Source organism: Homalodisca vitripennis, chromosome 1 (assembly GCF_021130785.1).
Source record: "Homalodisca vitripennis isolate AUS2020 chromosome 1, UT_GWSS_2.1, whole genome shotgun sequence".
NCBI classification, from domain to species: Eukaryota; Metazoa; Arthropoda; class Insecta; order Hemiptera; family Cicadellidae; genus Homalodisca; species Homalodisca vitripennis.
The window spans coordinates 165,808,189-165,930,084 of NC_060207.1; the positions used below are offsets into that span (position 1 = coordinate 165,808,189).

Here is a 121,896-nt window from a genome sequence, read left to right on the forward strand (position 1 = left end):
GAACGACTATCAATTATCTCAGCAATGTTTAGAATGTGATAGAAAAAGAATAAGTGAATATAGTGTACTGTTTTCAACGGGAAATTGCGTGCGAAGCCGCGGGCAACTTTTGCAAAAAATTATTGAAATGCGCAGCAAAGCGCGCCGGGCCCGCTAGTTAAATATATATATATAAATGAATGTTTGTGTGTATGTCCTTTATAGACTCAGAAACTATTGGACCGATTTTGATGAAATTTTGTGTGTGTTTTCAGTGGAATTCGAGAGTGGTTTAGATTTACAATTTGGACAAATTTAAATAGTTTATTTAATTAATTTTTTAATTATAAATAATTGTTGTTGATGTTGGAGTGTTTTATATTGGATCTGACAGACTGCGCTACGACACGTAATACAAAACAGCTGTTAATACTTTCAGCTGAAGTTCATTAAAGAGGCAGAAACATTTGTTTACATTTAAAATTTAGAAGATTTTTATTGTAAAGTGCTTGATCAGTAGTGTAATGCGGGTTGCATAGAAGACGTCATTGCCTAATTTTAAATTCAGATTGCACCAATGATCAATAAACTATCTAATGCAATGAAAATACTATTAAACGCTATTATAAAAACAACCTTATTGTACAAATCCGTGAATGTTTGCACATAAGGTAATCGAATTTGGTTACATCGAAGCCGAAAGAAGACACTTTATGACCGAAATTGGGTGTCTTTGATACATTTTCTTGAAGGCACACTCCTAAATAATACTGGGAATATCTTAGACAGAAAATTAATTTTAACAGACCGAATTCGATTCTTTATAACCTAATTAGTTTACCGAGATTCATCCATATACATTAATTGTTCTGAATAACTTATCAACACCTAGCAAAAACCACGAAAGATAGAGGCAGGAATATGGTACATACCTTCATAATGCGCCCAAGAGGCTCACAAAGGAACGACTATCAATTATCTCACCAATTTTTAGAATGTGATAGAAAAAGAATAAGTGAATATAGTGTACTGTTTTCAACGGGAAATTGCGTTTGAAGCCGCGGGCAACTGCTAGTTAATATATAAATTTTACTCCAGATTGCGCCAGTGACGAATTAAAATCATCTAATGCATTAAATACTGTTATAAAACTAACCTTAATGAACAAAGTTATGAATGTTTTCACATAAGTTACTTTAAACTGGTGGGCTTCCTTGACATAATGATATTACATTTGAACAATGGCTAATGGAAAAACAGAGAAATGAATACTAACATGCCTCAATGTACAAGTACATAGTAAGTAGTTAGGACTCTCCCCTAGGTCGTAATAAGCTTTTCAGTCCTACTTATGTGTATATTTTCTTCATTAGGACAAGGTAAACTCAACTATGTCAACTCGATTTTGACCAAAGTAGATTTCTGAGAACTAGATAATTGAACGTTTATAAAATTTGATCGAGGCAATATAGCAAGTTAAACTGTCACATAGTAGGTAAGTGAATTTAAATGGTCTTAAGTAGGCACTATTTAACCTAAGTAAGTAGGCATCTCGGTCCTACGTAAGTATATAAATATTTTTTTTTCTTCGTCAGAACAACAAGACAAATTCTATTATGGTACTGGAAATATCTTAGCCATGAAATATATGACAAGTACTGGAAATATACGTTTTGTGACCAAAGTAAGTTTCCGAGACCTGTGTGATCCGAGATTTGTGTTTTCTTGATCGGGATGACAAGGCAGATTCAGCTGTGACGTTATGTATATAATAAGTTAGAACCAGAAATGCCCCTACATGTGCCAAACATGATATAATAATTAAGTTAAAATGTGATACTATTTACCACGAACTTAAATAATATCTACCTGATGTATGCCTACTTACGTTTTAAAATTGTTATAGGACTTCCATCATATTACATCATAATTGCTTTTACTAAGTAATATAAGGACTTTGGTTTTATGATTACGTGCGAAGCCGCGGGTAACAGCTAGTAATAAAATAAATATTGAAAAATTCTTTATTCATTTACCAGTGATAGTAAATTAGCTCACAGAGTTAAAAAAAAACTATGTAGCAACATAACTTACTTGAAAAAATATATCGATAACGTAATAAATGTATTTTGAAGAGATTTTATCCAAGGAATTTACTAAAAAATAAGCTTAGTTCAAAGAAAAAATAATAAATTCTAAATGTTAAAACAGCGATGACAATTTAATAATTTAATACCGTACTGGACTTCACAAAATTAATAATACCGTTCGAAAACCATTTAGTACTTTACAAAATTCTACATGAACTACCGATATTTAAAAAATAAAAACACCTAAAGTAATTTGAAAAGACTTTAAATTCTGAAAGATTTATTGCTCAAACCTAAATTACCAATAACTAACGTTGATGAAAAACCGACAAAAAAAAAAAAAAACAAAAACAAAAAGAGCATATTCACGTAGGCCTAGCAAAACCAGATGGGTGGTTTGTAAAATGTCTGTCTTGTAAATCTAAACATATGATTTACCAAATGCAATGCAATAAAATGTGCAGATTATGTTGGCTCGACAAATACCTTGAGGAATAGAATGACAGGTCACATATACGATTATAAGCATCAAGACTTAAGCACAATAACTGTCGACACTCATGGTCTAAATCACAATAACACTTTTGAAAATACATATTCTGTAAAGCCCATTCGGCAAATGCATCAAAATCAAAATCCAATCTTTCTTAGGACACTATAACAAACATACCAATTATTGGTATTAAAGGAAAAAATTCCACCCAAACTCAATGTCAGGTAACTTGGCAAAAGAAAGTACAAATTCTAAAACAACAAGATTTGGAAGAAATATTTAGTTCATCACATATGTATTTACTGGTTATTTACTTTGTTTCTATTGTTTTATTTTCTAATTTATATTATTCTTTTTATGCACTTGATGAACCTGAAAATGGGTTTTACCGATATAATACCAATGGTTTGAAAATATGTTCTTTGTACAGTTATTTATTACAAGTTTTATATAAATATAAAGGTTATTTATGTATATAAAGAGATGGCCTGTCTGGTTAACTGATTCATCAACTTCCAGCGAAAACCATGAAAGATAGACATGTGAAATTTGCTACATACGTTTATGTTGTGCCCAGAGGCTCATTAAGGAAGATTTGTTCTCTCTGGCCTTAGGACTCCGAGTCACCGGCCTCTAAAATTACGAAAATTCTCATAAGAAATGCATTGCATAAAACCCTCTATTATTAAAAGAGCTCGTTAAAAGTAAATGAACTTTTCTATTTAAATATGATAATTAGACAACACAATCATATGTTCAATTAATTTCAGTTACGGTTTCAGTTTGTATCTTCCAGAACCATTTAACATTACACAACATTACAACATGAATGTTATTGGCTATAACCTAATGTATCCTCTTACGTATATTTAAAATGAATATTTAAATTAAGGCCCAGAAACGGCCCTCAAGGATACGCATATCGGCTACGTTTTCAAAAGACAAATGTGAACCCAAATGGACGAGATTTATATATTGTTCTATGCTGTAAATATACCTATTAAATTTATAGTTTGAAAGCGTAGAGTAAACTTTAAAGTAACAACGCATCTTACTTCAACCTTTTGTATAATCACTTTTGAGTATTAAGGTTGTCCACATTATAAAATTTGAATTTTTATTAAAAGAAAATACACTTTTAACTGTAAATATTAGCAAATATGAAATACTGTAAACAGTCCAGGATCAGTAGTTTTATGCACATATAACAGGCAAAATTACTATTTTATTTTTGTTACAGTTAAAAAGACTGTTATAAAACGCATGTTAGTTGTTTTTGACAGCAGTAGGCTTCATAGATCTACTTATAAATACGTTTTTATAATCGGGGCAACAAAGCAAACTCAACTATATATTTAAAGTGTATATAATTTTCTAAAGTATATTTTAAGCTAGCTAAAGTAAAACGTTTTGTAACATTATTATCACTTAAAAGTGTTTTATTACTAATATATTATTTTACTTACGATGCTGAAGACGTCATAATCCGCGACGGAGCGATCTAAACCGGTTAGCTATACTATAGAAAATATACTACGAAACCTGCATATGTTTAATGAGTTTTTATATTCCAGAACCATTAAACTAACAGCCCTACAGTAACTGCATTAATTTATTGGCTCTAACCCAATGTATCCTCTTACGTAAATTTCAAAATAATATTTTTAATTAAGGGATCAGAAACGGCCCACAAGGATATGCATATCGGCTACATTTTCAAAAGACAAATGTGAAGTCAAATGGAGAAGATTTTACTATTTTTTTCAATGCTGTAAAATTACTATTTAAAATTAAAAAATATATTTGGTTTTCATTTCAAAGAAAACTCTAGAACTGCTCTTGACTTGAATTAACCCAGTTGAGATCTTAATTTTTGAAATTTTAAATGTGGTTCATTCAGTTCAATCTTACAACATTTTAAATGTAGCTTTTGTTTGGTTTAAATCTTAATTTGAGTATTTAGACTGTTGTTTTAAGGTCATAAGTTAGTTATTCTGAAAATTAGTATAACTTATGTGCTGATAAATCAAATAAAATAAAAACAAGATCTTTTGCCTCGTGGGAATAAGATTCAGATATACTTTCGTTGCAATTGGTACATTGAAACTTACGTCAATAAACCATCTGGTTCCTTAAAAGTCACAAAAATGTACATTAAATTAACTCTGTAAAACTTCATAGGAGGGTTCATTTCTGGCTGGCTTATAGCCTACTCTCCAGTCAAACTCGCGTTGGGTGCAGAAGAAACCGTTGACACTTATACGAGTATAAGGCTGTTGCTACGAGTATATGGGCATCTATACGGGTGACCAGGAGTACCACATCATTTATCGCATATGTCAAGGTATCGGGGTAAGCGGGTGGATAGATGGGTCTAGACTGTTGAGGGTGACTGTTGGTGTGGATTGAGCGCCTTTAGTGTTGAAGGCTGTTGCTACCCTAAAAATAAGAAAGTACCTTAACCTACCCGCTTTGACTGGGAAAAGCTGGAACAGAGTTAGCCTACTCTTCTACCAATGTCTATACTGACATGACTCTGACATAGAGTCCCCCCTCCTCATGCGATCTCGATAGGAGACACTGATCCTAAAATCCTACAAATCCGGAAGCAAATGTCCTTTTCGGGCTAAGTACAATGGGGAGTTTCCTATATATAAACTTCCTGTCATACATAAACTATAAAATAATCTCCCTACTTCTGAGAGCTTCTAGTCTATTTTTCGTATGAATATATCTTTCTATATATCGGAACGCCATATACCTATATTAATGTAGAGCTCCGTTCGATCTTCGTGTAAATACATAATTTAATAACGCTTCTTATACGAGCCATTTCATAACTATCGTTTTCATGAAATGATACAATTAGAGGCTCTACATGAAAAATAGCTTTAAAAGTAATTAAAAAAACATAATAAATGTATAGCATACTATTAGCACAGCACTTCATCCATATAGTGATAGGAATAGAATTATCTAATGTTTACTGCAAAATTGCGTCAATGACGCATTGAATGCATTAGGTATAATATTAAAACATTCGTATACAACCTAAAACTGCGACTGCGTGTTCCTTAACTCCCTTAAATTGGTTTATTTTACATGATGACGTGGCCGAAGGAAATTCTGCACACCATGCCATACTCGAAGGAGACACAATCCGAGGTGACAATGATTCTCGTCACACAAAAATTGTAATTTTTGTACACCCGAAGACACAGTGTTTAACGACACTTCATTTATAACTTGATATTATTCCTAGGATAGAGACCAAGGAAGTAGGATAATACAAAGAACGATCATACAAAGACACGCACAGTAACACTTAAAGTTTACAGAGGGCTTAAGCATTCTTTCTGAGAATAAAGGCCGAGAGACTACAAAGGGATACAGGGAACCGGTCACCGTGATGACTCCGCAATACAAGCTGCTTCTCGCAATAGCTACTACGCACGATTGTGTTGAAATATTGAATAGGTAACAACATAAAAGACTGTATTTGGTTGCATGAATGTACGATTAGTTAAAATACTGAAATATTATGTAAATTCGGTATATATTTTTAAGTTTCAAGATTATTATCGGTTCTTAATTATATACTGTGATTTCTAAGATGTTGTAATATATTAAAGGTGTTCCTAAAAAATTCTATGGACTTCAGGAATCCACCCCACCTGTCTTACAGTATTCATAGCAACTATTGAAATCGTAGAGTTATGGAACAAGTGTTATGGAATTCCTCTTAGAAATTCTAATTTCCTCACTGATGCTTATGGAAAAGGCTTCGCTCTTCGATTTCAGTGCTTCGGAGGAGGGCACTGCCAACATAGCCATCCAATCATTAGTGTATCCAGAGGTAGGAAAATTTTCCAAAGACCATCATTAAACTACCAAACTACCTGCCGGTCGTGTGTTTTTTTTGAATAAGAGAAGTATATGACGCCACTGTTACAGAGCAGAGAACTGATAGCAAAGCCGCGGATAACAGCTAGCCTAGTATAATTAAGTCAGGCTCGAACATTACTGGCTTATAAAATGGACGAACTTTTGGCTAGAGGGCGCATTGTACAAGGGTTACATTTGGAATATCAAACTTCCCTGCTCTCTAGTAAATCCAGAACTGAACAGAAAACATGTGTCGTGACTCCAAACAGGTCCATTACTTTACTTTATACTTTACACAAATTGAATCACTACGTTTCAAAAACTTACACGTGTCTTGTTTTCAGGTGGCAAGACCTAAGACGTAAATATTAATAAAAGTTAACTAATAAACAAAACTTGGTGATGGACTCACCAAGTCTTACATAACACGATAAAAGTTGAATATTAAAACTCAAAACATACATCTCAAACTTTACTCCTCTCAGGAAAAGCTTACACACAAGGTATATACCATTAAACAACACAAGCACACTGTTGCAGCACATAACGTTCTTGTGTCTACCTCTCGTGGCTAGAGCTACGGTTTAGGTACGTACTAGTTTGATTGTTGGTTGGATAACTTCTGTTGAATATAATGACTGGCGAGTTCATAGCCATTTTTGTTCCTTGGCAATGTCTAGGTTTTGATACCTCAAAAAGATGGATGATACTAGTTATCGAAACGTAGTGTTAAATGTCAGTAACATTCAACGATGGCACATTTCCGAGGTCGGATTAAAATAGTTAATTATTCATCTTGAAAATTGGCTTTATACAATTAATACAAAAAGTTTTAGATGGATAAGTATAGAACATTATTCATATGGCAATACAAAAATATTACAAAACCATGCTTGAGGTTGTTACAATTCGATTGGAACATCCAGTGTTGGTATTTATTTTTTTAGCCAAAGGATTACAAAAGAGTAATTAATTATTTACTGTACTTGTTGATTTTGAAATTATTTAAAATTATTAATTGATAAATATACATAAACAACATTCATACATTGTCTTTTACCATTAAATAATTACTATTTGTTTACACGTATAGAAAACAAACATATATCGGACATGAAGGTTCCTAGAGCATTTGAAATATTTTCATGTAATACTAGTGAATACAAATTTTAAATTGATATTGGAAAATGATTTTGTAATTCACTAGTGGTATTAAATACATTTGACGCTTCACAAATTAGACATTCAAACAAAATATCATCTGATTATGATACTGTAATATTAATACACATTTCACGTAATTATTTATAAATTTCAAACTATATTCCCTAGAATACTTCTAATAAACATAAGATGATTCATAAAGGTACCTAACACAACTGATCAAAAATAATTTTTCATTTTATTATTCTCCTGACCTGTTTTGGAAGACCAAGGTTTAACAATAATAAACTACAAGAGTGATAAAGAATAAAATCAACTTGACAATTTTAATTCATTAATTCTAATCCAAGAACAGGAACATTATTCATAAAAAATTATGATTTAGGGACATTTATGCGGCGGATTTGAAAGAAGGCTACGATTCGGAGTGAAACTTTAACAATACATTTCGTTTAATCTACAAGAGAGTGTCCATCTAGAGACAGACATCGTAGAAGGATCCACGATCAAATCCGAAGGACTTCATCAGATTCTTCCATGACCCAAAAACTTCCCTGGCATTAAAATCCAAAACGTCTATTTTATTCAGCATTAGTTTCTTTGTGTTTTTTTTTTCGAAATCCGGAACTTATAAAATTGTAGAAGTGTATATTGAAATGAATACCTATAAACAATCTACATCAAAGTAACATCTTATATATTATTTTAAAATATATTTGTAAAGTATAAAGTATGAAAAAATATTTAAAAAAAACGATTCAAAGGTTTCCCAGAATGTTGAACTTGTGTAACTGAGGCAGTGTTATTAAGAGTTTAGTGGTTACGATTTTAGTAAAAAAAAAGACTACTGAAATAAAGAAAAAACATAGCACTTTTAAAAAACTCAATGCTCGGTGTAAGAGGTGTATTTAGAGATCAAAAGTATCAAATTGAAAGAACGTAAGAAGAAAATTAGACTTTAGAACATAAATTCTAATGCTCATTTGAGTAAAAATTGGGACTGATAGAATCCTACTAGCATCTATTAACTGCGTACACCGTTTTGAAAATTACCACATATGATAGATTTTATACACATGCGGTTTGAAGATAATAATATGAGCGGGTTTGTGACCTAAATTACGAGAATATAAAGTAATGCAAAGACACATTTTTGAAAATAGTTTGGTCTTCTTAAATCTTATACATATATTTATATCAAGGAAAGATTTGTCTCAAGATCTACTCTTTATTGAAAGATTTCTTCTGAATGATTTGATCAATACTAAAAACTTATATTGAAAATATTGAGAACTATATGGGTTTTATTATCTAGAAACAAGTTTCAAAGCATTGATTTTAGAAGAATCTTGCCTTATAACTTGAACCGTAAAGAATATTGGTACTCATTATTTCTTTCAAATTCGTTATACAGTACAATCTTATCAGTGATGCTTAGTGCCAATATTTGCCTATCAGACTTTCTGGAGGCCATGAATCGTGGGTGTGGTTGAGATAAATTTGACTTATTATTTACAAACAACAATTAACAAAACATTACTTACTACGGTTTGTCTTAATGATGAAAGACTATATAAAATATTTTGATTTATTATTAAGTGGCATACATTTCATAGTTTGTATCTTGTTTAATCCAAATTCTTCACATAATCAAACCATACTGTGGATTTATATTGTTTTAAATTATAATGATGAAGGGAACAGTCAACTCCAGTGTCGTAAGTTCCCTTGGAATAGATTGAGGGGTGTTTTGGATTTATACGTTCAGGGGATGGGGAGGGACAAACTACGAAACTGCCCGGTGGCACCTAATCGCTAGATACAGTCATGGTCAGCGCGGTACAGAGTACAGGTGGGATGAGCTGATCGGACGCTCGGTTTCCAGTAAATCACATGACCGACCAGTGGAGGTCAAATCGATTGTAACAAGTTCTGAGAATCGCGACCGGGACGCGGAGTGGCCGCGCGACCGGCGACCATCGGTCGTGCTGGTGACTGCAATATCTGTTAAATGTTTCCCCCACGACCGTTCATATTTTCCAAATCTTTAAGAGCGGAACGTTCGAATAAACTCTGTTCCGAGCAATTATCGATCAATTTTTTCGTTTCCATTAGTTACGGCACACGCCGCTCATTAGCGGGTCTGGGCTTTGTCACGATCGCGGATAGGCAGCGCTGGCGGGTGGCAGACCAGCAGATTGCAGATTTGTTCCGCTATCTATCTGTTTAGGGCATCGTCACAACGATGACGCCGCGTCAGGTCAACCGCTAACAAATAGTGTGCGATCGGTCGGTCATTATAACTCTAGTGTACATTCTTTGGAGTATGTTTATGAAATTATAAGATGTTTATAAAATTACTTAACAATAGAACCAATTCGCTGTTAATGTTAATTTTGAAGACACGTAGCTATTTAAAATTATATGCAACGTGCTGAAAGCCTATAATATTATGTTTGTTACAACTCTATATACCTTACAATGCTTGAAACTACGTTATTAACTGATTTTTAACTTCTATATCTGACAGTTGCAAGGTTAATCCCTCTCGGGAGAGAAGGGCGAGCTTTAGCGATTCATTATTTTCTTACAATCATGCACTGAGAATCAGATTCGGATTAACTGTTTTAAATTAGAGAACACAGAGTTGATGATGGGTTCGCATTGACGAGGGCCGGTTCTGGGTCGGAGTGTACCGGGCGTGGTGGGGGGAGAGGAGGGGGAGAAAGCTGTTGTGAAGGTGAAGTCGACTGGCCTACAGGCAACAGGCAACAGCTAGTCAGTGCGAGTGTAGATCTGGTGGAATGTAAGCGGAGCGGCCAGCAGAGGTGACTGAACCGCTGCCGTGCCCGCTGCTGTCAGGTGTTGTGTGTGTTCTCTGTGCTCCTGTTCCTGCTCCACCGTCCAGGATAACACCACCATGAGATGAACACTATGGCGCCTCGGCCTGTAAGTACACTACAGTAGCCTGTCAATCACCGTCGCTATGGCGACACGGCAGCTAGCCTCGGTCGGTACCAGTTTCCAAGGTGAACGCCTGATTAAAATGACAAATATCTGGCATATTTCTGCTCGCCGGTGCCTGCCTTTTGTGGTTTCCCAGTAAGAGACCAAGATGGTGGCGGTAGTGTGTCCAGAACTACGGAACAAAGGTTAGGTCGCTTACTAAAGGTTACCTCTGCAGTTTCCAATTGCTCTGTAGCCTCGCGATCTGTTACCAGGTGTTCTTTGTATAGTTGACACCGTAGACACCTGCGCCGTGTTAATCAACCGCATACAGCTTCATAACCAAATATTTTGTTAAACACCTAAATTTGTCATCTCACTATTTTGCCACCGTGGACGTTTAATACAAATGTAATGAATTTTGTTTACAAATACATCCTTTGTTGAAAACAAAGTCACAGTTGCACTTGCCATTTGCAAAGCTTCAGTATGGGGAAAGAGAGCACTATCAATTTGTTAAAACTAAATCAAACTCTTGAAAATTCTACAGGTAACATTTCGTTTCTCCTATTACTCGAAATTCGGAGACTTTAATGCAAGGTTGATTGGAAACTGAAAGGGTGTAGATTCTCAAATCTCGTGACTTACAAATGTCCTATTAACATACCTGTGCAAATTATATTTTTTTTTACATAATTAACTGTTTTGATTTATATCCAAACTAATATAATATTACTATTTATATTATTTTGCTCCTAATATAAATTTTACGAGATCAGTCATATTATTTTATGTAGATACTTCAGAAAGGTTTGTATTATTTGTTTACGAAATAAACCTAAATAATTGTTTTAGGTTATATGTAACAAATCAGTAACAAGTGGTTCTTTTATTAATGTGCAACCCAAACGATTTCAAATTAATAACACTATTATACAACCATTTGGATAAGCATAAATTCATCAAACATAGAAACAATTTTATAGGTTATTAAACAAGTTTTCAAATTTAACTGGTTGGTATGTGTTTCTGTAGAACAACTTGTATTTCATCATTCAATACTGTAAAAGTTAAAAGTCAAAAGTGGTCACTAAAGCATTAATAAATTCACTATTGTATTAATTGACTATGACTTCGGTGCCTGATTTTGAACTTGATATAAGTGGCAAATCACTTGTTTAGTGTTAAATAAAACCAATCGTCAATTTCTATCAAATAGATAAAACCACACAGGTCTTTCAAGGTTTTGATAAGATTTGATGTTATCTCAAACATGTACAGGTCAGAAATCTAGGCAGTAAATATAAAACCTGACCTGTGATCGCCAAATTTATTGCCGATTTTATAGTTTTTGAGGCTGTATAAGTTGGAATTTTATTATACTACTATAAATATTTTATGTGTCATGGTACATCATGGATCAAAAGAGGAATCATAAATATTTATTAAATGGCCAATTACAGATGATCCTATTATTATTTTTTATTGCTTCTTTTCCTTGGGCAAAAAATATAAAAGTTGTCTGTAATATCAGATAAGTTATTATAAAAATACATTACATAAGACACTCTCAGTTTTTACCGCAACTAAATGCAAAACTAAATTTGCATTCGGTACTGAGAGAAAATATAAACCTCACCACAGCATTTTGTATTATGTTTTACACTTTAAACTATGTCTGAGTTGATATAGATTCAATAGCATAAATAAATAAAGGCCTATTCTCTGAAATTCAGTTTGCCAAAAATGTGAGTTGAGGCCATTACCAAATTATTGTGTTAAATCTACCAAATAACAAATGGAAAATCCTATGAATATTATTTTTTTTTTTACTGGAATTTTCTATGTCACAAAATTGATCAATGAGTCCATTAGCAATAAGAAACTAAAAAATAAATAAAATAAGCGAATAATAACAGTTTGTTTTAATTGAAACCATAAAGGGTTAACTTTATTTTGAAGAAAGAAAATCAAACTCATTTATATTAAAACCTTTTGTATAAGATTCAAACGTTTACACATTAGCTACTACACCTATAAATTAAAGGAAATTTTTCAATATATATATACTTATGTTCTTTATTGTGGTTACAACGAATAAAAAACTGACTGGACGAGTTAAAGTTTATAGCCCAATTAATTTGTATCCAAAAAGGAAACTGAACTTGTGCAAACCATAAATTAACAAAATATATGGGGAAAGGTGGGCCTGTTGGATAATCTATTAATTCGCATTTGCAAAAGGCCTTAATTTTTGTTTCTAAAAAAATAGGAAATTGTTTTTTATTAGTTGAGATACTGCTGTGGCATTTTAAACACATCCGTCTCCCATAAGAAGGTGATAATGATGATAAGCTTAAGATGTAATTGCTTTTTCTGTATTATTTAAGATTAGATTGATCTTGGCTCAATAAATTTTCCCACTAAAGCAAAGACAAATTTCAATTAACCTGTGAGCGAAGCACTCGAAACTTCGAAAATATCAGTAATAATGCAGAGATATAAGCAAGAGTTTAAAAACTGTAATTTATTTTGGAATACGTCACCACAATTCCATATCTTATCATTCAATCTACTATTCCTTTCAGATCAAAAATATTTTAATAACTAAAATTAACACGCGACTGAGAAGAATTCCTTTAACGTATTATTTCAAATTACTGATCCTGACCAGTTCTTTACATCTTTTAATTGTAAACATTGAAGAACAGTGGAAATGAAATTAGGTTAAAGTTAATGAGACGTTATCAATCCTAAGTGTTATTTCATTGAGTTACACCAATATTTTAGGCGAATTCCCCTTTGAAAGTGAAAAACTATATTAATTATTATATAAATTCAATAGAAGGAATGTTCCTTTGAAAGTTCTAAGAGCAGATGGCATATTAGGTTCAGTTATCTCTTCATAAAGTGCAGGAATATAGAATTATGGAGATTTGCACTCTATCATAATTTAAGGCAGTATTTCAGGTAACAATCTTCATGGTGCCTTTCTTGCACAAGAATATTCAAATAATTAAAGGCGTTCTTTCACGTGAGAGACACTTTGGCGTTTCAAACATTCATGCAACGGTTTCAGCGCAGGTCAACGTTAATCTGTTAGAACTTTCCAGTAGATCTTTTGCGTCGCTGGGTATCGGCATCGCTTCGAAACGTGGAGATAGAAATATGTTACTATAAATAACTTTCTTACTTTTATGTGGGCATACGTATTACGTAGTCCATGTATTTCACTACAGCAAAACTGAATGTTGCCTAAATTCCTTAATTTGCATGCTGCATTTCCATGAGTTAGTTTTGGCTTTTAGAACTGCAATGGAAAATACTAATACGAGTTTTTGTACTATGTAGCTGCAATTCTTTGAAACTTTCAATGATTAATAGCCGAGAGCATAAGAGAAAGTTTTAAATCATTTGGAATTAGGAAGCCTACTATTAAATGGGTAACAGACTGGTCAAGAATTACTACAAAATGTATTTGATTCGACTTTGTTGACGTTAAATCCTTGGGCATTACATCAGATGAACAGTAAAGGAGTATGAGGATGATTTACGTTTCATTGTTTCTTAGAAATGCCTTATTAGTCAATATTTTAGCGCGATGCCCTAGGACGGCTCAATACAGAGAAGAGAAGGATGAAACTCGTGATCGGTGAGCCAATAAAATCCGACGTGATGGTCTAGGTGTTCCAGTACAGAGAAGAAAAGGATGAAACGCGTGATGAGGTGAGCCAATAAAATCCGACGTGATGGTCTAGGTCTTCCAGTACAGAGAAGAGAAGGATGAAACGCGTGATGAGGTGGGCCAATAAAATCCGACGCGATGGTCTAGGTCTTCCAGTACAGAGAAGGATGAAACGCGTGATCAGGTGGGCCAATAAAACCCGACGCGACGGACCAGGTCTCCCAACACAGAGGAGAGACCACCGAGTGGCTTTAGTCGACAAGATTTCGTCCCGCGATAAGCTCTGGCCCGGGGAGCAATATATTAAAAATGTAAAATACAGAAGAGCCCGTGTGACATTATGTTAGAAATGTCAAGGGTCTAGGTGATCGTTAGTCATCTGCTGTCTCTGGCGGACCTGCCCGTGGTAATCCTACAGGCGCTCCCGCTTATCTCCCGCAGTTCCGAGTCGTGTCCTTAGGATCCTACAGGAGCGATCCTCAGGATCAACCTAATACCTCGGACTCGGGCGTGGTCGTCTTAAACAAACTATCTATAAATCTACGGGTTAATTAAAATACCATTAATTCGTGCATTGGACACTACTACTAAGACTAAATAAGAGATTCAGATTGTGTAGACCATTAACAAATGAATGTTGTAGTCACGGACATTTTACGTCTTGTGTGCGCTGTGGTATTTATGTGTTCATGTAGTTGTATGCTAGTTACATAATAATTTTTGATGAAATAAAATACACGTATTTCTTTACCTTTTCGATATTCTGGAACACATTTGAATCCTTTTAATCAATACGCGTAGTTAATTATATTTCCTTGAAGCTGCTTTAAAATAATATATCAAAAATCTTACTTTTATTTAGATTTTTACATTGTTTTCATGTTATATGAATATTTAATTCCTTGTACTTTTATCAAGTTGTATTTTATTTCACTGTGTTCTTTTTCATACTGTAAACTTCTATAGGTAAGTTGCCTGCAATTATTTAGTAGAAATATTCTTTCATATCAGTCCACTTTTAAGTTGTAAATTGTATACTTTTGTATGTGATGTTTAACTGTAAAATCAATATTTAGTGCTTGATATATAATAAGCGGATTGGAGACTTCAACGTATGGATTGAAAGAAGCGCTAAATTGTATTATATTTCATAGACCCTGAATGAAATAAACGTACTCGGCAATGAGGAATTGATGACTAAATAAGAAATAAATTTAAATACAAGTAGGCAATGTTAATACACCCCTAATGCTAGTTATGGTATTCTGATTAAAATTTTGAGGAATACTTGTAAAAACTGAATTTTTAATGAATCAACATCGGTTCTTAAATGAGCAACATATACAGTGACGGCTAGTTTCGTGCACTTTACTTAATTGTGTTCCACTTACACAGGTACATTTCATTGAACACAGATAGATTAGGGTCTATACATTACAGCTTTACTTATCCTTACATCTTTCGTGTTCGATAAATGTTACGTCTATAGTTTCTTATATGCAAAATTCGATTCACAATATATACTGTATATAACCGGATATTATGTAAATTTTACTTAATGTTAACTTGTTTGCTTATATATTAAAAGGTACGGCACACAAAATGTCGCGTAACAGGCTTCGCTGAAGTTGCATGCAATATTGCAAGCATATAGCACATTTCATGTTTCATATGTTCTGCGTACAGACAGACAGGCTAATCACACAGAAATAATGACATGGATTCTTTCTCGAGATATATTGCCACATGATACAGTTCTATTTGTTAAGTAGATGTTTATAGCAGTTTTTAAATAATCAAAGTCAACATATCAAGTTATAATGTAATGTATGTGTTGGGTTAGTTACATGTAAATGGCAAAAAAAAAATGTTTTAAATCTTTAAATCATAAGTACTACTTTACTTTTGAAGTGACAATTTTCGACATAAAACGTGCATTATCACCAATGTAACCAAATTCGATTAATATTACCTTTGTGTGATGACGCCGAATTCCAAGCAATTGCTAAATACGTTGTCATTACAGGATAAACGCGGGGACACATGTATACAAACAGATACCGTCGTTCCCGATTGATCTGCGGTTTTCAGTCTAGCTACAGCACAGCCAAAAATATTTTATTTTTTCTAAATATTGGTGTTTCCAAATACTTTTCTTTTACCTTGGGAAAGAACTGCGGAGTGCTCGCTCGCTGTAGACAAATAATGATAAGTAACATGCAAACAACGCAGACAGCAATTCTCTTCTCCTTCTGTTCTAAATGGCAAAGTACGAGTAATTTTAGTAATTGGTGCACGCAGCCCCAGCTGCCCGTCACCTGCTTCTCAAAGCAACTCCGGATCGACAATCTGCAAGTAGGTATTGTTATACTATTTCTATACAGATGCATCCGCTGTGAAGTCTTGCCGTTGTGTGTAATAGTTTCTTATTTTTTTAAAACTCAACATATGCCTATTCACCCAAATTTAATGATCTATTTTTATCTCAAATACAGTTACTAAATACTTAGGAACCATGATCATAATTTCATATTTTTTAAAAATTTACTAGTCCTTTTTGTAATTTTTAAATAAAATATATGAAAGGATTTTAAAAAGTTAATAGCAGCTCTGAACGTCTATTAAATTTCTATTAAAACAATTACCAGCTAAAACACACACACGTTTTATCCATCGCCAAACGCAAGTAAGTTATGATCTTTGATCAAATATATGCATGTATAATTTATAAATATTGATAATTTATTCCCAGTAATAAAAAATGTTTTTAATCCTACGTATTAAATGTTTATTTTTATTATATTTGTGAAGCCTTTCGCATTAAAGAACATTCAAAACTACAAATATTATATAACTAAGTATCACCTATCATAGTCAAATATTATTTATGAAATTCAAACAAGAAATTAAGAGAAGAGAACGAAATAAAGAATCTTAATTTATTTGTAATGAGGCAGTTCTAATTTTTAAGTATTATTATTCCCAAAGATACGTCTAAAGCAAATTATATTTCAATACGTACTTTGTTTACAATACCAGATATAGAAAAGGTAGATCTTACGGAAACCTACACTTTAATCATATGAATAATTTTGAAATTTCATATTATGAATGCAAGTCCAATTTAATAAAAAATGCCTCAAGGTTTATAAAACTAATATATAACGCGTGGGTTATATATCCGACTAGCCTTACAGTTCCTTTTATTTTTTTATTTAATAACGACCAAAATGAAATTCTCCACGTGAGCTCCTTTTATTTATATTGATTCTTATGTTTAATGATTTGTCACTGTCGCTTCCGACGAAAAACGTAGTTTTAAAATTTTGGATTTATTTTTGTATAAATTCTCGTTGCGGCTCGGTTAGAGCACATTTCATACGAAACCTTTTGTATTATAAATCTTATTTTACTGGATTGGTTGATCGATTTTTAATTTTTTTTTAACTCGTCATATTGAAGAAGTCTTTTAACATTCCTAAGTATTCAATAGAAAGTGTGCAAAAATATGCCTGAAATTCTTTCATGAGGGTGATTAAAATCGGCATATTTATACTCGTATTAAGTCTATGTAAAAATACAAATTCATTTTTGAGTATCTTTCAAGATAAAACAAATTGGAAATATAAACACGTAATTCTGATTGGGGACGGTTTCGCATATTGTTCGTAAGATTTGTTGATCTTGTTGACGTACGGACATGAACGATGTTCAAAGAAACCCTGAAATCCGGTACGCCAATAATTGTCGTTGGCAAAACATTATATAATCCGCGTGGTTTTAAGAAATTATGAGAGTTTCATATATTTACCAGTAAGAAAAAACATACATGATAATTTAGTTAAATCATAAACCTGGGCTATTTTTAAGGTACCGTAATGTTTTAGTTCAATTTAATCACAAGTTTAGTTTTTAACTTCTCACTATAAAAAAAGTTAAAAATTTGTTTGTACGGTTTTTAATTTCCTCTCTCCATTTTATATTGTTTTACTACTATGTATTGTGGCGGGTTTGATAATGTTTATTTATTAGATTGTTTGTTTTTTTACATTTTTAAATCACTCATTTTCATATCATTACATCGTCCCAACTAAGGTTAAAGTACACTAAATTTCAGGTTTCTTATTTTCATATGTTTCAAGCTATAGTTAAAAGATGCTTAGAAGAAAGTACCGTATTGTACAGTAATGTATTATTACTGTGTAATGCAATTATACAGTATAATGTATTATTAAACAGGTTATTAAATCAAATTACGTTTCAGATTTATGTGTCATATAATATTTAAATGTATGTTACATATTTAAAACTCTTGAAGCTGTAGAAGATGTTGCTGTATTCGTTTGACGGTTCACCCAAGAAACGTGCTTACTGAGTAGGGAGATATGTCAATATTCAATGTTTTCACGGATATCTATATTAAATGTAGAAGACGGGTAAAACACGTAACACGGACTATAGTAGGGGCTGCCCGTGTATACATGTTCACAGCTGTATCCGTTCTCGAAATCGTGAGGGGTTGAAATGGTTCGCTAACGCTCAGCCAAATGATATGTGATATGTAAAAAAATCAACGGATTTAGCTGGAGTTTACTGTGTCTGTGAAATGCATATTTTTATGGGAAAATCAATATATAGTATTCAAAAAAACCAATGAACAATTTAGTACAATTTTTAAAAGCCTCAACTCGATACATTTGAATTGTTTAAATGTGTAATATCGTCGTTCTAGCTGGCCATTTATGTTATAATAGTGACTTTTTTATGCCTCGCAGAAGAAAATGCTTAAGTTTGTGATTTTGAAAAGCTTTCTTTAAATGTGCACCTAAGAGCCAGCGGTAAAACACAAGCGGCGTTAGCTTGATACCGTTTTTAGCTAAACGCTAGATTTCCCAAATCAAAAGTTAAGGAGAACCTACTGCAACGAATTAGATTTTTCTATCGTGTTTCGTTGTCATACCGTCGTCCAACTCGGCACTTTTTTTTAAAACCGCAAACTAAGTGCTTACCTCGCGTCCGAACCTCGGGATGCCCACCTTGATAGTAAGCGGAAACTAATAGTTGGTTGGATTTACAATGCTGTAAATTACGAAACTTTATGCGATTAAGGTGACTCTGGCGGCTTGACATATTAATTGTCCAAGCGACAAATCCCAGGCGGCTAACTTACAGGTATTTTCATCCGTCACCTGTAATATACAGTTGTGAGCGGCCATTACATACTCACCTGCTTTACTGGCTCATTTTACAGGCAATGGCGGGAAGTAATTAATTAGGTAATGTTGTAAATAATGTTGTTTCTGTGTATAATATTACACGTTTTTTTTCTTTTCTTTTCATAAAAAAGCTTATTTGAGTCGGAAGTGAATACAGGTATAAATTTCTAACGTACAATGTAATTGATAGTTTTTTTACAACAGTTTAAATTAAAAAAAGAAATAAAACGAAATTATAAATATTTCAATTATCTATCTGAGAGCAAACACAATTATTCAAAAGTGCATTCAACATCGTTCCGATTCCAGTTGTGGCGAATTGCGTAATAACGATTATCATTTAAAATTTCCGATTCCACGTTAAAACGTTAACACAATGAATAGACTGCGATCTTGAAATTTTCGGTCCCGCTGCGGAGAGCCATCTTAAATGGCCAGATTCGACGCGATGTGAACCGGAAAATATGAATTAATAAAACTGATCCTTGCGCATCAGGAGCACAGTCGATGATTGACAGGCAACCGGACCGGATTGTGAGTTCGCGTGTGAGAGCGCGCTTGGACGTAATCCTTCAGGGTCCACGGTTCTCCGGACAGAGTACAAATGATAGACGACAACCTCCGCTTAAGTACTCAGTAATGGTGAAATCTCTCATTTTAGAAGGGAGGAGTAGATTTAATCCTAATTGGAAATTTACTTCCATCTGCTTGTCTGATAAGTAAGCGAGCAAACAGTTGAGGCCTTTAATGATTTACTAATTACAAATATGGACATTTTAGAGTTACACAACGATATGTTGCGGCAAAATTTCTGATACTTATTCTGTTTCTGGTTTTCCATATTTAAGATATCATATACAGAGCAAGTAAATTTATTAAAGTCATTTATAGTGCTATGATAATTTTAAGAAATCGAACTTTGTACACAATTTAGCATGTTGTATTAATTATGTTGGTAACTAAACAGATTATAGGTAGACAGTTATTACACAGAGATATTTAAATAACTTTGTTATGCTAGGTTGAGAAAGTAGATTCGTAATATTTATATCGTTTTATTTTGTAACAGTAGGACTCTATAGGTCATGAATAATTTCTGTTTATTATATAGAAATTTAAGTGCTGGATTATTTACAAAATGACATGACTAATAGTACCTTAAGAATGCCTTATTTATACACGAGCCTATTGTATTCTTTCTGTGAAAACCCCTAAAACATATGATTGAAACATGAATGACAGATATAAAAAAAACCACAACCCAAATATTGTGTGGCCCCGCGTCGTTCTAGTACATCTCTGCGTGTTCAGAGCTATTTTCTAACTTTTGTTATATTTTATGCAGAGTTCTCGTGATGTTGGATGTGTTTTTTTAATAAAATGACGAAAAATGTCCATCATCCTATAATCTTACAACACACTACTACTATTTACATAATCGGTGCCATAAATCTTCCATATGAAACAACTAGTCAGGACTTTCAAATATGAACCACAAACGTGTGTCAAGATGTTCATCACTATTCTCAACAGTACAAAGCAAGTACATGGAAACTTGACATTTATACGGTCAAAATAATTTTAAAATAAAGGTAAGCGAAAAATAGTACTTACAACACATTTTAAAACTATTGTCAGATGTTTTAATTCAGTGTAACTAGTAATAAGGCAAGTAATCTGAATTTGTATTTTGTATATTTATTTATTGAGTTGTCTGATAATTAAATCTTGATAATTTATTATTATATTTATCGATTTTAAAAGCTTACAAGACTAAAACAAAAACACAAAATTAAATAGTAGGAATTCCCATAAATCATACACTTTTGATTGACTTAACCTTTAAAACGTAAAAACAGCAAAATTTGTTGTATTTCTGAACTTGGAAAAAGTAATTTAACACATTCACTACATTACTCTAATTGACGTAACGTTTTATACTGTACGATCTCGTGCACCAAAGTAAATCTATTAGTAGTTCACAATTTATTGCTCTCAAGTCAAGAAAACTCTTCCAATGACTGGAGTTTTATACTTCATTTTACGTTATTATCCTTTAAAACGTCTGCTTTTCATACAGTTTCGTTATTACAATTGCCAAATCGGTGTTATTGATCCTTATCTATACTTTCCACTTAATTAATTGTTTTCTTCTCATGCTTTGGTGGCATTAGGAAAACTATATTTTGATGTAAAATAAGACCAAAACAACCATTTATTTAAATCTCATCATTTATTATGGATAATGTGTAAGGTTTAGATGGCAAATGTCCGAATGTCTTACAAAATAATGTGCAATAAAATAATTCAAAGCAATATTAACAACTTAAACCCTAAATTTAACACATTGCTGAATAAACAAAGTAAAATCTGTTTTGCTTGGAGTTGATACAAGTATATAAATGACGAGTTACAGCTTGTTATACTTGATATATAAACTGGACAAGCACAATCACCCCTTGTGTTGCAGGTGGGAAGGGTAAAAGCGACATCTAGCGGCAAGTATCGCCTTTCAGATTACAAATATGGGAGGATGTTTCTAGCTTCCCGTGTTGGTGAGGTGCACGACCTGTCATGTCGCATTTATGTCTCCCCTTTCACAAGTGGATTCATTTCACTCTCTTTCACCCCTCCCCCTTCGCCGTTCCTACTTTGAACAAATCTGACTTTTCTTGTCGCTTAGTCATAATACATTCGCCGTAAAATATTGTTTCCTAACATTTTAAACATGGTAGTATGAGCGTAGTTAAGTAGGAAAACGTAGCATGTGTTTCAAAAACATAAGTTCATACAAATCCAGGTACACCATATTAATACGAAAATTGTGAGATAACTGCTGAAATACAGTACATTGAATATAAGCTTTTTGAAAACCGAGAAGCATTACTTCCAAGGCACCATAACTGGCTTAAACGAATATTTTCCAAGTTTTCATCTGGAAGTTTATCACTTGGAAACGTACTTAAAAATGTCATTTTCCCAAGTGAGAACAATACAAATTATATTGAAAATTACTTTCGAAATACGCTGAATATGTTTATAACACTGAAATAAATCTAATAGAAACATGAGAAATTCACTTTCCCTTAGAACTGAAAGGAAGGGTAATTAATCATTTTAAGTATATATTGAATAAATCCGTTTACATTTGAATTACTTGACCTTCACTGATGATCCTATAGAAAAAAGATATTTTGTCAGTTAAAAACAACCCTTAAGAGACTGAAAAGACTTTGACATTTTCCCTATAAGAATAATGTTAAACACCTTTACACAATTTCTCTTCGTGATTGTGAAATGAAGATTTTGTTGAATATCTCTTTTGTAAATGTAAGATTTTTATGAATTCAAATGTATAAGACTTATTTGATACAGAGCTACAACAGCTATTGAAAATAGTCCAAAGTAGCTTAGATTTAGCAGAAAATTTAATTAAGGATAATATCCTTGGGTCCTTATAAATCAAGCCGTTTTGATGATATGCCATGCAATACACTTACTGTAGTTCAATAATTGAGGGAGTAGAATCATTGAAATAACAATAAAAGATGTCATTAAAGAGATTACTCATTACCGATTGTATACAACACGACCGTAACATGTTTTTTGCTCGTGCAATGTAAAAAATAAAACATAATTAGTTAGTATTATAAAACAGTAACTAACTCGAAATGGTTTACGTACTAAATCTTAAGCTGTCGTTCATAAAATTATATACAGTTAGAAATTGTAATCGCTGCAATTTCAACAAATTAAATATTTACTATAGGTTAACGCCATTGTCATAAACAGACTCTTCCAAACAGAAACGATGGGATGTGGGATGGAAGTGTACACCTGAAGTGACCCTGGGATCATCACCGCGTGGTGACCCTTGGTCAGTGAAGGGTCAGTGTGTCAGAGTCGGACACGGAGATTACCTGACACATTGACACCAAGATATCGACGTGCCAACCATTCGTCTTGGACCACATCAGTATAATCAAAACGTTGTATCTAACCAACGGGAGGCTACAAGTTCTATTCATAACGTCAAGCCAATTTCACACCTCAAACTAGTTTGAAGAATAGTGCACGGCGAAAGGTATACTTTAATACAAGCGAATCTGAAATATTGATTTTTACTATTTGAAATATGCCAAATCTGTATCAAATTACGTTATATTTTAATTTTTTTAGTTCGTTTGTCACCAATGATAATGATGGTCTCTTATTGTAAGTGCACCTTGATATATTAACTTTTAACTTTTTTTAATTTGCATGTAATTAATTTGAACTGTTTCCATCGAATTGAAACAATGAGATGTATAATTTTTGTAAAGCCTAATTCTATATGCTATTTGTTATGGCACTTTTGTATTAATTGATATGATTGCGTTGTTTCAACTAATTCATTTATAGAAATATGTCATTGCAACTACCGTACGCTAACTGAGATTTAACCATTCCTTTTTCATATTTTAAATTCCTCCTCCTTCCATCTTACAACGTTAAGAAATATCGAACAATTTGTAAGCACATCATTTTCTTTGAATTTGGCGCAAGTTTCTGAAACACGTCACTTTTGGTGTAGTGTAATAGTTGAAATAAAAATTTTGCCCAAATGTTTAAACTATTTATTGGTTTATATTGGTTAATTAATTCGAGTACAACAATTCGAGTTTATCTACAATTTCCCTAATTCATACTTCTCTAAACTGTGTACAAACCCTAACTTGAAACCTTACGTGATATCAATGAGATAACTAGCATGGTTGTCATAATACCTGTAAGTACAAAATAATCCCTAAAAATAATATAAATCTTCAATTATCTTCCGAGATGTCTACGGAAATAACTTTCTTCTGATTGTGCTGGAAAGTATATTTTAATTGTGTGTTCCCCTCATCCTCTAATCGTCGTAGATTTGCACAACAATACAAAATCACGTTGCCATGTTTCCCTTGTTATTAGCTGTTGAACTGTTGTGGTTTGAGCATCAGGTTTTCAATACTACTTAGCGAAATCCAAATTATTACTTGGTTTTCCTTCTGCAACTATAAACCCAAGACTGTCTGCCACTTATGTAATATTTTTCATGTGTTTTAATTTACCTTTTGCGTTGTCTTCCAAAACAATAAAACAAATAAACTAATCTTAATCGGCATCAGTTATAACATGACTGTACTTGTGCCAAGGGTTGGTGCTTCAGGCTTAGGCACATATTGCGCACAACTTCACTGCTGGAGCAGTGAAGTCCAGATTTCTCTGGCTATAACCTTTCTTAATCCTGGAACCCGTAAGGTTCATAGAACCTGGCTGAAGGTTCATAGAAATTCAGTGCTCAATCATTTCACTTAATTCGGATGCGTATATTCAAGGCCATATTTTGGCAGAATTAATGTGCTTTGAGATTAGTAGCCCTCAGAAACCAATAGCCTAGACGTCTCGTGGTTCCTGTGACCGGATGATATATGTACGCGCCTAAAAATCAACCATTTAGTGGAACTATTACCCTCGTTTCTTTCTAGAAGCTAGTAGGTCATTTAGGCCAGGGAGCTTTTAAAGGATATACTGTTCAAGTGGTTAAGTACATTTAGAGACAACAGACTTTCAGGAGCCAGGAGGTTTAGCATACGCAAGTTTCAAAGGCCTGGAGTTTTTAATACTAACATGGGATTCTACCTTAATCTTGTAACCAGTGAGCCCAAAGGTCTTTTTTAGTTTGTTAATGAAGAACCCAACTTACAATCCCTTTGCTCTCCATTGCCAACCTTCGGCGATGAATACAAACTTGTATAGCTTATTTATATACTGGTAACTCAAATTATTGTATAATTGCTGGTTATTTTATGGACGGTATTTACCAGTACATGACAATTTGATTGTTATTCGTTTAGAAGTATAATTTTTATAGCCTTAAAATAAAACTGCTAGAGAAGAGTCTGCTAACAAAAAAATAAAAGAAATGCAGGAAAATTATGTTTTTTTTTTTTTGCACATTCCTAGGACAGTTTCCATGTAATGACAGCAGGAGTGCACTTGTTGCCGAGTATGCAACAACAGAAACTTCACGTTTTGAGATTTGCTATCTCAGTTCTTTAGTGTCATACGCAAATTAAACTTTTCTTCTGCAATTTGATCAATTCTAGTCATTTAATTTATTGTGGTGATACGGTGCTAAACTTCAAAAACATGTTTTAGCAAATGTTAAGTATACAGGGTTTGTTTAGTACTGTAATGTTGATATAAAATACAAAGTTACTGTCTAATATTGGTACATGAAATTCATAGAATGTTTGTACCGTGGTTGGCATATTTTCGATGTTATTCTCGTGTATTTTTATTTCTGTTTGTCACAAAAAACCAAACTAAATGTGTTTAGTTTCATTTCGCATAAAAATTGAGTTTCATGCTATTCTCCGATGGGTACACTCATATCGCCATTTATGCCATTTTTTGCTGAAAAACTTTTTCAGTACTTTTTACTTTTTTACGCATTGTTAAATTTAATTTTAATTTTACACTCCAAAACCTAGCACGTGCAAGCATTTTTGATATATGAATAAAGCGTATATGTATACAGTATTAAAAAATAATTAACATTTGTTGAAAGTTGATTTCAGAAAGAAGTCATTAGTTTATGTAAGTTCTTGTGTCAATTAGTTTTGAATTAACTGTAAAGCAATAACAGAAATTAACTGTACAAATCCGTGACGGTATAAAAAGAAAAATTAACTTAGGTGTATTAGTAAATTTCAGTTTTGACAGAACATTTCCTAGGATCCGACATTAATGTCCCCGGTCCCAGCGAGTCACGGGGTTTAACTGCGGGGCTATCAAACTTTACTATCATAAAGCTCGTTTCTCGCGGATTACGACACAATGCACACATTGCGCCTCCATGTCCGTCCGTCCGTTGTCAGCGTTGACTGATTTACGATAATCGATTCCTGTCGTGGCCAACCGCCACTCGCACTCGCCTGTTCGATTGTAGGCACTCGGCAGTCGCCAGGGGTGGCGAAACTGTGCATAACAGACGATGGTCAGGCTTCCACAACACGTACGCACAGATTGTCCAACAGCTCGGACCGGAGAGACATGTCTTGGCCAACTACCACTCGCCTGATCGATTGTAGGCACTCGGCAGTCGCCATGGTGGCGCAACTGTGCATAACAGACGATGGTCAGGCTTCCACAACACGTACGCACAGATTGTCCAACAGCTCGGACCGGAGAGACATGTCTTGGCCAACTACCACTCGCCTGATCGATTGTAGGCACTCGGCAGTCGCCATGGTGGCGCAACTGTGCATAACAGACGATGGTCAGGCTTCCACAACACGTACGCACAGAGTGTCCAACAGCTCGGACTGGAGAGACATGTCGTGTTCAACACGTACGCACAGAGTGTCCAACAGCTCGGACTGGAGAGACATGCCGTGGCCAACACGTACGCACAGAGTGTCCAACAGCTCGGACCGGAGAGACATGTCTTGGCCAACTACCACTCGCCTGTTCGATTGTAGGCACTCGGCAGTCGCCATGGTGGCGCAACTGTGCATAACAGACGATTGTCAGGCTTCCACAACACGTACGCACAGAGTGTCCAACAGCTCAGACCGGAGAGACATGTCGTGGCCAACTACCACTCGCCTGTTCGATTGTAGGCACTCGGCAGTCGCCATGGTGGCGCAACTGTGCATAACAGACGATGGTCAGGCTTCCACAACACGTACGCACAGAGTGTCCAACAGCTCGGACTGGAGAGACATGTCGTGGCCAACTACCACTCGCCTGATCGATTGTAGGCACTCGGCAGTCGCCATGGTGGCGCAACTGTGCATAACAGACGATGGTCAGGCTTCCACAACACGTACGCACAGAGTGTCCAACAGCTCAGACCGGAGAGACATGTCGTGGCCAACTACCACTCGCCTGATCGATTGTAGGCACTCGGCAGTCGCCATGGGGGCGCAACTGTGCATAACAGACGATGGTCAGGCTTCCACAACACGTACGCACAGAGTGTCCAACAGCTCGGACTGGAGAGACATGTCGTGGCCAACTACCACTCGCCTGATCGATTGTAGGCACTCGGCAGTCGCCAGGGGTGGCGCAACTGTGCATAACAGACGATGGTCAGGCTTCCACAACACGTACGCACAGAGTGTCCAACAGCTCGGACCGGAGAGACATGTCTTGGCCAACTACCACTCGCCTGATCGATTGTAGGCACTCGGCAGTCGCCATGGTGGCGCAACTGTGCATAACAGACGATGGTCAGGCTTCCACAACACGTAGACACAGAGTGTCCAACAGCTCGGACTGGAGAGACGTGTCGTGTTCAACACGTACGCACAGTGTCCAACAGCTCGGACTGGAGAGACATGTCGTGGCCAACACGTACGCTCAGAGTGTCCAACAGCTCAACCGGAGAGACATGTCGTGGCCAACTACCACTCGCCTGTTCGATTGTAGGCACTCGGCAGTCGCCATGGTGGCGCAACTGTGTATAACAGACGATTGTCAGGCGGGTGTCCATCAGCTCAAGAGTAATGCGTTAGTAGGCTACGCGTGTGAGCAATCCATCTCTGCGTGCATTTCAAGTGGACACGTCTCAGAAAATGCTGAATGGTGTCGCGATCAGCTTTTGTGAATTTTGAATGAGCTTACTTGTAGCCGAGCAACGAAAATGTACTATTCAAACTGGGCTGATATATCCACAGATGGCAAGAACATGAAGTCTGGAAATGCTTTATTGTAGAACAGAAAGAAGGACCAGATCTTCGACGCTACCAATGCTGGGACGGCAGCACGTCGATGGATTATTTCCGAGGAAAGACAACATTAAAAACTGTCTTTTTTATTTTATCACATTGTAAAATTGTAATGTTCCTGTAATGTAAGAAAACATATTTCAAAATTATGCAAGTTAGTGTAAACCATCATTTGTGGTGAAAAAATCTTTGTTACAGATGGAATGAATTCCATGATGCGAAATGTGCTACCAGCCAACTCCATCTTGCTTGTATAGAAACGATTACGACTATTCATATTCATGTAAAATTGAAGTCTATTCCTCAATTCGTTCCTCACTAACTCTCAGCTTATCACAATATTGTTGAAATTTTTAATTTTAACTAGTATACGAAGTACTTTAACGATAACCTCTATAGTTGTTGAAAAGCTTAGTTAAACTTTTAATCTACTACACTGGTTTTAGTGCACAATCTGAGACTACAAGATTCATAATAGTAAATAAATACTGCTCGGTGTAGTCAAGGTTTAGGAAAATTCAATTTTAAAACACTCTGAAAATCTTAATTTGTCAACCAAAACATACATCTGTTTTATAATATGTGTACCTTATAAAAGAAAAAACTTTAAAATGGCCTAAAAACCATGATTTTTCTAGATTGGTTTGTAATTTACCTATATTTTTTAAATAATGAAGATGTTAAATTGGAACACATAACATTTACTATGAGGTAAACTAAAATTTCCATAACTAAGTATTTTATAACACTAAAAATTTTGAGGATTTATATTTAGGTATTTAAATTAATTTGGAATTATGATTTTATTCTAGCAAATGTTGAAAGCCCTGATATAGAAAGTATTTTTAATATGTAATGCACAAAAACGATTTTCACTCTTTCTCGTTCTTTCAGTTTATAAGAAGAAAATACACTGTCAACTTTTTCACACTCCCTAAATATTTTAGTTATATACTGTGACTTATTGCTAAGTAGGTAACCAGTCTCAACTGGCAGTATTGGCTTTCGGCGCAGGCTGTGGCGTTGCCACATTTGCTCGGTATTACTTCAACATAACTCTCGCTTTAACATTATATAAGTGCAGTATTGTACTAGCTCTTTCGTATTACTGGTGACTAGTGCATTAGAGCAACTTGGCAACAACGCGAGGTATTCACAATTATAGTAGAGAACGCAGGATTATCGTCAACAATATGATGTCATTTAAAGTACAGTTCACTTTTCTGTTACAATTAGATAACAATTATGGACATTTCCGCTTTTACAAAATCAAAATGTTTAGTATGGTGGATTTATAGTTTGTTAACATTACTGATTCTAAGTTAGTTTACACTCGTTACAACACATTTTTGTTTACAGTCCATTGACGATAGATTACAGGATTACGGCCATTTATCATCGTAATGTGTTACAACATCAGAAATGCATTTTCAAGAACTGAATGTGTCATCTTCAGTTATCAAATGCTCGCCCATAGAGTATGCCTTACAAAAAAGTTAACAATCCAAACCAAATACAATCCAAACCTAGAGGCCTTACTGAGGTCAGTTCTAGAACATGTAAATAGAGGTCGCTGGTGTTGCGCTAAGTCTTGTAAATTGTAGTTCCTATGCCTGGTCACAGTAACGTACTGTGAACAGTGTTCCCATGAGGCTTCTGTGTTTTAGCTTTTATGTGATTGAAACATCTGGCGACGAACTTAAAGCTCTAAAGTCACTGCTGTGGTGCGTGCATCATGTTAACAGGTGGCGAATCTGTAATTTTTTAGATTATTCGTTTGTTGTCCCTGAACCCATGCTAGGTTCAAGCATTGTGCTTTTGCATATTTTTTAAACTTTGAAGTCGGCATATTCCTCGAAATGTGTTTAGTTTACTTTTTGCGAGCTTAACCATGGTTTAAGATTTGACAACTGAAGAAGAGGGCACATCCCAGTCCTCGAAACGTAGTGTGTTTGTTTTTGAAACACATACCGTTGGCAAGTGGCCTTAATCCATTCAATAGCGTTCACAAATATGTTTTACTGTACAAATGCTATTGACCAGAATCTGTATAATAATTAATAGCTTTAATCAATCTTCGCTGTATAAATATATAAAGAATTTACGTGAAATTTTTAGAACAGGTGTAAATAATCTAGCTTGACAAACTTCGTACGGAATATGAGCCGTCCCAGCGCTGAACAGAAGTGCACGTGCTCCGCCTTAGTCGTTTCGGATCAACATAATTCGTTTTGCTTCGTCGAAAAAACACCACCCAGCCGTGAACTTTTTGTTTGAGACAAAGGTTCGTCCAGTTCTCGTCTTTGTTAGCAAGAAAAAACACCAACATTCTAAATGTATATTATAAAACTTATTGTTTTGATTTAAATGATCTTATTATCAACGAGTTGACAAGTTAACCACTAACTTGTCAACTTTGAATCATCACATTCACTTTACTATTTAATTCTATTTTACACCACCCTCTCCACTGCCTCTCTGCCAATATCTCTTTACTAGATCATCTCTCTATGTCATGCTCATCCATACTTTATAACTGTTTTGAAGAATAATATATTTAGTTGTATTCGTCACTAAATATATAAATAATATATTTATTTGTATTATATTTATATTTATTTATTTTTTAATAAGAACCCGAGGTAGCTTGAATTTTTATTTCTTATTTACATAGCATTTATGTACTAGTAAAACTTGCTATAAGCATTCTATAAGAGAAATAATTGATTTATATTTAAAATTCTATGTATTCAACACAGCATTAAATATTTTAATTTTATATTTTGATATAGAAAAGAACTATTCCCTCAGCATTTTTAAATCAAGTGCTTTCGACATAGTAAATACCTTATTTTCTTAACTGGTGGAAAGAATTGTAAAGCTGTAGCCTACTTAACTAATCTTATTGTGTCTTATTTTTAATTTTAATTAATTGTAACTTACATTGCATAATAACACATTTCTTTGTTATCACCACAGTTTTGTGTGGCCGAATATGACGACTTTCAGTGTCTCTACCTCAGTGGCTGGTGCTGATACAGCTATTTGGCGTATGTGCGTTTATATTTAATGTGTGCGACCAAAACATATGCTTAAAACACAATTTTGTGACAACTTTGTAATTCTGTGTTTTTAAAACCTTTTCGTCCTTCCATCAAAACTACTGTGGCAGACGACCGATGGATTATGGTTTCGCGAAAAAATAGATTGTGCTCACAAACAGTGCAACTTGGCAACCTCATCCTGGTAAAGCCTAGGTACCTATACAATACTGCTAAAGCCCATGAGATAATCAGTAGAATGTGGCATATTGAGGTCGAACATGATCAATGTTCTAGAGGTTTATCAGCTGTTGACCGAACGGCGTATTGGAATCAGGTGGCGACCAGTTGTCGTGTAGGTTATGTTAGATAGAGTAACCGGTTGTCAGTGGTTGACTAAAGAGTAAAAGGGAACCATACATAATTATTACCTGCCAGTCTAGATAGGAAAGCAATGCATAATGGCATTTGGATGTCATCCTGGTTAGGTGTCAGAGACTGCGAGCAGGTGTTGTGTAGGTTATGTTTGATAAAGTAACCGGGTGTCAGTGGATGACAAAAGAGGAAAAAGGAACCATACATAATTATTGACTACGAGTCCAGATAATATGGCAATGTTTATTTGGATTTGGATGGCTTCCTGGTCCAGTGCCAGAGACTGCGAGCAGGTGTTGTGTAGGTTATGTTTGATAAAGTAACCGGGTGTCAGTGGATGAGAAAAGAGGAAAAGGGAACCATACATAATTATTGACTACGAGTCCAGATAATATGGCAATGTTTATTTGGATTTGGATGGCTTCCTGGTCCAGTGCCAGAGACTGCGAGCAGGTGTTGTGTAGGTTATGTTTGATAAAGTAACCGGGTGTCAGTGGATGACAAAAGAGGAAAAAGGAACCATACATAATTATTGACTACGAGTCCAGATAATATGGCAATGTTTATTCGGATTTGGATGGCTTCCTGGTCCGGTGCCAGAGACTGCGAGCAGGTGTTGTGTAGGTTATGTTTGATAAAGTAACCGGGTGTCAGTGGATGACAAAAGAGGAAAAAGGAACCATACATAATTATTGACTACGAGTCCAGATAATATGGCAATGTTTATTTGGATTTGGATGGCTTCCTGGTCCAGTGCCAGAGACTGCGAGCAGGTGTTGTGTAGGTTATGTTTGATAAAGTAACCGGGTGTCAGTGGATGACAAAAGAGGAAAAAGGAACCATACATAATTATTGACTACGAGTCCAGATAATATGGCAATGTTTATTCGGATTTGGATGGCTTCCTGGTCCGGTGCCAGAGACTGCGAGCAGGTGTTGTGTAGGTTATGTTTGATAAAGTAACCGGGTGTCAGTGGATGACAAAAGAGGAAAAAGGAACCATACATAATTATTGACTACGAGTCCAGATAATATGGCAATGTTTATTCGGATTTGGATGGCTTCCTGGTCCGGTGCCAGAGACTGCGAGCAGGTGTTGTGTAGGTTATGTTTGATAAAGTAACCGGGAGTCAGTGGATGACAAAAGAGGAAAAAGGAACCATACATAATTATTGACTACGAGTCCAGATAATATGGCAATGTTTATTCGGATTTGGATGGCTTCCTGGTCCGGTGCCAGAGACTGCGAGCAGGTGTTGTGTAGGTTATGTTTGATAAAGTAACCGGGAGTCAGTGGATGACAAAAGAGGAAAAAGGAACCATACATAATTATTGACTACGAGTCCAGATAATATGGCAATGTTTATTCGGATTTGGATGGCTTCCTGGTCCAGTGCCAGAGACTGCGAGCAGGTGTTGTGTAGGTTATGTTTGATAAAGTAACCGGGTTTCAGTGGATGACAAAAGAGGAAAAAGGAACCATACATAATTATTGACTACCAGTCCAGATAGTACGGCAATGTTTATTTGGATTTGGATGGCTTCCTGGTCTAGTGCCAGAGACTGCGAGCAGGTGAGCCATGGAAGAAAGTGTTTAGTGATATTACAGTTGTAGTGGGCCGGAGGACCTGACCTCCTTCTGGTCGCTTAGAGGTCACATAGCTTCCTTCACTCCGCTCTGTTAGCCACTCGCATCTATCTAACATTACAATTCCCACAACTTCCCACCATTACCAAACACAAGTTCAGTGATGATTCAGCATTTTAGGCAATCAAACACAATATATCTCGCAGTTGCTTGTTTGGTCTAGCTTTTTATTTTTGTAACTGAACTTTAAATTTTCTCACATTCGACATGGAAATTCGAGCCGCCTTTCCACCAACTCCTTTATATCCTACACCGTTCCGCCACAAATAAATTCTTTATTGTCACTGCCTACACGTTCGGAACACACTCCAAGTCAGTGTTCTGTTATTACACGTAAGTAATGGTGCAGATGACAAGTGCTTGCTTACGAATATCAGTGCAAAAAAGTGATTAGATGTTTGATGTTTTAGGCTGAAACAAATTTGTTCATTGCATAAGTGTAACCAGTTTAGTTTTATTATTGCGTTAACTTGAAACGAAGGCATCAAATATGTAAAAGTACTTCTACTGTTTACAATCCTGAACCCGTGAAACATACATTAGCATTAAAATGTAGTTTTAGATAAAAAAAAGTATCTGACATTTTTAAAGAATGTTTAAAAGGAGCTTTATTACTATTTTAAAATTTAATACGGATCCATCACACCTGACTCCGTTCGTAAACCTTATTGTTAGTAATTGTCATTTTCTACAGAAATATCGCAACCGTTTGTCCGCCAACATCGAGAGCCGCCTCGACGTTACAGAGTAAACCGGGGAAGGGATATCAATTAAGCCGCTTTTACGATACTGGGTTTAAACAGCCCGGAGACTCCATTAGCTGATGCCTTTAGAGGAATTGGCTAATGTGGCGTATTTTAAAATGAAGTGTTAGTAAAGGTTGTCCTGTAAATGTTATCTTACTAACTGTAAAGCCCGTCCCTGTGTACCGTTAACCTACCCTACAAAGGTCCTACATTTATTTTATGTGTCCATCTCCTAAATTTTCATAATCTGGCGGTTTCCCGGAGTCGACAGCCCCGGACCGGTTGTCGGGCGGTGGCGATGTCCGCCTCTTGTCCTACAAGTGTTTCGTCATTTCGGCCTAGGCTGCTCTGTCCCGATGGTTTATAACTTCCTCACGACAGCGGTTGACTGCCCCTTAGCTCTATAAATTACTCCTGCTGGATATGCCCCCTTAGAAATGTCATTCAGCGAGAAAGATCTTGTTCTGTGTTATTTAGATAGGGCGTAGCCTTCATTTTAGCATCACGTACTAGCATCAACAGCGACCTCTATACTAAAAATTGGGAGAATACACCACAAGATACAGTGTGAAATATCACGTTCGATACTTGCTTCATACTTTAAATGTATTACGACAAACTATAATTACTCTAATGAATGAATACAATACAAACTGTTAAATATTGCCATTCTTTTGGATTAATTATTACATAACGACATGATTTTTTTTTAATGCAAGTACAGTAAATGTATAGATGTATATAAATTATAGGGCAGCGTTGGAGGCCTTGCGTTTTGTACTCTCCACCATCTTAACGAATCCATCCCCACAATTTCTTAGTCCTTTGTTGTCAAAGGTGCTTTCATCATTAGTAAATCTCTTCTGGCACGATAATGTTGCGCAGTTGTGCAATGTTTACTTTTAATCGTCTTGCGGCTTTATTAGTAAGATTCTGCTGAACACGGGATGTTGATAGGTAGCTTCTAGTTTAACAGTATACCCGTTGTTTTTTTTTTTTTTTTTTGGAACACTGCTCTGAGGCATTTATTACACTATATGCTAGCATAAGCATACTTGAGTATACTACTTATGTTTGTACTGTAACATCTAAAAAGGATGCCGTAAGCTGGACTTATCAGTACACACTGTCTAATTGGTTTTTAGACATCAGCTAAAAAATTTCTTCGTGAACTCGGATTTTATTGGAAACGTATATGAACATGGTCACTGACATACACCATACTTCAACAGGAACTCTACTTAATTGGGTGTCTATTTTCAGAAAACACCGAACTTGAGATATTCCTCACTAGTATCAAATGCATATACCACACCATACGAGGCGGTAACCATTGTACATGTACCACGATGCTTTATATTACCACAAAGCTGCTCATTTCAATGAGTATATTTATTCAACAGAAATCTGTCATTGGATTGTAGGAATGAATGCCTTCAGGGTACCTATGTCATTCATTGCCTTTGCCTTCTCTCTGTATATCCCGAAGGTTATTTTGCATTGCAAATCAAAGTGTTATTTGGTTCAGACCAGGAATGTTCACCATTATGATTATTGGGGTAGAGATAATTATAGAATGCAGCAGGATAGATACCCTTGTGGGGCAGGTTGAGTGTCTAGCTAATCAAAGGGCTTTCTGGATGTATAAAGCAATTAAATGATTTAAAATTGTACTTTATTGGCAAATACATGGATAATCGCTGAAATTATCTATTTTTTATGATTAGTGATTAATTTAATAATTTGACTCCAGTTCGACAGTGAATCTTTTAAAGTGAATAATATCTTCCGTTTAGTATTTTGGGATCAAACTTTATTTTTATCTCAGTTATCTGTACATTTTGAACATATTAACTTTGTATGCCTATACACGAAAATTCGTTCAACATTAATTTTGTCACCACAGTTTAACTGATCCTGAGAGAAACTTGTCAATCACTGATAGCCGTGAACATTATATCTATATTATTAGCAGAATTTCTTGATTTTTGTACGGTGATTTTAAGCACCTAAAACTATTATTTGATTTATATATTTGCTATCAATCTAAAGCTCTTACTCTCTAGATGTGCCTTTCGTGGATTTCAAATAGAGCCAAATTTATAGTTAATCTTAAGTTAGGTATTTAATCTTATTGGAGAAGACGCGGTAGCTCACGATGGCTGATGCTATGATTCATACCTTCTTCTTTCTTCGTTTAAGAGCGCAAGAGTGGTACCACATCAAAAGGAGCGCCCTTTTATTTAGTTATGGTAGAGGGTTTATATTGCAGTACTAATATCGAATTGTAGCTGTCAGAATACATTTTTGTGATTATTCGGTATTTACAAGTTCGTGACAATCATGTCGTTAAGTTTTAGTTTATTAATGTTTAATTTAATTTTTTAACTGTGCTTATGATACTAATAAACTCAGTTTTCTTAGTTCTTTTAACTTATTAACACGTTTAATGTTACATTACAAATTATGTAGTATGTTTGTAGTTTATATAAATCTAAAACAATTGAACAATTGAAGCGAAATGTTTACAACCGAATTACTAGCTTTTGGTCGTATCAATACGGTGTTAATATATTCCAATAAGTTATTAGGTTTATTTAGATTACGCAATATTTACTTGGGACATTGTATACTTAGTATCTCCATATTGCCAATAAAAGAAACTGTTATTTCGAAGTGTAGACATTAAAATACCTGCATGTAGAAAAGATTGAAACAGGTATCAGTTTTTGTCAGAAAGAATGGAAAAGAAACTGGGTTATTTTTTACAATTATCCCCTTTTACCAGGACTGTTCAATCCTAGAATATGTCGTAGTATGCAGAACAGAGAGCCAGCCATCTCACTGTCACAATTTTCACTGCCACAGCCACATTAATAACTACATATAGCCTAAAAGTAGCATAAAAAATAAATATATTAGTTGTAAATTTAATCTAAGTATGTTTTATCTCCAACATTCAAATTATCTTACATTGTTGATTAGTTTACATGATTATACATTCTAAATATATAGCTGAGATTGAAATAATATGGCAAGATGAAGTTATCCGGGTGACGTGTCTGGCGAGGCTGTGTCGGTACGAGGGGGGGGGGTGCGAGTCTGACAGAGCGACTAGACCCATTGATATCTCTCATTAGATAAATACCGGAAACAATGAGACAATAATTCTGATCAACCGGTTTTAAACAATACACATTTTAAACCTTTTTATTTAAAGAGTTAAATATGAGCCAAATATGTGTGTAGGTAACTAATACTTTTAAAGGTGTGTTGCTGTTAAAACGAACTAAATTGAATTAATTATACATTTTTACAGCATAATATTTTAGTGGTAAGGAAAGAAAATGTTTGTTTTATATATATATATATAACGGATTGGCTTTATAATAGAACAAACATGTTATAATGAGGTTCATTAAAACATTTCAAATAAATAATTGTACAAGTCATACTTTTCATCTTTTTTATAACAATTTTAACGAAGTTCATATATATGGTGTCTGGGTACTCAAATCCGTTTACTCATCTCACAAAGTTCTCATGTAAGACTCTCGCCACTGGTGTAAGGCGTGGTTAGAGCCCCCCCCCCCCAATAACAGCAATCACCAAGGACGGGTGATAACCCAGGACACCTGGTAGGGATTTCCACTACCGTCGTAATATAAATCTTTACAAAGCAATACCGATCGGCAAATGATTTGTCAGGAGTCACGCTACGATCCCAACATGAGCTATACGCCACTGTGTAAGGCGTGCCCAGAGTCCTACTCTCTCAGAGCAATCACCAAGGACGGGTGATAACCCAGGACACCTGGTAGGGATTTCCACTACCGTCGTAAAATCAATCTTTCCAAAGCAATACCGATCGGCAAATGATTTGTCAGGAGTCACGCAACGATCCCAACATGAGCTATACGCCACTGTGTAAGGCGTGGTCAGAGTCCTACTCTCTCAGAGCAATCACCACGGACGGGTGATAACCCCGGACACCTGGTAAGGATTTCCACTACCGTCGTAAAATCAATCTTTACAAAGCAATACCGATCAGCTAATGATTTGACATGAATCACACTATGTCCCTAACATGAGCTATACGCCACTGTGTAAGGCGTGGTCATAGCCCCTTTCTCTCAGAGCAATCATCAAGGACGGGTGACAATCCCGGATGCCTGGTGGGGATTTTTACTTCCCTCGTAAAGATTCTTTTAAAGTAATTCCAGATCAACTACTGATTTGAGAGGAGCCACACTATCTCCACAACACGAGCTATATAAGCCATGTTTTATGGATCAGTGCCGTTGACCTAAAACCTACTGCAAAATTTTAACTTGCTCAGCATGTTTTAAGTGGGTTATCATACATTACTGAATAATTTCCAGTGTTATTTTGCACAATTTAATTTTCTTGGGACTTATTTTACCTACACATTTGTGAGGAATCAACTTTTAAAAACTAATTTGCTCAAGTAATACAATTCCTAGTAATATAATTGGCTCGACGTTAACGAACCCATCATTTGAGGAGTTAAAAGAAGTTTAATTTATTTCCGCCTGTCTGTCCGCACGGTATAAGACTTTAGATCTTGCATGAAGCCTCATTCCTATATAGGCAAAACGGGAGGGTTGCATTGAGTCCAGTTTTCATTAAGTCCAGCTCTGAATTTCCAGCAAAAAACTACATTAAATAAAGTGCTTGTTTCATAAAGTCCAGTTTTCACAAAGTCCAGGTCTTTAATATTAATTTAAAATATAACACAGTTTCATAAAGTCCAGGTATCACTGAGTCCAGTTCTGAAATATTATTAAAATACAGCAGTCTCAGTAAGTCCAGTGGCATAGAGTCCAGGAGTACAGTCTCAACCAGCAGTTGGACATCCATTGCCGCGTGCAGCTGCAAGTAGTTTGCGTCGTTCACCTGCAGGCGCGTTTCATAACTCAGATTAATTATACCTTAATATATTTGATTTTAAGGTTTGTTTCGCTTTATATACACTTTTAAAATATGCTTGATGGTTAGTTATAACTGAAATTAATTTGTAGCGTTTACCATTGAGAAATACTTTTGTACACAATATACGAGTATTGTGTATTGTACCGCATCTCTCTAGTCAACAAACTTCAGATATACTGTACCGATTATCTGAAAGTGTAAAACTAAAAAATTAAATATTATTACATGTTGTGACTCTGTAGTTTGTACTCGAATAAACAACACACACGTAACATACCTTTGTGATTACGAATACAATGTCTGAATGTTCACGGTGTCCGTTTCATGTTAATGATCTTCACATCTTAACGACCACAGTGATGCAATGTTAGGTTACTAATTGTATTATCCGTAAGTATATTTGGACTTTTATTTATACATTTTAATTTTGGAAATAATCTAGTCACATCAATTGCTAATCAGTGGTTTTATTATATATCGATATCCATTTGTTGACTTACTTTTACCAGTGATTTATTGCATGTGATGACATAAATACTCAATTTCTTGTATATTTATATAATTGAAGCATATGCACCACTTTAAATATAAACTTTCAAGCTTTTGAAATTCAACAGCAGTAGGAATTATATATCTTTAGATTTCGAAATTCTGTAAACGGAAAATGTAAAAAAAAAAAATACTTAGTCCTAATAACGTGGCTAGTAGGACTGCTGGTTGGAATAATATTTTAGAAGTTTAAAGAAATGTGTGACCACAGTTTTGGTAAAATTGTTAGAGACAGAAAATATGGATATTCCAAGGCCAAAATAAAAACTTAAAAATAAAAATATGGACGGTTTTAGTAGACTATACATGAAAGATACAAGTTACTAAATGCTATCTCCCTACAAAATAAATTAATAAATAATTACTCTCTGGAGCTTCATTCGTATACATACTGTAAAGTTATTACAGTTTATTGTTAAGCCTTTTTTTATTTTGGTATTATTACGAAATTGCCTATATTTTAAAATACTGCCTGCAGTTTCTAGTGGAGTGACTAAAACTTTTCTAACAGTTTATTACGTGTAGTTTAGTAGTGTTATGAGTAAACTTTTTCAAGTTTGGACATTAAACAAGAGTTGTATTAAAATATTTTAAGCTATTCCTATTTCCATTGCTGTATTTTGATGAATGAATTTCACTATATAATCCTATAAATTATACTGCCATCACCCATTTTACCCAACCCTGCCTTCAAAGGAGTGGAATTTTTTTTAATTGTTAGACCCGCCATTGTTTACATATAGCATATAGGCATACTATGTGGCGTCTATATCAAACTTACCCTTTTGTATACCTCATAATTTCATAACTAAACGGTCGGCACTCAGTATTTGATATCATACATACAGCATACATATCATTCCTATGAAATAGAAGTGTTATAATTTTCATATAAGTCGTTAACTGATAGCCAAAGAAAAGTGTTCAGAAAAATGTCCTTCCATACTTTTGAGAATATAAGTAAGCAAACGAATGGACGGACATCGACGTTCATCCGTTTATCACGAGGGTGTATAATAGTAAATAGTCATATAGTTTCCTCTGTTTTACTGAAAACCATTAAAGCTTTTCTTCAAAATCACTCCTTGATTAAATTACTAAATATTTTTCAATCCTTAAAATGATTACAAACACAAACTTTTTCTTTAAACCGATTCGTGTAAAAATTTACAATACATTCCATCTAATTGAAATTTAAATATGACGCCCCCATTATTATCTGATCTTGACAAAATTTGACATTAAAGATTATATTATATTGAAAGGAACTTTAGATTTTTATGGTATTAAAATCAATTTAGTCCCAGTTTTACTTTTAACGTTTTACAAAATGATTCCACACGTTTAGACAAAATGTGTAGATTTTATAGGCTTTTAAATAGTTGAAAATTGATTTTGACATACAGTTAGACTTAACAACCCTAATAAACCCGATTTAATCTTGCCATTATAAAATATTATTTTAATCTTTGAGAAATTTTACGCAACAAGTAGGCCTTTTTGGTGATTAGAAACAGTGAAGTACAGTGTGTATTTTAGTTTTAACAGTAAATGTAGCTATGCATTTGAATTTATTTTTTTATTCATATTCTAAATTAATGTTAATTCAAAATTCGATCCTGACTACAGCTTAGGAAAGCTTCATGTTGTCCTCTTTTTATTCCATTCATAAATGTTTAGATTTCGCCTTAATATCATAAAAATAAATCTAATCTTAACATTTTTATTGTTATTTATTTTAAAATTGTATTAACACACAGAATATGTGTGCAACATATAACTGATATGCAAAGCTTTCATTCCAAGGTTAATAAATTGTGATTTAATATTACTCCTTCAGTAGGTACTGGCATCATATTTAGGTAGATACTGGCATCATATTTAGATGTTTTTGCAAGCAAAACTTCTTCTCTTTTAACACCCATCTGATCAGGTGCAGAATCTACCCTTCTACAGGAATCCAATAATTTTATCTTACCACTCAGATAACACTTATGCAAGAATATCTCTGAAGACAATGCATAGTGATAAAAATCAATAGTATACCAAACACCCGAAATCTCAACTCACCACACTAGGTCAGGAACTGCATTGGCTACAACCCATGTCCAGTATCACTTCTTACCTGTAGCTCAAAATGATAGCAGCACTCCACACACAACTAGGAATATATCAAAGGAATGTCACTGGAAAAAATCTTAATCTAGTAGTATCTCTGACACAGAGTAAAATTTAGTTTTATTAGATAATCATTCAAGTGATGTAACTCACTTTACTACTCACTAATTAATAGTAAATTGTATCTTCAGGAGTAAGGGATTCCAATAAATATGCAAGTCTAGTTTAATAAATTTGTTTAATCATACAAAAATAAAAATTTACTAAATAAAATCACCAGTTATTAAATATTTTATTTTTTAATATTAGTTTAATAAATTTGTTTAATCATACAAAAATAAAAATGTACTAAATAAAATCACCAGTTATTAAATATTGTATTACCCCTGTTTAAATGTTTTAATTTGACCATTTTAGATTAATCAAAATATCATAATTTAAATAATTACAACAAAAAGATTAATAAGTTGAAAAATACAAATTAGTTTGAAAAAATTATATAAAATCATTGACTCTATTATGGAATTAAAATAATAAAATACAAAAATAAAATTTTAAAATTATGTTTACTATATAGTAATAATAATATAGAATGGTTGATATATTGCTTAAGAATTATTCTATATTCAAATATCAATGGTATTTTCTATGTATTCTGTTGGATGTTTGAGACATGTGTTGTAACATCTTTAAAATAATTGTAAATATTCTAGTTTTATATTAAAATTTGCTGTAAAAAGACAGGAATTTCTACAGCTACTGTACTCAAAAAGGAGGTACATAAGAACAAAGCTGGTAGGAATTTAATACAAGAACTGTTTTGTTAAATTAAACTGTACTTGGTGTATATAAGTGATTCTGTTCACTTAAGAACTTTATCTATATTAGTGACACTATTGTCACTAGGTTGTTTTTCCAGTTGTGTTAACAAATGAACATTATATGCACATTGAAGCATATTACAATGTGAATTTTCTTCCTTGTCTGGACCAAAGATACAATATAAGGTAGTGCTACAGTCCAATACTTCCCTTTGACACTTTCATGTACATTATTCAATTGTAATATGAATTTTAAAAATCCATAGAATTTTAAGCAGTAACCACTATTAAGACTTATTACTTTTATAAAATATATTTGCTATGAGTGATGTTGCTCACTTCAACATTTCATGTTGTTACTGAACTGTTTCTTTTTCAGGTAGTGTTTCAAAATAAACCATGAATGCATAACTAATGAAGCATTTATTAATGATAATATTCTTACCTGCCTATACTAATGATACACTGTAATATGTAAAATTGCTCACATTTAAAGTCCAATTATCTTATTAGGACTGTTGTACACTGAATTTAATACGTTCGTAAACTTTAAAAAAATACAAATAAACGTCCTAATTTTATAAACTTAAGTTATACCATGAATTTATACTGCTCACTTCAGTATTTAATTTAGTCACAGAACAGTTTCAGACAGTTTTTACAAATAAACAATAAACTCAACGCAAATGCAAATTTGGAAACGTTGATGAATTATAGTTTTAATACTAGTCTAACAAAAGATACCATATGTTATATTGCTCACATCTACTGTAGAATATCTCTCTTGGACCATTTCAATATACACTTACAGTTTTACATAGAATAAGTAACATTCACAGTGTCTTTAAAAGGTAAATACTGTTAGACTTCTTACTATTATAAACCTTAATTAAACCATGAATTGATACTGTTATCTCTGACCAGTTTCAGATAGTGTTCAGAAATAAATAATAAATGTAAAACACCTGTTAAAGCATTTATGAATAACAGTTTTCTTACTTGTCTAAACTAATGGTGCAATAAGTGGTACTGCTCATAATTACAGTTTAATTCTTAGTTTAAACCATTTTCATGGATGTTATTACACAGTTATACACTGGATTAAGAATATTACTTTTAAAATAAAGTTATAACATAAAATGATAGGTACTGCTTTACTTCAGTATGTCATTTAATGCCAATACCTAGTTTCAGGTATAACAATAATTATTGATTGCACTTAAACAACTGAAAACACATACTACATTACTTTCCTTCTTTATCTGGGCCAATATTACAATAAACTATATTGCTGACATTCATAGCTCTTTTCATCTCTTTCACTACTTCCACGAATAACCAACATGCATATAACTTTTTCAAATGTAAACACTAACCCTTAACTAAAGTTAAAGAGCATACGGTTTATTTAAGCATTATATTTAGTGTCACTGACGAGTTTCAGTTACAATTTGCGAATAAATATTGAATGCAATTAAATTGGTGTACCATTATATAATATTATTTATCTTAATTGTAAGGACCCAAAGTACAATATGAAATTTTGCTTACGTTTACAATTCTATTCCTCTCTTTGACAATTTCCATGTACACCATTCAGAAGTAATCTGAATTTACAACATTATCAGGATTTTTATAAGGTAAACTATGTTTGAACTTTTACCTTTATAAACTAAAATTATACCATGAAGTTATACTGCTCACTTCAGAAATTCATTTAATACCACTGGTCAGTTTCAGGTAGTGTTTACAAATAAATATTAATTGCACTTCAAACGTTGAAGCATTATACAATATTAATTATCTTAATTGCAAGGACCCAAAGTACAATATGTGATTATTGCTCACATTTACAATTCCATTCCTCTCTTTGACCACTTTCATGTACACCATTTCAGAAGTAATCTGAATATATAACATTAGTAGGACCTTTACAAGGTAAACAATGTTAAGACTTTTTACCTTCATAAACTAAAGTCATGCCATAAAGTGATACTGCTCACTTCAGAAATTCATCTGATACACCACCTGTCAGTTTCAGGTAGGGGTTAATATTACAAATAAATATTAAATCCCCTTCAAACGTTGAAGCAATATATAATATCAATTCTTAGGACCCAAAGTACAATATGTGATTTTGCTCACATTTACAATTCCTTTCCTCTTTTTGACCATTTTCATGGACACCATTCAGAAGTAATCTGAATATATAACATTAGTAGGACCTTTACAAGGTAAACAATGTTAAGACTTTTTACCTTCATAAACTAAAGTCATGCCATAAAGTGATACTGCTCACTTCAGAAATTCAGTTGAGACCACTGGTCAGTTTCAGGTAGTGTTTACAAATAAATATTAATTGCACTTCAAACGTTGAAGTATTATATAATATTAATTATATCTTAATTGTAAGGCCCTAAAATACAATATGTGATTTTGCTCACATTTACAATTCCATTCCTCTCTTTGACCATTTCCATGTACACCATTCAGAAGTAATCTGAATATATAACATTAGTAGGACCTTTACAAGGTAAACAATGTTAAGACTTTTTACCTTCATAAACTAAAGTCATGCCATAAAGTGATACTGCTCACTTCAGAAATTCAGTTGAGACCACTGGTCAGTTTCAGGTAGTGTTTACAAATAAATATTAATTGCACTTCAAACGTTGAAGTATTATATAATATTAATTATCTTAATTGTAAGGCCCTAAAATACAATATGTGATTTTGCTCACATTTACAATTCCATTCCTCTCTTTGACCATTTCCATGTACACCATTCAGAAGTAATCTGAATATATAACATTAGTAGGACCTTTACAAGGTAAACAATGTTAAGACTTTTTACCTTCATAAACTAAAGTCATGCCATAAAGTGATACTGCTCACTTCAGAAATTCAGTTGAGACCACTGGTCAGTTTCAGGTAGTGTTTACAAATAAATATTAATTGCACTTCAAACGTTGAAGTATTATATAATATTAATTATCTTAATTGTAAGGCCCTAAAATACAATATGTGATTTTGCTCACATTTACAATTCCATTCCTCTCTTTGACAATTTCCATGTACACCATTCAGAAGTAATCTGAATATATAACATTAGTAGGACCTTTACAAGGTAAACAATGTTAAGACTTTTTACCTTCATAAACTAAAGTCATGCCATAAAGTGATACTGCTCACTTCAGAAATTCAGTTGAGACCACTGGTCAGTTTCAGGTAGTGTTTACAAATAAATATTAATTGCACTTCAAACGTTGAAGTATTATATAATTTAAATTATCTTAATTGTAAGGCCCTAAAATACAATATGTGATTTTGCTCACATTTACAATTCCATTCCTCTCTTTGACCATTTCCATGTACACCATTCAGAAGTAATCTGAATATATAACATTAGTAGGACCTTTACAAGGTAAACAATGTTAAGACTTTTTACCCTTATAAACTAAAGTCATGCCATGAAGTGATAATGCTCACTTCAGAAATTCATTTGAGACCACCTGTCAGTTTCAGGTAGGGGTTAATATTACAAATAAATATTAAATCCTTTCAAACCTTAAAGCATTATATAATATTAATTATCTTAATTTTAAGGACCCAAAGTAAGATATGTGATTTTGCTAACATTTACAATTTCATTCATCTCTTTGACCATTTCCATGTACACCATTCAGAAGTAATCTGAATTTGTCATTGTCCTGAACATTGTCAGGATCTTTATAAGGTAAACTATGTTTGACCTTTTACCTTTATAAACTAAAATTATGCCATGAAGTTATACTGCTCACTTCAGAAATTCATCTGATACCACCTGTCAGTTTCAGGTAGGGGTTACAATCACAAATAAATATTAAATCCCCTTCAAACTTGAAGAATTATATAATTATATCAATTGTCAGAATCCAAAGTACAATATGTGATTTTGCTCACATTTACAATTCCATTCCTTACTTTGGCCATTTTCATGTACACCATTATACAGTACTAATCTTAACATAAAACATTAGAAACACCTTTATAAGTTAATCAATGTTAAGACTGTTTTACCTTTACAAACTAAAATTATGCCATGAAGTGATACTGCTCACTTTAGAAATTCATTTGATACCGCTGGTCAGTTTCAGGTAGAGTTTACAAATACGTAATACTGTAATATGAAATGCACTTCAAACGTTGAAGCATTATACAATATTAATTATCTTTATTGCCAGGACCCAACGTAAATTATGTGATTTTGCTCACGTTTACAATTCCATTCGTCTCTTTGACCATTTCCATGTACACCATTCAGAAGTAATCTGAATTTATAACATTATCAGGATCTTTATAAGGTAAACTATGTTTGACCTTTTACCTTTATAAATTAAAATTATGCCATGAAGTTATACTGCTCACTTCAGAAATTCATCTGATACCACCTGTCAGTTTCAATTAGGGGTTACAATTACAAATAAAAATAAATTAAATCCCCTTCAAACGTTGAAGCATTATATAATATCAATTATATCAATTGTTAGGACCCAAAGTAAAATATGTGATTTTGCTCATATTTACAATTCCATTCCTCTCTTTGACATTTTCATGTACATTATGGAGTAGAAATCTGAATATACAACATTAGTAGATCTTTATAAGATAAACAATGTTAAAAGATTTTACTCGTATGATCTAAAATAATGCCATGAAGTGATACTGCTCACTTCAGAAACTCATTTGATGAAGCTAGTTTCTGGTAGTGTTTGCAACTAAATATGCACTTCTAACATTGAATCATTATACAATTTTAATTATCTTAATTGTCAGGACCTAAAGTACAATATGTGATATTGCTTACATTTACAATTCCATTCCTCACTTTGGCCATTTCCATGTGTATTAAACAGTATAAATATGAATATAAAACATTAACAATATGTTTATAAGGTAAACAATGTTAAGACTTTTTACCCTTATAAACTAAAGTCATGCCATGAAGTGATAATGCTCACTTCTGAAATTCATTTGATACCACTGGTCAGTTTCTGGTAGTCTTTACAAATAAAGATTAAGTGCATTTCAAAAGTAGGAATCTTATACAATTTAATTATCCTTATTGTCAGGCCCTAAGGTACAATATGTGATTTTACATATTTTACAATATGTACACTATTCAGTAGTAATCTGAATTTACAACATTATCAGGATCTTTATAAAGTAAACAATGTTAGATTTTTTACCAATATAATCTAAAATTATGCCATGAAGTGACACTGCTCACTTAAGAAATTCATTTAAATTCATTTGATACCCCTGGTCAGTTTTAGGTAGTGAATTATGTGATTTTGCTCACATTTACAATTCCATTCCCCTTTTTGGCCATTTCCATGTACACTATTCAGTAGTAATCTGAATTTACAACATTATCAGGATCCTTATAAGGTAAACAATGTTAGACTTTTTACCATTATAAACTAAAATTATGCCATAAAGTGATACTGCTCATGTCAAAAATTCATTTAATACCACCAGTCAGCTTTAAGCCTTGAGGCATTATATAATAATAATTATCTCAATTGTCAGAACCCTAAGTGAAATATGTGATCTTGCTCACATTTACAATTCCATTCCTCTCTTTGGATATTTCTGCCAAATGCCCTTCAAAACGTTGAGGCCTTTTTAATTTTCACTATCTCATTGGTTAAGACCAAAAACACAATAATATATGTTGTTTGGTCACATATAAAAGGTTTATTAATTTTTTGGGCCTTATTATTGTTTAAATTAAATAATAAATTTGTAACAGATGTAGCATTTATTAAAACTAAAACACTGCCTTCTTTATTGATTTTGATTAATTATTTAAAGAAAAATTTTATTTTCTTACTTCTCTATACTAAACATTTAATATGCAATACTGCTTAAATCTACATTCAATTGATGTTAATGAATAGAGGTAGGTGGACAGTTTACAGCAGAGCGTTTATAATCCGAAACAATTGGTGCAAAGGCTGGTGCAAAGGAGTGTTCATATCAATTTAAATGGGAAAAAGAAAAAGTTAAACATGTTCGTTTGCTTCAGTGTTAACAGCCGTTTCTTTTGCCCTGTTGATCGTGCACAGCTATGCTGCATGCGTTCCTGCTGGCCCATACACTCCATACCCAGTTCACCTGTAACAAATATCAATCTTGGTGTAATAGAGTATTTATTCAGAAAATTAGCTACTAGTGGCTTTTTCTATTTTACTAAAATAGACTCTAGCTGATGATATCAAATTTAGTACATAATAAATTGATTCAATTGCCTTTGTGTATTTTTTTTATATGACCAGCTCTTGATATCAACCCATCTTCTTAAATTAAGTGGATTCAGTAATGTTCTCAAAACAGCCTAAATAAAAAATACTGCAGGAAACTTTAACCCTATGGCTATTCACCATTTTATACATTTTGCCCTAAAACTGTTCAACATTTCAGCATGGCGTTTTAGCCAAATATAAATAAAAAAAACACAAAATTTTATTTGTATTGACAATTCCACTCTCTACAAATAGGTATATACATATGCTAAAGCATGAAAAATAAGCATTACAGCAAATTTATTGCACACCGATGTTGGCATGAAACAGTATTCCACAAAAACAGGAATGATGATAAATCTTTTTGAAAAAGCCAATAGGTTAATATTCTTAATACAAACCAGTTTGTCATCAGATAGTTTTAAAATAAGTTAGACTTCTAGACTGATGTACACATACTGGGTAGAAAACCCTTGCAGATGCAGGAAACAAATATAACATGACCCTTTGAAACATTATTGTATTGCTTATGAAATTGTTATTAAGCTGTGGCTGACAACCTCTTAGTACAGAAAAAAGCTTAGTTTTAAATAGCTTTTTCCTTTTGTTATTTAATATTAAATATGAATTTCAATACCAATATGACAAGTTTACATGTTTGAATTATACTGTGTTATTCCATTAATTTTATAATTATAAATAGATTTTTCATTCAATCTTTTTACAATGTAAGCATAAAATAAGAGTACCATTAAGAAATACTCAGGGAATAAATGAAGGATGAATAGCTGACACAGCAAGTAGAATAGCTGCTAGCTTCCAGGTCATTGATTGAAGATCTCTGAAGATCTCAATCACATGGAGGAGTAAAAGATGAGCAGTTTCAGGAAGTAAGGAACAGAAGGCAGCATCCTGGCAAGATCCTGAAAAAAGAATTTATATACATTTTGCCAATATTCTCGCCACTTTTACACACTGTTCTCTAATTTAAATAATCGAATTAATGTTTAACAACATGCAAGAGGTTAATTTCCACCGACATGAAACTGGCCATAGATTCCCTCCATAAAAAGAACGAGTACCAGGAACTAGTTCCTAACTGAATCCTAACCTAGTTCATCAACTCAAACCATACAAAATATATATTTCATTAATAACGTGAAGATAAATACTACAAATAAAGATTTTAAATGAACAAACACTACTCTAATGATAATAATCTCCATTTATAGCGGCCATTTTCAGTACTATAATCATTTAACAAGGCAAGTTCTGAGAAACCCTACAAATGGTCCAGTACCTAAAAAACGTACGAGCAAAATTTAATAAAACCTTCTATACACATTTACTACATGGTCTACTATACTAAAATATAAGCCTCATACTTAGGCGGCGCCTATTTTCGGAACAACAACAATTTTACAGGCCAAGTGCTGACAAAAACCAACTTATGGATAGCCGTACTTCAAAAACGTACGAGCCAAATTTAATAAAACTTTCTATACATATTCACTACTACATGGTCTACCATACTAATATATAAGCCTCATTCTTAGGCCGCGCCTATTTTCGGAGCCACATCGATTTTACAGGCCAAGAACTGACAAAAACCAATCTATGGATGGCCGTAACTCAAAAACTTACGAGCCAATTTTTACGTTCTAGGAATGAGTCTTATATTTTAGTATAAAAGACTATGTTATGAATGTATGTAGAAAGTTTTATCAATATTGGGTCATATGTGTTTTTGAGGTACGGCCGTGTATGTTTTTCTAGAACACGTAAGAACATGTAACACGTAAAATCGATAATATCTCCGAAAATAGGCGCAGCGAATGAGGCATTTGTTAGAGTACAGTAGGCCAAGTACTGAATGTATTTAGAAAGTTTTATAAAAATTAGCTCGTACGTTTTTGAGATACGGCTATCTATAGATTTTGTTTTTCAGTGTTTGATACGTAAAATCTTCTCCGGAAATAGTCGAGGCCTAAGAATAAGGGTAGTAATATAATACAGTATACCATGTATTCAACGTAATGTATTAAGTACGGTATATTCTATAGATTCTTTTGTATTTGTACTTTTTGTTTTTAAATTATAAAATTTTTTAGTTTTATTAATTGAACTGGTTCAGAGTTGATTGTAGTTCAGTAACTAGGTCAGGAGTAGTTTTAAGAACCAGATTAGGATTCGTGTCAGAGGATTAGTTCTTTTTATGGATGAAATGTATGGGCAGTTTCACACTGCTAAATTTCCGCATTTGTCGAAATCCAAGAGTATTATTATTTTTAAAAACATAAGTAACTTGGGAACTCGTATTCTATGTTCTCATATATTTCTTCGTGTGACCTAATTAAAAAGTTATTGTTTCCTTCACCCAATTCGTCAAAATTTCCTGATGCAAATATATAAAATTAGAGATACAATCACTCAATCACAATACATTCACACATTATGCACATTGTCCTTTTAATTTTATAGTACAATTTTCTTTATTTATGCGCTTAAAAATTACGTTCAGGAGTTAGCTGACGTGCGACATCCCGCGTAGTCTCAAATTTCCAGCAAATTCAACAGTATTTAATTGCTTTAATTGACACATTGTTATTTGCAGATAATTAAAAGTAGTTTATTCTGAGACACAGTGGGTCAAACAAATCACAAAGACTTTTTTAGAAGATTTCCTTTCGAAGAAAAATAAAAAAACATATAACAAGAATTATATTTCGATATAAAGAAAAGTCCTGTGAAGAATTTACAGCACTCCTATATAATATTGTACTTCATAATCACTGGTATAGCAAAAAATAAATTCAAAGTCTTATTTATTTCATATTTAAAAAATACAAAATATTTATCTCCTATAAATGAGTACAATGAGTCTGTATCGTTTCGTTCCCACGAGAATCTGCAATTACGCGAGTCGCCGGAAGTTCACTATCAAACGGAATTTCCGGTCCATGAGGGGTTTTAGAAGTGAACGTCCGAGCACCCTGTATTAAAAAGAAAACACATTTAGATCGCCTATGATATCGATCTTTCCTCATAAGTATTAAAGTATGGTTAATATTTTATGAAATTTTGGGCTTATTTAGTATGTTTTACTAAATTTTTAACAAATGCAATATGAGTCAAATAATTCCTTCAACTCTTTAGTTTACAGGGTTTAGGTTGTACAAATTCTCAGATTGAAAGTGTGTAATCCAACAATAAATTCTAGACACTTTAGGATGATGTATCAAAATATTTATACTTAGGCTAGTAAATGAATACTGGACCTAAGAAATATTTTTTTAAGGTAGTTATTGGATCTTTACATCAAATATTGTTTGTTAATAATGTACACCTTGGGCTATGCGTATGTTAAAATGTATAGCCAAACTCCTAGTAGACTATCCTCCATTGGATGTGAAGACTACCTTAAAAACTATTTCTTTACTTCAGGGCAACGTGACAAAAAATGATTATGACAAAACATGATATAAAATTCATCTAGTTGGAAGTATGTAGATTTTGTGACAAATGAAATACGTATTAATAATAATTGCATATGGGATCTATGTGATAACATCCTGAAAATCATTCACAAGATAATTTTTAAAAACTTATCTTTATATTCAAATAATAGTGTATCAGATTACACAATATTTTGATGTTATTTTAAAATACTAATTATTTTATAGAGTATGTTCTACACAAAACTGTACCGTTCCAGAATTGTTGCATTTGCAACTAATCTTCAATTTATAAATTTAAAAAAATTACTTTAGTTTTACGTTGTATATGTTTTTCTTTGCATTAACAAAAGTTGTTTTAATAACTCCGTAAAGAAATAAATTGGTAAACCTTTTACCACTAACAGTAAAAACCTTATTATTTTGATACCCTAACTTAAAAATTTATGTTTTCAATATAAAAAATTTCTCATTCCCTGTTCATAATTTTTAATGTTGATTTACTGATAGGTTTAGACCACTGAATATGCTTAATATGTACAAGACAACATATTGGGAGATTGGTCAAGAAAAGACTGACCCCAAGGTGTTAAGTTTAAATTCAATTTTATATACCTGAAAGAAGGTGGTAAAATTAAATTCTTGAAATGTGGTGATAAACGTTTTGAAACATATTACACTGTGAAATGTCTGAAATCCTATTATCTTTTCAAATCAATTATCATAAATAACCAAACTTAAACAAGTTTAAGACTTACTAAAAAATATTTGCAGGGAATTTTATAAATAATACATTTTTGTAGCATGTCCAAAATTTCCAATTAAACATGAACCAATAAAAAGTGTCTAATCTTATTTATTAATTTCATTGGTTTTCATTGTTTTTTATTATTACAGAGAATAGGTATTTTAATTTGTAGATTGCGATGACTTATAACTTACATTTTTATAAAGGTTTGGAAAATGTGAAGTATATATTTTTTAATGTTACAAGGAAAAGACACTGTTGTATAATGCAATTTTCCTAAGAAGTATCTATTAGACATTTAAAGTAATACTAAATATTAATAAAACAATACTTTTCCAGTCAGGTTTATTTTTTGGATGAGGCCTTTCAAAACCAAAGGTTTAACAAAAAAAATAAACTGTTATCATAAATAGATGTTTAAACTGGCTGAAATATTTCCAACATGCTAGTATCTGCATATTTACACCATACGATATTTTAATATTAATTGTAATAAAAATAATGTAATTATTTATTTGTGCCTGTTATGAAACCTTTGGTTCTGAAAGGCCTGGTCCCAAAACCAAACCTTATTGGAAATGTATTGTTTTTGTTAAATTTAGTACTATTTTTAATTTTCTCCGCTAACTGCTCCAAAGGTCTTCAATCTATTAGACACAATTTTATAATTATTAGTCCTATTACTTACTTAAAATATTAAATAACAGAAAGAGTAAGTCAGACCACATGTTAAAATTTCTTGTTAATATACCGGAATTTGTTTACAAATCTGTTAAGTATTTATAAATTGAGCTAGCACTAAGTTATATGGGGCTTAAGATAAATTACTATACATTTATCTTACTACACTAAGATAAAAATTAATAATTTACTTATCTTGAGATGATCAGACAACGCTGCTAGTACAAAGAAGCCTTGAATCTCGTGACTCCACTGTGAAATTTAGTTGAATGTTTTCCATGGCGTCGGGTAAAGGTCGCCAGACCACTGGCAGGTTGAAGTCGACAGCGATTGACCAAAACAAGCCTCACCCAACCTCTTTCAACGAGTGGGGGTGTGGTTTGTAACCGCACTAATAACTGCAACCCTACAATCACAACACAATCGCGCTCGGACTCTTTAACCCACAGAGTACTGACTGGTGACTGCTCTGCTCACCAAAACTACCCGCCAGCTGCCACTGACTGCGCATGCGCATGATCTACGGATCTACCTACATTCCTCTCTCAGTCCCTCTGACTCCGAGATAATTATGATCGTTTCTTGTCTCTCCAAACAATCTGTGGGATTAAATGAAACTCATTGTTAATTATTCGTAGTACATTTTCCTTCTATCAAGAATGGCTATTTTGCTTACCTTCTATACTATATTCCGTGTTTGATAAGAATTCTAAGTAAAGCACTCCATTTTTCGTAAACAATTATGTATTACTTTTGTAAAAATCTTAAATTACATTTTATACTTCTATTAGCTTAATATGACTACAAAGTATGTATTTAAGTATGATTATTGCCTGTGGTAAAACACTATTGTGTGTGGTTATTGTCATATGAAATTTGATTCATCGCATGTCTTGACTACACAAATTGTATATTCACAGCCCCCTATTTCACAGCATTTAAAATAACCCCACCGTCATAGTCTTAATTAATTATGTCTTGATATCAACAAAGGTAATTTAAGAATAATCAGGCTTTCCCTGTAATCTCATTCCATCTGCTTTATTCACAACATAACATGTATTAATTAACAAATTATGGACAAATAAAATATAAACTTTAAGCTAATTAATTACAAAGCACATCATTTCGTTACTTTGGTTGTCCAATTCTGGGGCTTTATACACAAAGTGTGACAAACACACGTTACAGCGATCGGTAATTAAGTATCGTAAGAATTAAAGAACGTCAAAAATATTGAACGACGAAAATAAAACTATTTTGTTTGTTGGTAAATTTAATGTAATCCTAATATTTATAAAAAGACTCCAATACCATATTAGACATTCATTTTGGTACAGTTGTATACAAACTATTACAGACATCAGCATGAAATTTGACAGGGAAGGCACAAAGTTATCTAACTAGATATGTAACAAAATCTTGACTATAATGTAAAAAAACTAAATTTCTAGGTAATAGAATACTAAAAAAGTTACAAAATAGATTTACTGTATAATATTTACACATAGTTACGCACACACTTTACACAATATATACTCTTTGGTATGTCTCAACCTTTATCCTACAATTGGGACATACCACAAAGTTAATTAATTCTCCTGCCTCATTTCTCATACCCTGCCGGTGGAGGCGAACACAAGGTCCACAAAACACTATGTGACTGCAGGGTACAATCATGTAAGTCCTTATATTTACAAGGCATGTTGAGCAGGTGGCTTCCCCTGGGTCTGCCACAGTCCCATCATCGTCCACAGGGATTCCTTGCAATCGATGAAACTGCTCATCAATAGTTTCCTGCGGATGTGCTCGGTGTTCATTTTGATCACCTGATACGTAAATGGCATGAATGAGTCTGGTTACATTATAACAACAAAAGTCTTAACGATTGCCAGGACAAACTAGTAATAATATTGATTACGACGTGTTTTTGTTTGAACGCCTAAGAATATTGAGTAGAACTCGCTGTTAATATTAAAATGCATTGAAAGTGCTGCAAGAGTAAAAATAATGGAGTTACACTTTTTATTTTAACAGAATACAGACATTCGTCAAAATTGTTACTCGTCCGGCTTATAAATACATAATTATATATATATATATATATATATATATATATATATATATATATATATATATATATATATATAATAGATTTGTTGAAAGAGTACTGCTAAATCCTTGTTTGTTATTAAATATTACAGCAGGTTTATTAAACAAATAAGCATTTGTAACAATTAAGAACGGTTTCAATGGTTGTGTATTATAAAGTTTCGAGCGAAACAGTAATTTCAGATCCTAAACAACAAAAATAAATAAATATTACTAAATTAAACGTAATATGCATTTAAAAGACACTATACTGAATTCTTATGGCGAAGTATAATAAATTAGCATCTCAATGTTTATTATCTGTCGTATATTGCAAACATAAATTGAATGTAATTATATTGTGCAGTAGGCTCATCTTCATTAGAAACATTTAAGTAATCCTCAACAAATTCTTTAAGCTTACCTTGAACTAGACCACGGGCTAGACCGCGCCCACGGACTCGACCACGACCACGAGCTCGACTGCGACCACGGACAGCACCGCGGACAAGTCTTCGTCCTCTTCCAAGGACTTCTTGAGGATTCTCAATAATTGGATCTGAAGACAAAATAATTTAATTTCAACTGTTGAAATGTTTTCAACGATTTAATTAATTCAAATTTGTAGACGGAAACTTAATTTCCTATGGTCAAATTTCCTAAGTTTCGTCAACTTTTATAGAGAATATTGGATATCCTTCATACCCGCCAGCCGGGCATTCCTGGATACTGATGCCATTAGCTCCACAAATCGTTCTTGTACTATTTAAGACATAGTTCGACTGAAAATCTTTTAGTATTCATGTGACAATTCATATTTATCTTTTTGATGCCAGCAGGTAAGGTAAACATTCTTAATGTCGCGTACCAGTTTTGCTCGCTAGCAGAAAAATGTCATGTAGAAGTTAATATATATATATATATATATATATATATATATATATATATATATATATATATATATATGAAAATGAGCGTGGGCTAATTTAAGGAGCATAGCTAATCTCTTTCACTTTATACGATTATGCATTGAACTGAGGTGTTACCTTCTGGAGCTCGTCTGCGTCGTCTAGGTTCCGCAATCGGTTCCACGGGATCCTCAAGTAAATGAGGTATTCCGATTGGCGAAGGAGGTGGTGGATGAGCCACATCATCATCTGGATCATCATTATCATTGGGGTGGACAAAGGCGTCCATTACAGCATGGCTTGCTCGCTGCAGAAACTGGAGAACTGTATATTCCCCTGTAATATACAATTCTGTTGCTTCCGCAATTCTTAGATTTTGTGCCAGGTACGCTGGAGGCGTTGCTCGAGGTTGCGCCCCATTCGCGTACGCAGCGTACGCTCTGCTGTATGCGTTTTCAATTTTCTTTAGCTCGTCTGCAAAGTGTGATAGTATTTTAAATGTATTATTAATAAAATAAACAGTGACACACACACACACACACACACACACACACACACACACACACACACACACACATACACGCATATATTATCTGCACTTTGGTTACTACTAACGTGTGAATCCTCACGTATAGATATTTTGTATTATTAGAACATAAAACTTTTGTTTTAGAACCGGTATAGGCTGCAATTAAACCTTACAATAAATCGTATTTTTTTTTTAAATCGAGTATTTGAACAAATTAATAATTTTCCCAATGACATATAATGTGCAATGCATGCCACATACTTACCGATGAACACCCAAACGTTAGGGTGAGGATGTCTCATCCTGGTTATCAGTGTTTTATTAAACGACTCTTGGTGGTTGTTAGTCCTTCGTCTTTGACGAAAGACTGACAAAGATTGAGCCCCAACACCTATAATTTATAGTAAGCAGTTTATTTCTTATATCTGAAAGTAGGCATGACTTAAACTAAAGAATCTACCTTCGATATGACTAATGGCTTATCTTTGATCTAATTTAGCATTAACGCTGCAAGATATGACTCAAAGAGTCCGCCATGTAAGTTTATATTCCATAAAGTAGTCAGATATTCTTTTGAAATCTAAAAACGTTTGGAACGATGTTTAGTCCCAGTAAATATAATAGATTTGGAAACTATCAGAAACAAATATATCATATTGGTTTGTGTGTCTGTGTTTGTATTTGTTTGTGTGTGTATGTGTGTATGCTTGTGTGTATAATTAACAACCAACAATTCTTATCGTAATGACTTACATTGTCATAGAATTGATTTACTCTGATCTTTGTATTTTAGTATAAAAAGGTTACATATTATAACATACGTGTTATAACAAGTGTCCAGATGCAGATATTGTCGGCAAGAGTAGCCCAATCATTACGGCTGTGATGACTTGTTAAGTAAAATTGGATACAATTTGCAAGTCATATTCAGTATGTATATATATATATATATATATATATATATATATATATATATATATATATATGGTATATAAGTCTAAGCTTTTTACTATTTTTTCTATTAAATAATAATAGTAATAATAATAATTATATTCTGTATTGCAGGAAACAATTAACAAATAAGGATCTCCTATGTTTAAATCACAAGAAAATGTTTAGTTTACCCTGAATCCATGTCTCCTCAACGTACAATAGAAATCGTTCCATTTCTTCTGCGAGACCATTTCTTAAGGCATGCTGCCTGATGGCTCGCATACCGGCTGGAATAGCATCGTGAGGGAGAAGAGGGAGGGACATAGTCATCTTTACGATTTTATGGGCCACTGGGTTTTCATTTAATAAGGCGGTCATTCCTAACAGCCTTGCTCTTTTCCTCATTGCCTAGAAAAAAACATTTGGTTAGTTTTGGCATTTCTCATTAATTCCCTAGAAAATTTAAGTGTTTTGTAATTGCAATTAAGCGTGTTATTGTTGGTTGTCTCTGTTCGTTAAATGGTATCCAGTAAATCGAAACATTAATATATGGCATAACAGCAAGATTTATTATTTTAAAGTTTTCAGTTTTCTATAAATGCAATTTGCAACAACAATATTGCTCATAAGAATTGTGTTAAACAATATAGGATTACGCCGCACTGCGTGTCAATTTCATTTTCAATATACTGTGGGCAAATAGACTGACTGACCGTAGTGTGTATACTTTCATTCCTATCATAGTTACACATAAGTTAGCGAAGGCAAATTGTCACTAGTCGTACAGTTTATGTTGCAAATACGTTCCTTGCTTGTTGAAATCGGACTTAGTTTGCCTATTTAAATAATAGTTTATTATTTAAAACTAAGAACTTACATTGGCCGAGTGGAACCAGCAGCCGACTAGATGAGCGTTCGGGAATACTGTTCTAACAGCCACCTGGAGCCCCCTTTCAAAATCAGTTATCACAACCGTGGGGTTAAATTGTGGAGCCACATCTCTCAAAAAGCGGAACAGAGCAATGTAAGAACTGGAACTTTTGGATTCCATCAAAACATAAAACACAGGAAATGCCTGAAACAAATCAGTAAATTAAATACTTCATAGGGATAGTAGCTATCTAAAAATAACACTAAAGTGACTGTGACCAGCACAGTTGCATTTTGTTTAGATGCAGTATTTATTGAAACCGTACAGAAAGAAAAGTGTGATACTAATGTTGAATATGCACTCAGACAATTTAAAAATTGTCATTACTACAGATTTACTACATACACCATAATATTAGAATTTAGCTTACTTGGCTAAAGTGCATGGTCATGACCGTCAGTAATTGACGAGAAGGTGGTACATTGGGACGGACCTTGAATGTCCCATCAATGTGGACCTCATGTGCTTCCTCCATCAGTTGGATAAAATGATGCGATCCAAAAATAACAGAACTGCTACCTTCATTACTAACGTGGCCAAGGTAGAAAGGGTGGTCGTCAAGGGTACGAACAAATCTTCTGTTGTTTGGTTGACCGAGCATTACGGCAAGGTCTTCCAAGGATTGAGGAATTATGTCCATCCTCTGCCGCTTTGCTCGGTACATGGCCGAACGCAATTGTTCGTATCCGATCCTGCTGGATACTTCCACTGGTTCTCTGCAATAAAAATACATTCCTTTACTCCTAAACAAATATACATTTATTCTCTTAGTTTCTCATTACATATAAGCCATGTATTACGTGAAGTTATTATGATATCTACTCTCCGTTTAAGTTTTTATACATATTATTTGAATTAGTTGTTAAGCATATAAATATACTAATTTTATATAATTTGAATATTAAATGTATCTCCAGTTCACATTTTATTCATTGCAGCGTATGCTATCTGGGATGGGCAACTCATTAATTATTTTGAGTGTAACATCTAGAACCTCAAATGGGTTCCACGGTATTCAAAGATTCTACAAAATAATTACAATTCTAATTTTTGTGTGTACACACACACACACACACACACACACACACACACACACACACACACACACACACACACACACACACACACACACACACACACTCACGCACACGCACGCACGCACGCACGCACACACACACATATATATGTATGTATATGCTGAGTATATCGAGTCATCAGCCAATATGGCCAAGAAACAAATCTTAGTTTGGGACCGGAAGACGAGTAGAAGACCAGTAGCGCGCGACACCACCGAGTCTGTATTTTCCACCCAAACCACATAGTTAGCAGAAACAAAGTTAATCCTATAGTAGAAGTGACAATACTAGTCTATAAACATTGTTCATGTGCCCCTTAAATCAGTTAACATATTTTCCTATTCTTAAAGGTCATATAAACAACTACATACTATTTATTAAAAAGAATAAGGGTCTGAACCTTACAATTACCTAATATTTGATTAGCAATTTATTATTTATTTAAGGCATTTTCTACTCAAAATGTTACAAATGAAATATCCTCGATAGTTTTTAAGTAAATACGTAATTATCATAATTTTGTTTTTACAGAAACGATCTTTATACATCTGTTATCTAAAATATGCTGGGCCTATACAGTTAAGGCGTAATATTTGAATTTATAAAAGACTAAATGAGCCTACTGCATCTCACTAACAACAAATTCTTTTTAAACGATTTCCTACTTTTTTCAATAGTTATAATAAAGTAAATTACACACATACACAAAAATTACTCAGTTACTCAACACTAATGTATAATAGTAGATAGCTAATACAAAAAACCATTATACATTTTTTAAATACGTTACGGGATTAGAATTTACATGCAACATTTCTGCTCTGTTGACTAGTGAAGAGGTTAAATATAAGCAATGTATTTTTGCGTCAGGACGATATAAACACAGATATAGTTTGCATAGTAATAGTAGGCATTGATCATACTAAATTGCAACGCAATTATGTTTCAAACCATTTCAGCATGATAAAATTTATGAAAGATCTAAACAGACATAGATAAACAAAGTGAAGTAAGTAAGTAGTATATATATATATATATATATATATATATATATATATATATATATATATAAATTTCTCAATAGGTTTTCCTCCTCGCTCTTTTCATTTTAAACAAAACCACGTGACGCGTACTAGATTAACAAAAAGGATTTTGGACTTTGTAATAAAAATAAGTGAACCTTCTTTCTTGCACTCTCATAATCGGTATTTATTTAAAAGTAATTCAAACTTCATGTTTTAGTTTAGACGAAATTACAAATAACTTTGATTGGAGAATGATTGGTAAGCCGAAGTCATTATTTTGAGACATTTTACCTCCATGACGTTTAGTAGTAAAAAATACTAAAATAATGTCCTACTAATATCATTTACAAGTACAGGTGCTGCACGAGCCGTATGTGCTGTAAGAGCCGCAGGTGCTGCACGAGCCGCAGGTGCTGCACGCGGGTGACAGGACATTGCAAGGCGGCGCGGCGGAACATTCCCTTAAAAGAAAAGGAGTAACCGTTAACCTACGTCTGTACTGTGGTGAGCGTGAGAGCAGTCTAGAATCATAAACCCCGGACAGGCCTGACACAAACACAACTTGAGTCAATAATGCGATACTCTTATCAGCTTATTCTACTGCCCGCAGCTGAGGTAATTAGTGTCGTGGCCAGTGTCTTGCACATCAATAACAACCTCCAGATAACTGTGTTCGGAGTATACAGGCAGTGTAAATTTACCTTTAATCGGTTTCAGGCCGATTTTGAAAACATTTTAAGTAAAACAAGTAATCCTACAATGATCACGGGGGATAAGAATGTATGTTTATTAAAAAATTATAATTCAACAAAAAACAATCTTAATTTAATTTCAGCTTTTGGATTTTAAAGTTTAATTAACATTCCACCTAGAGTGGTTAATAACAATGAAACTTGTATAGATCACGTCCTTTTAAGAAATTCAATACCATTAAATGTCGACTATAACGTTGTTGAGCTTAACATTACTGATCATTACGCTCTGAATATATCTATATCTAAGTTAGTCAATATTACTGAACGACCAAAATACTGAAAATTGGTAGACTACAAAATGTTACGAAGGCAGTTGCAACTAGCTAGTTGGAATTATGTTTACAATGTAGATGATGTAGATTTATGTGTATCAAATTTATAAATTTATAAATAAATGTTATGTGTCTTCTTGTACGTTAAAGAAATTAAATAGTAAATGTAGAAAGAGGAATGTATGGGTCACAGATAACTTGGTAAAAATAACCTATAGGAAAAATTACTTATATATAAGGAATACTGTAAAAATAGATTTAATTTAGCATTAAGAAAAGAGTATAATAATCTTTCAAGGTATGTAACTGGGCAAATTAGAAGAGCAAAATTGGATTATTATTCTTCATTGATTGACATTGTAAAGGTGACTCCAGGAAATATTGGAATGTTATTAAAGGCATTGTTAAAAACAAAAGGAGTTCTCTTGTCACTATAAGAATTAATGGTAATTTAGTTGATGTTAGTGGTAATGAGTATTTAATTGCTAGTGAGTTTAATAATTATTATACATCTGTTATTCCTGAATTAAAAAAAAGCATTTGGTTATGACATGTTTATGGAAAACTGCAATAATGAAAATGAATTAGTTGGAAGTTTAATTGTACTTACATGGATGTGGTTAATTCAGTCATGTCAATAAAAGGCAAACGTAGTACGGGTGTGGATGGTGTGGATGGTATTAATATACGTAGTGTTAAAAAAAATCTTGATGTATTTGCCCCTCTTTTGTGTAGTATGTCGAAAAAATCGTTACAACAAGGAAGAGTATCTGATGAATTCAAATTGGCAATTGTAGTCCCTATTTTTCTATAAGTCTGGTGATAAATCTGAAGTATCTTCTTACTGCCCAATTTCTGTTATTAGTGTAATAGCAAAGATATTTGAGACAATAATTAAAAATAAAATACTTGATTTCTTTACTCAAAGATCACTCTTTTCTGGTAATCAGTATGGTTTTATTCCTGGTAGAGGGATAGACCTAGCAGTTGAGAAATATGAGAGTTCTATTGTGAATGCATCAGATAAATATAAATATACAGTGGCTGTTTATCTAGACTTTCAAAAAGCGTTCGATGTATTAGACATTAATTTTGTTTTGGTGGATTGGCTCTTTCATGGTTAAAATCTTTTTGTATAGGAAGAAATCAAATTGTTAAAATTAATAATGTTATTAGTGATTCATTGGAATTGTACTTTGGCACAGCTCAAGGCGGAGTTCTGGGACCTCTTATGTTCCTTGTGTACATCAAGGACTTGTTAGAAGAATTAGATCTGTATTCAAATGTGTTTGCTTATGCTGATGACACTGCGCTAGTGTGCTCTGCCTACAATAAGCTTAAGATTAGAAAAGATCTAGATAAGATCTCTCAATGGCTGTCAATTAATTAATGTTTATCTTTCTTGGTTTGAAAGTGTGATGAGGTTTGGAATAATTCCATGAATAATTATTATTCATTATGGTGGAGCCTACAATTTTTGTTTAAAATCAGTTATTACGAATCAAAGGCATGCTGAGAGAAGTATATACAATGTAAAACGCATGGACAGAATGAGCTACCTTTTTAGAGAAAAGAATATATTAACATTTGAGCAACTTCATAAGTATTCAGTAATCTTGTTTATTACTAAATTTATTTACCAATTTGATCTTAGAGAAATTAATAGAGTCACTAGAGCTAGCCAACAAATAGTTTTAAGAGTCCCTTTCTTAACTAAAGAATCAAGTAGACACCAGTTTTGCTATTTGGGTCCCAGAATATATAATAACTTCTTGTTACACTATGGCGATAGAATTATGTTTGAAAAGAAACCCAAGGTGAAGATGAAAGCACTTGAATATTTGAAACGTATGCCAGTTGAATAAACCTAAAGTATAGTTAATTGTTATCTGGATCAAAAATTGTTATTGTGATATGCGCTTGTCTATTTATTTTTTCTTGTTATACTTGTGTTTGTTATATTCTGTATATTTTATATTTATATATTTGTTATAGTTGTATGAAAAAGTAATTGTATAGAGCATATAGACTGCTTAGCCTGTACCGCTTGTGCCTCATAGTAGTAAACAATCATAATATGTGATGTTATAGTATTGAACTTGATATTTGCGTTTAAAACGTAAGAAAAAACAACTGTACTCCCGCACGTGCGTGTTGCGCTTTGGGAGAAAATTGTTTATTTGTATGATATGTATTTTTTTTAATAACATGTTTTTGAACTTGAACACACACACACACACACACACACACACACACACACACACACACACACACACAAACATTTATAATTATATTATAATTGTGTACATTTATAATTATAATTATTGTAATTTACTCCAGTACGAAATTATAAATTAGAATATAGTTACTCTCTACAGCACAAATAAATTACATGCTGTACAGAATTTACATAAGTTATTTCATTTTACTTTCATAAGTTAATATACCTAATATATGTGTTAACTAAAAATCCTTTTAACTTCATACAATTATGTTTATAAACTGTTCTTACAAATTTGTATTTATTTAGAATATATTTCACAGCCTAAGAAAAATATATTGGATTTCTGGAGTGTCGCCTTTTGGACAGAAATTCGACGACGACATTTTGAGCCCAGACAAGGTCACCAAGGGGCAGGGAATGTTGCATCCTCGTCACATTTGGGACAATGGGACGATGACATGTGCAACATGATGGAGGAGACCTATACCGTCTACGGTTCTGACAGAATAATTGTCTTTACCTTACGCCTCTACACGTAGTGACAATATATTCTTAATGAGTTGGCGCTTGTTAATAAATTTTTGGAAAATATTAGAATATTTGTACTTTTTCTTTGATACAGTGAAGCAATTAACTATTTCATGAGTAGCACACTAAAAAAGTTAGGCCAAAACACTTATAATCTACAACATTCACTGAGCCAATTGTACCACCTGGTACTATATCTTTCATAGAAAAGAATCTATTTCAAAGGTAATTTAGAATGCGACAACAATATTTGGCAAATGTTAACAATATATGTAAAATGTTCATTAGTTCAAAATAACTTTTTGTATAATTAAATATGGTAGTTATTTTATTTACTCATTAATTAAAACTCTATAAGTCTCTCATGGTTGAATAGTCTTTGTTTTACACTTTCAAATTTGTCATAAAGTTCCTAAATCATGTAACATCGCTTAGCTGATAAACGTTCTATCTTTGATAACGTATTGTGAATTACAAGGATGTAAAACAACCTCATTCCAGTTATTAAAAAAAAATCACTTACCTTGTGCATTCCGCTTCAAAAATGATCCTACAGTCGGTCACTTCTTCCTTGCACCTCTGTAAAATCCTCTGGCGAAGAGCGGCAACTCTTGACCAGTTGTTATCAGGCGCGTGGTTATGAGGAGCTCTTCTGATGAATAGCTCAGTGGTACGCTGCTCTGTGGTCAACGGCATGGTTGCCCTGCACGGACAGTTCTTCTCTACACATTTCAAATAAACCCGATTCGCGTCACTGTCTGACACCTTAAAATAAAACCCGTCATTGACATGATACCACTTTGAACCTGACTTTAATCCTGTGGTTTCAAGAACACGATCCATGTTTACTCACGAGACTTCACCACTGAATGACTGACTACTAGTGATGGTGAGACGGGAAGTTAGAGATGAAATAGTGGGGGAAAAGTATATTGAGTGATAAAGAATAAGAATCACCTGAAAAGTCAAGTTATTTCTGATCCTCTCTTATCTACGTGGGACCGGATGGGATGGATGGGCTTCATTACATCTGCGGAAGTTAAATTCCACGGATATTGTACAGTACTGGGATACTTTTGTACTAAGTCATACAATTACAATGCAATTAAATAATTATTTTAATTATATCATTATTACCAAACAGTTACGATATTTATTAAACATTATATAATTTTACACAGTTGGAGGTATAACGGCCGAGCTGTTGACTTACACGCACAGGCACGTCATGCGCACTGCACAACGCGGCCCTGTAAAGAAAACATTGAGTTCGAAAATACAAAATTATAGTTAAATATTTACAAGCTATTTATTTACCTTGGTCATCTAATTTCGGGTGTTCAGACACAAAGTACGTAACAAAATAAATGTTAGCGATCGGTAAATAATTTTAGTTAAAATGGACAAACGGTTACATGAATATAAATTGCCGAAAGATAAATCAATTTTATTTGGAAATTTGTATGTTATGTTACACATCATAACAAGGATTCCAATACCATATTAGATACTCTTTCATATTAGATTTATTACATTGTATTAGATTTCCATGTTAAAGATTTGACTTGGGAGCACGGTGTTGACAACATTTCTGGTAATATATAGCAAATTATAAACTCTCCAATCTCACTTATTTGACCACACATGCCTTTTATTTAGCAGTTTACCTTTCATTTTAGTTTATAACACACAAAAGAGGGTTAAATCATAAAATAAGAAATAATGTAGAATAACTTCAAGATACTTCCATTTTACAGATTAATTGCCTATCACAATTGAAGACTTATTATAAATTAAAGAAGTTTAAAAATAAAACGTTATTCGTAGTGTGAGATCCGACGATGCCAGGTGCTCTATCATTGGAAATCACAACCCTTGGAGGACAACTTAAAAAATTGTTTACAGTATAAAATTAAAATTATTAAATTTCAACTGGATATCATACTCGGTCTCCAAGATATGTCTACAAAATTATTTTATCAAACTCTCTTGTAAATGTAAATCTAAAGCCTCTTCTTCCAGCAAACAGGCCAGTATTATCACCATTCAATGTTTAATAATCCAAGTTCATAAGATTTCCATTACAAATTAACTTTAACTCCTCTATAACTCAGGATGTCTTCACAACAGTACTTATTTTAGAAATCAATAATATAATATGTTATTGAAACCCTCCCAAATTAGGTTTCATTACAATATTTTTATGATTTCCCGTGTTTCTTAATATTTTCGAAAAACTGTAGCTTCAGTTAAAACAAAGCTAGTACAATTTGACTATTTTTTAAAGTAATTCAGGCTTTTGACGTTATTGACCACGCACTGTTGGATTTGCTTAAGATGACATAATTATATGACTCAAGACTGATACATGATATAGTTTTCTGAGGAATTCAAATATATATTTTTTTCCCAAATGGGATCTCGCGTATTCTGGGATATTGGACCTCTCGAGAGTTCTGTAGGATAGTTCGGTCAGATGGTGTGATAAAACTCTCCTTTTTATAATTTATAATTACTGTAGGTTTGGATTTAATAACAATATTTTGTTTAAAATTCCAGAATATAGTTACACAAACATAGATTTTCCTACCTGTTAATCCAAATTTAAAATAACTCATATACATGATTTGTACTACACAAATAAACAAATAAACTGCAAAACATCTATGTTTTGTACAGGTGTATACAGAATATCACAAACCTTTCAATATTAGTAGACAATAGAATCATAACGAAGGCAATAGATCCTAGTTTAATGAAAAAATTACTGTTCGGTAAGTGTAGAACCTGATCAACGAAATTTTAAGCGATAGCCTACAGTAAGTTTATACACGTGGGAGAGGAAACGAACTTCCGGTGTTGGGCGCTCCCGTTGAAGCCTCCTTAGAATGTTTGGTAGATTATTTAAAACGCTGTCTATAAAAATAAAATTCAGATCAGTCTCATATATATTTTGGTCACTTCACGATGAAGACCTTATTTTGTAAAAATTGGTACAAATGATAATTTTACAATCATGCAACATTGTCTCTTAGATATGATCTATGATCTATTAAAATAATCCACGATTTTAAAATCAATAATAAGCTTATTTATTCACACTACGTCTGGTACAATTACGTTTGGTAGTAATTTATTACTGCTTTCTGCTCAACTTACCAAAATGTCAGTTCTGGAATTTTAAACGTTTTAACTAGATGTAGAAATACAAGAATAATTTGGATAATTTGTTGTTAGGACTTGTTGTAAGGGGATGTAACAAGGAAATAAAAAAATAAATAAAATAGTAACAATTCATAAAACGGTAGAAAAAATTGGCAACTCAGAGTAACAACTCAAGTCATCAGTTACGCAAATTGTGTACTTTGGAAAATATTGCATACACAATTAGTTTTCATGAAACTCAATCAAATCGGTTGCAATTTTAGTCTGAATAGAAATATGTTTAGCGATGGACTGACCTATATGAAATTATTTATGGGTTTTGCTTAACATACACATTCAATTAAATGCACATATTTTTATTATCTTGTTATGTTAATTTGTATTCCTTACCAAAACTCTAAAGCCAATAAATCCGTATTTGAAGATAACCCATTAACCAGATTAAAAGCAATAGAGTACCGGTACACGAAATGAGACTAAACTATTATAATAGTTTAGTATTTAATAGTTATAATAGTATTTAATATTTTAATATTTAATAGTTTATCTAATCTAGTTTAACTCAAAATATTATCTCCTATTGTTCCTAGATTTGAATGAACTTTACAGTAGGTTGTAACGTCTATAGCGATGAATAACAAGTGGAAGTTTGAATGAAACTAGAAAATCTCTTGCATCCAGTCTTCATCGAATTGCTGTTTCAGTGCTATTTAAAACTTATCGTTAGCGGCATTATGTAAGCTTGTATGTCTCTTAGTAAGCTTGTAGGAAATAGGTTTCATTATTATTTATTTTTGGTTTATAGGCAAGAGCCACTATTTAAAGTAATAAAATATTTTGTCTTCGTTTCGTTACCTATTTAAAATAATTTGAAACTACTATAAATGTGATATATTAGATATAACCTATTGGTTGGTTTAATTATCAAGTGTCAATAAAACAATAAATAAACTTTCCACTTCCTTGTACTACGTGTAGGTGTCTACTCGCAGATATATTATTAGGGCCTATACTAACTATGGACCAAGAGAAGGAACAATTAATCTTAAATTACTGTAGATGTTTATGATTCATTAGGATAATGCCGAATTACTCAGATAGTAATATAGTGATGTGTGAACATTTAAATGCAATTTTCAAATTTATTCAACGTTATACAAAGTTAAATTGAGAAGCTTATATTACTAAGTAAAAAGGTAAACATGATACGTTAATAACGATATAGATATTTGCCTGTCTAGGCCCTCTTTCCTCCTTATAACTTAGAGAGGTTGTAAAACAATAACGTGTAATTTGATTTAAAATATTTTTTATAATTAATCCACCGTTTTCTATTATACTTTGTTAGTTGAGTACAATGTCAAGGGTGAAATGGAACGAATCAAATTTGATAGAGAACGTTTCATCGTTATCTACCTGTGAGATCTGTGGACTGTGTGAAGTCAGCTGTAGGCTACCCGGAAACTGCCTTAGCTTTGTGCTATTTTTATACTACTCCTCATCTAGCAGATTTCTGTACTGTTTTATAGATGGATATTTTTTATCATTTTAATAGGTTATTTTGGTTATGTGTACTTAATTGTAAAAACACTCCATTGAAAGCGTCAGCAAGTAGTTTTGTCATTTGAAAGTAACCAGATAATTTTAAAATGTTCATATACACACTAGTCATAGTTTTAAAAACATCTTTGATTCTTTATTTTAATCTACCTATATACAACATTATACATTGAAATAAAGGTACTTTACCCGAGGAATAAATTACATTATTTTAACAATTCATGTAAATTTATTATTCTCGTTTATAAGTTCATCATTAATGTAAAAAGTAAAACACTTTTAACCTTATACATAAAATTTTATAAACAGTTCTGATAGATTAGTTTATATTAGCAATAAAATAGACACTTTTAGAAAACAATCTGATTTCTGGAGTAGGATAAACTCAAACAATATAAATATTCGGCGAGGACTTCCTTGAGCCTGGCAGGCTCACGGCTCGAACCGAGGGGCGAGGGAGTGTTGGTTTATTGCACCCTCGTCACATTTGAGATAATGGGTCATTGACAGGTGCAACATGCTATGGAGGACCTCCCGTATCCGGTTGTGACACATTGTACTGTCTGTAGCTTTCGTCTCGCACACACAATTACTAAATAAATTCCTGGAAATCATTAGCATTGTTGTACATTTGTTTTCATTGAAACACTGAAGCAATTTACTATTTTGTTTGTGTTGTGGAATTATTCAACAAAATTGCATAGTTTGTTCTATTATGGTGGCATAACAGTAGTGGAATATCTGACATGGTTGAGGAAGAAATTAACACGTGTTATCGATCGGTAAATAACTATCGTAATAATGGATGAACGTTAAAAATATAAATCGACGAAAATAAATCTATTTTGTAGTTTGGAGTTTATCATATTTTTATAATTGTTATAACATGAGTCTAACAGTTTCCACTAGATAGTCCTTTTGGTTACAGTTTTAGAAAACTACTCGTATTACAGAAAACAACCTCAGATCCGTCAGAAGAAACAGATTCTTACCAATGTCCATATCTGATCACGAAGGCCTTTTATTTAGCAGTTTGTCAGAAGAAAAAAAAAACTTAAAAAGTATAATGAAAATCATTAGTAAGAATTCAAACTATACTACAAAAAAAGATTAACACAGTATTTTCATTGAAACTGGTGTAGAAAAACAGTTATTTAATTAAATTTGTATATATACTTTTAGTAATCATTCCAAAAATGCTCCTTTAAAAAGAAAAATTATATTTCACAATATAAAACATGGAATTTTAAACAGTGCCATCATTTATTTGTGTATTACCAAGCCGAGCTTTTTAAATTTTATTCTAGTTAGATTGTATCTTATTATATTATATATTCGTGAGTTAAGAAATGTCTGGAAGTTTTATTATAGGATTAACTATGAGATTACGTAGGAAGTACATAAAAATGCCACATCAGTATCAATGTCTACAGAAATAGTTTCTTAACATTACTGCCATCATACATTAATTACTACAGTTTGTTCACTTTCAAACAACTGTTATTGGAAGGGCTGATTCAATCAAAAGGGAGTTTTAATAGTTTAGCTCTACTTCACCTTCCACTTTGTGTAGTGTTTGAAATCTGACATTCTGTCACAGCTTTGACTACTGAAATCTGGAGTCCACGTCCGTATAAAAGGATTCGACAAAGATCAATACAGCAGAGTACATTAGGAATATGATTTCGATATCCTTGAATTTGCCAGCTTCAATAGGGTCCTGACATAATAGCCTAGGCCAACCAATTAGCCTAGACAGTCGGTAACGAAGAAGCTCAAAACGCAATCTCGGCAACAGAGACACATACACTACAAAAGAGTGTCTGTCTCGTTTACCCAGAAACAATACACACAAGAAGAGGCATTTTCAATGTTTTATCAGCTGCACAGTTAAAATGGAGCAAAATTCAAAATGCACATTTATCGCTTTGTTTTAGAGGCTTGCGTGTTAAAAATAAATGCTTTTTACTAATTCAATATAATATAAACAAAGTAGCAACACGCCACACCACGTGTTGCATACCAAACTGAGTTTGCATTCAAAATTTCAAATCTATAACACATTTTATTTTCGATATACCTGCAGGCAGATAGAATGATAAACAGTCGCACAGAAGAGACATTTTTATATACCCCCGGTAGATAAAATAAAAATTGTGTTGACGTACTGAGTGATAACAGTCCAACCTAGTCTATATCAAAATGAAGTTAACAGAAGAAATCTTTCTCGAGATAACTTACCACATTATAGTCTCATATTGAATTATGTTTTATAGCAGTGTTCCAGTAATGAAAGTTTCGGTGAGCTAAATTGTGGAACTGCAACTCGAGAGTTCTCTGATATTAAATATTGTCACCTACTTTTGACATTGACTTTCCACTCTGGTAATTTTTTCATTTTACCATATGAATAAAAATTTGCCATGTAAAAAAGTCTTTATTGGACTAGGTTTGTTCTCAAATTTATTTATTCTGCCATATTTTCATTGTCACAATGTTTGCATATAATACCAATAAAAATATAATAGCTAACGCTAGGCCATATCCCATGGAATGACATTCACCATTATCGAACTCAGTGTTATCAGCCAAATTCAATGGTTACCTCATTCTTGTTTATGTAGAAATGAAGTTTCAATTAAGTCTAATTATGAAATATTTTTCGAAATGATACACATGATCTTGTCATATGATACATTCACGTTCTTTTCATTTCATTGCGTTTCATATTAGTGTTTAAATAATAAAAGTCTACACATCTAGTCACCATTCACCTTAAAAATGGTTTGGGATGTGTTGGAATAATTAGTCTACATGTGTTAATACGTCATACAAGTTGTTACCCGCGGGTAAAAAAAATCAAAGTCCGAAGCCAACTTTATCAAAACACGTATGATGTAATATAATGGTCCTCTATAATGTGTTTCAAACGTAAGTAGTCATATGATCAGGTTCATATAATTTCAGTGTTTATGGTTAGGCGATCAGGGGTACAAAATCTTATATCATGTTTGGTTGGTATAGGAGCATTCATTTCTCGTTCAAATTCATCATATTTCCGATACCACAACTGAATTTACCTCGTTGCTCTCATCAAGAAATTATTTACACTGGTCTCCGAAAACGGCTTTGCTTAAAAAACCGCTTATTTCCAGCTATTGTGATCTACTGCCGGTCTAATGTATTTTTAGTGCCATAGATGAGTTTTCTTCGTTGTCCTGACGAGGGAAATATATTTACCTACTTAGGAATGAGAAGCCTACTTCGATCAAAACTCTCGCTGGTTCCGAGCATTTCAACTGACTTCGAGTCTATTGTAGTTACGGTTCCATAGTTGAATTTGCCTCATTTACCCGATTAACAAAATGTTGACGAAAAAATATATACAGTCCTAAGAGACTGAGAACAGGAGTTTAGTGTCAGCTCATAATATTGATTATGAAATATAAATAAAATAGTGCTTAAATTAAATAAACATATTGGTGTGCTGCCTTAGTATAATGTTTACACAGAAAGGTTGATTACTTGACAGGCTCATTCAATAAAAATTACGAAACTTTAAAGATCAAGAATTGGAACTTTCGCTATTTTTAAGTCCATTATGGTGGAGCCCAGAAAGTGTTTCGAAATAAGAATAGGCCCATATTCGTTCCAGGAACCGTAGGAATGTCTATGTAAAGTTTCAGTACAATCGGTTGAGTAGTTTACGCGTGAAAACAAAACAAAGAAACAAAGGCACTGTCGCATATATAATATTATTAGGACGTTAAAATATATAATGGGTAAATTGAGTTTGTTTACAAATATATTTATTGTGCTTTGTTATCAATATCACAATGGTTACCCATAAGACTAATGTAATACATGCTAAATGTCACCCAAATCTCATGTTGTGACGTTTACCACAATCAAACGAAGTGTTCCTCATATAGTACTGAAGCTTCATGCATAAACAAACGTCTATATGTTAGTTAGTTTCTGATATATCGTGCGGAAAGACAGTTTTAAATGAAAGTTGTCCAGCCCCACTAAGTCAATTGTCATATAACCTCATGATCGGGACAAGGTAGTTTATTGAGCTAAAGGGGCCCGACTGGTTAACATCCTAGATGCTGTTTATTGTTTGGTTGATTATATATAATAAATATATAGCAGGTTCTTTCTTTACTGCCATTATCAGAGCTAAAATTTATATAAAATGTATAAGACTTATAATTTTTATTGCTTTGATCAATAACATTGTAGTAATAGCGTTTAATAGTAAATAATCAACACTGGTTTATGCATAATACGTAACAGACCAGTTATCTTAATTGGTTATGAGAACTAGCTCCTGAATAAAATTTCATAATGAAATGACAGTTGTTGCTTGCAAAATGATTAATTTTAATTTCCTGTTTTACTTCATAAAAGACATCATATTTAATACAGGAAAATGTTATATAATTTTATTTTAGCATTGGAACATATGATACGTCAAAAATATATATTTTATGTGTGTTTGCTAAACTCATTACTTTCAAAACATTTGTTGAGTGTCTGGCATTATTGAGAATTTGAGTTTTCATATAGTAAAATAATACAACATTTTGTTATGAATGTATTGTTTGTTTTTTTCTTATTTACGGTGATTTAATTGGACATACATAGTACAGATACAATAAACATTCCAAATGTATACTTATATTTATTAATTAATGTTAGGTTGAATAAAGTTTAATATTTAAAATATTGTTTTCTATTTATTCTATGATTTGTATGAAAAACCACATTTTAAAACTATAAGTTAGATACACAATTGCAAATATACATAAAATAAAGATAAATATTTAAAGCTTGAATTCAAACTAATTCTTTTTAGGCTGCTTTACATAACAATGCACATGAATTATTAAATTTGCGCTGAGGCTGGAACGCCTTCAGAATTGCCCCTGCAACATAGTAACATGACGGTCGCCGGCGACTTGCTCTGGTACAGACTGTACTTCTGGACTTTGTGACACTGGACTTACTGACACTGCTGTATTTTAATAATATTAAACTCCTGGACTTATTGAAAACTGGACTTTATGAAACTGCGTTATATTTTAAATTAATATTAGAGAACTGGACTTTGTGAAAACTGGACTTTATGAAACAGCCAGTATTAAAATGGCAAAATACAAGGTCCTGGACTTAATGAAAACTGGACTTACTGAAGCCTACTCGGCAAAACCTGAGTCACATGTCATTCCAGGGAATTTGGCTGAGCGTTCGGTAATATTTTTAAATTAGCCTAATATATTACCACGATGACAATGAGAAAATATCAGAATAAATTAATGTATTAGCAAACTAAGTACAACCATATGTCATTTTAACATGTAGCCTAACTACTCCAACACATACAACATGATATTTTGGTAACTAGGTGTGTAAGATTTCGTTATTTAATTAAAAATTGCTATAAAACCTAACCTACTATACTCATGTGGCAAGATATCTCGAAAAAGATTTCATCTGTAGACTTGAAATTTAGTTTGAACTTAATTTTTACATAGACTAGAATGACTTCCACGATCATGCATGTTCAAACATGCAATTTGGTTGAGCGTTATTGAAGCCGATCCACTGAGTAGGCTGACAGTTTAATTTTGTCTGCCAGGAATGTAAAATTTCTATTATCCTTTCAAACTGAGTACAATCATATGTAACACGTGACAGTAATACATGTAGCGTAACTAACCCAACACAACACATACAAATAATTACTTGATGAGTAGACTTTTATTATTTAAACACTGCTTTGAGACCCAACCTAATGAATAAAAATGTATCATGTGACAAGATATCTCTAGAAAGACTTCAAATTTAGACTTTTAATTTTGCATGCTGCGTAGAAAAGAATTAAGTTCTATGATAGAGCAAGTCTATCTATGGAATTCGGCCGAGAGCCATCAAATGTATCACCCAGTAGGCTAGCGCAGTTTCTCTTTAATCTGCCGGAGGGACGCAATTTCTTTTCAGTATGATTAGCCACTGTCTGTCCGCAGAACATTTCCAGAATTAGATGAGCTATAGACATGAAATTTTGCATTCAACCTCAGCAAAGACTGGTCCGCGACACGTGGTGTGGCACACTTCTACCTTGTAGTAACAATAATGAATCAATGTGAATGTTGAAGCTAAACTCAACAATCACATTGAATCAACCCTTTCCACCATAGCCACATAATGTGTAATAGTGAATTTTTTTTATAAATACTAAAATTCCATCCTACTTTTCTGATGTTTTCAGTTAACTAATCAATATATTTCAATGAAGAAAGGTTTAATGTCCAAATCTGCACATGCATATGTACTGTACGTATAAATAACGTATCCAATAACCACTATAGTATCTGTTCTAAAGCTAACATGGAGCTCTTGCTAGACCCTGTAACTGTATGTTAGCAATGGGTAATCGAGCTTGGTAACAAGGGAAATATAAGTGAGATGAGAACCAGACTTGAGCGAGGCTATAGTATCTGTTCTAAAGCTAACATGGAGCTCTTGCTAGACCCTGTAACTGTATGTTAGCAATGGGTAATCGAGCTTGGTAACAAGGGAAATATAAGTGAGATGAGAACCAGACAAATACGAAGTTATTAAAATAGTATGCACTTGCGCCAACATCACGTCGTGTGTCTAGGACGTTGTAACAGACTATTTTTCTTTTGCATTTTCATTTTTGTATTACGGTTGTCAAAAGGTTTATTGCCTTCGTATCAAGAAATATCAAAATAAAAGTCAAGATATAACAGGTACAAAAAACTGTATTTAATCATTTTGTACAGAACTTAAATGTCTTGAGACAGGAGCAACGACGCCAAAACATTGGCTGAATATTCTTACTAAATGACAGCTTCTAATTATATTAGGAAAAGCGACAATAGATGTTGATATTTTAATATAATAGTCTTTCATATGTAACTTCTGGTTCAAGTGCTCATTGAAACGAAACCAACGATAAGAAACGTTAGTTCTGACTTCCGCACCTAAAATAGTAGCGATTTTTAAATCCATTTATTTTATTTCTAGCTGTTGACCCGCGGCTTCGCACCCAATTTTAAAACTTTGTCCTTATACTACTTCTATTCTATTTCATAAAATTCTTATTGTATAAAGAATCTTATGAAATGTTTCAAACGTAAGTTAGGCATACATCAGGGAGACGTGTGGAAAGGGAGTTTGGTCTACAGGTATATTTAATATGAACCGTGACAAACACGTATTGCAGGAAATAGCTCAATCATGAGAGCTCGAGTGCGCTGTGCCTCGCGTTGTTCAAGTTGGCGTTCCGCCTCCAGAAGTCCATGAGAAGTATTTTAACGACGTCTGTAGCGACTCCTGCCTCCGCGCTAGTTCAGGATCAAAGCAATACCGGAAATGTACTGCCGTTAACGGTTCTGAGAAAACAGTTTTACAACTGCCGCGGATTCCGTGTTTTTACCAGCCACGGAGATATGTGAACACGATTGGTTGACTGACTGGTCACACACGGATATCCTGAAGCGTTGGGGTTGGGGGTGGGGGTGGTCGTACAAAAACAACTGTTATCTATTTAAATAACCTCCTGCGCATATATACTTTCACGCGAACTTTTCTGTCATATTTTTCCAATTAATGAATAGCAATTGTCTGTTCGAGTCTTGGAAACGAAGACAATTTAAAACATACCAATGTATGTAACCCATAACTAAATCTTTTAGAGAATGCTCGTTTTATACCATAAGTTTCAAAGATTTGTGTTCACCACAGTAATTTTATTGAAGAATAACAACGTGGAACTGGCGTTATGCGATTTTTGCGCATAAACAAATACGTATGTTTGTGAAAAATCTGTTCTTGTATATTTAGCATAGTTTTATAAAATTAATAATATTTATGGACAGGTATTTCCACATTAAATCTTCTTTGATGTTTAAAATACAAATTTACTCCAAATTTTAGAAGTATGATATTGGAGAAAAAATTTAAAATTGAAAGAGTTCTCAAATTTTCTTTACATATACGATATATATATGATATTAACGTGTGTTTTCTTTTCTTTTTTAAAACTCGAGTAAAACAATGTTTTGAGTCCAAATGTTGATTACACAATTGATATTTTTCTCACTTCTAAGATCATGTACTCTTCTTGTACTAATTAAAATACCAGTGAATTCTCACCACAAGTCAACTGTAATAAACGCAATGTAAGTAAACTGAGTATTTAAAACAATACAAGAATGATAACGATTGCTCTCGTTAATGTTTACGTCCAAACGATCTCCGCGATGGCGTATTGAGATCGTGATCGACCGCGGTCTGTCGCAACAATACAGCCACGTGGCGAAATCAAGTCGTCGTTGTCCCAAGACTTGACCCTTGTCCTGCAGTCGGTCACTGGGACTTTCTCTTGCAAGAGTTGCAGATATTGCAAATTGCTGCTGCATCACCGCCCGTCGATAAATGTTATCCGAGTTTGGACGGTCGATTTCATCGTGAAGAACCACAAAGTCAATGATGTAGCAAAGGAGTGCACGCACCGAAACTGTCCTCACTTAAAAATACTCTAGGATGTACAATTAAACGTTTGACCTTTTTGAAATCGGAAAATATGCGGTCCGAATTTATAAAGTATTAAGAAATTACTTTATTTTTTGTTCTTTTCAAGAGCTTCCAATTGACATAAGCTTGGGGTCTAACCACAGTTCTATAGAATGAAATAGGCTCTTTTGTGTTAATAAACGCTAGAAACTTACATTACAATATTGTAATTCCATTGAACATGCCCTTGATACGTGTGCAAAATAGATCCATGATTCTGCTGAACGACAGAAATAAAAAAGAATTAGTGTAATCTTGACTACTTTAAAGTGTACACATACAAAATATATTAATAGCTATGGAGTTTTGTATTGTAAAGAACAGCAGCTCCTTGCTATTATCAGGAGGGCCAATATTATGATATTTGGAAGTTTTTCTTATCGGTAACTAAAAAGTACTACATTATTAGAAATAACCTAACTTATTTGACTTATTGAGAAAATTACGACAATCGGTTTTTGTTTTCTGCTCCTCAAAGAAAGCGATACTGACGAGAAGAAAACCATTCTGTCCGTATCTACTATTTGTTATTAGGCTATATAATATAAGTAGGTTCAGATTATTTTTAAATTGCTAGTAGTACTAAAGTTAAAAATAACTTTTACAAGTACTCACGTGATCTGAGCTTGAATTTAAACACTATCTCGAGGGATGTTTTTCTTTTCTCGCCAGAAGTGCGTGTTGGTCCGAAACCCGCTCAGAAGCATTTCCGATCTGTACTTTTCGAATATCAAATCACATCGTACTAGCGAAAAAAGAGAAAAACATCCCTTGAGACAAAACATAAATTTAAACTCAGATCACGTGAGAGCTCGTTTACTTTTTATATTTATAATACATGCGTATGTACCTACTTGTATAGCCTAATAGCAAAAAATACATAGCTACAGAGTGGCCTCCTTCTTGCCAACATCGCTTCCTTTAGGGAGACAGAAAACAACAACCGTATAAGTCTGTTCTTTCTAATTATGTAGTTTTTTAGGTCACCGGTAAGAAAAACTCTTCCAAGAATAATGTTTCTGGATAATATCAAAGTACCGAATAGGTTTGAAGAATTAGGACCAAGGTATATACTTCCTACGTAAAAATTCGTAAGATTAATAATTGCACCATGCACATATATCTTTTACTATATATACATGAATGCGTTGTTGTCTGTTTGTTATTATTTATTTAATTTAACCTAACCTGTTAAGTTAATATTGCTCATATACAATTATTTTATTGTATTGTTGTTTTAAAATGTTTAAATAATGCAGTTTGGCCAACTTAGAGCTAACATATTAAATAATATTTCTCCTTTAAACCTTTATTCCTGCAAGCACTGAATTAGTAGCGTATAAAATTTTGTGTATGCTTTGTAAATTTTGTTTTTTAAATCAGTATTTTTAAACTATGAATCCCAGCGTTTTTTCAACGGCCTTTTATGGACTAAAAAATTGTGTATTATTTCTGTATATTTGCTTATTGTCAATAAGTAAAATATACGGTCAGATAACTGTTATTGGTCGATATTCACGATAATTATACATATAAATTACAGATAACCCTCTAAATAAAATAAATTATACACAACTCCACAAATAAAAACTCAAGTTTTGAAGTTAGAGTATTCAAGCTCTCAATTCCATTATCGGCCAACCCTCCTTACGGGTCTCTTCCGAGTCGAAATTATGGTTACGTCTCTGGCAGGCTGTATGACAGGCTATCGGAGAAATGTACAGAAGCTTTTACAGTAATTGAAAACAATTACTCGTGCCGGTCAATGGAAACCGTACATCCGAACATAATCCACACTATAGTACATCTCAGAGCGTGAATTTGTGATCGCGAACGTATTTGAGCCTAACTCTTATATTCGTATTTACACAATACGTATACTCTTTTAGAGTACGCAATTAGTATGCCAAATCTAAAACCTTTTTTTCAATTACACAGATTTATATTTAAAATTTCAAAAGCCGATGCTTATTGTATGTGATTACCTTCATTTAAACCCCAAATGTATATAAATTTCGTCATGACATGTAAATAAGGATTTCTTAGTAAGATACAGAAAATAAACTCACAAGTATGTATCTCACATTAACTAGTCGCAAAGTACTTAGAAGTCGAGTTATAAACTCAAACATTGATTGTGAATACGTTTTGATCAAGTGTGGTTTTGAGTTTATAGTAACGGTTTTCGGGTGCACGAGAAAGGTTTGACCTAACAAGAATCTTGTCGAGTCAGAGTCGGTCGGACCCGGTGCCCGAATTATCTGCAATACAACACATTTAATCAGACTGAGAACTGCCGGTTACCTGTCATGAGAGGTAGTTACTGAATAAAATAATTGACCTGATCAATCCTTCAAACATCCTTAGGCCTTGTCGGGCAGCGTCAAAGGGACGGCTTGTAAGAAGATAAGGTACACCACAACTTTGTGTGGTTTGTCTGGCAGCTGTGCTCTGAATACCACAGACAAAAGTTCTATCCCAAGTCGCCTATTATCAGCCTTCGGTGAGTCGTTTGTCTTTATAACAAAGCTGTTCTGTTTTCGTACAACGGAACTTTTCTCAAGGGAATATTCTCAGTGAGTATTGTTTAATGACTGGAAAAACTAAATCAATCTCGGGTCTCCGTGGTGTGGGAATGGGTGGGGAAGTTAAGGATCACCTAGAGGAATGCGTGGCCTCCACGACGGACGACATGAACCGTAGAATGGATTTTTCAATGGAGCAAAACATCCCATTGAAAGAGGTTGTTGAAAGGGTGACGAATCTGAAATTGCTTTTATCGTGCCCAAGTGTGTCTTTCAAACCGACTCTATTTCCAAGAAGCTAAAGAATGTGCAAAGATTCCTTTAGAAAATGATCTTCTACACAATTTAGACCATGTCATGCAATGTAAAGTAATGGTTTTAATCAAAGATTTTACCATTTTTTATTATTCCTAACTGTAGCAGGAATAACGTCCCAGAAGTCTTTTTCAATTTCCGATCTGTGTTCACTTGCTATATTCTTTAAATCAGATTAATATTAATTGTAATATTTTTCGACAGTCTTAGATAAAATGTTCTTGTTGTAAATTAAGACAGGAGAGAATCTGGTAGTACTAAACTATGAACCAGGCTTCACTTTGTTATAACAATATTTCTAATCTCGTCTCCTGTAAACTTAAAATTATTAATGCAGAGCAGTCTGGAGGCAACTCAAATTCTATAATGGCCGATTATAGTCATACCTTTTTCCAAATATAATTCTTAACATCATCTAAATTGTAGATACACTGTCATGTTTTTATGACATTAGGTGACAGTCTACTGATAATGGGTACGCTTCCACAATTTCCCTCTACTACATAACTTAATTATTATATTTAACAATTTATCAATTATATTGAAATAAGTATTCCAAAACAACTGTTCTTTTTATTTTAAAAATTTGTTAACCGATCTTTAGTAAGCTCGTCATATAAAAAACTATGAATAAAGAATATTGGTTGATTTGTAAGTTAAATTTCACCATTGCGGTCATTTAAAGTATTTAAACTACAATATCTTACAGATATATAATAACAAATTTTGCAAGAAAATTACAAAACTAACCTTTTGTAGAAAATCTCAAAAAATCCAATGAAACATTAAATGTTAAAATCGGATAACTGATTTGTTACAGCTTTGTTGAAACCATACATCTTTCAATCTGAAGTTTCTTCACAATATGTGTCAATCACACAAATAACGGACAACCAATTATTTTAAATGTGTTAATTCTATTTTACACTGTTTCATAACTGATCAACGCCGTAAGTGAACATTCTATAAGTATGGACTCATGTGACCGGGATCTTACTAATAATTATGGTATTGACATGTTATCACGCCATGTAAGAGTCTTGTTACTGAACATGACATACATCGTATAAATTTTAATAATAGGCCTAGGTCTTAAAACAAAGAGTTATGCATCTCTGTACGTTCAATTTCGGTAATATATAATAAGGTATTGCACTCCCAATGAAGTGAGGATTCGACAAGCAATGGTATATAATTATCTTGCAATGGTATCCTTAGGATACAAGATTATCACGAATTGCAGAAATCTAGCAAGTGTGTAGTACATTGTATTTATTTTAAAAATTATTCTCACTGTACCAAATATGTTATTTATATTTAATAAACACAATTAAAGAATACAGTTTACCTCTGATCTAACAGTAATAATAATCAGAACCTTACTTTCACTACAGTTTCATCTTTATCACAATCACTCAGCCAATTTGGAAGAATTGAAACGTAGAAAAGCAAATAAACACAGATTAATGTGGAGTACAACATTGCACGGAGCGGCTGAGTATTATTCGTTCGGGATTGTCATTATTTTGTTCTCCTGCAGGTCCGGATTAAACGTAAGCAGAAGCAAAGATGAATATCTGATGAAGATTGCGTCAAAGTTTTAAAGAAGTTATACTTTCATTTTCGTTGTCTAGTTTTTTAAACACACTGGTCCTGTGAAAGTATTACTTATTATGACAATCCCATATTTTTATTGTGAGGGAGCCGAAACTTAACATTTTGACTCCAGAGTTTTGTTATTCTAATTTGACACTTTTTTCCACAAATTTGACCTCCAAGTAGCCTCATTACAATACCAATGTAGTGTACATAATTCAGTGAATACATAGAACATATTCAGACTCTATGTCGCGATTTAAATTTATAAGGACAATTGAGCATTACAGAACATTGAAATCGATTACAAAGTGACAAACTCCGCTGCTGTGTGGTACATCAGGTACAGTTGGAGATAGGAATAGAGGAACTCCAACCTGGACACATTATTGCTGTGTCGGCCTTGATCGGTGATGTCACCCTGATCCCATCACTGCTATTACGGCCGGCGTAGGCGGCATCCTTCAGTGACTACGGTACGGCACGGTGGGAACACCCACACCGGGTCCGTGGGCGATGTCGCGAACCCCTTTCCGAGCGAAGGGTGCTGCGAGGTTCTCGATCTCGATGTTTCACAATGGACAGGAATGCGCATGCGTGTGTCAGGGCCGCGCCTTGCCGCGATTTTTCACCCGAGAGAAAGTGGCTTAGTGATTGGTCGTCGATGTGAGCAGTATATGGCTGCTCAACTTTCACCCTGCGCATGGAGAGCGCTGGCCCGATACAGACGTGGAGCCGTCACCCGACCTCACGGTTTTGGTAGACTTAATTTGTATAGGGAAACCTTTTCACACTCTGTAAGTGAGAATTTCTACCTTTAAGATATAAGATTTTCCATTTATAATTAAAATCCAAAAATACAGAAAATATTAGTCTTTAGGATAAACCTGACTGTTACATTAACTGTACTTTCGATTGTGGCTTAACATATGTACAGTATGTTAAAGTTAAAATATCATAACACTATTGTTCAGATGTCGGGGTTTTACTAGTGTTATTGGGTAGCGCGTCAAGAATCCACGAATGCTTCACGTTTAAGTGTTGACTTATGATCACATTGCATCCCAGTAGAAAAAAGAGACATATCTAAAAACTTGACTTTGTCTGCCGAAACCAAAATTGGTTTTGTTCGTTGCTGTCTTGCATTTATATATTGATTCCAATATATTGTAAAGCAGTTTTCAAATAGAAAACCAATGTCTTTTTAGTATTCAATGATAACACATTTATTTTGGCAGAAATTTTATAATTGTTTCTGTCATTGGTCTATATAGATTCTTCAACATAACTAACATCAAATCATTCCTACATCCCCGAATCAGGGACGATGTATGCATTAATTTTCGTAAATAATATTCTTATGGACCCCCACCCGACTATGCTTCACCACGAAGAATGTTTAAGTAACCTCGTGTTAGTGACAAATAAATATCTATAATTTTCACAAATAAAATGGTGGTATACTTGTTTCAATGATCGTATTTACCCACGTAACACAGAGTTCATGTTTTTGTTTAAGTCATGGATTTTTATAACCCATTACTTTTATTTAGATAAGAACTTCTGTCCTCTCTGTATTACTAATTACATCGAACTGTGTGGAGGTGCGTGGACTCCTTGGTCTGACCTTGATTTAAAGACTTTTCACAACCTTCATAACCTCAAAATGAACAATATCTCCTCAATCTGATTGGCAAATTTTATAAAAATGCAACTAATGCAGTATATCCACAGAGTACCTTTGATAGTACGATTTGTGTTCTCTAACTTTCGTAATCCACTATTATAAGAAGACGTTTCGCCCTTCGAATTGTTCTGACTTACGTTAAAACTCTAAGATCGGAATCTGTATAGTCTGCAATGTATGAAAACTATACAAGTAATAAAAACCCCAGATATGTCGTTGTTTGTTATATTATATGTCTAAATGTATTATTCTTTTGTTTCCAGTTTGGCATAATTTTAAAGTAGCCTATGTATTTATTTTTATAGCATTCTTTAATGCTTATATCATTCACCATTAAACCTTATCTTTGGCATCAGCAGCTTTCCATTTTATCACGAGGTAACAATAGTTTTCTGCATTTCTGCAAATTTTGGGTTTTATTTGTGTTATATCATAACTCAGAAGGTCGTGCGACTAGTTGGATAAATTCTTATCATTAGGGAGCTGATGTATTGTTTTATTTCCACCGCAACGTTTTATATTAAGGACACGTGTCCTGATTATTATTTATAGCTAATATAGCCACCCCAACATAACAGTCACTCGTGTATACTCGTTTACAGAACGAAAAAATCCCAGAAATACACCAATTTATTTCTTTTAAATTTTCTAAAAAGAGATTTTTATTTCTTTGACATTCTCAAATATGACAGTAATTCCATAATAGTGACCCCGAAAAGCTATCCTAGTTCGGTTTAGTGTCACATACCGGTAATTTTATTTTTCTGTATGTTTAAACTTGGCATTTTATATACTTTGTGTTTGTGTGCGAGAACTGTGCTATGGCGTACGCAGGAATGAAATAAACCAAAGAGAAATAAAACAGGGGTTTATGTATCTCCATAAAAAACATATGAAGAAAGATGTGGGACTAAGAATATGAACCAAGGAGGGAACATGCGTCATCCAATAACATGACATTAACTGAGCAGTTTATCCACGTAGACATGTTCACGGTAGTTCGCTGCAGTCGTGTCTCAACTGAGTAGAAACTGTAGTAATAAAATACAAGGAAGCATCCAGTGCATAACTTGAACATATAAAACGAAGATGATTTACCATGTGTGGTTGTGTCAACTTGGCGTATTTAGTAACCAGCTGCAATATAAATGTCCTATCATAAAAAAAGCATCAGTAACTAAGAAATAAAAAAAACGTTTATGGTCGGATAAAAGTGCTTTATGTAACAACAAAACAGTTATTATATTTTAAACACGCTTTAAATTGGGTTATGTGTTACTTGCACAAATGAAAGTGACGGCTTTATATTTTCAACTTCATGAAAGGTCTACTATTAGGCTCTGTTTTAATTTTAACATTTAAATAGGATTTCTGAAACCTACCTTCTGAACTTTCATTTGTGTTCCTGCCTTCAAGACTCAAGGAAATCAAAAGTTACAAGTTTAATATATATAACTGATATATTATAATCCTTTATATCGTTTTATTAGAGGTAATACAGAAGACCAGGTATTAAACTACTCATAAATGTGATGCAACTTCGTCTGTCATGGTATTTCATGTAGGCTGTACAAAGGCCGGGTACTAAAATATATTGATAAACGTGATGCAACTTCGTCTGTCGTGGTATTTCATGTAGGCTGTACAAAGGCCGGGTACTAAAATATTGATAAATGTGATGCAACTTCGTCTGTCGTGGTATTTCATGTAGGCTGTACAAAGGCCGGGTACTAAAATATTGATAAATGTGATGCAACTTCGTCTGTCATGGTATTTCATGTAGGTTGTACGAAGGCCGGGTACTAAACTATTGATAAATGTGATACAACTTCGCCTGACATGGTATTTCATGTAGGCTGTACGAAGGCCGGGTACTAAACTATTGATAAATGTGATACAACTTCGCCTGACATGGTATTTCATGTAGGCTGTACGAAGGCCGGGTACTAAACTATTGATAAATATGATACAACTTCGCCTGACATGGTATTTTATGTAGACTGTACGAAGGCCGGGTACTAAACTATTGATAAATGTGATGCAACTTCGCCTGTCATGGTATTTCTTTAAAAAATAAACAGAACGTTATCCAAGAATTTAGTGAAGAATTGCACACTTTGATGTTTTGAACAATGTAACATGCCAATTGCAAAAGAATCCAAATTGGACGTGTCCAAAGGTAAACCAGAGTTATTTCTCTTATATTCAGTCACACTTATAACTTATATAAGCCAAATTTTATTGTTTCATTACACAGTCTTACGTTACAATAAATGTTTTTAGGTGTACACTTTTACAATGCATTCAACATATGTTACAATCAAAATTTAAAAGTTGCAGACAGACTCCAACCTACACGTTATCACTACTACTACTTCCATTTGTAACGCGTACTAACGTTTAATCTCAAACATTAAATAAACCGACATGTTAAAGCTGCGATCTACAAACTCTTTCTTACTCCTAACCCCGTAAACGCATATAACAAACACTCTTTTTCCATTCTAGATTGATTTTCGTGTTATTTCATACAAGCGTTTATATCCTGAATACATTTTCATAATATTCGGATGAACTATTGTACCAAGAGTGTTCCACGAGGAGAGTTGAAAAGCTTACAAGGCAATTGTAGATCTAAAATTAAGATGAAAACATTTGTATAAACCGTTTTTTTTTTCATTAGCTATTTACAAGTAGAGAAAGATTGCATAGACGTTAGCTTCAAAATTACAATTCATCTAAATATACATGTTTTAAACTAAAATTAAATGCAATGATTATGATTTCATACTTTTTTTGTAGAAACAAAAGTATAACACTTTTAGGAAAACTTATCTTTTTATTTTAATTCAATTCAACTACATAGATTTACAATATGACTAATACAATTATTAAACCTATTAAATGGACCTCGTACAGAATTTAATTCTGATCAAATTTAAATAATTCAAAACTAACTTCTTTCAAATAAAAACGGAAACGGAAAGAGTTGACTTGTAAACGAGTCAGCTGAATTGTATTACCACGAAGACAAGTCAGGTTATGATCCACTCACGAATTGTACGCTTTTACTCATCATTTAGTTATTACAGTTAGAACACAAGAAAATGTTTTTCTCAAATGTTTTGGTTTTAATACAAAAAAGGGATATATAGCTTTAGGATTTCTATTATTCAATTTTCGGGCCACTATAAAAAATGTCTTAAATATACTTTCAGGAAGTTATATATACGAGTAGATCCATTTCCTTCTTGAAGCTAACATCCATGCAAATATTTCTCTACCTTTAAACTAAATAAACGTTTTTTCTACCTATATTTATTCAACTTCCTTCATTTTATGTCTGTAATTACGTCGTAAAATCTGTAGTAGTACAACCTGTAGAATGTGCAAAATACCATCGATGTAAATTTTACTTCGTCGACATCTGGAAATTCTCATTGTGATCCTGTTGAGGATTTTACTGAACTCCCACAGTGATTACTTTAACAACAGTTTGTAAATAGCTTCTACGATTGTTGTAATCCACTGTTGACACTTGACTTCGTTGTCTAGTAAACACATAATATATGTCAGAGAGGTTCGTCTTCTCTCGCACAGTCAAGAACGTGTACAGATCAACTGAGCGCAATTCGTTAACTGGTTCCCACCGGTTCACAGCAAGTTTTTATACTTTAATAAAAGCGAGTTAGCGTTGCAGAGTCAATTATGGATCAGTGATAGAAAATATGATAATCATTGTAAAATACGAAATCTTGCATTATATGGCAATCACAACTTAGTTAATAGCATTTAAAATTGCGAGGATTAAGTAACTAAAACACATTGTCTATTTGTATTCATTGCGCTACCAATCAATATTTGCAAAAGTTCTGTGCCTCTGAAATATTAATTGAAATTAGTATAACTAAATACTTAGTCATATAAATAAAGACAGCAACCAATAATGGGGGGGGGGTGCATGGCGTGGTCCGTAACTCTCCTGTCGGTCTGGAGCAAGCCCCTTACCCCGTGTTTCTGTCGTTTCGCTTCTCCACCCCATCCGCCAAAGCGAGACTGAATCCATCAATGCTTTGGAGTTCGTCAGGTGTGTCTTTCTTCACATTTCTTCACCGACCAAAGATAATGTACGATACTTGCTAATGTAATGTATGATTATGGGCTAGATAGCAAAGAGGATCTTAAACAGAATAAAACACGTAGAAAACTTAGTTTTCGAATCCGAGGAAAGAAATCATTCACATCATTATAGTCACGACAATTCTCACGCCTATCATGAGTTTTGTGGGATTTTGGTAGCTCTGTCTAATTGTATTCTTATCCCTCTATTAATTCCTACCGCTGTAACAGGTAAACAACCGTTGTTGAGCTTAAATGTCGAAATCCTAAAGAAAAAGACATCATCTTGAAACTCACTGGGACCAGTAGACCACGACCACGGCGGGCACGATCGCACATCCCAATCGGTCTTCAGCTAAGTGATCCTTGTGGCCTTTCCATTGAGGTTACCCTTCTCTGCAGACTAGGATAATCTCGCTCGGCTCAGCTGATGTTGCGGTGCTGTCACCGAGGGCACGTCACGCCCCCCTCCCCCTCCCTAACAATAACTCGCGTCGTGCGCCCATTGTGTTACGGCGCCGCTATCGCCCGGCCATCGCTTGCCCAACAGTTACACTCTGCCACACACCACTGCCAGATTTATTGCCCAGATTTGTTCAGATAATGGCTTGTTCCTGCTTATTGAACTGTTACTGCTATTTCTCCACGCCCGAAATATGGGTTCGGCCATTGTTCCGAGCCAACCTGTGGTCTGTGGTCCGACGTCACTAATCAATTTCGACTGAACAAATTTGCTCGTTAATCTTTATTTTTCATAGATGCCCCGAGCCCGTTTTTCTTTTCGTTTACGATAATTGGAAGCGCCCGACAGCTCGGGGTCTAATTGGCCTGTTTGTTGGGTCATGGCGTATTCCTCTTCGTTACGTCTTGTGCCGTCAATTTCATGATATCACGGACGTCAGAAGACAAGTCAAACTAGACATAAGGATATCCAAAACAGGTAAATGCTCTCTTTCGTAGTTGATTGACAACTTGTTTTTATTTATGTAATGAGGATTTTCAACAATCCATGAGTGTTTCAAACAACAGAGTAAACCTTTTCAACTCTCTCCCGGGTAGCCATAGACGTGAAACTGGTGACAGTAAGTAAAGAGTTCTTCTCTCACTAGGTCCTAGTTTACTTTTATGTTTATTCAAGAGACTATGTTATTGATATGTTTCTCTTATTGCACTACATGCACGTTACTATGCAGTTTTTGACTGTTAATTAATAAAGAATTGAGTTTGAATCCAATATCACTTTCCAAAATAATATATACAGCGTGTTCATGAATTACTCTATCAAACTTCACCATATTGTTTGTCAAGGTCAAAATAAATAAGAAATATCAAATAAAGTATAGTCTTGTCTTGCTTAGGGGTAGGGTACGATAAGCGGACCCGGTTTTTTATATCGAAGAATGTAATCATCGATACCTAATATTCGCATCCCAAACCCTAGACTATCAATCGATATCAAGTATCTATAGTTCTCAATAACAATCATATGTTTTAAATTAAAATATGGATCTAATATTTACAGTGATCAAACAAATTATTATAACCAAAATTACAAAAACTGAAGACGACCATATTTGCTCCTCTCACAGTTACAGTTGTTTCTTTTACACAAATTTCACATAATGGGTTTTTCCGCACGAGTCCAATATGTTGAAGTCATGAGAAACATGTCTTATCATCTTCCAAAGCAATGTCGTGTAGTTTTCTAAAATTGACTGTCATTTTTAATAATCAAATGTTACTTATATAAAATTGAAATGTTACATTAAGAGTATTATTTGGAAGTGTTTACAGCTATTGATACAGATTATTTAATTAATCAGCATCGATTGATTATATCCATGGTTATGATTAAGTAATATCGTTTGCCAATTTCGATATAAAAAACCGGGTCCGCTTATCGTACCCTACCCTTGCTTAGTTTACCGAATTTCTGTAAACACTAACAGACGAACGGTATAGCCTACTAGATAGGACTAAACATTGATATTTCTTACTTATTTTTACCTGAAAAATCATATAGTGAGGTTTGATAGTGTAATTTATGGACATTCTGTACAAACCATTCTTTCTTGTCCTTTATAATCATATCACTGTTACGATAATAATTCTGCATACAATTCATACTAAAATGCCACTTAATTATGCACTCGCCCTTCTGAAAGTGAAATACGAGTACTTAGTATTTAGTGTCGTCGGAAATGGTAAAATTTAAGTCATTCAAGTTTATATGCAGCGTTACATTTACGAAGGTCGTAACAGTATCATTAAAGCCATTGACCTTGATTGACAAATTACCTTGGTATAATTCTTACTCAAATCCACTCATGTGTATACGTATTATAGTTGTTATGTAATACTCACATCATTCAAACCATTGAATGCTGATACCTACAAATGTATCTTACCTTGATACAGTTCTTACTCAAATTCATTCATGTCTATAGTATTATAGTTCATGTAATACTCACATCATTCACGCCATTGAATGGTGATATCTACAAATGTACTTACCTTAGTAGTTCTTACTCAAATTCATTCACGTCTGTAGACCTAAGTATTATACTTGATGTAATATTTACATAACTTAATTAGTCATTGAATGACGAGGCCTACAAATGTACTATGTATTATAGTTGAAGTACTCGCATTATTCAAAGCCACAAAAATTGTATAACTAAAATAATTAAATGCATTTTTGTCTCTACATATATTTAATAGATTTTACATCATGGAAGGCACGGAAATAGTAGCCTATATTTTATAGTTAAGAAACATTGTTTTAGCTCTAATCATTAGTTTTTGGTTATCGTTCAAACTCGGGTATCTATAATTTTTGATCCGATAGATGATCTTCCAATCCTTCATTCAATCCACTGAAAGCCACTAAGTTATTCCTAATTCAAGCAAGAACATTGTCTAGTTCATATAAAGGTGCCAATTGAATATGTGTATGGGTTCACTAAGACCTCCCCATTCCTCAGTGGAGTCACGGAAATGGTGACGGACTGGTCGCACTAAAAGACACGTCTCCTGAGGATAGGTCGAGGTCGTAGCTATAATTCGGTGTCCGCGGCGCGGCATCAGCGTATCTCACTGCATGTTCACAGGGCCCCGGTTCCGGCCGCTTCTGCCTATGGCCATAAATATGTCATATTCCCTCACAATTACCCCGCCCTTTCTCTAGAATACTTTATAGCTACCGGGCCGGTGCCGCGCGGTGGCGTGGCGTGGTCCTCACAGCGTGGGGTTGTCCCTTCTCACCCGGCATCGCGTTCTCTCGGCTCAGTCTCTACATCAGATTGTTCGGTTATCAATCAAATTATCTTCGAATTTCAGTTGTAGCGATTTTGCTTTAAATTTTAGAGTTATTTGATTAAATAGTCTCTACATTCTTGAAGATGTCAAATCTCGTGATACATCAGACGACACTTTATATAACATTATTTACTGGAAACGGCAGCTAAATATTGCAAATCCTTTAAACATACTTTCAATCCATGATGGCGAACAATTTTCGATTGTGCCATTTCGTCTTTTGGATCCTAAAAGCGATTTTCTGTTGCATCTTGAAAAAAGGGGAAAATTGTTTTAGTTCCTGTAATAAATCACTAGTCCTGTGTAGCCACGATTATTAATAGCTATATATACATGCTACCGTCCACTCATCACATGGTGAATGTCATTTGCGTTTTTTAATACATAATGTGACCAAAATAGTGGCCATAATGTGGCCATGAATTTGGAGTCAATTTGCATTTACACTTTCAGAGTTTTAATCTAATATTCTGGCAATATAACTATGGTTTATGTGTCTGAAAGTCAGTTTTAAGTGTGTCTAGGTAAGAAAGATGTGATTTGGAAAAAATATTGTTTAATATGTTTGACCCGTTCTATACGCTGCCATTATGACCTACACCAAAAACTTGAGCGGCTAACTATCGACTTCTTCCTTCACAAATCGGGTGACAGTGCCCTTAAGTATGTAAAGGAAAATTATTTAAGGCTATTATAGTTTACACATTTTGAATCAGTGACTTATGTCATGTGAGCTGCGAGTGTATGGACGCTCAGAGTACACTCGCAGACCGTAAAGAACCAAGACCACCGAGAGCAGCGCAGTCCACCAAGAGCAGCGCAGTCCACCGTGAACTTCGTAATCCACCGAGAGCAGCGCAGTCCACCTAGAGCAGCACAGACCACCGAGAACTGCGTAATCCACTGAGAACAGCGCAGTCCACCAAGAGCAGCACAGACCACCGAGAACCGAGTAATCCACCGAGAGCAGCTCAGTCCACCGAGAGCGGTACAAACCACCGAAAACCACGCAGACAACGGATAGGAGGTGGTAATGGTGGCCTTGTGCGTGCTGAAACCACCTGGAGAACCGCGCAGGCTGCCTAGAACCTCGCAGGTCATCGATAGGAGGCGGTAATGGTGGCCTTGTGCGTGCTGAAACCACCTGGAGAACCGCGCAGGCTGCCGAGAACCTCGCAGGTCACCGATAGGAGGTGGTAATGGTGGCCTTGTGCGTGCTGAAACCACCTGGAGAACCGCGCAGGCTGTCGAGAACCTCGCAGGTCACCGATAGGAGGTGGTAATGGTGGCCTTGTGCGTGCTGAAACCACCTGGAGAACCGCGCAGGCTGTCGAGAACCTCGCAGGTCACCGATAGGAGGCGGTAATGGTGGCCTTGTGCGTGCTGAAACCACCTGGAGAACCGCGCAGGGTTCCGAGAACCTTGCAGGTTATCGATATGAGGTGGTAGTGGTGGCCCTGTTCGTACTTAAACTAAGTGTCGCCACTTCCGTTTTTAAATAACAAGAGTAATATTAAATCGTGAAGTAGGCATTGTTGGTTTTATTTGTTGAATATTACCTAAAGTGTATATTATTAAGTTTTTATGTTATACAAAGAAATATAATTATGTTTGCTACCTAATTGTAATCACGACTTTTGTCTGTGCCTCGTACTTTATACTCCGAGCGGCAAGAGTCGTTTTTATTTGCTTCACAAGAACACTGTGTGTGAAATTAGTGTGTGAAATCTGAAGGAACGTCCCCTACAAAGACATGATAGTCAATCGCACTAGTTTTGGTAGAGATCGAAATGGAAGGGTAAAGAAGGAATTAAGTTTAGGAGTAGGGGGGTTTTTGTAAATTACCTGAAAGTAGCCTTTTTCAAACTTTTTATCTCATTGGCTGTCGCTGATTACTATTTAGTGTTCACTACTCTTCTTTCTCGTTCACCATAAAAATTAGCGCTACTGGGAGCGATGACTTTGTTGGTGGAAAATCCTCTATCGATTTCACTAATAGTATATTGAGTGTTTACATTAGTACAATGCAAACTGACTTTCATCTTTCCACATCATAATTCTGTGAAGCAGTTGGGGAGATCTGCGTATGCTCCTTTCACACATGCCGTTTTTGGACGATCGTACGGTTATAGATGTTATGTCAAAGGTCGCGACATGAAAACGGAATAAATACTTTAGGGGAGAATATTCTACAGCAATAATTTTTTTAATCCGGACCGGGCTGTCCGGGGAAGTATTTTCTACTCAGCCGTACCCATTTCCTATTCACTTCGTTTAGATAAAACGCTAATACTACACATTTACTTCTACTATTGTCGACGTTTTATTCATGATAAGCATTTAAACTACATTATTGTTATCAGATCAGCATTAAAAGATTTTTATGTTGAATTTAATTGGCTAAAGTAAGTAAGAAAGACATTCACCACAGAAGACTTAATGGGTTAGTTTGATAACAATTTAATATGCCTACAATATTGCATAAGCCTCGTAGCATTTCAGACTTACACATAGCGACATGTAGTTTGGTCCTCTTCCGATCTCAATTGTAACCAAACTACACAGTTTATGGGGAAAATGAGAAGAATTCTTGTCTTTTCCTTCAAATTCAACTTTCTTAATAGCTCTACTAGAATGTCTAGTCCACTTTTTTCTTTCGTTTGCTGGGATTAAAGTTATCCCACCAGTAAGTGTATCCTAGGGATAACGACTATATATACAAAACGGCGAAGACTGTGAAGCAACACATAGCCTACCATGCTCCTAACCCGCTTTCTCATTTGTTTATGTTCTGTACTTTGTTAGTAAGAGTTGTTATTTTTTAAGATTTGTAGCTTAATATCTCGGGATAGAATGGAAGAGGGATACAAACATGACAAGCACAAAAATTAAAATATCTTTCATTTCATTTCAATTCACTCCTTGGCTTGCCTAAGATGGAATTGCCTCACCTGGAAACGAAGGGAATCGATTTCATCAGTACTGCTGTGCTGATGGCTGCCCAGAGAATGTCAAATTCCTGAGTGTTATCTTGTCAAGTAAAAGTTGTGTCAGTATTATATTGAATGTCTGAAAAATGGCCTAGATGTCTTAAAGCCAATTCAAAGCACAAATTACGTACTTTTTCATCGCTGCCGTTCTGACAGAAAGAGGTATGACTACCAAATATGTTAGGAGAGAAAGTGTCAAGGCTCTTTCCGCAGAATGTGATGCTATTTGAAATGGTAGCGAAGAGGTTGCAGATTTATTGTACGGGTGTGGTCAAAATCCTTAATAGCATGAGGATTGCTCTATACTGTTTTGCCTTGTGAATTCTGTTCTGAGGGCGTGCCCCAATATATGAGCATTGAGGCTGAGAACCAGCGAACCAGGTTTGTTTACTATCAGTAACCTTTATCTTCTTGTTTGTAGAACAAAATATGTTTAAGAAAAAATCCTGTATGTTTTCCCTTTTGCCGGTTCGAGATAGCTAGAAGACCAAGAAGATACATTTAATCCCTAGATTTTTCTTTCTTAGAAAATTTATTACTTCTGCATGGACCGTTAAGTGGTAACAGAGAAGGTTTGGTGAAGACATTCATTTTTATCTTGCTTAGAAAACGGGGGATCCTTTGAAACCTCGCTTTCTACCTTCCCCGTTTTTATCACAGTTTTGTGTCTGATAAATTAACGTTAAGAGAGTTGATATTGTGGATCGCTATATTCCACCTTTGGTTCGCCTATGACTGTGGCTGCCTAAAAATTATTTTTTCTACTTAATAATTATCAACGTTCGCCTAGGCACTAGATGTCATAATTTACTGTTGATGCTTAGTATGTTGCCCAGCTTTTTTAATTCAAGCTTGGCAAATCACTTCACCCGGAATGCATTTGTTATAGCAGCAGAGAAACCCCAAGGGATGTGTGACAAATGATGAGCTAAATATAACATTTCCAGATTTACCTGGCAGTCTAGAGCTCAAGCATCCATGTATCACAGCTTCAATAGTCTGGGTTGACCGGCTTCTCTCAAAACCCAAGGACTGGATTTAGTTCGCTATCTTTAACATTTCACAATAGTGCATTATATGATAGTAATATGACATTTAGATACCTAATGCCGCTGTATTTGTCATTCTTTAAAGGGCTGCAGAGAATTCAATATTAATTTACATTGTGTAGATATTTAGTGGTCTGAGATTGATAATGATTGTCAAACACAATACGGTTTGCAAAATAGGCGATGACCTATCTACTATTGGCACTCAGACGGTGGTGAACCTGAGATATGTGGTTTCCATGACACGAAAGTTGCAAGTATTGGGATAAACGGTAGTTGAGGCTTGCTCTATCTCAAAGTTACAATATAGACGCTAATGCTGTCGTATTTCCATCATAGATTACTTGGAACGGGATCCTGTCGTTTCGAGGTACATAAGTTTAGGTCTTACATATCAGATGTATAGAGAAATACCGTAATCAATATTGTTATTAAAGACAACGTTGCTATTCACACATAGGAATGCTTAAAGGTGGAACAAAATTACCATGAGAGCTGTGAGACTGGTGCAAGGTGAGTGGTCCGTCCGTTCATCCTACGTGTGTGAATTATGTGAATTACAAGAGATCAGTATTGTTGGTACCGACAGCCTTTCTTCTCCTGTTATCATCAAGAGTCCCGTTTGTTTCGATTTATATTGCTGGCAAGGTTAAAAAAATCGACTACCGCACAATACACCTTTAGACTACTTCAGTTTTCTCGATGCAAATACAAAAGAACACTGTTAGCCTATAGTAAACTGATTGCTGCCGAATTTCATGGTCCAGTGGAGTGGCGACGTAATCCTGACGCTGCCCCATCAGAAACGATGAGGCGAAGGAATGCAATCGATAATATTTACTCAAGATGAAGTCAGTGAGCGCTCAGCTCAGCAAATGTAAACAGAGATAACGGGTCGGCTAATTATAGATGGATGGCAGCGGCAACCCGTGGCCGCCAGGAAGAATGGCGAGGCTGTAGGCAGGCACGAGATCACTCGTGTAGCAGCACAGTCGCAGATCATAGCAGGAACGTTGCCAACTTCGTGGCGCCAATAATGTATTAGATAGCTTGTTCATGTAACTTATTTACTGGCTCAAGAAATTAGATCCATATAAATTTGAAGAACAGTTCCGGTTAATGAAAAGCGTTCTTAAAATTATGTTCCACATATATACTAATCATAAGTTCAAAAATACAGAAACTCTGTTAAGTAAAATAAGCCTATCCTTTATTGTAATTTCCAATAGTGAGTCATTTTCAACTCATTGACACCACTTTACCTAAGGATTTCATTATTATTCTCTGCATTATGGCTTTAGTATACGCTGAACTATATATTACATATAACATATTTAAACTATCAAAGTAATCGAATAAGTTGCTTTAGCCTACTATGCTATGTATCCCGTACAATTATAAATTGGAAAGAATATTTCACTCAATTAAAGAATATTTCAAGTAAAGTCACTATTTTGTGCAGTAAAACTCTTTTTATGCTTTCAACTGTTACAGTGGTGTTTTATTTAATAAACGTTAATTGTAAAACCATGAACAGGATTTTGATGTTTAACAAAAAGTATTTTTCAGGGCTCCGCGTATATTTCTTACAAACAAATTCAACGAGGATATTACGATTGTAATAACGCGCTGTGTTTAGTCCCGTGCCCACGGCGCAGCTGGAGGGCTTGATCTCGTCACAAAAACTGAAAGAGATGTCCCAATAGAGAGAGAAGTCGGGCTACCCTCAGTCGGCGAGGCTATCCATTCAAACCAGCGGTGGACACACGTGCAGCCACAAAAAGGCCAAAGCCTAAATCCGCTGCAACAGGTAAAATTCCTGTCATATCTGCCGTGTCCCAAACAAGGATATAAGTCACGGCCAGCGCGGGCACAGGTGGCCTAAACATTGCAGTTAATGAGACCTGTCTTGGGGCGCGCATAAGTACATTCATTAATTGTATTACGCCTACCAGTCGTGGCCAATTAGAATCCACCGCTTTAAATATAATATCATGCTCTTGGTTTTATTTACGGCGCAATGCTTTTGTTTCTCACACTAATGTGAGCCGAGGCCTGTGCATGATTGCACTACGCAGGCGCATGAGAGGCGAGGCAGATATTTCATACGCTTGCCACAAAACGGCGCAGACTGCGAGAACACAACCGACCAGTCGGGCCAGTGGGTGTCTGTTACACGCAAGTTACTTCTCGCATGGCATACGCCAATTTCGATTATCTTTCTATTCTTTTTCTCTTTGCAACTCTTAATCATTCCCTTCATTTTTCACAGAAATTCTGCAGAAATAACAGCAACTTGCAGGTGAAAACCTGACTTTCTGCTTTGCACACAGCGGATGCAACACGGAAACCAGTTTCATTGCCCACTTAATTTCTCCTGCATAAGTAAGCAAATCATCGTGTTTAACGCTTGGTCGTTAAATAGGCCACGGTTGAAGTTCCCGCGTTTCGATGTCAGATATTTTCCGTTGCAAGATGTTTTGTGTAGAATTATACTCTCAGGGTGGAAGTGGTTTTATACACTAATGTTGACTGAAATTGATGTCAAAGATGAATGAACTGATCATAAGTGAACTGATCGCGCAGTCCAGTAATCACAACCCTAAAATAGACAGTAGATATCGATGGGATTAAGGGCTGGGCAATATCTATACTATTTTATAAACGTCTACTAACGGTGTCAGTCTGTGTGTTCATGTGTGTATTTGTTTTATTCGATGACGTAAAACCTAATGGACCGATTGTACTGAAACTTTACATGGACACTCTTAGAGTCCTTGGTTAACATATACGCTTATTATTATTTTGGAAATTCCTCCGGGCTACGCCCCACTGGTCTCTAAAGTTGCGAAAAATCCCATCTTGGCCTCTAAAGTTGCATTACAGCAAATAAATGTTATTAATAGAAAGAGCCTGTTAAATGTAATCAACAGTTCTGTGTAAACAATATTTTATGACAGTACAACCACTTTTGACAAAAGTAGTCTTCTCACCCCTGATTATGTATATATGTTTTTATCGGAGAAACAAGGTAAACTCAACTATGATACAAAAATACTAAGACCGGAGTAAATTGCAATCGCCATAAATATCCACTTTTTGTCATATTTACTTAATCGTGTCAACAAGGTAAACTCAACTTTGGCGTCGGAAATATAATTCATTCGAACCAGAAATGCTTATATACATGCAAAGCCTGCGAAATTGCGTGAAATGCCGTGGCTAGTGTTCAATAAATTATACGTGATTTTTAAACATGTTGGTCTTTATTATATGTCTAATAGTGTATCACTAGATATATATATTCTGTATATAGTTGAAAATCTTCACGTAAGCCACACACGGCGGTTATAATGATTTCTGACATACCTCTATTCAGATTGTGTAGGCTTTAAGAATATGCTGGTCAGAGATCGGGGGACGAGCGAAGCGGGATAAGTAGGCCTAAAACCAGAACAGATCGCCGGCCGAAGCTTATCGGAATGCCGTAACACGGAGCCGCGGGCTCGGGCACTGCCCGCCTCTATAATTATGCCCATTGTTGAAACAGATCAAATTTTCAAATCTGGAGTGGCGGCATTGTTGCTGTTAGATAAGCTGGACTCAGCGTTCCTCCTGAGGCCCGATAACTGCCTTCTCTGCATTGGTTCAACCTCCCAGCTTGGCACGTCTACAGAGAGAGTGCAGTATTTGCAAACAAGCAACACTCGTATTGTGGAGTATTCTGTTGCAGTAACCAACTATCATCCGAGAGCTAAATCTCCCATCTGTAGCAGGACTTGTATTATTAAATGTTCCCTGATTAAACACATCATTAGAGGTTGCATGAATTTATAATATCAAATGGCAACCAAAATTTCCTCGCGTCTATAAGTGAAAAATTCAAGAAAGTCATTGAAAATGAAGAAAATAACGGAGTTACAATAACAGTTCCCTTAAGGATGTGGTACCGGTGACAACTCCGATGAAAGCCAATGTAGGGAACTCCATTTTTAAGTCGGTTGATAAATTTTTTTCCGAAAAATTTTGTTACTTTTTGAAATCGTAGAATACTTGCATTTCTAATTTACTTTCTGCGGCCAAGAACATGTTTTGCGAATCGATTACATGTACGAGTAGAAGTTCCAGTGTAACATTGTAATATTTCAGTCCAAAAATGTACGATGCTATAGTATAACAGATCTAAATTAGGCCTAATATATTTATTGGACCTCAAAATTTATTTTCATACTTATACAAAATTGTTTAGCTATTTTTGTAGCAGTATATTAATTACGCTGTTAATTGTAAAATTATGTAAAATGTGATATATACAATCAATATTGATGCTTAAATAGACCATAATTATGTTAAGCGTGTCTATATAACTGATCAGATATGTGTTCGTATATACGTAGTTTAAGACTTAGAGTAACAAAAAGTTTCCAACAGTCAACATGTCCATGCATTTAAGTTTGAGTGATTCTAATTATTCGTAATGTGTTCAGGTAGCAGGGTGCAATGGCTTACACCTCCCCCGACCGGCTGTCACCGATGGTGTGCCCCCTGGCTAAGCTCGGGCGAACCTCTCCGTCATCTCCAGACCAGCGCTATCTTCGGGCGTCTCCAGCGTCCATAGACCAGCCTTATCACAAGGTACTTACTAGACATCCGCTGAGTAATCCTGATATAGCTACATGTCCGGTGATGCGTAGTGGTAGCTAAGAAACCACTTCTGTATAACTGGAATGTGAATTTAGAAATAAATGTAGAACCATAACTTGCTGTTTCAATCAAGCTATTAATGTTATTCCTTAATTATTGTGCTAACAGAGTTTTGTTTTCAGTAAGTTGCTAAACCCAGCATGTTTTTATTAACTGCTCTAAAACAAAAGCAGAATTATTTCACAGTTTTTGTGCACTGTGCACGAAGACAGTTTTTGTATGGAACCTCGAGTTCTGGATGAGCTCAATGTTACTTTACAGTACCTGTAAAAGTGTCAATTGATGCTGTTGAAAACACAACAAATCGTTTTCTTTTTTTGCATTCTTTCTAAGCACATATTTTTGAAATTTAATCACAAGTTAATTATAAAATGGGTTCTATACAAAGTGATTACTTATTGAAGGAAAGGTGACTGTCACTTTATACATTCAGTTTGACTTCTATTACAGCATTATACTTTAGGCTTATATAACAAATTTTCCATGGCACATTACTAAGTCAAGATATGTTGTATCAGAGAATAACGAGATGTCTATATTTTAAATATGAAACAGAATGTTAGGAGATATAATTCTAGGAAATACATATTTTGTATAAGACATGCTATATTAAGGAGAATTACTCACTTTCTTGACACTTTTGGATGTAGCCAAGTGGGTTCGGCTGTATGAACCAGAGCACAAAAATGAAATTATAAATTATATATATATATCTCTGTGTATACTGTGTATCTCCACAAGAATTACACTAACAGTACTGATTTGTGCATTTTATGTTTCAAATATACGCTTCGAATTGTATCCATATTAAGCGTTCTACATACACATTTTGTCAAATAAAGAGTTATTGACAAAAATTGGATCCACAAACAAAGACAATTTGGTAGCATATTTAGTGGTGCACCTAAACATCTTCTCTGAGAGGTGTCCGAAACACAGTGGCTTCGACCTCGGATGCCACGAAACACCCCAGATAACTAGGGGGGAACGCTCCACCAGGTAAAGGTTGAAATATTGGGTCCTAGAATAGTTAGTTTATAGTACTTCTAAACTAATAAAAGGAAGGAGAAAACAGATCAGAGTGTAGGCTATAAAGTAAAATAACTCTACTATTAATTACCAGGAAGCTCATACTGGGATAAATAAAATGTTCTGTAATAAATATAGTTTATATGAAGTATATTGATCTAAGACAAAATTTAATCATAATAACCAAATATTGCACACAATAATTGTCAATCACAAATAAAGACTAAATCTTGGTGTGAACTCTCGGATCAAAAAGTATAGTTACCCAAATTTGAAAGTTAACCACAAACTCAGTAATAGATATACAATGGCGGCGGTGATATTAAAATATAGCTTGTTTATTTCTGCGTTTCTACATATAAAAGTATTTAATGACAATAACTTCCAGGTTTTTATAGATACCAACGAACAAATAATTGTTTTTGTCGCTGTTCAACCAAATTGCAACGTTTAACATTCATAACTCAGAATCTTGTCATCCGATTTGGACCAAATGTTTATACAATATGTTTAACACAGATTAAATTAAGCAGGTTATGTTCATGTACCGTAACTGGAAACTGCTCTTTTAACGCGCAAATCGCCAGACTGCCCAGGGCGGTATTGCCTCGTAGTGATAACTAACGAAGTACAGAACTGCTCAGAGCACTGCAACTCACTCACTACTGTGACAACTGATCACGTCGGGACTACTGCAAAGCTACTTTTTGTACCGGGTATGGCACATGTACCTGTACCATTTTAGGAGTACTCTGTAAAGTATGATTCTAAATTATGAGTACATTTTGCACTCGGGTACTAAAAGTACCGAAATAGTAAGAACTAACTTCACTTTCGTAGTCCCTGCGTGAAGGTAAAATTAAAATATTTCACTTTTCGAACAAAAATTAATTATTATATATGCCATGCCGTTTATTTCGTAAATTAAAATAGTTATAAAGTTATATTTAATTACGATTCATTTCAAAATTCCAAAGTAACTGTTATTTTTAGTCGAAGGCTATTAGACAATCGATTATTTTGAAATAAATTGCTGGGAGGGGGGACAAGTCCCGTTCGCCCCTCCTCGTCGGTGCGCCCCTGAGTAATCATCTCCTGGCTCTTATCCACCAAAATGAGTGTGGTGTGGTGTTTTCTTTCAGATGGAAGTAAGTTAGGCATCCTTAAATACGGTAAGTAGAGCAACCTTACGCAGAATAACCTAAACGGATTTGTATCTATAGGTTTATATTATAGGCTAATTTTACTACGGCTAAAACATGAAATCTTTTCTGAGGACTGATAAAGTGATTAAAATAGGTGAATCAATATTGCTTTTTTATTTGATATTATATTCGTATATTTGTTATTTATAAAGAAATCGAGTTGATTATTAATTAGGGTTAATGTGAACAATGTACAGTAGTTTTTTTTATATTTGTACTCCAATATGAAACATGTGAAATAAAAAAAAATATTTTGCCCAATATATTTATCTGCAGTTATGAAATTAAAATTATGAAAAGTACATTTTTTTCTAAATTTTAGTTTTTACTTGTTTATATAGTTTTTGTGCCATTTGAAATACATATTTATATATAAACACCAGTAATAAAAACATTTGGGAAATATGTACTAATAATAAAATAAATAATTTGATTGTATGACTGATTGATTATGATAAAATACGTTACAAACGTTTGAAATGTTTTTGGGGTTTTTTTTATTGACTTTTACACCTATCCCACTATAGCAATCGTCAGCATAGTGGCCGAGCATTATTTAGTTCAATTTCCTATTTACAAGTGTGAGCCCTCTAATATAGGGTAGAGTTGGTTGGTCGGGTTAAAAGCTATATCTTTACTTATCATGATGTTTATTTGTTAAAAAAATATATATTATTGTCATATCAGAACATGTTCCCTAAACAGTTCATTGTTTACACAATGTGCATTATCTCAAAACTTCTTCCGGTTCCATTGGTAGCCGTTACGTATTAAGCTAAGTTATAATAGTGTACTTAGAGTAAAGAAAAAAAGTTACGTATTCATTACAGTATAGCTAACTTAATGCTGAATAGATACTCGCTTTGTAAGTGAAGGAATACATTTATGTTAAAATAAAATATCAACATCACAGTCAAGTTTATAGCACGCTTAGCGTCATAGTTAAACTGAATAGTACATTTATTTGTGGCATTCAATGCAACGAGAGCTGCCTTTTATGACGCTTATTTATCTCTTGACAAGGCCGCTTCTTTCAATTAACACTTGAGTTGTAACTTTCTTTCTGTACAATATAATTAACTATTTCTTTACGGTGTTTTGCCATTTTTATATAATTTAATTCCTTCCTTATTGAAAGGAATGGAATGTTGAGATTGTACACGCATCAGTGGGTGGGTGGTTTGTTGCAGGTTCGAGCGAGTCCAGGACTGGACAGGGCCTACCTGCGGTCCCCTCACCAACCCCTGTCACTGGGCAGTTACAGCGGCTACACGCCCGAGCCGGCATACGCCCAGCACGTCTCTCTGTTACGATGTGGCTCTCCTACAGCGTTAGGGCGTTCCTCCCCCTGTCCTGACCAAGGTTACCATACCCTGGTGTCTCCGAGCCCTCCGTGCTGGCCCGAGACGGCCCTGACCAAGGGAAAGCGAGGGCAGGCGAGGCCGAGCAGTTTCGATCGACTGCCGGACGACCTGGTGCTCAAGGTTTTCTCGTGGCTGCCGAGCAGCGAACTGTGCGTGTGTGCGCGAGTGTGTCGCCGATGGGAGACGCTCGCCTGGGAGCCCACGCTATGGAGGACGATCACATTGACGGGCGAAGGGGTGTGTGGGGACAAGGCTGTGCGCGGTGTGTTACGAAGACTTTGCGGACAGAACCGGACAGGAGCGTGTCCTACGGTAGAGCGGGTGTTCCTCAGCGATGGTGCCCGACTCACGGACAAGGGGCTGACGTTGCTGGCCCGCCGATGCCCCGAACTCACGCACGTCCAACTCCAGGGGTGTGCCGCAATTACCAACACAGCAGTTTTCGAGCTCGCTACCAGATCTACCAACCTTCAACACCTGGATATTACTGGTGAGCTTCGTTTTCTTTTATTATTATTTCACTTTTTAGAGAAATATACTTTAATTAATAGAATAAACGTCTAAGAATAGTATTAGGATTAACAATAAACAGCCTTGTAGGAGATTTTTCAATCCAATAATACTCACCCAAGACTCCAAGACTGTACATTCCTGAGATCATAATCTTCATTAACATGCAAAATTTACTTGTAATTTGAAAAACTTGTTACTTGCCAATTCCAAAGCACTGAACATTATTATAGAAAACCTGCTGTACTTTTCTTCAATTAAATACAATTACTCGCATTTAACCAAGTTACAAATTTTGAGTTGCAGTAGTGAGCTTGTTCAGAGTAAAACTTATGTCTTGATGGGCAAGGAATACTTATTCTCTGTACTTTATACTGATTATATGATGGACTAACAGGATGAGTTAGTTCAAGTTTCCCTTTGTATTGAGAATATTTTCTTTATTATACAGGTGTTCATAATTGAATATCATAGTTTCAAATTTTTTAAATATTTATTACACAACACTTAGAATTTACCATCTTGTTGCCAAATGAAGTTCTGTAGTTTATCTTCTTATATTTAAGGAAATAGCCATAGTTCTAGAGCATCAGAATAAAAAATACCAGTTACAGTTCCTTCTCCAAAAGTGAAAGGCCCATAAACACTCCGGCGCACAAATCATTCATTTTAGGGAAGTCTCGCGGCAATTGTACAATCTTGTGAGGATTTTCGGAGTCTCAGATATACACATTGTGAGTGTTCATATGACCACTAAGTGAAATGTTGATTCATCACTAAAAACAACATAATTCATAAAATTCTTCATTGTCATGCAACAGTTTGTTTTAAATCGTATGGAAACAATAAGTATGTAGTTGTAAGCATTTTTCTAAAACTTTCCAAACAGTCGTCACTGGAATTGCTAATTCACGGCTAGCCTTCTGAACTGACTTCAGTGGGCTACACGTGGAAGTCTCTCTCACTCACTCAACATTCTCTTCACTATCCGTTGGTCGTCCCATACTCTTCAATTTGCAAAGGCAGCCAGTATCTATAAACTGATGATACCATCATACTGAGGATAAGTGGTAATAAGATCAGTATCCTGGCAAACAAGTCTGTGACTTATTTGCCAGGATCTACTGATGTTATTACCACTTATCCTCAGTATGATCACAACTAAACTTTATACAGAACAAACATTGCACAGTAACTACAGATTCGGTCTTTACAAACTGCAGAAAACAAAAATTCTTTGATTCACAAATCGCCACATTTCCTACTAGCACCTGTTTAACCTATTTTAAATACAGTGTACACAAAAATGAATAGGTTAATCTACTTACCCCTCATGAAATATCAAAAAAGGATTTAGCCTTATAAGGCACAAATCCTGCTTGCTAGGTTCTGATGGTTTTATAAACCACCACACACCATAAACACCTCCTAAGGCCAGTTTGTAGTAAATTTCATAGAAACTGCCTATTGCAGTCACTCTCATGAAGGAATTTGTATACAGTTCTTCGCATTTTCACCGACCACAGCACACAAAACATATAACAACCATAATCAAAAATATACATAGGTACATGTTCAAATATGGTCTTATGCAATCAGAGGCGCAGCCAGAAATCTTCTCTGGAGGGTGTCCGGTACATTATTGAGTTGTAGGTGTGGAAATACCCCCAGACGAGTACGGGGGCCGGGAGAACTCTCCTGGAAATCTTTGAAATACTAGGTCCTAAAATGGTTATTTTATAGTACTTTTGAACTAATAAAAGGAGGACAAAGTGGAGTGTATAAAGTTTGCAGTAAAATCACTCTACCACCAATCACCAGTGTAAGCTTATACTGCGATAGTTCAAATCTTCCTATACAAATTTCGTTTATATGAAGTTTGTTTAAGAGGAATCTGCCGTCTCATTTAACCTAATGTTAAATTTGACGTACATTGGTACCTGTTATTTAAAAACTATTGTAGCCAGGAAAGCTAAACTTGTAATGACTTTAACTAACTGTAATTCGATAATGATTAAATGTTTATACAAGATATATGCAAGAGTACTGTAATTGAGTATGTAATATTTTAGAATCTTAGAATAGTATGGGAATAAAATTGTTATCAAAATACCATCTTAAATTTTATTCTTGACTAAGTGATCCCCAACATTCAGCATTGGTCACATCATGGAGCTCTTAGTCATTGAGCATCTAATTTTGTAAACCACTATTAAAAATATTACAATTTTTAACACAGATTAATTTGAGCACGTTTTTAAATTTTACCGCAACTGGTAACTTCATAATACCCAGAGCGGTATTGCCTCGTAGTAAAAACTAATGACAACAAACTAATTTAGTTCAGAACTGCTCAGAACTTGGCAACATTTTTTGTTTTTGTTCTCTTAGGATAAAAAGCTTATAAATTGCACTTAGTCATATAAGGATCTTTGCACTGTTTCAGGAGTGACAGGATTTTCTGAATGGTAAGGTTGAGGGTAGGGGCCACCTCCTATTGAGATCCATGAGGAAGAATTTAGGGCACTAATCTCAAAGTCATTCTCCCTCGAAAGAAAGGGAGACCAGCTCTGAACCAGCCTCTCCAGTCAAAACAAGCAAGGGCTGGCAAACCCTTGTTGAGGCCAGCAAGAATGTCTGACACTTGGGAATGAACCCCACCAAGTCCAACAGCCATCTTCCGCAGTAAACTAGATCTTTCGAATTAACCCTTTCACCCCAAAATCTCGACATTTGCGGTTAGTGATGTGCCACTCCTGGATATCCATAAGGTTGCCCAGATTGGTTTTTGCTGTTCCCAGTGGTAGGAAGGTATAAACCAGCCAGAAGTGATACCTGCTGCAAAACGAAGCTCAAAACTAAATATTTACATCATACACACAATTGTGTATCTGATGAATGAGACTACCGACTACCAATAAACCTATTTATTGGTGTCTCTGGTGTCAAAGCGATGTAAATGTTTCGTTTTGAGCTCCTTCGTCGTCAACTTTCTATGGATCTCTTCAGATAAACATGACTCCAAATTCCAGGCATCAAGTCTGGGGCAGCGTCAAGTACCCCACGCTACAATAAAAGGAAGGTGAACTGGAGCTAAACTCAAAATTCAATTGAATCAACCCTTCCTACCATAGCTACATTATGTATATGTGCAGTGTTGTGTATTTTGTTAATTATAATAGTTATAAAGTTTGAATTTATATATTTGATTATAATTGATTTAAAAGTTCCAACATAAATGTTATTTTTAGTCTAAAATAAACTAATAGGGGATTGATTTCTGAAATAAAATGCTCTTGGAGGGGAAAGAACTGGACCTGTTCATCCCCCCCATTGGGGGACCTCGGATTATATGTAAACCCGAACTTGTAAAACACGAAAGAGAGCTTACCAGCTCTGGTAGGTAGCTTTAAACAAATCTGAATAAGTGACCTCCTTTACTTGTGTTGCAGGATGTGTACTGGTGTCGTGTATCAGTGTGACTCCAGGTCCTGAGCCTCCCAGGAGGTTGCTGCTGCAATACATCGACCTCACTGACTGTGCTGCGGTAGACGATGGAGGACTGAGAGTCATAGTGCGGAACTGTCCCCACCTCATCTATTTGTATCTTCGCAGGTGTTGTAAAATAACAGGTTAGTATTCTTCTTTTCTCTTGAGGTTAAGTAATAAAGGTGCAAAAGGAGTTCTACAATATGCTTCAATACAGAAACTAGTGAAAATGAAAAGATATACACAGCGTATGAATGCCTTATTTGTGATGTGCCACTGTGTATCTTTCCGTGTTCTGAAGACTGTCACATGAAAAGGTTGTATATGATCTGTAAATAACTGCAATCTTAACACTTTTAATACCATGTGGCATAGGGCCTCAGCAATTGTAAACTTGTGTAAACATTAGTAGTAATCAGGTTAAATTCTTCATTTTTAAATGCATTTAATCATAGTAAATCAATTTTAAAATATTTTTAAAGTGTGATTATATCTTAACCCTAGAACTGGTAGTCATAAATTATGACTAATTTTTTCCCTCTAAGTGTATGGACTACAATTTGGGTGTTATTGTGGTATAAATGGTTTTTGAAGTCTTAAAAGCTATTATTATAGTCATGATTCAATAATAAATCCGTCATAGAGCATAAAATGAACATAAATAAAGTGGTTATTTTTAATTTTAAAAAATTTAAAATGCAAACAGGTGTTTTGGGCCTTGTACATATAAGAAAATCACTGACACCGTCAACTTTCACCCAAACCAATCACTGTTAATTTAAGGTGGGCCATCCCACCGGCTTTACCACAAACTGACGACTCCCATAAGTCTACACCAAACCTCAAAAATCTCTAACGTCAGGTGAGAGAATTAACTCACGGCTAACTCCTTTGGCAAAGTGTAGCGCTTTAGATCACACAGCCATCCTGACTTGATGTCTTTCATGTGCAGATAGCTTGCTTAGGACACTCACTGTTGCTGTTCGATTCAGCTGGATTGCATGCCAGCTCTAGAGTTAATCCTTGAAATCATTTATTTTATGTCAGTAATATAACTCTTCTAGAATATAGTTTGATGACTTTCTAAACAAGGATAGTCCTGGAGAAGAGGTTCCTATTACAGATTGTAATACTGCTTGTATTTTAAATGATTGGAAATTTATTCTAATTAAAAAATACTTCTGAGGTATGACGTCAATTATTGATAGCAATGTGTTTATTTCTTACTTTAATGAGCAGTTGTGTTTGGTAAACCAACACCACCATAAAAATTCGTAAATAAATAACAGTACTTATAATATATAATATACTTTATACCTGTTTTAGCATATACATATAAAGATTCTTTATATTTTGTTCATAAAATATTGGTTCCTACTCTGATAAAATATTACTTATAAAAACACAAAACACTCAAGAAAATGTTCTATTACCTTAAAATGTTCATGTTTTTACGTTAAACATATAAATATAATGAGAAAAGTATGTATTCTTTGCAAATTTGCAAAAAAAAAAACATTTCTATATGTCTTTTCAATGTTTCTATGTATACCCCAAGTACTTGATAGTCAGAGTTACTTCTTTAAGTGCAGGTCATATTTAACAAACCACCAAGACAGGTACACAAAAAAAAAAGTGAAGGAAATGCATGCCAAATTGTACTCTATCGGGAACATGACGCGCTTTACAAAAGATCAGTGTGTACCTGATGAGGTACACGTCTTCATGAACAAATTTTTTTCAAAAGAAAATCTGAAAAATTATATTCAATACTATGTAGAGGATCAATTGTGATAGTTATTGTACTTAGATAGTAAAAATATTTTTATATAAAGATATAAAGAAGTAAATTTTATCTATACTCAAATTATTGTACATGATTTATATACTATGAGTATATAGCCGGGAGTATTATAGTTTGACATTATCTTTAAATTTGAGTTGGCAATTTAATATTAACTAAAATTATAAACTAAATTTTAATTTTTTAAACTCTTAAGTAAATATTTTTTACATAACACTTTCAATTTTTAATAACACATAATTCTGTTGGTATAAATATTCTATGATATGAAAATTATTGGTTGAATTCATTTTCACTTCTTTTTAATTCCAGAAGATAAGCAGAAAATGTGAGTATAATAAACTTTTATGGATGGGTTTTTTCAGATGCTGGTATCAAGTTTGTGCCCAGTTTTTGTTCAACATTGCGGGAACTCAGTGTTTCGGATTGTCACCAAGTGACTGACTTCGGCCTGTATGAGCTGGCCAAGCTCGGTGCCACATTGCGTTATCTATCGGTGGCCAAGTGTGTACAAGTGAGTGATGCAGGGCTCAAGGTGATAGCTCGACGCTGCTACAAGCTGCGGTACCTCAATGCACGAGGATGCGAGGCCGTCAGTGATGATGCAATCACAGTCCTGGCACGTTCATGTCCACGTCTACGTGCACTGGACATCGGCAAGTGTGATGTGAGTGATGCAGGTCTCCGTGCACTAGCAGAAAGCTGCCCCAATCTCAAGAAGCTGAGTCTTCGACAGTGCGACCTTGTGACAGATCGCGGAGTGCAGTGTGTTGCATACTACTGTCGTGGACTACAACAGCTGAATATACAGGACTGTCAGATATCACTTGAGGGTTACAGAGCAGTAAAAAAGTACTGTAAGAGATGTATTATAGAACATACAAACCCAGGGTTCTTTTAAATCCTAAGAATTAATTAAGAAGTTAATGTACCACCTATAATTTTTACTACTAACTGCATTCAGAAATGTGGCACTGGCACATATTTTACCAAAAGTTATATTGTTTTAACGACTTTCTTACTTAATTATTATCTACTGTCATTCAGCTACTTTTTTTATAACGGGACACAAGATGGGACTGATTAGTTTAAAAGTTTAATGGTAACATAATAAGAGATGAGAAGAAAAGTCCTTCTGTTGATTTAAGAGCCGGGTGTAGTGAAATGGTCTTTTCCTATAAGACCAACGTTAAACCTCATGCAATTTTTACATCTTTATTTTAGTCACAAATTATGGGAAATGTCTCATTTTCAAGATATAATTAATACAAATCCAAACGCATTTCACTTTTTTTTGGGTTATTCAGAAAAAAATCCCAGAAGTTTTTCTACTTTGTTGTTTACATATGTAGAAAATATACACTTTCCAAGAGAAATCTAAAAAGCCTTTGGTTGTATATTAATTATAAATATTTAAAATGAGACATCTCCTACAAAGCTACAATAAAAAATGAGTGCACAAAACTGCACAGTTCCATTGGTCTCGTAGGGAAAAGCTCAAGGTTGTTTTACTACAGCCAGCTCTTAACCTTTAGAGCCCAGTATTTTACTAAGATTGTTCCCTCAGCAAGATCAAGTGGTCCAAGTTGAACCACAGTGCCCTTGCCTTCATTAAGTTTGAGGCCATTGTCATCAAACTACCAGCTGATACTCTCAAGATCATAGTTTATCAGAATTTATTTATGTAAAACAGACATGCTCCATCACATTTTAACAGCTACATAGGTTATTCTTCTTTGTAATGGGATCTAACATGCTATCAGTAAACTATTGAACAGCTATGTTTTAGAACATCAATAAACTATCATTAACAAAACTTCTGAACTATTGTTTTAACTAAGTTTAGATAGTCACACGAACCACTCCCACATCTTTGTTTTACACATATAAAAACAATTATTTAGTTCGGTTTATGTGGATCGGACAATGTTTTTGTTGAAATAAAAGGCCTCACTAACAAAAACTAAAAATTACTGTATTGATTGGTTTAATTAAATAATAATATTACTTACTATTTAGAAGTCTTTGTATTTTTAATATAAAGTATAGTATATTATACTGACTACATTACTATTTAATTTAGGGTGCATTATAATTCAATTGAAATTTTGAGTAGCTTTAAAATGACCAATACTTTTAAGGCCTTTTGAAAAAAGTTTGTTAACAATATTAGGTTAAGGTAGGGAGCTGTAAGGATTTTAGTTGCCACAGGAGGGGAATATTATTGTATAAAACCATGTTTATACACAAAATTTATTGTCTGTTACTGCCAGATTTGTACAATTAGTTATAATCAACACAAGATAGGCTATTGAGCAAGAAAGAGCTTTTTGTGAAGTATTGCACAACCATATAAACTCTTATCAAGCACATATATATACGTGCATATGTATTATGTGCTCATATATATATATATATATACGTGTGTGTGTGCAGTATGTTACATTGAAAAGATATTTTTGAGAAAGAGTATTATTTTTACTATTCACAATGACTCGGATGAAAAATATTGAGCTTTCAATACTATTTAACATACCATTTTACACTACATTGGCTAAAGCTATGAGTGTCATTATGCTTGTCAAAACAACAAAAAACATAGCTAGCTCCAATAAAAGATGAGTAATTTTTTATGCAGTAGTTATGCCAGCCTATACTATACCAGCCACACATGGCTAATAGTCACTCATCGGACAATCTTTTAGAAACATAACAGACACATTTCAAGTTGCACATGCGCAAGAGAGTCTGCCAACCATGTGCAGCCCAAACTACTAGTATCCAGCATTTCAAATTCAAATTTATTTATAGCCAGAGACATTATATAATGTATAGCAATCATCATAATTATTTGTTAAAAATTTTAACAATCGCTCAACATTAAAGGCTTAGAGAAACACAAAATAAATGATTTCATATCCACTCATTCCTGTATTCATATATGTATTTTTTTCTGATGTAATTGTTTTTTTATAATTTTTAGAAACCACAATAAAGTCCCTATGCAAGATCATTTTGTAAACAAAGCATTTCATCAAATGCCTCAAAACCAGAAGAAAAATTAATAAAAAGGTAATCAAACCTGAAGAAATTCAGATGATACGCTATCCCATCCAGATGCTTGGTTATTTTTTTAATTTCCATAGCATTATCTCAAATTCATGTCTTGAAAGTTCCTTATCAAGATACTTATTTTATTATATAAGTATCAGAGGCAGGTTTAGTAGCCTAAGTACCCTCATTAAGGTGTTAGGTGAGACAGTACTTATTCCCATAAAGTCCCTTTTTTTGAAATGTAAATTCACTGCCTACATTTTAGCATCCACTACTTGATTCAAATTATTTATAATACTACAATTAATGGATTGTTTTCCTTACAAAGAGTGTTAAAATTCTGATTTTCTTCTAAATATCTCGTTTTGGTAATATTAGAATTTTTCTCAAAACATATTAAGTACACTACATTTTTCGGAATATAGAGTCTGTAAGAAACATAAAGATATAATTTAAATGTCCACTTTTTACTTTAAATATTCATTTTAAAGTTCTTTAGCGGAAAATCAAATGTGTACAGCAGATATACAAGTATAAAACTGCATATTTTTCCAAATTTGTTAAACTAAGAGATAAAATTACTGGATATTTATCTATAACATTATGAATATAGCTCAACATTTCAAGCCCTTGATGAGAAGTTGTAGTATTTGTAAAATTTTTAGTTGAGGACTTAAGTGAGTGTTGTATATACAATTTTTATTTTAAACAGTGCCAGATTTTACTGTTTGCCATATTTTAGTTTGTTTGTACATATTTGACCTAGTAACATGTATAGATTGTATACAAAATGTACAGGGGCTTAGATCGTCATTGGTATATACATATAATTGAAAATAATAGCTTTTATAAACTTATTGTTCAATGTTGCACATATTGTTGAAAGTTAAAAGGTTTTATAATATTTGTAAATAAACTTGCGTTATAAATAACATGACGCACTTTATGTTTGTGTGACTTTGTACTTTCATACTATTATTATGTTATGTGTAAATATACAACATTATTTTTGAAGTGTTAATTTTTTTAGCTTCCACATCTATACAACCCAACGTACTTACTGACTTGACTATTAATAATAATAATAATCTTTATTGCGTCAACAATTATTATATTGCATGCATGTGTCAAGTACATTCATAATAATATACAATTCCATTGCAGTTATTGCTATTTAATTGTATGACAGAACTGGGGGTTTAATTTTATTCTTGTTTTCAATAATTTTCATCCCAGCAACTCAACATGAACTCTTCAACGGAGTAAAACGCCTTTGACACCAGAAGGTGTTTTAATCGAGATTTGAATAGTTTAGAATCAATGAGATGTTTTATTCCCTCAGGCAGCTTGTTTATCAGTTTCACACCAACTTGGGACGGCAAGTGTTCAAATGCACTGGTTCTATGTTGTACAATCCGAAAGTTGTCCCTGCCTCTTGTCTCATATTGGTGGACGTCACTGCCTTGGACCAACTCGCATACGACTTCACCTCCTATACGTGAGAGACATTTTCTATTTTATGAAACAATTATATATTACTGTGTGGTATGATACATGGCTAGTGTGGCCAGCATAGCATACATCCATTCACACTAGCCATGTGAACTTGGTCCAGTTATGTAATTTGACTTTCATAAGTGAAATTAGAATATCGCTCTTGGGAAGAAATGTTTTTGAAGGTTAATGTACAGTTGGTTACGTAAATTTGAACATATAGTTTTTTTTAATGCTGGTCATGCTGAAGCATGACCTATTCCAGGGATAGATTTTATCATTGGTCCCCTTTATAGAAAATCGTAGGGTAAGCCGATGGATCAAGTTGAAGACTAAAAGTTCGGTTACAGATTCCCATTCAAAGAGAGTATTATCATGCATCTTTCTCCAAGAGGTGTTCCATTGGTTGTGGTTAAATGGAGTATTTTACTGACAAAGGTCTGTTGTAGGATCAGTCACTATTACTAAATCCCAAAGTGGACAGACTGAACAATACAATACATTTGGTGGTATCTTTGTTCTATAAGGATTTACTTTATCTAAATGATTCAATTCTCATCATCATCCATGCAATTAAAGTTTTCTATGTGATTTGTTTTGTCAGTTTACTTCTTCAGTCATAAAAATAAAGTGTACATATGATACTTTACCTTAGATGCTATAACTTGTCCATGACTGGTAAAAGATTCCATGATCTTTAAAATAATAAGGTTGTTCATATAATAATTGCTCATTCATGGAGGCCTCAACACTCACCATTGCACGGTTGTATTGTAAGATCTTACATTTGTTTTATAATTATTAGTGTTACAATATTCACTGTTTAAAAGTGTTTGAATTATGCTACTCACTTTTGCTATTTTAGTCATGGTTTTAGTGAATGTTCCTCGTGATGTCCTCTCATATCAAGAATAGGGAACACAACTTTAATGACATATTTCATTAATCGGTCCAAGAGTGAACAAGGTGAAATTAACCAAATACTTCAAGACTAAATTTAACAATTCATTAGAGCGGGAACAATTAATTCTGGTTCTATTCTTGCCATTTAAATTTTTAACAGGTTTCCTTCCAAGCCAGTTAATGAGGTTATGATTTGAAATTGAATATAATATTATTATAGTAATATATTATTATAGTAATATAGATAATTTTAAGTCTTTTCGATACTGTAGTGCCACTAAAAATAATACAACATAATACAATTAAAATGAATAATGTCTTAGGTATGGCACAACTGAATAGACAATATTATCTATTAAACAATATCATTGAGATATGTTACAGAGTCAAAAGTATGTCAGAATAGATGGATGACTAGTCAGGTCAAAGATTGTCATTTCATGAGTAGAGTTCCTGGTTCTGTAGCCAATGGTGAAGGATTTTCTTCTTGGTTCTTGGGCTGTCATCTTTCAGGTAGTCAGGCAGCTTGTTGGACAGCTTCATTCTAGCATATGAGGGTTTTTTTCAAATAAGGCAGTTCGGTGAATAGGGAGTGTATTCGTTGTCTGGTGAAGTGATAGTACATATGCCTTTGTTTAGTAGGATCCTTGGTTCTCCATTGCACAAAGGTTTACAGGATATAGAGGGAAGTCACTGTTAATAATTTCTAGTCTTTAAATATGTTTATGCTGCCCTCTCTGGGTCCTATTCTTGTCATTGTCCTTAGTGCTTCCACCTTTATAATTAGGACCTGAAGAAGATTTCCATCCAAAGAATCACCTCAAGATAGTTATTCCATAACGACAGTGGCTTGAAAAAGTCCACGGTATGCAATTTTCATAGCTTCAGGACTACTGTTTTGTTTAATTTTTTCAGTGAGAATAGAGTTGAGCTAAGCTTAACGCATAAGTGTTATGCCTATATGTTTAACATTGTCATCTGCTTGGAGACCTGCAGTTCACTTATAAGAGATTTTTTTACTGCCTAATGATATTAGTTTTGTTTTATTCCCATTGAGAACAACATAATTTTTTTTAAGTGGATCAACATCCCAAAATGAATAGGCTCCATGTTTTATTTGGAGTTTAATTGTTGTTCAAAGACCCATTCAATTATGGATGACAACTCAATTGGTTTCCACAATTTAATTTTTAAACTTAAATCTCCTCATCAAAAATCTTGATGATAATATTCAAAACCAGAAGAATGCTCTGGCATACTAAAGAAACAATAAAAATAAATTCTCACCAATCAACCACAAATTATTATATTTGCTTATGCAGTGTATCTATAAGTATGTATAACAATATTTGAGTAACTTCTCACCCTACATAGAATACCATGCTTACTTATTATTTTCTTTGTTTTTTTTTTATGCACACTTAAGTAAAATACTAACCATAACTTGATCAACACTGTATTGTTAAAATATGGCTTCCGTTGGCTACATTAAAATTAAATTAAATACTTTTAACTAGTTACACTTTATGTACAGTACACCTTTGGGGCTCTCATAACATCAAACATGGGTTTACAAATTTGAAGTATAAAGTTACACTAATTTAAAATATGGACATAATTTGAGCTAAAGACAAAACTCAATAATTTTCTTGTGTTTTACTATTTTCATTGATTGTTTGCAAATAACCTTCAGATGATTCTGGTATACACTGTTGAGGGATTTAGCACAACTCTCTTCACATAATGTAGCTTTGGTGGGAAGGGTTTTTTCATAGTGAATGTTGAGTTTAGCTCCAGTTCATTTCCTCGTAGTGCAGTGTCTGGAATCAAGTTTGTGACAGAGTCAGATTCCAGATGCTGCATTAAGAGAAAGGTTAACTGGAGCAAAACTCAACATTCACTAGTTTTATTGTTTTCTTATCTGCTGGTCCTGGACAAATTGTACATAAATTACCAGCTAGAATTCCTCTCTGTGACTTGGCTTTTTATGTCCTTCAACATCTAAGACTAGTGTCATGCTACAAGTAATTGTAACATGACAAAATTGCCAGTTATCCCAGCAAATGCTGGCTTTGGAAGGTTTGTGACACAAATGTGTGATTTTCTGGATGTGTACTCATCATCATCTTCATTCCTGACTGTGACCTTAGCACTTTTATCATCATTGTGATCTTGTAATGTATCGACTCTACTTCTAATTCTGTTTGATAAACACACTATCATATACTCAGAGCCCCAGCTAGAGGGAGGCAGGTTGGGTTGTAGCATTACAACTGTTTACATGCGGTTTTGTCAATATAATCATAGCAACATTAACATTTTGTAATGTTTAAAATGTATTCAATTTAACTGCAAATATATGTAAACTGCTTACATGTATAAAATTAATTTGGTTTGTCTCCCTCATATTTATAATAAACAAGTTATAAAATTCAGTTCTATCAAACGTACAAAATGTTAGAATATAATAATTAATATTAATTACTTCTGGATTATGTTAATAATCTAGGACGACCCCTCTAGAAAATATGATGCGGCTCAGCATATACTTCAATCCTGATTGTGACCGTAGTAGTATTATTTTATTATTATTATGACTTTGTACAGTATCAACTCTCCCCCTTATTCTGTTTGATTAGATCCTCACTCAGGCCAACGGCCCATAAAGATGAACAGAATAAGGTTTAAAAGGGAATTTGTCTCTCCATAAAAAATAGGTAAAATGTCTAGCTCCAGTGGACAGATTTGCTGTGAGGTCTTTATAAAAGGCAAAATTAATCATTAAACTAATAAAAACTGTGCATCTTACTAAAGGCCAGTATCATATTGTAATAAATTCGTTAATAGAAGTCGGAAATATACTTTTCCATGAGAGCTTCATTTCTTGATAAATTTATAATTTTTGAGGGAAATGGAATTACTATAAAGGTTACTATGCCATAGTTATATATGCCAGAGAAATGACTGGCAGTAACCGTAATGTGTAGAAAACTCGGTTGCTCCACCGTGATTAAGAAATTATGTCTAAAACATCGCAGTGCACTAATTATTGTGCACCTGATGATACAATGAAACTATCTCTTCACCTAGACTACACTATATTTTGTAGTCTGGGTGTTTCTGACGTCAAAACCATGTAAAGAGTTCATTTTGAGATTTCAGGAGTCAAGTCTGTGACAGTCAGATTTCAGATGCACTAAGAGAGGTGAAATGGAGCTAAACTCAACATTCATAAAAAGTGTACTGTAATGGTTATAATATCTTTAAGTGAATCCTATAGCCGCGTTTACATTGGAAACAAAACATGTTTATAAACAGTGTTTCGGAACAATGTTCCTCAAATCGAAGAATAACTACTTGGAACAATGTTTATAAACAATGTTTCGGAACAGAAATTCGGTGTTTCTCCACATGTTTCTTGTTTCCCGTAGAAAGCGGTAAGATCAAAGGGTGTTTATAAACATTGTGGAATGTTTCGGAAACACAAGACGTTTAGGTATAGGAACATTGTTGAGAAACATAAATCATCAGGTCTACCAATAATTTTTTATGCCTTCTGTTGGTAGAACAAGTTGTCAGTATGTTTTGTTTCGATGGAATGAAAACAATGGTGTCATACAAAGTCAAGAATTCCAAAAATGTGTTGCTTCTATCGACTTGTCATGAAAAGCCATCAATTGATAAGGACTCAAAAAAACCTCTAATTATTGAGACATACAACGCAACCAAAGGTGCAGTTGATACTTTGGATCAAATGTGCCATCAAATGACGTGCAGCCAAAAGACTAGGCGGTGGCCATCATGTGTATTTTTTGGCATGATAAATATCATGGTAGTAAATTCATATGTTAATTACACTAGTAACATGGTGAAAATGGGCCTGAAACCGCTTTCAAGGAGAAACTTTGCAATGCAAATCCAATATGACCTCATCACACCATGGCTTCAGCACCGTATGAACTACCTAAACTTGCCAAGAAAACTCCGCTAATCAATTGCTGAAATAATTAAGGCACCTCTTCAAACAACCAAAGTTAATGTCCCTCAACACCCCCGTTGAACAATTTGTGGAATATGTCCATCAGCAAAACGGAGGATGACGTCAATCTTTTGCTGCCGATGTGCCGAGCATCGCGGAAGATACTGTGTCCATTGTATAGATGAGATTTAACCATAAACTTAGTTTTGAAAAGGTTTACTAAGCTGTATTATAAGTGTTAATACGCAATTAAATGACATTTTTGTAAAATAAAATGTATTTGTACATTTTTTGAATCCTGTCGTAATTTTTACGATTCGTTAGCTTTAACGTAACTTTTTGAACACTTTAGCTCTGTAGGGTTAAGGTCTTTGAATAGGTCACTTCCACTATAAACACCTCATGACGCAAGTGAAGACCTTACCCAGAACCTCCTGGGTTCTCTGTCACATAACAGAACAGGTAACGTCAGCTAAGAAGAAGAACATCCTCCTCGTCAGACGACATCAAGAGTGGCTGTCCTAAAATGTTTAGGAACATTGTGTGCAAAATATTTCATGATAGTAGCAAAATATAAACAAAGTTTATAAACAATGTTTATAAACATGTTTTGTTTCCAGTGTAAACACGGCTTTAGATAATAAATATCTCAGTTGTCACAAAATCTACCTACATCTTCTGACTGAACTGAAGGGGCTATTTTACTGAAAGAAAATATGTTTAGATATGAATACTTACTGGTAAAAATTGAAAGTTCTACAGTAACTGAGCCAATGTAGTAGTTTACAAAAGCAATCAAATATTCTATACAAAACACATTTATCTGTTTGAAAAGCAAACATTCAAACTGTGTTTTTTCCAAAAGAAATATTTTTTGAATTATTGACACATTAGAAAACTCTACATTGAATTGTAATTGAAACTGAAGTTGTTTTCAACCAAATCATATTTTATCCAATTAAAAAATACTACCAGTAATTCTTTCTTTCTTTCTTCCTCTTGTTTGCTGAATTTCAGCAGGTTCTGCTTACTTTGAGCATGGAACCTCGATAAACATTCTTGTATGTATGACCAGTTTACACTTTTTACACACAGTAAGTTCACTATTGCACTCAGTATCCACGAGGGTTGTATGCTTGGAGACAAGGTTGTTCTTGGTGTTCTCGGTGTTGTGGGTGTTTTCTGTTTTGTTTTCTATTTTTTGTTTTTATTTGTTAGTTTTAGTCACAACCTATTAAGTCACAACCTTAAGTCTATTGTTAATACTTCCTATTGTTTGTTGTGTTACTTTGAAAGAAGTTGGGGGAATTTCTTTAAGGAAGGTATTTGATGTGTGTAGGATTAAATAGGAACGGTTGTGCACCCAACTCCAAGGATAGATGCTTTACGCCAGAGACCCTTCAGGCGGCTTCCTAGTCCAGAAACAGGAAATGGGCCCTGGAGAGAACATTTTGTTATAACCCATGGTGAAGACATTCATGTTCTTAAGACAGGTCACTTTCAAGACTTAAGTTATGTTAGTATGTTTTTTTTATATTACCTTATTTATAGATTTAAGAAAACTTACAATTTCCAGTATTATTTCCATATCAAAGCTCGTTAAAAGATCTTTCAATATATAAGGTGGATCTATTTTCTTTGCTTTCAGTTTAGTGAGCAATTCATGTCTGAAGTTGTTATATTGCACACAATCAAAGATTAAATGTTGAAGACTTTCTATGGAACCTGCATTGCATTTGAGGCATAACAGAGTGAAATAACAATTTATCTTAAATAGGGTTTCATTAACCCAAGCATGTCCAATTCTTAGTCTTTTTTTCGTTACTATTTTATTTCTACTCAGTTTGTAATTATTATACCATGGGGAGGGGCTATCAGGGGCAAGTAGTGATTGTTTAATTGCGCCAACAAAATCTTCCAATGACACTTTAAAATCTGTTGGTTCTTCACCTGCTTGGGTTGCCTCTTTTGCCAGCCTATCTACATGTTCATTGGGACCTATCCCCACATTAATTATCCTATCCACACTACCAGTAATTAATATTGAAGTTTGAGTGTTTTCTCCAGCTGTTCCATTTTACCAAACAATGGTTACTCCAAACAACCAGTTAAAAGCTTCCTCACTAATCACCAAGGGCATATCCAGGGAGGATTTGGGGGTTGTAACCCCCCATTGATACAAATATTAGAAGTATATTTTGACTTGTGTTAAACTAAAATTATAACCTACTCATATTCAAACTATGTCTCATAGTTCAGTTTGGTTGTTATTTGTATTGGTACCTATGGTAAATTGAACAATATTTTTTACATAGTGTTATATTATGTGTATGTTACATTTATACACCCAGTTTTGAGTTTTTATATACATCGTACACTCATAATAAAGAAATAGCATAATTAAAATATTTATATCTAAAAACATATATCTACAATATGCGGGAGTTGGCTACTCACTTGCGCGCATAGTATACATTTTTCAGGTCGTAATAAACATATTAGTTATGTTGTTCGTC

At 34.1% G+C, this 121,896-nt stretch overlaps 3 protein-coding genes and 1 long non-coding RNA gene across 4 annotated transcripts; 1 reads left to right on the top strand and 3 right to left on the bottom strand.

The window, feature by feature from the left end:
- The first annotated feature begins 10,351 nt into the window (after positions 1-10,351).
- LOC124352669 (F-box/LRR-repeat protein 7-like) lies at positions 10,352-114,018 on the top strand. The gene is made up of 5 exons (XM_046802249.1): positions 10,352-10,560; positions 100,333-100,480; positions 103,974-104,637; positions 108,110-108,289; positions 110,316-114,018. The coding sequence occupies exons 2-5, from the start codon at positions 100,346-100,348 to the stop codon at positions 110,849-110,851; spliced, it is 1,515 nt and encodes a 504-aa protein (XP_046658205.1). The 5' UTR covers positions 10,352-10,560; positions 100,333-100,345; the 3' UTR covers positions 110,852-114,018.
- Positions 48,315-50,245, bottom strand: LOC124352671. The gene is made up of 2 exons (XR_006921524.1): positions 49,505-50,245; positions 48,315-48,627 (listed from the first exon to the last, which is right to left on the bottom strand). It is a non-coding gene; the product is annotated as an uncharacterized LOC124352671 (long non-coding RNA).
- LOC124352670 lies at positions 54,654-57,619 on the bottom strand. Its single transcript, XM_046802250.1, has 4 exons — positions 57,433-57,619; positions 56,777-57,112; positions 56,155-56,289; positions 54,654-55,468 (listed from the first exon to the last, which is right to left on the bottom strand). The coding sequence occupies exons 1-4, from the start codon at positions 57,467-57,469 to the stop codon at positions 55,164-55,166; spliced, it is 813 nt and encodes a 270-aa protein (XP_046658206.1). The 5' UTR covers positions 57,470-57,619; the 3' UTR covers positions 54,654-55,163.
- On the bottom strand, positions 58,269-60,050 carry LOC124353943. Its single transcript, XM_046804020.1, has 3 exons — positions 59,402-60,050; positions 58,978-59,175; positions 58,269-58,508 (listed from the first exon to the last, which is right to left on the bottom strand). The coding sequence occupies exons 1-3, from the start codon at positions 59,762-59,764 to the stop codon at positions 58,269-58,271; spliced, it is 801 nt and encodes a 266-aa protein (XP_046659976.1). The 5' UTR covers positions 59,765-60,050.
- Positions 114,019-121,896: the final 7,878 nt, after the last annotated feature.

Excerpts from the sequence above, each read along its gene's own strand:
- LOC124352670 (XM_046802250.1), bottom strand. The coding sequence starts at position 57,469 with ATGAGACATCCTCACCCTAACGTTTGGGTGTTCATCG. Across the intron at positions 56,290-56,776 it reads ACGCAGACGAGCTCCAGAAG|ATCCAATTATTGAGAATCCT; the intron begins GTAACACCTCAG and ends TTTTGTCTTCAG. Across the intron at positions 55,469-56,154 it reads AGCCCGTGGTCTAGTTCAAG|GTGATCAAAATGAACACCGA; the intron begins GTAAGCTTAAAG and ends TTTACGTATCAG.
- LOC124353943 (XM_046804020.1), bottom strand. The coding sequence starts at position 59,764 with ATGTATTTTTATTGCAGAGAACCAGTGGAAGTATCCAGCAGGATCGGA. Across the intron at positions 59,176-59,401 it reads TGACCATGCACTTTAGCCAA|GCATTTCCTGTGTTTTATGT; the intron begins GTAAGCTAAATT and ends GATTTGTTTCAG. Across the intron at positions 58,509-58,977 it reads GCTGGTTCCACTCGGCCAAT|GCAATGAGGAAAAGAGCAAG; the intron begins GTAAGTTCTTAG and ends GTTTTTTTCTAG.
- LOC124352669 (XM_046802249.1), top strand. The coding sequence starts at position 100,346 with ATGGCTTACACCTCCCCCGACCGGCTGTCACCGATGGTGTGCCCCCTG. Across the intron at positions 104,638-108,109 it reads TCAACACCTGGATATTACTG|GATGTGTACTGGTGTCGTGT; the intron begins GTGAGCTTCGTT and ends CTTGTGTTGCAG. Across the intron at positions 108,290-110,315 it reads CAGGTGTTGTAAAATAACAG|ATGCTGGTATCAAGTTTGTG; the intron begins GTTAGTATTCTT and ends GGGTTTTTTCAG.